We start from the raw sequence: 144,179 nt of genomic DNA, 5'->3' as shown, positions 1-144,179 counted from the left end.
CCGCTGAAGCTTTTCACAAGCAAAAACAGTACAATTTTGTCTACAGTTAATTCCCTCTTCTCAAAATAGTAATAGTGGAGGCTCTTTGTGCTATAATATATTATTATCAGCTGTAATATTATTCTTTATACTGACTGTCCAACCAATGGTCGTTATGGTGCACCTTGTGCCAATGGTAGTGAAAGTATAACATTATACATAGAGCATGAATATATTCCACCGTATTGTGTTACTTTATCAACAGATTACTTTTTGGCAAATTGACTTTGTTCCTAGGGGACAGGGATGCTATAAGTTCAGGGGATTTCGATTCCTACAGTTCTTTCCTCTGCAGTCCAAATCTAATTGTGACCACAATTTTCTTGTTTCTGTTTGGCTAGCAGCAAGAATGTTTTGGTGGAACTGATGAGTCCTAATCTTTGGTGACTACTTTCGTGGATGTTGCTGTAGATCAGGGGTGTCCAAACTGAGGCCCGAGGGCCACATGCGGCCCAGGATTAGTGATGGGCGAATCTGTGACGATTCGCTTCGCCGAATTTTTCGCGAATTTCTAGCAAAATTCGCGAAACAGCGAAAAATTCGCGAAACTGCTGCAGCACGACTCGTTTTGACGCGCGACGATCTTGTCGCGCGTCGAGTTTGAAGTTGACGCGCGTCGAGTTCGAAGTTGACGGGCGTCGAGTTCGACGTTGACGGGCGTCGAGTTCGAAGCACACGTATCTGCTGGATTTGTCTACATTTTATGGGGCACATCTACTATAGGGTGAAAATTCACCAAAAGTTTGGTGTAAAATAATGGTCCCATATGTTATAAAATGTATGGTGGAAATCAGTTACAGAAAAAAATTTAAACACTTTTGCAGCCTATCAGCGTGAAAAACGGAAAAGACGGCAGCATTTAGTACTTAGATGATATTCCACTTAAAAATGATAATGTAAGTAACTGAAGAATGAGGATGTTTTATGCACTATGCAGGTCAGAGCTGAAGGCAAGTCTAGTGAACTGTCACTAACAGTAGCCACTAACCCCCTTTATAAATCTGTCCCTATGGCTTTGTTTGTGTCACCTTTTTTCTGCTTTGGACAGGCCTGGACTGACAATCTGTAGCTTCTGACAAGTACCAGAGGGGCTGCTATCAGGTGCCATAGAAAGTCATTATTTAGTTGGCTGATGGGCCTGTTGGGGACTCTCATTACTTTGAATGCCAGGGGCCCAGGGCCTGTTTTGCCTCCCAAACCAGATGTATCTTTGATGCTCCCATTAAAACTTTTACCCAATTTCAAGCTACACTGTGATAAACGAATACGGCATACAGTATGGCATGTTTTGCTTTAGAGTCAATGGGAAGAACATTTGACAGTTATGTTTCTCTCAGTAACTGCTACACACACGTCCTGCCCATATACATTGTTAGAGGCTCTTTTTCAAAGAAAGTGTCACATTTTGCCAGTTTCTTATAAAAAAAGCTGTAATTTTTTACATTAGCTCTGGTCGACTGGTCATGGTATCTACTACTACTCTGTCTCTCAGTCTATATTGCTATTAAACCAAAAAGTACCATCTATACTTATATAGATATATATATATATATTTTACTAATAGCTTACTAACACAGGCTCGGCTAATAATAATATGAACACATAATGTCTGGGTGTATCCCACATCAATAAACCATATGTTTATGTCAGTGAACCATATATTTATGTGAAAATGTAAGTAATGATACTTGTGTTATATTATCCAAACAACTTCAAGTACCATGCGAGTCCTAGTTAAATGAAAAATAAACTCCAAATATATAAGTTTGAAAAAACTTTATATAAATTTAAAAAAAAAAAAAAGAAAAACCAGCACAACAGTGCTATTAAAATAAATAAAAACATTAAACTGGAGGAGGAGGAGGAGGAGGCGGACTCATATTGTCCAGCAGGTGCCTGATCTCTCTCACTTCCTGTTGAAGTTGAGACACCTGCTGGACTAGGCCTCTAATAAGTTCAGTGAGTTCCCCACCATCTGCTGCTGCTGCTGGTGGTGCTGGTGGTGCTGCTGCCTCTGGCCCCTCTATAAGGCCTGCTGGAGGAGATGGTGGTGTAGTGGGGGGAGGAGATGCAGCCCCTCCTGCGTCTTCCGCAGCCCCTCCTGCGTCTTTCGCAGCCCCTCCTGCCTCTTCCGCAGCCCCTCCTGCGTCTTTCGCAGCCCCTCCTGCCTCTTACGGTGCTGCAGCGGGCTCTCCAGCAGGCATCCACTCCGCTGGCAATCAAAGAATTCCATTTTGAGTAATACAGCACTTGCATTTGTACAGTACAAATTATACAGGCGGAGGTGATGTGTAACTACAAAAAACCTATCATTGATATGGATGGCAAGTAAAGGGCCGAGCAAAACCATTAAGAGAGTTTTTTGCAGAAGATAATCTCCATTTGATAGCTCATTTACTTGTTATCTAACTTGTCTGCAATTAAATGACACTCAACTGTTTCAATCCTAATTGAAATATTCACTGAAATACATTTTTGCTCTAAAATAGCAAATCATTATAATATACTATAAGTCTGGACATTATTGTAATTAACAAGAGCAGTTTATGTTTTCTATTTAAATAACTACCTTCCACTTCCTACTGCACCTCGTCCACAAGCACGGGGTGGCGCCTCTTCAAATCGCTCCAAATCCTTTGGAGCACGCGCACCCCGTGCCTCAGCGCATATCTATGCCTCAGCCTGCGCCTGAGCAACGCCCATGTTGACGCGCGCACCACGTGACGCGCGCACGCACAGGAACTTGACGCGTAAGCGCCGTACTTGACGCGCAAGCGCCGTACTTGACGCGCAAGCGCCAAATTGGCTAATGACTAGTACTGTAACTATAATACATTATGATTTTCTGTTAATTTTATTATCATTGTCACTATATTTGAGAACCATGCATCACTATTAGAAGTAACATTATTAGAAAGTTAGGAGGTAGGCCTCAACCAGAATACATTTATATCAACTATGTAGCAGTATTGGAATGAACACATTATTAGAATAAAAATTAGATGACGATATAGGTAGGCCTCAACCAAAAGAAATTTTCCAACTATCAGGCAGCATTAGAAGCAACATTGTTATTAGGAGCCTTGGCAGACCCCAACCAGATGACATTTGCTAGCTATGTGACACTATTAGAATTTCACGGTCAGCACCCTAAACCAGAACAGATGCCAAGCTCCCTGGTCTCGGCTCGGCTTCACCAGTTAATGTGACCACCTTTGGCTTCGGGAGTAGCCCTCAGCTACTCAGATGCCACCTGGACTTTACGAGAGGAGAGAGGAGTTCTGGCAAGCAAAGGGGCATGACTGTTGAAAGAGTCTGTTAGGCCGAAGGTCACAGTACAAATAGGCTGAAGCAAGTTCGTGGTCAGACAGGCTGGGTCGAGGCAGGTGGATATCGGAGAAGTCTAGCAGGCAAAGGTCAACACCGGGTAATCAGTCAGAAGTGGATTAGGCAGAAGGAGTAGTCGAGATACAGACTAGGGTGTATTTCGGATATCAGAGTAGTCAGGAACAGGCAGGGTCACAACAGAATATCAAAGACGAACAGATTCAGACGCTTAAAGCTCAAAAGGCACCAGGAAAAAATCCTATCACGGGCAGCTTGCAGAAGGCCGAGCTGGCCTTTTAAACTTTTGAATTTCGCGCCATTGCATGCGCCTTTAAGAACCCGGAAGTGGGTGCGCACTCACACTAAAAGACCGGACGGCAGAAGAGGAGGTGCACAGGGATCATGGTGGGAATCCCTGCTGTCCCCCCACTAGACCACCAGGTCATCTCCTTACATAGAAACAACATTATTAGAATTAAAATTAGAAAAGGTCGGCTTCAACCAAAAGATAATGACATTTGCCAAGCATGTGGCAATAGTAGTAGTAGTAGCAGCAGCAGCAGCAGTACTGGAATAATACTCAATAATTTAAATCGCATGACGGTATAGGTAGGCCTCAACCAGAAGGCATTTGCCAACTATGTGGTAGCATTGGAATGAACACATTATTAGAATGAAAATTAGAAGAGGTAGGCCTCAACCAGATGACAATGACATTTACCTGAAACACAACACGTTTGATAAAGGATTAGGCAGTGGTAGCAACAGCAGTAGCATTGAATTTTACTGTATTAGGACCTGCAGTATTGACATGAGGCAGGCCTCAAACACAACACGTTTGATAAAGATATAGCCATATTAGGCCTCAACCATAAGAAATTAGCCAACTAAGGCAATATTAGAAACAAAATTCTTTGTAAGCCATGTTAGACCTCAACAACTGAAAAATTTGCCGACAATGCAGCAGTAGTATCTTCAGTAGCAGTAGGAGCCATGATGATAGACCCCCACCAGATATAACATTTACAGACAATGCAGCAGTAGTATCTGCAGTAGCAGTAGGAGCCTTGATGATAGACTCCCACCAGATATAACATTTGCCGACAATGCAGCAGTAGTATCTGCAGTAGCAGTAGGAGCCATGATGATAGACCCCCACCAGATATAACATTTGCCGACAATGCAGCAGTAGTATCTGCAGTAGCAGTAGGAGCCTTGATGATAGACTCCCACCAGATATAACATTTGCCGACAATGCAGCAGTAGTATCTGCAGTAGCAGTAGGAGACATTATGATAGACTCCCACCAGATATAACATTTGCCGACAATGCAGCAGTAGTATCTGCAGTAGCAGTAGGAGACATGATGATAGACCCCCACCAGATATAACATTTACCGACAATGCAGCAGTAGTATCTGCAGTAGTCGTAGGAGCCTTGATGATAGACCCCCACCAGATTAAAAATTTGCCAACAATGCAGCAGTAGTATCTGCAGTAGCAGTAGGAGCCTTGATGATAGACCCCCACCAGATATAACATTTGCCGACAATGCAGCAGTAGTATCTGCAGTAGCAGTAGGAGCCATGATGATAGACCCCCACCAGATTAAACATTTGCCTACAATGCAGCACAGCAGCAGTTCTACTAAGGCTAGTAGTAGGCTGCAGCAGCAGCAGCAGCAGCAAGGGCAGCAGGTGCAGACAGATGGGATAGGCAGTACTACGGAGGAGGAGAGTATAGTCTCCAGCAATGGAGAGAGGAGGCTAGGAGGAGGAAGAGGAGGAGGAGATGAGGCTAGTCTCTGCTGTCTGCTATGGGCACTTGGATATCCCCGCCTATCCAGGCCTCATTCATTTTTATAAATGACAGCATATCCACGCTGCCAGTGGATAGCCGTGTCCGCTTCTCAGTGACCACCCCACCTGCGGCGCTGAAGACACGCTCTAACAGGACACTGGCAGGGGGGCAAGCCAGCACCTCCAGAGCGTACTGTGCCAGTTCTGGCCACTGGTCGAGCCTCAATACCCAAAACTGCATGGGGTCATCATCAGCCACCATATGCTCCACCCGCTGGTGGTGGTGGCTTTGGGTATTAACCGGGCCTGCTGCTGCCTGTTGAGGCTCGAAAAAGCTCTTCCACACACCAAAGAGATCTCCGCCTTTGCTGCTGCTGCTGCTAGCAACCCGTCTCTGCTGGGTGTGTGGAGTAGTGGAGGCCTGAGATGTGTCAGACTGGGGGAAGGCCTCCACTAGTTTTGAGCACAGAGCCCTCCTCAATTGACCCACCCTCCTCTCTCTCTGGCTGGGTACAAGGAACTTCCCCAACTTTCCCTTGTACCGTGGGTCAAGCAAAGTGGCCACCCAATAATCATCCCGGTCTTTGATGGAACAGACCCGGGGATCGCTCTGGAGGCAAGTCTGCATATGGGCAGCCATGTAAAAGAGGTGCCCCCGACCAACCTCTTCTTGACTGCCCTCCAGATGCAGCAGGTCATCTGGCTCGACCTGCCCCTGCTCTATACCCTCCCAGCCGCGGACAATAGCTGGGGTGGTTGGGTGGCGCGTGCCCTGCTCCCCATGCTGTGCAGGCACCCAGTCCTCCTCTCCCTCATCCTCCTCAGCGGGCACCATCTCCTCCACATCCTGCCTCCCTGCCCCATCTGCCTGCCTACGGGGCCTACTCTCCTCCTCCTCCTCCTCAGGCACGTCACCCTCCTCTAGCAGGCCATCCAACGTGCGCTTGAGGAGGAACACCAGGGGTATGACATGGCTGACACACGCATTGTCCCTGCTAACAAAGCGTGTCACCTGCTCAAAGGGGGCAAGTACTCGGCAGAGCTGCCTCATCTGCTGCCACTGCTCTGCGCTAAAGTAGCCTAAATCTGCCCCCTGAGTACCCCTGGCACTGAGGTAATTGCTGACCGCCCAGCGCTGCTCCACGAGGCGCTCCACCATGTGCAGGGTCGAATTCCAGCGCGTCGGCAGGTCACAGATGAGCCGGTGGGTTGGCAGATTATGCTGTATGCTGCCGCTGCATCCGTGCCAAAGACGCGCTGGCGGTGGGGGACCTGCGAAAATGGCCACATACCCTACGTACCTTCTCAAGCATGTCACCCAACCCTTGGTAGCTCTTGAGGAAGCGCTGTACCACAAGGTTGAGGACATGTGCAAAGCAAGGCACGTGGGTCAGGTGGCCTAGGCGGATGGAGGCCAGCAGGTTGCGACCATTGTCGCAAACAATGTTCCCTGCTTGGAGCTTGCGGGGAGTGAACCACCTCTGCACCTGAGTCTGGAAGGCGGCCATGAGCTCAGGTGCAGTATGACTCCTCTCGCCCAGGGAGAGGAGTTGCAGCACAGCCTGACATCGCTTGTGCTGCACTGAAGCGCAACTACGGGTACGCTTCAGGGGTGGCTCATCCATAGCCGCAGAGGAGGAGGAGGAGGAAGTGGGCATGTGGGGTTTGCCCTGAACCCCACGAAGAGGCACATGTAGCACGAGGGGAGCGCCCCTGCTTGCACCCTCCCCAGCACTCATCAGGGTGACCCAGTGCGCAGTGTAAGAAATGTACCTCCCCTGCCCATGCCTGCTGGTCCACGTGTCAGTGGTGCAGTGCACCCTGCCGCCGACAGCATGATCCAGCGACAGGGACACATTCTTCACCACCTGCTGGTGGAGAGCAGGGACGGCCTTCCTGGCAAAATAATGGCGGCTGGGGATCCGCGAGTTAGGGGCAGCGCAAGCCATCAGCTGTCGAAAGGGGGCTGCTTCAACTAACTGATAGGGCAGCAGCTGCACTGCCAGAAGTTTTGCCAGGCAGCCATTGAGCCTCTGCACTTGGGGGTGGCTGGGGGAGAGAGGCGTCTTCCGGCCGAGGAACTGAGGGAGGGAAACCTGGCATGACAGGGGCCGCATTGAGGAGGCTGCAGAAGAGGCTGAGCTACACAGTGGCCGCCTCCGACTGTGAGCCTCAGAATCCTCTTCCCTTGCGGCAGGGTCTGGGGAGCTAGCACCTCTTCCCTGAGGAATGGAAGGAGGTGGACGGGAAGCACCACTGCCCCCTGGTGCCCTGCCACTTTGGTGCTGCTCCCACGTCTTCCTGTGATGACGTTTCATATGGGAACTTAAAGCCGATGTTCCCATATGTGACCCTGCCTGCCCCCTTCGAACCTTCTGCCCCCTTCGAGCTGGCACACTGCTACCGTCTGGTCCTCTGCCTGGCACGTAACAAATGCCCACACTGCTGAAGTGCGGGCCACTGCCTTGCCTGCTGTGGAGGGTTGGGGATGGTCCCCACCCATACTCCCAGAGGCTTTGGACCGAGGTGCAGTGCTGCCCTGTTGCCTGCCCCCCTAGCAGAGGTTGGTAGAGCCGGCTCTTCATCCTCCTCATCATCAACAACACACAGTTCCCCACCTGAACTGCTGCTGTTATCCTCCTGAGCCAGCTCCCAGGGTCCGTCCCTGTCATCATCCTCCCCCAGACCAGACCCTGCCTCATACATGGCATCAAGTCCCACATCAAGCATGCTGGTGTCTGACCCCACACCAGCAGCCTGCTGCCCTGCCATTAGGGGACCCTGCCCAATATCCCCTACTGGTGATGTGGGCTGTGCCATGACCACCTCCTCCTCCTCATCAGACATGAATGCCCCCCCATTCCTGCCTGATCATCAAAAAGATCCTGGGTGTCTGGGCCCAAGTCCACCTCAGGATCAAATAGGAGGGATGGAGTGTCCCCCAGTTCTGAGCTAGCAGGTGATGCCACTTCCTGCTGCTCACTGGTGCCCGCTTCAGACGAGGTAGCCTGGGTCAGCCAGTCTACCACCGCCTCTGCCTGCTGCGAGCGTATGGGTCGCGAAGCAGCAGCAAAAAAATCGGGCACAGTCCTACGTGGACCAGTTGCGCCGCTGCTGCGACCCACAGCCACCTGCTGCTGTGGCAGAAGCTGCTGCTGCGTTGGCAGCAGCTGTTGCTGCTTTACAGTGCCCGGACTGGGCATAGTACGTGGGCTAGGCTGTTGTGGGGTTGGATGCCCACAGCCAGCACCACGGCCTCTTCCTCTGCCTCCCCTCCCTATCCCACCACCCAGACCCCTCCCCCCTCTCCCACGGCCCGTCATATTTGGCAAACTAAACTTAAAAAAAATAAAATAAGGGGGGGTGTGGATACTTCGGGGAAGGAAAGGAGAAAACAATAAAAACCCTCAACTAAATCCGCTCAGCACAAGTGTACCCACAAGGGATACACACACAGACAATCACAGATAGTTAGCCCTAAAAAGGGCTATTGTGGGGTGAGCAGGCAAGCAGAAGAGGGAAAACAGTAAACTGAAATCCACAACCTCCACTTGCACTGACTCAGAAAAAAAAAAGCTCTCTAAACTAACTCAACTAGCTAAATCGAACACCAATCTCTCTCTCAAACCTGCTCTCTCTAACCTACCAAAAACGCACTGAGTAATGGCCGCCTCTACACCTCCTTATATAGACAGTGGGACGGCTCAAATCTGATTGGCTGCTTGTCCGTTTGTCGCGCGGCGAACTCGACGCGCGCGACGCACTTGACGCGCGGCGAATTTCTTTTGCAGTTTCGCGAAAAAATTCGCCTATGGCGAAACGCGCAAATTCGCCGCGAATTCACCATAGGCGAATTTTTTCGCCCATCATTACCCAGGATGCATATGAATGTGGCCCAGCTTGGTTCCAGAGGAAACGTCATGTTACAAATGATATAGGAGGAGGAAGGACTCTGCCCATTGGCAGTTAGTAATAATAATATAATAATAAATCTATTTAATATCCAGGTGTCCCATATTCCAGTGTATAGCTCCATCTGATTATCCAACTGGTATTGTAGTTCTTTTCTGTGTATTTCCATTACTTTTACAAATCATAAGTGTTTGTGTATTTCATTTGTGGCCCCAGACAATTTTTCTTTTTCCAATGTGGCCCGGCGAGCAAAAAGTTTGGACTCCCCTGCTGTAGACAGTGATGTAGAAGTTATTATTAGTACCCTTATTCATCTAATTCCTAGTAATTCTTCTATATTGGTTTTGCCAAAACGCCCTTCCTTATAACTGCATGAATTTGCTTCACTTCTCTTTTTTACTACATGTTACTGTATTATTTGTTTATTTTTATCTTATCCAGACTGATGTGCCCATCTGAGCCCCTGCAACTAAGTAAGGTGTATTATCTACATCTCTACTCTGTACAGTTCTGCAGCAGATAGCTGTGCTCTATACCTTACAACAGATTAAAGATCAATGGCAATGGCAAGACAGTCCTTGTTTCCACCACCTACCAAAGTATTGTACAGAGTAGAACAATATAGATGATATTTTGTGGGTACAAATCATGGGCGTCCACAAATAGGGGCAAGGGAGCAATACATGTAGAATTGCACCAAAATTACACCTTGCACATTGCCCCTATGAGTGCTCAGTTTTATGATTTTATTCTATTTTTTATCTTTCTTTTCAAACCTTCACCTATTCAGCTTCCATTTTGACTTTCAAAAAGATGATTGGTTTCTACAATAATTTACAACTAGCAGTTTAAATTCCAAGCTTGAGAGTTTCAGCAAAAAATATGTAAATATATCAATGACCTCAAATGAATAGTAATGGCAAATTGTCTTAGAATACTCTTCATTATTACCTACTCCTTTAAGTGCACAAATACAAATATCTAATGATAGGGTCATTGATGACCAAAAGTGCAGGACTGTGATTAGATAATACACAGAAATTATTTTGAAAACTCTTAGAAAGATCAACTGTTAATTAACCTATTTATGAGGTATGAAAGACATTGAACATATATATATATTAGTCCCATGACTCAATGTTCAATTAAAAATCAAAAATATTTATTCAGTATCATATTAAAAAGGTACATGCTAACCCCATAGTATGTACCTTTTTAATATGATACTGAATAAATATTTTTGATTTTTAATTGAACATTAAGGGGCAGATTCACTAAGCTCGAGTGAAGGATTCGAATGAAAAATACTTCGAATTTCGAAGTATTTTTTGGGTACTTCGACCATCGAATTGGTTAAATTCGTTCGAATTCGATCGAAATCGAACGATTCGAACTAAAAATCGTTCGACTATTCGACCATTCGATAGTCGAAGTACTTGCCCTTTAAAAAAAACTTTGACCCCGTACTTCGGCAGCTAAAAGCTACCGAAGTCAATGTTAGCCTATGGGGAAGGTCCCCATAGGCTTGCTAACCTTTTTTTGATCGAAGGATTTTCGTTCGATCGTTGGATTAAAATCCTTCGAATCGTTCGATTCGAAGGATTTAATCGTTCGATCGAACGAAAAATCCTTCGATCGTTCGATCGAAGGATTAGCGCTAAATCCTTCGACTTCGATATTCGAAGTCGAAGGATTTCAATTCGAGGGTCGAATTTCGAAGTATTTTTTACTTCGAAATTCGACCCTTAGTGAATTTGCCCCTAAGTCATGGGACTTATAATTATATATATATATTTAAGAGTCCCTATGACTCACTATTACATTACTTATAGACTCCCCTATCATTTGTTATATACTGTTTAGCAGAGGAAAGACATTGGTCCTTGTTCATCCAGTCAGAGCCTCCTAGCATCAGCTGGATCCGCAGGCTTTGGAAAGTAAGAATTTAGTTTGGCACTAATGTTTGGATCTTATACTTAATAATTGTTTTCATTTATCAGGTGAAATGGAAAGTCCTGTTTCAAGCTGATCTTATTATCTTTCCATCAAGTGGTCAGTCCTTGAATTGCTCACATCTTTATCAGGGCTGAGGAAACCAGGGCACAGAAGTTCTGTAGTTGATGGCCTTTTAAATGGTCATATTTTCTGTCACTGTGAGTATCAATTCTTTGCTCTTCTTTTGCTTTATGACAGTTGAGGTGGCCATACACAGGGAGATCCGCTCGTTTGGTGATGTCGCCAAATGAGCAGATCTCTCCCCAATATGGGACAATATTGGGCTGATACAATATAATGCAACCAATATGGGGGGTCGGATTGCGGGACCACATCAACGAATAGATTTGGCCACGATTCGACAGGATTTTTTACCCTGCCCGATCGACACCTGCCCGACTTACGTCCAGATATCGATCGGGGATGCCCGTCAGGTGGCGCCACACAAGGACCAATAAGCTGCCGACTCGTTCAGATGTCGATCAGGCAGGGTTAAAAAACCAGTCGGGTTGCGGCCGCATCTGTTTGTTGATGCAGTCCCTCTATCCAACCGCCCATATTGGTTGCATTAAGCCCGATATGGCCCAGCTCAGTGTGGGCATAGCAGGGAGAAATCCTCTCATTTGGCGAAATTAGCAAACAAGAGGATCTCTGCATGTATGGACACCTTAAGGGTAGGACTAAAGGTGGGCATACACTGTAAGATTCGCTCATTTGGTGTAATTACCAAACAGGCAAGTCTTTCACCGACAGATCCATCTTGGGTTGGTTATATTGTGGTAATGTGATTGATTAGCCCTAGGGCTAATAATCGCATTATAATGAAGGGGATGAGAAAAGTCGGAGCAAGGACTGCATCAATGAGCCAATATGGTCCTCCATCCAACAGAAAAATCAAGCCTGCCTGATCTAGATCTGGCAGATTTTTGGCCAGATATCAAGGAGGCCTTTCGGAGGGCCCCATATACAGGCAGATAAGCCAATCCACATAGGGGCTACCAAATAGCCAATCACAGCCCTTATTTGGCATCCACAGGAACATTTTTCATGCTTGTGTTGCTCCCCAACTCTTTTACATTTGAATGTGGCTCACGGGTTAAAAAGGTTGGGGATCCCTGGTTTAAAGAGAGAAGTTTGACTACTGTTATAGGAAAACTGTTAGAATATCAAATCGCTACACAAAACGGCTCACACACAATGTGCCATGAGTTCATCAAACTTTAATCACGCAGTGGAGCTCGGAGAAACAGCTGTACAAAGTTTAATGCCGCCGGCAACAACACAAACCCTCAGATTAGGTCTTTGCGTCCAAAAACCCCAACAAGCGAGAAATGATTGGATTTCTTCCTCTCCAATCAAGTTCATATTGTCTGGCATCTCACAAACCTCTCCTAGCAGTCTTGTTGCATTTCCAAAAAAGAATCTAAACTCCAGAATATCTTCCCTTTATAGTCACATCATTCACTGTTTCTTGGCATAAGAACTTGTGGCAGATTTTTCAAGTTCTTAGTTTTGTTGGAAGCAAAACTTTCCTTACACTAAAACTTGATATTTGGTGCATTGAGTTCTTATGGCCTGTCTGGTGATGGAAATAAATGTCCCTGTTTTTGGACAAGTTTTTTTTTTTGACAAAGCATTAGTCAAATCTGTACATTATTCATTATCTACAGTTATTTACATTTTTTTGAGAAAACAAGAAAAGACAAGGTAAGACAGTTTCTAGAGTCTAGTCAATTTAGGAGTATTGAGGAACTTTACCAATAAAGGCCAATATTCAGGCATTGAACATGGGTCTCCAGCGTCCTTTTGTTTCAAATTTTCACGCCAGTCCCCAGTGAGATGATGTCATGCAGCGCTTCATCACCATGTGACATGCTGGCGTAACACTGCGACCATGGGTTCCACCATCTTTGTTATGAAGCTCCTGACATACCAGTTACAAGAGGTTGCAGAGAACAATATTTAAATGTCTAGAGGTTGACCTGTTTGACCAATATTTATTGAAATTGTATATGAATTAGGGCTTCATTGGGCCCCTATACCTCCTGGGCCCCCCTGCAACCACAGGGTCTGCTTCCTCTTACCTACAAAACTGGACCATGTCCTACAGACCTTAGTCTATCACTTCTCTCCCTGACTTACAAGTTATTTAAGTTAAACAAAATAAATCAATAAATATTCCAACCGCAGGGAGCTTGAACATTGATTTCTCTTGCAGCTTGCCCTGCATTCTCAATGAAAGCCCACGGGATGTCATGACTGTAGCTATACAATCCCCTAGCTCTGTGTGTACTATGAGGACAAATAACCTTCAGAGCTCTGAGATGGAATTCTCAGCTTGCAAATCTCAACAAAAATAACACAATAGCGCTGCCTCATATCACAAAAGTGATAAAAATAATTCTTTCTCGTGGCTCGGATTCTTTTAAAGGACAGGATTTATAATAACCTCAAATATAAGTCAAGTATATATATTCTTGGACATGATTTAACATAGATTATTGAACTGACAGCCTTCATTGTCTGTTCTATTTGTAACGATCTACTTATGAGCCCCATGGGAGATTAGTTACTGTGTGTACAGAACGGCACTGACTGCACATTCGAAGTGAAAGTAGATGCTTTTTGCTACTAATAGTAGCCACCCAGCCGGCACCCTCTCTGCATTTCTTACATTATAAAGACAAGTTCAGTTCTGAATTTGCATCCATTCTAGAGCTGTATCTGCCGGATAATGACCCCCCCCATCTGTATAAGTCAACTGCTGGCATACTCTGGTGGCTTGCTCTTAAAGGACCATTAAAAGCCAATGAAACTGCCTATATAGAATGCCTTGCAAATGTAATGAGACCCCAATTCTCTCATTTTACTCAGGGACACTGAGCCAATGAGGTGACTTGTGAACCTCACTTCAACCAACAACACCCCACGAGTGACCGGGACGGCAAAAAGCTGCTCCTGTTAACTTTTTTCTTTTACATGTTTTACATCTTTATTTATTTTAAATTAACAAGAAAGAGTAGAAAGATGAAAAGAAGAGTAATAAGAAGAATAGAGAGATAGAGAGAGATGAGCTATCCAAGTTAAAACATAAAGCAAGTCCATATCAATAACGTATTACACATGGGAAAGTTACCCTTTTTGAGGGACTGTCGTGCCTTTTTGTAGGTCAGCCAACCAGCTATCCCTTATTTTTCCCAAATCTGGCTGGACAGCCACGTGCCATGTAGGTAAGTTTTTGCTTTGGAAGCAGGTTGTCTATCAGTTTAATCCAGAAGCCAAGAGTTGGGGGCTCTATGTCCTTCCATGTCAGAAGGATTGCTTTCTTTGCAAAATGGTGTAGATGTTGGAGACATATTCTATCACCAGATGAAAGGCTCAGGTCTTCCGCGTGTCCCAGGAGACAGAATTCTGGGGTACAAATAGTAGTCCCAGAGAGGTGTCCAGGAAGGTAAGTATAAGCCTCCAGAATTGCGGGATCTTAGGGCATTCCCAAAACACATGTAAATAATTACCTTGTTCAATACTACACTTTACACAAACATCTGGGTGTCCCTGATAAATCTGTGGCAGCCTGTGTGGTGTTAAATACACTCTATTTAGAAACTTTGTATCTATAAACGTGTCTCTAGTTGAGATGTTAATTTCAGGTATCAGAGTATCAAAGTATATCTTTTCAGGTTCCCTCATCTATACGGGGGAGGTCCTGGGCCCACTTAAAGGAGGACAAAACCCTTAATTAAAAAAAAACCCTACCCTCCTACTCTACATAGACTGTACATAGCTGTTACCCCTGGTAAATGCCCCTAACTCTTTACTTACCCCTCGGTGCAGAAACAGGGCATTGGAGTTCACGGGTTCCATCTTTTTCTCTTCGGTAATCTTCGGGTCTTCTTCCGTGAATTTTGGCGCATGTGCAGTTTTCGCGAAACGGAAGATTGCTCCAACTGTGCATGAGCCGATACACCGCGCTCTTCCTGTAGATTACCGAAGAGAAGAAGATGGTGCCCGTGAACTCCAATGCCCTGTTTCTGCACCGAGGGGTAAGTAAAGAGTTAGGAGCATTTGCCAGGGGTAACAGCTAGGCTGGGGGGAGCAGGGAGGTGGGTCTATGTAGGGTAGGGGGGGTAGGTTTTTTTTTAATTAAGGGTTTAGTTCTCCTTTAAGACTGATATGTTTTATAGGTGCTCCTGGTAACTTTAAGAGTCAACATTTCTGAAATTCTGCTCTTCTATAGCAAGAGAGCACAAATGCACTTGCGTCATGGACCCCCAGAAAGGTGATCATGACAAAGGAGACAATTCAGCTATGTTTATACCGCTTTTGCATATAAAGGACAGATGTGAAAATGAAGACTAAACAGAGATCAGAGATAATACCAATACAAAATTCACACATTAGAGCTAGAACATACACAATTTATAGGGAAATGAGGAGAGCGCTCTGCAAGCATATAAATGCTGTGGTTATCCTTTTATTAGTCGACTACTTGTACACAACATGTTTCGGGCCTATATGCCCTTTATCAAGTGTAACTTATAGGCCCGAAACATGTCGTGTACAAGTAGTCGACTAATAAAAGGATAACCACAGCATTTATATGCTTGCAGAGCGCTCTCCTCATTTCCCTATAAATTGAGTAATAGATATCAGGATATTGGTGACCTGATCAAGGAAAGTTGCACCCTTTTCCTGAACCAAGCGGGCAGAGCATTTTTGGAGAATATATTTCCTAGCTAGAACATACAGAATTAATTTGAGGAATTTCCAGTTTGGTGGGTGAGCATCAAAATGCTCAAATTTTATTTTTCATACTATAACAAGTTTATCACTCTAACCTTGCTTGGGCACCCATGGGCCACACAATTATCACTTGGAAATTTGCCAGCAAGAGTTTCAGAGCAGGAATTCCCTGACTCACAGATGCAGTACTCACTGTATATTCCAGAGAACAATGTTGGTTCAATAATCAGGAAATGGATGCTACATCAAACCACCCAGGCACAGCCTTAAGGGCAGAGACACACACGGCTATTTGGGGGGTCTTCTTCGGGGCGACTAAGCTCCCCGAATTGCCTCAAACTGCCTTCCCGCTGGCTAGAATGAAAATCGCCGGTGGGGTGGCACTCGGAGCACTTTGTTTTCCAAAGTCGCCCAAAGTTTCCTTGTGAGACAACTTTGGAAAACAAAGCGATCCAAGTGCCACCCCACCGGCGATTTTCATTCTAGCCGGCAGGAAACAGTACGGGGAGATTAGACGTCCCGAAGAAGAAGAGCTTTGTCGCCGGGTGACTAATCTCCCCGAATTGCCACGTGCGTCTCTGCCCTTAAACGCTGTGTGCAAACAAGATGACCTGTGAGACAAGCCAACAAGCACTTTGAAGGAACTGCAGCGTTAAGTAGCTGATATTGTAGTTGAGGTACAGCAAGGATTGTCACCTGTCTAATTTTGAATGGCTTGTCAAGACTGTCCAGATTTCAGAAGTAATTAAAGTAATGTGGCATTAAGGGGAAATCTCTCTAACTGGTCTCAATCACACCTTAAATCCCCAACGCCCTCTTGAGGAGAACAAAAATAGAATAAATAAATAAATAAATAATTAGAGGTGTAGTTAAAGACCAATTGAATCTGAAGTCTACGAGTTTTATTTTTCCTTTACATTAAAATAATTCATTAAAACCTGCCCGTCCAGGGACAAAACATATAACAGTATAAATACGTAAAATATTATTCTAAAAGTAATTCAGGTGAGTGGTCACTTGTTTAAAATCACAATAATAGGAATTTTCCCAAAGATATCCTAGGTTGTATCCAGTGATTCCGCCAGTCTCAGGACACCGATTGTGCAAGGCAAGTTATAGTTCTCCGGGTTGGTAATAAAGTGAGAGGTAATTATCCCAAAACGAGTTGCCAAATCTTATTATGTAAAGAAACATGCAGAGTAAGTCTGAATAACTGGAAATATGTTCATTATAACCCTGACCCTTGATGTCACCAGCCTGCCTTTAAAGGAGAAGAAAAATCCTTTTTTTAACTTGCCAAAAGTTAGGCACCCCCAAGTGATCACATTTACTTACCTGACACCCACGGAGCGATCGTCTTTCTGCTTCTTCTTTCTTCAAAACTACCGGGACAGACGCATGCGCAGTAGAATAAAACAGCCGAAATTTTTGTTGAAGTTTGGCTTTTCGTTCTACTGTGCATGGCAGGGGTGAGAAGAAAGAAGAAGAAGCCAGAAGACGAGGTCTTTGCTGGAAGAATCCCGGACCAGTACAGTTTTCTGATGATAGGAGCCCATCCCTGGGTGTCAGGTATAAATGGGATCACATGGGGGTGCCTAACATTTGGCACCCCCAATTATAACAGGAACTTCCTTCTCCTTTAACATCATTGTTTCACCCCCGTGTCACCTGTTGTGCACCCTGTCTGGACCATCACCCCATGAAAAGAGGCAACTCCAGGTACTCCAGTCATCCACATCAAAAGCTCTGAAAATACTTGAAAAGTGGCACAAAAGACACAATGCAAAATCTCATCTGGAGTTTGCTGGAAATATGTTGTGGCTAAAAGATAAGAGGTCAGATTAGTTTTTTTTGGCCAATGTTTTGGATGGTACTGTGAGCACATCTGTATTAAACAATATCAAGTTATAAACAGTTTGTGCTTTGAAATGAAAATATGACAAAACAAACGTGACATTTTTATTCAGTATAATGAGAGAACTGGTCAAGGGCCGTGTCGATTCTGGACACAGGACCACAAAAGGTAGAAGAAATATTTACTGCTTTAATCCAGCAACTTCCCACAGTTTGGTGATTGGCTGTTTATAAAGCTTCAAAACTATCTGTTCAAGTCAGAGGAAAGTCAAAGTAGTTGTCCATGAAGTAATGGAAATTTACTCCAAGCCAAGTTCTTTCTCCTACTAGAGGAAAAGAAATGATACAGAATTACATCAGGTCTGAGCTGCAAACACAATTCATTGAAATTTCGGGTGATGGGGAAGTTGAAGATCTTTCAAGTCAGGGCAAACCTTTTGAACAAATATATGTTAAAAGTCAATAGGTCGTCTCCTGCTTTTGTGGTGAAACAAGTATTATTGGGGATGCACCAACCCAGGATTCTGGGGCTTTTTCAGCAGGATTCAACTGAATCCAAACCAAATCCTTAAAATCACATGACTTTTCATCACAGGAGCAAGGACATTGTAAATTTGTTTCTGAGCACTGTGTATGCGGTTCTTTGTAACCCTTCTCCAAATATGCATATATATAAATTACGGCTCCGATTTGGTTTAGGATTAAGCTGAATCCAGAGACAGTGGTTTTGGTGCATCCCTACATACTATGCATCACTTATAGAGATCCTGATATTTGTTTTTATAGGTCTTTTGCTTTGATGCTTCGGGATTTTTTGAACCAGATCATGAATATCTATTATCTAAAGTTCCACTGTAAACAAAGTCCTGAGATTGAAAGGATGAGTTTTTGTTTTCACAGGCATCATGGAAAATAAGTCCGCACAATGCAAATCAAAGTAAAATATCCACTTTAGGATAAGAGCACTCAGGGTGCTTTGCGTTCTACGGGAAACTGTGACTACGCATCGGTGGCCCAATGTACCTCATCCATGCAGCACACGTGACTCCAAAACACCTGAATCGCGTAATCGTGCAAAAACGCAGAAGGATTTGACCTGGCCAGTGGAGTAACAATCATACTGCCGACCATTTGACCACTGGATATCCGGTGCAGGGTCTACTACATTGTTCCACCTCCTCTTCCAGGAGCTATGCAAAATGAAAAATTATCAATAAAACTTTTTTTATTGATTTTCATTCACAAGACAAGGGGGAAGGGGGGGGGGTATGCTCCCGCCCGGGAGACACTAACCATTTACATTACCGTTCATCAGATACAGCGAATGCATACAGAGTTCCCCATGACCATCAGATATAAGTTTTATTCACCTACATCAGTTATGCCCTCAGCATCAGTCCATGGTCGCCAAATTTTATCAAACTTGTCCGGACAGCCTCGGACAAGTAGGTAAGTTTGATCAGGGGAAGGACATTATTCACTTGCTTACGCCACATTGTCAGTGTGGGAGGCCTGGGCCCAGGGGCGCTCCACCAATGAGGCGAGTTGAGACACTCGCCTCAGGCGGCAGCGCCCCGCAAAAATGCCGCTCCTGGTAACTAAGAGCCGAATTTCCGGTTTTCAAACCGGAAATTCGGCTCTTCTAGCGCAGAGAGCGCTATTGCGCTCTCTGCACGAATCGTCGCGGACCGCCCCTGCCCTCTCCGGTGCTATAAAGGTTAGTGCCGGGAGGAGGGAAGGGGGCAGCGAAAGAAGGCCACCTCAGGCGGCATTAAAGCAAGAATCGCCCCTGCCTGGGTCCCATCCACCTCAGTATAATACACTTTTTCGCATAGTATAACAGTCCTCTAGTGAGAAGGTGTAAGAGTTTCCCATGAATAACTCCCTCCAAAATTCCCAACAGACAGGATTGAGGATTAAGCAGTGGGGGGAGAGCCAGTTGTGTAGAAAGGTGTGTTGTGACCGCTCTCCAAAATGATTGTATGTGGGGGCATTGCCACGTCATGTGAAGAAAGTTGGCCTGTTCCGCCTGGCACCTATGGCAGTTGCCATTCGCCCTACTGCCAAACCTGTGTAACTTAGCAGGTGTTAGGTAGACCTGGTGGAGGAACTTGTATTGTATCAGTCTATCTCGTGAGGAGACTAAGAAGTGATATAGATTGTCAGTCACCTCTTCCCACTGGTCCTCCTCCAGGATCAATAAAACTTTAACCAAGGTCCCCAATATAACTTATTATTATCAATACTTATTTGCAGAAGCATTTTGATTCATACCTAGGGGCAAATTTACTTACCTCCGAAATTGTGCCATCGACGGCTTCACTGACATCGCAACACTTCGCCAGGCGTAGATTCGCCAAGACAATGCTAAAATCCGAAGTTGCGTGCAACTTTTTTCCTATCACCACCTCTTCATTTTGTACCATAATGCAGGGGTTCCCAACCACTGGGCCACGGACCAGTGACGGGCCATTAGCTTTGCCGAACTGGGCCACCTCTGGTCCCAGCTGCAGTCTATAATAGCTGCAAAAACAATGAAAAGGCCCTAATTAAATGCAATCCCAGCTCCCTGATGTGACATTTGACAACAGCTGTGTGAAACCCAGGAAGCTTTCTACCGATTGAGATAAGGACCAAAATACTGTTTAGACAGTTTTTTTGATCAGCCAGAAATGTACCCACGCATCTACATCCCCCCACCGGATCCTCCTAAAACTTGTCTAGCTTGAAACAGATCCGTGATGCAAAAAAGGTTGGGGACCTCTGCATTATGTAACTCTAATAGCAAGGATACAGTGGGGCTCATTTATAGACTTCATGCAGGGCAGAATGATTCGCATAGTGAAAATATTTGCCCTGCGCATGGTTATATTTTGAAAGCTGGATAAGAGCTGTACCTAATGTGCAAATAGAATTGTGAATTTTTTTCACACTGCGAATGTCCATAAGAGCTTTTTAAATATGGCGAAAAATGCAAATTGCGAAAACTCTGCATCTAAATAACACCACAACTTTGATGGTGCAGAAGATATTCGCAAATTGCGAATTTAAGTTACTGTCTTTCTTTCTTTTCTTTTGAAATTCTTTTTATTGAGATTTTCAATAAAATACAAGTATATGACAATATGATAAACATACAGTGTTTCAATAAGGAGCAAAAGAAGTATTCATGAGCATTACAGTAAACATTTGACATGAAAGACAACAAAATAAATAAACAAACAAAGAAAAAGGGGAAATACAAATAACATAAAATAATGAAATGTCAGAATAATAATAATAAAGTAAAATAAAATTAATTTAGATAATTTAGAAAAATAGACCTGGTATTCTCTCCTACCAATTAAAGTCTGACAATGCCAAAAAATATATGAAGAACCATTTTTGTGAATGAAGGCATTAAATATCTCTTTTAGCATTTTATTAGCATAGATCTTGTCCCATAAGACCAAGGATAAATGACCTCTTATCAGCCTCTAAAGATGAGATATAAAGAGACTTAAGTTACTGTCAACGATGTTTTTGCGCACAACAACCTCTCACACTCATGCAAACACCCGTCTCATTTGCGAAAATGTATTCACAATGCAAATTCGCAAAAACCGGAAAGACAGGCACAGCGGTGCAATATTTTAGCGTTCAAGAAAAAGCATGGGCCATACCACCATTTACAAATAAATATGCGATGCGCAAACTTTATAAATGACCCCCAGTGAGTCAAATTCCCTTTAATGCAAACTTATTTTTAGGGATGCACCGAATCCATTATTTTGGATTCAGCCAAACCCCTGAATCCTTAGTGAAAGGTTCGGCAGAATACTAAACCAAATCGGAACCCTAATTTGCCTATGCGAATAAGGGGAGAGAAGGGAAAAAGAAAACTGAGCTTGTTTTGTGACATGATTTTAAGGATTCAGATTTGTTTTGGCCAGGCACTTTAATTCAGCCAAATCCAAATCCTGCTGAAAATGGCAAAATCTTGCCTAAAAACCAAACTGAATTCTGGATTCGGTGCATCCCTAGTTATTTTGGGGGGGTTTTGTACCTGCCTGAAAGGTGATTTTGCATGGACAGTGCCCCTTAAGGGGACATGCCCCCTTTACTTATTTGAAAATGTATTCAGAACTTGTTTACAGAGATTAGAATAACATGCATCAACGATAGCAGAATATGGTAAGTAAATATATACTTATTGTAATGCTATTACAGGTATTTGGTGCATGCGATGTAACCTCTGGGATTGTCACACATACTGTATATTTCTTAATGTTTAAAAAAAAGCAGAAAAGGGTATTTTGCACTATTTATCTTTATAGCTGTGTCTATTAAGAGATTCAGAGTAGCTATGGTTTCTTTGCTGACAACATTTCATCCATAAACTCTAATGGAAAAATACCCTCCAGTGGTCAAATTATTATGAGAAATGGTAGAATTCTGCCTTGGCTTGATATATACTTGGCAGTTGTAGGCATTGTAGGAATCCCACAGTCAAAGATATTTATTGTTCAATTGAAAGCAATCACATTAGAGCGCTGACATGCCAAAATGTTTAATGATTTGAAACACTGACTCTCCATGAATAAATAAAGCTCAGGCACATCTCCGGAAATAATCATAAAGTTTCAGTGCTGCCGGAGAACCTTTCTTAAATGCAATGGAATATGTGCCATGTGCTGCCCACACTAAGCAATCCAATGGGGAAGTCTGAAAAAACGTAGCAACCCATAGAAACGAGATACTGTATGCACTTTCATCATTCTAATGCACTCTACCGTTATGTCTATTCGTTGCTATGAGTTACTAGACCCGGGCAAATGTTGATCTGTTACTACAAGTGCCAAAAAGGACAGTGCCAAGTTATTTATTGTTTCTTAAACATTAAAGGGATACTGTCATGGGAAAAAATTCTTTTTTCAAAAGGAATCCGTTAATAGTGCTGCTCCAGCAGAATTCTGCACTGAATCCATTTCTCAAAAGAGCAAACAGATTTTTTTATATTCAATTTTGAAATCTGACATGGGGCTAGACATTTTGTCAATTTCCCAGCTGCCCCAAGTCATGTGACTTGTGCTCTGATAAACTTCAATCACTCTTTACTGCTGTACTGCAAGTTGGAGTGATATCACCCCCCCTCCCTTTCCCCCCCAGCAGCCAAACAAAAGAACAATGGGAAGGTAACCAGATAACAGCTCCCTAACACAAGATAACAGCTGCCTGGTAGATCTAAGAACAACACTCAATAGTAAAAACCCATGTCCCACTGAGACACATTCAGTTACATTGAGAAGGAAAAACAGCAGCCTGCCAGAAAGCATTTCTCTCCTAAAGTGCAGGCACAAGTCACATGACTGGGGGCAGCTGGGAAATTGACAAAATGTCTAGCCCCATGTCAGATTTCAAAATTGAATATAAAAAAAATCAGTTTGCTCTTTTGAGAAATGGATTTCAGTGCAGAATTCTGCTGGAGTAGCACTATTAACTGATGTGTTTTGAAAAAAAAATGTTTTCCAATGACAGGGTCCCTTTAAGGGGCATATTTATCAAAGGTCCAAGTTCGAAGTTAAAAAAACTCCGAATTCAAAAAGACCAACCGAATGGTGGTCGAAGTTTTTTGGGGTCGAAGTAGCGCTACAAAGTTGTTTTTACTCTGACCTTCAATCTCTCAAACTCCCCCAATTGCCTCCATACAGCTTCTAGGAGGTCCCCTATAGGCTAAAACAGCACTTCGGCAGCTTTTAGTTGGCGAATGGTCGAAGGCGAAAGTTTTAAAGAGACAGTACTTCAAAAAAATTCGACCGAGTTTTTTCAAATTCGAATCGAAGTTAGACTATTCCCTAGTCAAAGCACACAAAAAATAGCTCGAACGTTAGCTTAAAAGTTTTTCAATTCCAAACTTCACTTCGATCTTTGATAAATCTGCCCCTAAGAATTAATTTCATATAAAGCTGCCTTACCATGGAAAACTTAAAGGAGGCTTACAAGTATTCAGAAGAAAATATTCAGGTTCATATGGGGGAATACTAAGAGCAGAATACCAAGATCAATTAGGTTATCGGGAAGGTATCAAGAAAGCCTAACGGTCCAAGTTAGTAAGTACGGGTATGGGACCTGTTATCTAGAATGGTCGGGACCTGGGGTTTTCTGGATAAAGGATCTTTCTGTAATTTGGGTCTTCAGATCTTAAGTCTACTAGAAAATCATGTAAACATTAAATAAACCCAATAGGCTGGTTATGCCTCCAATAAGGATTAATTATATCTTAGTTGGAATCAAGTACAGGTTACGGTTTTATTATTACAGAGAAAAAGGAAATCATTATTTAAAATTTTGATTATTTGGAGTCTGTGGGAGATCCTCTTTCCATAATTTGGAGCTTTCTGGATAATGGGTTTACGGATAATGGATCCCATACCTGTACTATATTAAGCTTTTAAATATTTTGTATGCAGAGATGGTGAGAGCGGGTCAATGTGTGTAAATCATTCCAGCCTCTCGCTGTTCAGTGAAGCTGATGTAGAGAGATCTCTCCCCAGAGAGCTACATATAGTGAGTGTCGGAGGTGTTAAATTCTATTGGGAATGATCTCTGTATGATGGAACCTGACCTTGCTCAAGAGCATGACGTTGCCTCTCACATTACAAATGTCATTATAGCCCCTCTAGAAATCACAAGTTGCTTTTTATAAATGAAAACTACGAAGAGCCTTGTGTGATTACACTGTTTATTATAGGGGTACATCATACATTCTCAACATACAGGAGAAATAGGTGGGGAGAAACACTTTCACAGTAAGAGGCAGGGGTGTTACAGGGATAATTATTATTATTACTACTTATTTATAAAGCTCCAACATATTCCAAAGTGCTGTACAATCAATGGGTGCATACACTGAACATACAGATTTATATACATAGCAAAGAATAACTGATACAAGAGATAAAGAGAGTCTTTCTAAAAGAGCTCACAATCTAAAAGGAGAAGGAGAGCATTGCAGACACACACATGTTAGGATAGTAGGTACATTTCAAGCTTACAGAATGTGGAGTTAGAAGAGTAAATGCATTTCAGGGGCACAAGCAAGGGAGTTAAAGGGATACTGTCATGAGTTTTTAAAAAACGCATCAGTTAATAGTGCTGCTCCAGCTGAATTCTGCACTGAAATCCGTTTCTCAAAAGAGCAAACAGATTTTTTTATATTTAATTTTGAAATCTGACATGGGGTTAGACATATTGTCAGTTTTCCAGCTGCCCCCAGACATGTGACTTGTGCTCTGATAAACTTCAGTCACTCTTTACTGCTGTAAATTGGAGTGACATCATCCCCCTCCCTCCCGCCCAGCAGCCTAACAACAGAACAATGGGAAGGTAACCAGATAACAGCTCCCTAACACAAGATAACAGCTGCCTGGTAGATATTAGAACAGCACTCAATAGTAAAATCCAGGTCCCACTGAGACACATTCAGTTACATTGAGTAGGCGAAACAACAGAAAGCAGTTCCACCCTAAAGTGCTGGCTCTTTCTGAAAGCAAAATGACCTGAGATGCCGCCTACACACCAATATCACAACTGAAAAAATACACTTGCTGGTTCAGGAATGAAATTTTATATTGTAGAGTGAATTATTTGCAGTGTAAACAGTGTCATTTAGAAATAAAAAAAAGAGATCATAAAAATTATGACAGAATCCCCCAGGTAGACTTCCGGGACAGAGACACAGAAATTACGAGGATAGGAACAATTGAAGAACACACGAGTCCTGGGAGGGAAATAGACATTAGATTTAGGCCCTAGGGCCAAATAATTACAACGACCAGAATAGGGGCCATCTGGCCGAGGATGGTATCTATGAACCAATGCAGTCCTCAATCTCATGAGAGAAATCAAACCTGCACAATTGTCAGCCAGATATTTATTGGGTAGGACCCCATTTATGGGCAGACAAGCAGCCAAATCGGTCTAAAAGCCCCAGAACAGGGGTCAGCAACCTTTACTATCAAAAGAGCCATTTTGCCCCTCTCCCACTAAAAAAAAATAGTGTGGAGCCGCAAAACATAACACAGCTTATAAACTTTTTTAACCTTTTTTTAATTTTAACTGTTACAACAGAATACAACAAACAGAAGAGCATTGTGTATATGCAGGGCTATTTTGAAATAAATGAAACACTGAATAGCCCTATTAAATGCTAGTGTTCTCATCTGTTTAATGTGACTTCTGTTTCTGAAGCTCCATGCTGATCGTCTCTCTCTCGTCTTGAGTGTGTGACCGCAGTAAGGTCCATGAGGAATCATCTTGCTGTGGCAAAGTCTTGCCTGTCACTCCTGGGACTTCTATACAGCCCTCGCACCTGCTGGCGGCTTCTTGAGTGTGCTTACCGCGGTCGCACGCTCAAGAAGCCACCAGCAGGTGCGAGGGCTGTAAATACGACCTGACAGGCAAAGCCGCAAGACTGAGCCGCAGCAAGCAGGATGAAGAGCCGCATGCGGCTCTAGAGCCGCAGGTTCCCTACCCCTGCCCCAGAACCTTAAATCTAAAGTGCATGGCCACTTTAGGGATGATATGTTTAGGAGCAGACATGGTTGTTAGGAATTAGCTAGCAAATGTGATAGAAAGCTTCTTTTTGTTTTATGTCTTACTTTTTCTTCACATTTTAATTAGGGTTTGGATTCGGTTCGGTATTCGGCCGAATCTTTCGCGAAGGATTCGGGGGTTCGGGCGAATACAGAATAGTGGATTCGGTGCATCCCTACTTTTTATGTTCCCTATTGTCAGTTCCCTTTACCCATCATCCTTCCCTCTGCTTTCCTCCAAGGGCTTGTAAGGACCCTCCAAACCTTTGAAAGGAGAACCATTGATGCAGGGCCAAGTTGACCGGGCGCCCTAGGCAACCCTGCCGGCCACCACACTTTTTTTCCAGATAACAGATCTTTCAGTAACTTGGATCTTCATAACTTGTCTACTAGAAATTCATGTAAACATTAAATAGCACCAATAGGCTGGTTTTGCTTGATTAATTATAGCTTAGTTGGGATCAAGTACAAGCTACTGTTATTATTACGGAGAAAAAGAAAACATTTTAAAAAATTTGGATAATTTGGATAAAATGGAGTCTATGCGAGACGGCCATTCTGTAATTTGGAGTTTTTTGGATAACGAGTTTCTAGATCCTATACCTGTACAATATTTTGCTCTTCCCCATACAGTAGCTATGGGGGCTAGAACTTCTATTTTAGACTCTTGTAGAAGATCGTGTGGGAGCTGTGGCTGAGATATCTTTGGCCATATCATCTGTTATTGTGTTTTGTTGTTAATTGTGTTAAATTCATGTGCAATTGCACATGGGGTGCTTTCAAGTAGTTTACCTGTCTTTTTTTAATAACCCAGATGTGCAGTCAGCCTCCAACAAAGGTTGCAACTGGTGGTTAAACAGCTTTATAGGTTTTTGCACAATAGAGCTTGGCAGCAATGGTCACTGCCTTCTATGAGGAGATGAGCAGGAACCTAGCTATGGGGCAATGGCAGTGGATGTGATCTTTTACTAAAGCATTTGATACAGTGCCACACAGAAGGTTAATGGTAAAATTAAGGAATAGTGGTATGGGACATATTATTTGTACTTGGATAGAGAACTGACTGATAGATTACAGAGAGTGATGGTAAATGTAACATTTTGTAATTGGAACAGTGTTGTTAGTGGAGTCCCGCAGGAGATCTGTCACTTGCTTTTTAATTTATTAATGAGAACGTAAGGAAATTTTATATAAACTTTTCCACCACGGTGCAGCATTGACCCACACACCTTTCCATTCCCTGAACAACAATAAAATAACATAAATCGTAATAAATGAGGGTGGGGGGGTAGGGTTTTTTTTATGAAGGGTTTGTTTCTCCTTTAAGCTGCTAGTCACAGTTTCCCCAAGAGACCTGCTTATCTTAAATTATTGCCATTGTATCTTTGCTCATTTTAAATTGTCACAAAAGTATCCAGGTGTCTTTTTCTGGCGGTTCAGTGCAGGAAATCAAAGAGAAAGGCGGGACATTTCAGTAACAATCCGGGACTGTGGGTTGAGCTGTCAAAATCAGGACTGTCCTGCGAAGTTGGGAGGTATGTAATACTCTCATGTTTTACAACAGGGGCTACATTGTTTATTATAATAAAAAGAAGTATTAGTAAGTCATGTGACAGAAATGACATCACTAAGCACCGATTATACCAAGCAAAGGTTCAATATAGGTTGAAGTTGCTCATTAATTAGAGCCTTGTGGGCCCCCCTGTAGGTCAGTGTCTGCTTCTCTGTATTTAAAAGGATATAGTTTATAGGGATGCAACGAATCCAGGATTCGGTTCGGGATTCGGCCATTTTCTGTAGGATTAGGATTCAACCGAATTCTTGTGCCTGGCCGAACGGAATCTGCATATGTAAATTAGGGGCAGGGATGGAAATCATGTGACTTTTCGTCATGAAAAGATTTTTTTCTACTTTTTCCCTCTCCTGACCCTAATTTACATATGCAAATTAGGATTTGATTCAGTTCACTATTCGGCCAAATCATTCGCCAAGGATTCCGAAATAGGGGATTAAGTGCATCCCTAATAAGTGACAGGAAATTGGTGGCTCTCGCGTATCACATCCTTATAAACGCTGCTTAGTGATAGAGAAGCGAACGCTTTGTTTATAGTGTATCCTCTGCTCACAGACTGACTATTCCTCCACGCAAAATCCCATTTGTGCGACTGTATCCCACACCGCTGTGTCTACACGGACCGCTAATCCGCCTATAAACACGTACACGCTCTCACACAGGACTATAAAGCGCTTTAGCTCTACACCGCTCTTCCAATTGGCTCACGAGATACATTAGACTTCGTCTTATTGGCTACTTTTACTTTCCATCAAAGGCAGGAGGCGGAGTCGCGTTGTGGACTCTCTGGGCATTATGTTGGCGAGGGTGTGATTGGCTGAGCTCGGAGTTACGTCACGGTATGCCCGCGACCCTCCCCTCTTGCATTTTGCTGTGAGGAGCCAGTCAGTCCCGTGGCGGAGAGTGATGAAGAAGCTTGATGTGAGGGGCTGATCGGCGGACAGCGGACAGCCAACGGGAGGAGCTGTGAGCCGTGAGTGCTTTGCTTTATCTACTGTGTAAGTTTCAGCGGTTCCCATCCTTGCCCTGACTCAGAGAGAGGTCGACTCTCCTTTAATCCCTATGGAAAGGCTACTGCCTGGGGATGTGCTGCTGCTGCTGCTGGTCCAGCCAGGCCTGTGGCCCTCAGTCATTATCCCTACTCATCCCTCTCACATTATCCCTCTCACATTATCCCTCTCACAGCCTGACAGCCCTCATACACTTCCCCTGGGATTCCTCTCACTAATAACTCTTCCTGGTGACTTCCTCTCCCTTCTTATAGTTGCACCTTAAACAGCAAAGTCTTTTGGGGGATTTATTTCTATTAATGGGGTCCTCTGTCCAACAGCTGTTTTTCTTTCTTTTTGGCATTAAGAGAGAAAGTATAATTCTAAGAAACTTTGCTGTATTCATTCACTAAAGGGTTTGTTCACCATTACATTAACTTTTATTATGATATAGAGACGGATATTCTGACACAAGTTGCAGTTGGATTTCATTTTTTTTTTTGAAGGGATACTGTCATGGGAAAAAACATGTTTTTCAAAGTGAATCAGTTAATAGTGCTGCTCCAGCAGAATTCTGCGCTGAAATCCATTTCTCAAAAGAGCAAACAGATTTTTTTATATTCAATTTTGAAATCTGACATGGGGCTAGACATTTTGTCAATTTCCCAGCTGCCCCAAGTCCTGTGATTTGTGCTCTGATAAACTTCAGTCACTCTTTACTGCTGTACTGCAAGTTGGAGTGATATCACCCCCTCCCTTTTTCCCCCCAGCAGCCAAACAAAAGAACAATGGGAAGGTAACCAGATAGCAGCTCCCTAAAGCTCCCCATAGACGCGACGATTCTTCTTGCCGAACGACCGATTTTAGGGAAGCCCGACCAATCCTTCGAAATTATCGTGCGGTTAGTGGTATTCGAACGATCGTACATCTTACGATTTTTCGGCCGACATCTGTCAGGAAATTGATCGGCCAGGTCAAAAAATCTTTGTCGGTCCCAGTGCAATGTATCTATGTTTGCAGGGCCAAGCAGGCAGCTCCCCTTTGTTTTCCTGGCAAATTGGTCTTTTTAGTTGATGGTAAATTCGTCTGATCGTACGATCGTTCTGAGAAGATCGTGGTCTCACGATCAGGATCTGATCTTTAAAAATCTCAGCATCTATGGCCAGCTTAACACAAGATAACAGCTGTCTTATAGATCTAAGAACAACACTCAATAGTAAAAACCCATGTCCCACTGAGACACATTCAGTTACATTGAGAAGGAAAAACAGCAGCCTGGCAGAAAGTATTTCTCTCCTAAAGTGCAGGCACAAGTCACATGACCAGGGGCAGCTGGGAAATTGACAAAATGTCTAGCCCCATGTCAGATTTCAAAATTAAATATAAAAAAATCTGTTTGCTCTTTTGAGAAATGGATTTCAGTGCAGAATTCTGCTGGAGCAGCACTATTAACTGATTCATTTTGAAAAAAATGTTTTTCCCATGACAGTATCCCTTTAAATTATTTGTGGGTTTTGAGTTATTTAGCTTTTTATTCAGCAGTTTCAACAATCTGGTTGCTAGGGTCCAAATTCCCCTAGCAACCATGCATTGATATGAATAAGAGACTGTAATATGAATAGGAGAGGCCAGAATAGAAAGAGGAGTAATAAATAGTAACAATGACAATAAATCTGTATCTTTAAGCTGGCCATACACAGGCAGATTTTGTTGCGTGAAATCATCGATTTTTGGGACGATCTGATAAAATCGTCTGCCCGTCGTTACATGAATGTGGACCAAACGTATCGTTGCGATAAAATCGTCCCAATTGTCGATCGGACACGTTTAAACATTTTAATCGTGAACCGATGAAAACCGTCATTGTATGGAGCGAACAGATCATGATCGTTAAACGTTGCCTGTATTTGGAGGGGCAGGGCCAAATGAGGAAGTAAACAAACAAACGGTCGTAACCAGGTTTGTCAAGAAACTATAGCAGTCAATAGTCGTCGGTAAACGAAAAGACGATGCGCAAACCGTTTGTTTCAGCGGGATACGAAAGAACTTTCGGCCGTACGCCCCAACGATGGCGACTGTATATAGTGAATAAAGTACCCCCTCTTGTAAAATATAAGGATATTATAAGTTACCAAGGAGTTTCATGACCATTATACAGGTCATGGAACTCCGAGGTAACTTCTAATAGCCTCATATTTTGCAACTGGGGGTATTTTATTTATTATAATACACACATTTCAGTGAGTCATGTGACAGAAATGACATCAGAACTCACCATTTATAACTGATGACATCAGAACTCACCGTTTATAAGAATATAATTTGCAAAATATTTATAGCTTTTGTGTATTATACCGAAATTTTTACACCACTTCCTTTTTGTGGTAACTTCATCGCTTCCTGCTCCCGAGTAGATATCGCATGGTAGATGTATAATCGTTTGTACCAGTCGACATCGATACGATGACATCTTTTCACAAAGTCGTTGATCGAGGATGTTATATCGTGATCGTGAGATGTTCGTGTATGATATGACCGTTTACATCGCAGCAAGCAAAATCTGCTCAAAATCTGCTCAAAATCTGCCCGTGACTTTTACAGAGAATTTATTTTTAGATGGGGTCAGTGACCCTTTCTTAAAGGTGGTGTTCACCTTCTAAATGCTTTTTTCAGATTGTTAACCAGTAGTGATTGGCGAATTTATTTGGCAGGCGCAAATTTGTGAATTTGCCGCCAAAATTCGCCGGCGTTGAAAAACTTTGGACACCGGTTTCGACGTCGGCGCCCATTTAGACACGACAATAATCAGACGCCCATTGACTTTAATGGGCAGCGGCTTTGGTTTTGATGCCAGCGCCCATTTTGACGCAGACGAATTGTCGCAGGCGTCACAATCGCCGTTTCGCTGACGTGGCGGAGTGAAACGGGACCAATTCGCCCAACGCTATTCACCCAAAATGAAGACTTTTTTTTCAATTGCTTCCAATGTTTTATTTTTTTTAAATAATTTTTCCAAAATTGAAGCTTAAAGTTTAATGCTCCTGTCTCTGAAGTTTGTCTGGCAGCTCAGTGATCCAGGTGCAGATTCTGAACTGTTACAGTTTGTTACATTTAGTTCATACAGTACATTTACTGACTTGGTAAAAAAAAAAAAATGCTCTGTAAGGCTACAAAATAATAATAATTTTATCGCTTACTTTTGTTACTCGTCTTTCTATTTAGGCCTCTCCTATTCCTAGTCCAGACTCTTATTCACATCAGGGCATGGTTGCTAAGGTAGTTTGGACCCTAGCAACCAAATTGCTGAAATTGCAAACTGGAGAGCTGCTGAATTAAAAGCTAAATAACTAAAAAAAATCATGATTAATAAAAAATGAAAACTAACTGCAAATTGTCTCAGAATATAACTCTACTACATTGTATAAAAAGGTAATTGAATGTTGTACAACCTCTTTAAAAGTTGGAATACAACACTCCGTGTCTGTTAGTGGTTGCTGGATGGTGTCGATCATAACAGCTCAGATGTTGGATATGCCTGTACAGAATATTTTGGGGGTGGCTATTCAGCCGGCAGTCCTTTGGTTGTTGATCAACAGGTTCAAATACAGCTGTCAGTGGCATGCAGTGAGTTGTAGTTTAACAACATGTGGAGGGCCACAGACTGATGTGTCTGGTTTATCATATTAAGAGCTCCCTTAATAGAAAAAAAAATATGCATTTATAGGTAAATGTTTTAATGCGGTGCAGTTTAAAAGGCATGTAAAGGCAACAAAAAAATCCAATTTTTACTTTCTTTAATGAAAAAGAAACCTATCTCTAATATACTTTAATTAGAAAATGTGTACCGTTTTTATAAGAAACCTGACTGTATGCAGTGAAATTCCCCCTTCATTTACTGCTGTGAATAGGAATTGTCAGATGGTCCCTAACTGCTGAGCAGGGAAACAATCATACTTATGAACAGCAGGGGGAGCCCCCGCCTTACTTCCCAGCCATGCAGAACTCAAGCAGCTTTGTTTATTACGATCCCTAAGCAGCCCAGACCACACTGAGCATGTGCACAGTCTTAGTCTTGCAAAGATGTTTAACAAAGTTACAAGATGGTGACCCCCTGTAGCCAACTTTGAAAGCATAAATTATTTGTTTGATTAGGCTTGTGGTGCAGTAAGTTCATGTTTATGTTTAGTATACAAAATACAGCATTTCTAGCCTTATTCTATTTTAGACTTTACATGCCCTTTAACTGATTATTGGCCATAGACCGTAATAACAACAGCGCCACCTAGTGCAGATAAGTCTGAACGGTTTCTGTGTTAGTAAAATCTATTGGGTTATTCAGCATCACAAGATATAGATACTGCTGCTATGCAACTTTTTTTTATTTATTGTGCCTTTTTATACAGTTTTAATATGCATTAATGTGATCCCTGCCTTTGTGCTTTTATTAATATTTCATCACCGGAATAACTTCACTGTATTTGTTGTCAGGGGTTCAAGCTGCTCATTTAGTTTCACTTTGCCCTTAGGATCAGTATCCATTAGGATTCCTATCTTTCTGAGGCATGCCCATGCAAATCAGTTATTAAGCTATTAAACTTTGCTGCAGTCAGGGTCATTACATCTGCAGTAATTGTGAGATTAATATTCTTCTGATTAATGACTGGTTAGAAGCTCTGCTTCTCTTGTGCAGTATTTTCTAGCTGATTGGATGACAAGAACCACAGCTCTTACAGGGTGCACCTTCAATATTTGTATGTGTAGGAGTCGCCGTTGCTTTGCAATTTGTCACTGTTTTATATTTTTTTGTGCTTTGTAATTTAAATTCTCCTCTAACCATTGCAAAATTGTAACTGCAATCTGATAGGTTAGCAAGCAGATGAACTGCGAGGCTCAGTTAGTATTTTGCCTAACTTTCTATCAAGGCACTTAAGACTCTGAGGGGCAGATTTATTAAGGGTCGAATTGAAAATTTAGAATTTGAATTTTCGATTTATTTTTTTTATATGGTCAAAACTCTCAAATTCGAGTAATCCAAACTCCATTCGAATTTTAATTCAATTCGAAATGTATCAAACCTTGCACCTTTAAAAATTAGAATTCGACTATTCGCCACCTAAAACCTGGAGAGTTCATGTATAAGTCAATGGAACAGGTCCAGTGACCAATTTGGAGATACTAGCCTTCCTGACATTCAAGGTTTTTTTTGGAGAAAAAACTCGATTCGGGTTTAGTTGAATTCGATTCGAATTCGATTTTTTGGTTTGGTAGTATTCATTCGCGTTTTGGATATTCAATGTTTTTATTAAATAACCCCCCAATCGAATTTGCCATTCTGCTTGAAAGAGTATCACCACCTATATTAATCTGTGTGTTAAGTGGAATAAATGGAAGGAAAATGTTAACAATACATAAAGCTCTCCTTTTGTTTCACTAATTCTTTTTCCTTTAATAATGTTGGGTTTGTTCATCAACAGTCTGGTTAATTTGTTGGGGTTGGATCATGGATTCAAGCTGAATTTTGTCCTATTTGGCCACCCACATGCTGGCCCAGATCAGGGTAATCCATTTATTTTGCCACATGGCCAGTGTTCTGATCCTATTGTAGGCCAACAGAAACCTCCCTGCTTAATTACATTCTATATATTGGGAAGTGTATTCTCCAATGCATTCTTCTCAGAGGCTCATTTTCCACTTTTGTTCAGGACAGATCTCCAAACGCCAAACCCCATTTTTAAAGGCATAAGACCACCATTAAAGAGACTGGTGTAAGGTTGCTACAACTAGGAGGAAGACCAATGCTTTGGGCAGGAAACAATTTTCCAAAGAATGCAACCTAACATGGAGGTGCCTGCCTTTTATACATTGTTCATAACATATTCCACAGTGCTTTTCAGAGATTATACACAATTCACTCCAGTCCATGCCCCAGCGGAGCCTACAATCTAAGGGTGTTGTCACATTCACACACCCATATTATATCTAATTTTATCAGAAGCCAGTTAACCTCCAGGTATGTTTTTGGAATTGGTGAGTACCTGGAGGAAACCAGAGAGTACCTGGAGTAGGGATGCCACTTGTCCGGTTTGGCCCGGACAGGCCAGTAATTTGAAGGGCTGCCCGGGTCAAAACTTCCTGCCCGGTTTTCCAAAACTGGGCAGGATTCCCCATGATTGACGCAGCGATTGGCCAATCCCTGGTTGTCGCCTGGTCTCCACCGGCAGAAAAGGTGGCAACGCTTACCTGGAGGGAACCAGAGCGTACCTGGAGGGAACCAGCGAGTACCTGGAGGGAACCCATGTAGACACTAGGAGAACATAGAAAATCCTTGCAGATAATGCCTTGGCTGGAATTGATCCTGTGACTAGGGTTGCCACCTTTTCTGGAAAAAAATACCAGCCTTCTTTTATATTTATCTTTTTTCCCTATTAATAACATTGGGATCAACCATCATTTTTACTGGCCAGGCCAATAAAATACCGGCCAGGTGTCAACCCTACCTGTGACCCAGTGCTGCAATGGAGAAACACTAACCATAGCCACAAAGCAACAACATAGGGAGTAAAAGATGTACAAACTCTTCTCTTAAATATGTACATCTCCTGAAGAACTTTGTTAAATTAGTGACATCATGACGTCATTAGCCATTTGCTGTGCGATACTATGGTTGGATTTGACTGTTTTCCTTGGTACAAACGGACAGACATGCTGAATAATGAATCAAAGCAGGTGCTTACAACCTAGGCGAAAAGCATTACATTTGCTTGATATTTTCTTTGGAGCAAAACTGAAAACAAAAATGTATTTCTTACACAAGCTGCGAGAATAGGCTGTTTTTTAATTAGATTATTTTTTAATTACCTGCTTGTTGCTGTAAACCTACAAAATATTGAGTTACAAAGAGCCATTAGTTGCATTCTACTGACAGCCCTGCATCAATAGGTGTTTGTATTGACTGGGCAGTAGTGGGATATTGCATTGCAGCATTATTGTGATGAGTCGATATTAAACCTGCAGGGAAAACAGCTTTGGCTAGTCTGTGTTTGGGCTGGGAACAGTTGCATTAAATTCATGTTTTGGGTTCTGTTATTTTCAACCTTGTAATCAATATACAGCTATGGGAACAGTTATCCAGCATTCTCGGGACCTGGTGTTTTCCAGATAACTGATCTTTTTACAATTTGGATCGTCATACCTAAAGTCTACTAGAAAATCATGTAAAAATTAAAAAAATCAATAGTTTGGTCCTGCTTCCAATAAGGATTAACTATATTTTAGTTTAGATCAAGTACAAGGTAGTGTGTTATTATTACAGAGAACCTTTAAAAATTTGGATAAAATGGAGTCTATGGTAGAAGGCCTTTCCGTAATTCAGAGCTTTCGGTTAATGGGTTTCTGGATAACGGATCCCATTCCTGTACTGTTAAAGCTTTGATCAGGTCTAAGTTTAGTCAAACCTATTAGATGCCTATACCATGTCTTCTTTATAAAATTAAACATTTTGTGGTGCAAGTATACTAAGATTTTTTTTACACACTTTTTTACTTCTTACCACTATATCTGTCGCCCCCCAAGATAGAAACTGTAGGATCAAAGTGTATGGCTTTCTTACCAAATTCACTGAACTGCAGTTGATGCCTATTTTTTTTTTTTTTAACAAATAGGTTTTGTATTTTATTTTTTACATTTTGAAATATAAATGGTGTGCTTCCTCAACCTAATATTTTATTTTTACTGCAAGCCAACCAATATTGCTGTGTGTCTGTAGCCCAGCCGTCCATTATAATTTGCTGACTCGTGCTAGAATCAACCTGTTAAGTTGGGCAGAGACATACAGATCTGCTTGTTTTTGCCAGACGAGCAGATCTTTACCCAATTTGGTCAATCACATGCAGAGTCAGGCCGGCCAAGCGCCATACGCACCTTGGGCAGCTAAACTGCCAGCTTGGTCTGAAGGGGCTCGAATTAGCAGCTTAAATCTGCCCATGTATGCCCACCTTTAGTTAGGATGAAGAAAAATAATTCATTAAATCTATAAGTTACTGTAAAAAAAGAAAACACGAAGACAACGTATGTCCGCTTATCTTGCCCCTTTTGAATTTCTCTGCTTCATGAACACCTCCATAAAAACAACTCAACTGAAAAAAGTGTTTGGAAGGCCGGATTGTGGCAAGGCCTGGGCCTAGGGTGGCAAGATTTTAGGGGCGGCATGCTGCATTTGCTGCTGCACACTAAGAGGCACATTTATCAAGGGTCGAATTCTGAGTTTTTTTTACTCCCTTAAACTCCCATGAATTCAACCAATTAAAATGTATTAAAGACGGATGGATTGAAACGACCAGAAAAATTTGATCAAATTCGATTTGAGGTTTTTTTTCTCAGAAAAAAAACCAAAAACTTGTTTGTCAGGAATGCTAAAACATCTCCACATTGATCCCTGGACCTCTCCCGTTGACTTAAACAGAAATTTGGCAGGTTTTAGGGGGCGAATAGTCGTATTCGAATTCTTAAAACATTGAATTTCGATAACTCCCTAGTTGAATTTGAGAGTTTTGACCATAAAAAAAATTTTCAATTCAATTTTCTGTCCCTAAATCTCCAGTGCTACGGAGGTAGCCTGCACATGCACGCTAACTAGGGTGGGTGTTAGAGGGACCCTCTGGCCTAGGGACAGCCCACATACGAATCCAGGTCTGGCAGCAACCCCTTTAAAGTGGGTCAGACATAGACGTTGCAATGGCACAAGGTTCCGGAACACATATGAAGGGTTTGGGCAAGGGAATCAATACTCAATACAAACTGGCCCTGCTAACTCTGTGATTGAATATACACATGGGGCAAATCAGATCTCTTCCAGAAGAAGACTTATTCAAAGTTAATTTTAAAAACTAGTCAAAAGAACTCGAGGAAACACTAAAACCTAGCTTACTGCTAGAATCTTTCCATGAATGCTTTGTTACACAAACACTCTATGCATAATATGTCTCTGCAGTGTAATAATATTTATTGCATTTAAAATAGGGCACCAGGTTATGTGAGGATAATTATGCTAAGTGGTGTTTTAACTGAAGCATCAAAGAGTCTGATATGAAGCGTTGCATTCATTTTAGGAAAAAGGGCTGCCTTCAAAGGGGTCAAAAGCAAATGAGGATTTCACTCCAGTAATTTCTATACTACAAAATATCCATTCAGTTGTGCTACAACTCCTTTTGGCTGTTGGAGGCTTTTGTTTTAAAGGAGTTACAATGTGATGCATTTCGTGGCTACATTAGTTGATACATTTCTCAGCAGTACATTTGGAATATCAGCAACTATTGTATCAATTCTAACAGCTGCCTGTAATGAAACTCCGAGATTCTGCTCAGCAGGGACAAAGATAAGCAAAGTATCAACTAAATGTATCAATTTAGAACAGTTAAGTTGTTGACCCTCCCCCTTGACAGGGCTGCTTTAGAAGAAGACGTCACACTCCCTTCCCACAGACTATTATACCACTGTTACTATAGACATCATCTCTCCCTACTATACCTGCTATACCACAGTCACACTCCCTTCCCAGAGACTATTATCCCACTGTTACTATAGGCACCATCTCTCCCTACTATACCTGCTATCCCACAGTCACACTCCCTTCCCAGAGACTATTATCCCACTGTTACTATAGACACCATCTCTCCCTACTATACCTGCTATCCCACAGTCACACTCCCTTCCCAGAGACTATTATCCACTGTTACTATAGGCACCATCTCTCCCTACTATACCTGCTATCCCACAGTCACACTCCCTTTCCAGAGACTATTATCCACTGTTACTATAGGCACCATCTCTCCCTACTATATCTGCTATCCCACAGTCACACTCCCTTCCCAGAGACTATTATCCCACTGTTACTATAGGCACCATCTCTCCCTACTATACCTGCTATTCCACAGTCACACTCCCTTCCCAGAGACTATTATCCCAATGTTACTATAGGCACCATCTCTCCCTACTATACCTGCTATCCCACAGTCACACTCCCTTCCCAGAGACTATTATCCCACTGTTACTATAGACACCATCTCTCCCTACTATACCTGCTATCCCACAGTCACACTCCCTTCCCAGAGACTATTATCCACTGTTACTATAGGCACCATCTCTCCCTACTATACCTGCTATCCCACAGTCACACTCCCTTTCCAGAGACTATTATCCACTGTTACTATAGGCACCATCTCTCCCTACTATATCTGCTATCCCACAGTCACACTCCCTTCCCAGAGACTATTATCCCACTGTTACTATAGGCACCATCTCTCCCTACTATACCTGCTATTCCACAGTCACACTCCCTTCCCAGAGACTATTATCCCAATGTTACTATAGGCACCATCTCTCCCTACTATATCTGCTATCCCACAGTCACACTCCCTTCCCAGAGACTATTATCCCACTGTTACTATAGACACCATCTCTCCCTACTATACCTGCTATCCCACAGTCACACTCCCTTCCCAGAGACTATTATCCCACTGTTACTATAGACACCATCCCTCCCTACTATACCTGCTATCCCACAGTCACACTTCCTTCCCAGAGACTATTATCCACTGTTACTATAGGCACCATCTCTCCCTACTATATCTGCTATCCCACAGTCACACTCCCTTCCCAGAGACTATTATCCCACTGTTACTATAGACACCATCTCTCCCTACTATACCTGCTATCCCACAGTCACACTCCCTTCCCAGAGACTATTATCCACTGTTACTATAGGCACCATCTCTCCCTACTATACCTGCTATCCCACAGTCACACTCCCTTCCCAGAGACTATTATCCCACTGTTACTATAGGCACCATCTCTCCCTACTATACCTGCTATCCCACAGTCACACTCCCTTCCCAGAGACTATTATCCCACTGTTACTATAGGCACCATCTCTCCCTACTATAGCTGCTATTCCACAGCCACAGTCCCTTCCCAAGGGCTATTATCTCCTTTGTTACTAACAACACCATCTATACCTGATGTTAAACAGGTATAGGCCCTGTTACCTGTTTTATTCTGGAAAACGGGTCTTCCCATAATTTGATTTCCCATGTCTGCTAAAAATCATTAAACATATATAAAACTCAATTGTTTTGCATGCAATAATGATTAGTTATATATTTGTTTGGCTCAAGTACTAATGTTACAGAAAAAAAAAAAAATTTAAAATTAGAATTATTCAATTAAAATGGATGGCCTTTCCATAATTCAGAGTTTTCTGGATAACAGATCCCATACCTGTACAATCTTTACATAGCACTACAGTATTAACAGGACCAGACATTTTTTTCAATATAGAAATAGTACAGGGACAAAATGCAATAAATACAAATTATATATACAGCAAGATAAAGCCAGTACTATAGATCATATTGTTAAATTGCCGCATTTACTGGACATACAGTATTCTTTGTGTAAGAAGTGCATCTACATTTTTATGTTTCTGTCCTCCTTCCCCATACTGCATTTGATGTGCAGTCTTTTTTGTAGGCTTGATTATATTCTCTAAATGCCAGGTATCATTCAGATTTATGTATGACTTATTACCTTGCCACTTGCACTAAATTGTATGTGCCATATTTAAAATTGAATCAACCGCCCCTCTGCCCACTATCAGAATTCTGGAATACTAGAACATAGATGTTATAGAGGCTACTTGCCCAAAAGCTTTGTATATCATTTTATTGTCCAACACTTGATACAAGATACGTACACTTCAGAATGCAAATGTTATGATCGAACAATAATGTGTTTGCAATAAGCTATGCATAACTTGTTAACACCTCATGTTTCAGGAGTGGTTTGATTTCGGGTCTCCTGTATTTTGCACAAATTAAAATAAAGAATTTAAAAAAAAAAATGTATGTGCCTGTGAACACCGAGCAGAGAGCAGTGAATCTAAGGCCTATTTCTTTGATTTATCACCTGCTGGAAAGAGATTTGAACGGTTTCCTTGGATTCCAGCATTTAGCAATCAGACACCAATTACGTTAAAACGGCAGCAGTTGGCTCTGGCATCTTTTTGCACGTACCATATGTTTCTGTCCGTGTCGCTAGATTTCTTTCTAAAATTAGCTGAGAGTTTTACAGCTGGGTAAACAATAGCATCGCTAGATACGGCGCTCCATAGGATTAAGCATAGAAATGTGTTCTTTCTATATATCATCCTTTAGGACATAAAGGCATATTGTAAATAACTAATCCGTTTTGTATTTACACTCTAATTTAGAATATTTTAGAGATTGTTTGCATACATCCCTAACTAAAATTTCCACTACATCTACAGAACACTTGTGAACCTGGGCAACCAAAACCCTTATTAGTTATTAATAAGTCTGTGAACACCTTTCCATTTGATCAATAGCTATGTTAGCTGTTTTTATAGTCCTCATTAATCCTGTGGGATATTAGAGGACCTTTAGACTTTTAAGGGCTATGGAACATGGTGACATTTTTAGTCTGAGCCTCCTAGAGAGCCTAACTTTGAGGGCCCAGTCTCACAATTACATGTTGACAATGCTTAAAGGGATTCTGTCATGATTTTTACGATGTAGTTTTTATTTCTAAATTACACTGCTTAAACTGCAAATAATTCACTCTACCATGTAAAATTTAATTTCTAACTCCACAAGTCTATTTTTTTAGTTCTAATATTTGGTTTAGAGGCAGCAATATCAGGTCATTTTGCCTGGTCATGTGCTTTTAGAAAGACCCAGTGCTGTACTATGGAACTACTCTGAGACAGGTTATTGTTTCTCCTACTCAATTTAACTGAAGAAGTCTCAGTGGGACATGGATTTTTACTATTGAGTGCTGTTCTTATATCTACCAGGGAGCCTTCCCATAGTTCTGCTGATGGGCTGCGGTGATATCACTCCAACTTGCAGTGCAGCAGTAAGGAGTGACTGAAGTTTATCAGAGCACTAGTCACATGACTGGGGGCACCTGGGAAACTGACAATATGTCTTGCCCCGTGTCCGATTTTAAAATTAAATATAAAAAAAATCTGTTTAAGATTTTTTTTAAAAACGGATTTCAGTGCAGATGTCTGCTGGAGCAGCACTATTAATGATGCATTTTGCATTCCCATGACAGTATCCCTTTAATGTATTAGGTGTCATATGAACTTACCGTATATACTCGAGTATAAGCTGACCCGAGTATAAGCCGAGGTACCTAATTTTACCTACGAAAACTGGGAAAACGTATTGACTCGAGTATAAGCCTAGACACAACTACAACCCTGTCTCCCAGCAGCGCACATTCCGCCAAAGCAAACCCCCCAGCGATCAACTAGACTTCTTTGAAAAGTTGATGGTGACAGAGAATTGCCAAACGGATTACTGTGTGCATTGTCCCACTGTCCCACTACCATGTGCAGAGGGTGCTGTGTGATATTGCCATCACTGTTATTCTTTCATATAGCCAACAGAGGGCGCTGTGTGATATTGCAGTCACTGTTATTCTTTCATATAACCAACAGAGGGCGCTGTGTGATATTGCAGTCACTGTTAATCTTTCATATAACCAACAGAGGGCGCACTGTTATTCTTTCATATAACCAACAGAGGGCGCATTGTTATTCTTTCATATAACCAACAGAGGGTGCTTTGTGATATTGCAGTCACTGTTAATCTTTCATATAACCAACAGAGGGCGCACTGTTATTCTTTCATATAACCAACAGAGGGCGCTGTGTGAAATTGCAGTCTCTCCCCAAGCAAACTGTTGGTAAAGGAATGATTAAAAATGACTGCAATCTCAGCTACTGCCCAATGACTCGAGTATAAGCCGAGGTAGACTTTTTCAGCACATTGTAGATGCTGAAAAACACGGCTTATCCTCGAGTATATACAATATGTGGAAATAAAAAAGGGCACGGGAATTATCGTTTGAGTCTGCTTGGTCTAGGGCCCATCGAGTCCAACCCTGCATGGTTTGATTTCAGGTGCTTTGTTGGCCATGGTGATTAGTAGCTTGGGAGGTAGGGATATTACCCTTTACATAACCCTTTCCCCTTGCGTGCAGTTGTTGGTGCATACACTTTTCAGGCTGGAAACATGGCAGTTTGCCATTGCCCTGAGTCTGAGTCAGAAGAGAAATCTAAGAAGTGACAAGGTCTGGACTGGGATTCAAAACAGGCCCTAGTATTTCAAGTACGCAGAGGCCCTAATAGTCTCCCCACCTAGGGTTGCAACCTCGGATCTGACCCGGACAGCCCGGGTTTCAGAAAGGCTGCCCAGGTCAAGACAGTGTGCACAGTTTTCCAAAAAAGTAAAACCAGACAGGATCTCCCCTGATTGACATGTGAACAGCCAATCACCTTAGTGCACCCTGCAGTTTGTGCTGACAGTGACCCATAACACAACACACATTACAGTGTTCATGTTTCAGGAGGGGGTCCGGGGTAGCCCTGACACCATACTCTCCTTACTTTGCTATGCTAACTTAGGTTTGGAAGCTCTGTGTAGGTGGCTTCTATGCAAGAAAGCATGAGCTAAAGGGCACTTATTACCCAGAAATATCCCCAGCCAAAGGTGTGGGCTAATAGAGCCTGCACTCTTGTTGGGGGTAACAGTATTTTTTTTATTGCCCCCTGAACTGGTTGAGCTCCTGGTTTGAGTGGCCATGTTGGGACACTTGCATACTGAGTGAATGCCACAACTTGCTCATAATGTGCATACGCATGATGTCAGAAGTGCATTATGTGCATGCACTCTGATTGACATGGCTGCTCGCACCATGAGCTCCCTCCCAGTGTCCGTGTCCTAGCTGTGGCGGGGGGCAATTTGTAATTTGTACCCCACAACTGGAGTGTGGGCTAACACCTTTGGTTGGGGATAATATTTTTGGGCATCAGGTACCCTTTAAAGGAACAGTTCACTGTAAAAATAAAAACTGGGTAAATAGGCTGTGCTAAATAAAAATTGTTTCTAATGTAGTTAATTAGCCAAAAATGTAATGTATAAAGGCTGGAGTGACTGGATGTCTAACATAATAGCCAGAACACTACTTCCTGCTTTTCAGCTCTCTAACTCTGAGTTAGTCAGCGACTATAAGGGGGACCACATGGGACATAACTGTTCAGTGAGTTTGCAATTGATCCTCGGCATTCAGCTCAGATTCAAAAGCAACAGTTATGACCCATGTGGCCCCCCTCAAGTCACTGATTGGTCACTGCCTGGTAACCAATCAGTGGAAACCAAGAGAGCTGCAAAGCAGGAAGTAGTGTTCTGGCTATTATGTTAGACATCCAGTCACTCCAGCCTTTATACATTACATTTTTGGCTAACTAACTATATTAGAAACATTTTTTATTTTGCACAGCCTATCTATTTACCCAGTTTTTATTTTTACACACTGAACAATTCCTTTAAGGTTGTGGCTCCAAACCTCTGCTTAACTCTGCACATCAGCATGGCTCTCTCATCATCCCTTTGTGTTGTTGTGGAGTCTCAGGGTGCTATATGGTGCATGCTCAACTACATTGCCGGTGAAAATTGTAATACTGGCCCTGGTCTTGGCAGGTATTTTCGACTAGGCTGGTATAATACATGCCAAGTGGCACCCATACTATATGGGACCCTCCTACAGGGCTACCCAACCAATATGCTGACTGGGCTGGTTTGATTTTCGTGTCGTAATGAGGACTGCGTCGGCTCGCTCGTCCTGATAGCCCCTATTCCACTCATTTGGTCCTAGGGGGAAAGATTTGCTTGTTTGTCGACCTTACCAAACAATCAGAATTATAGTGTGTGGCCACCTTTAGTCAGGCTTCAAATATAACCGCTACTGCTCTTCCATCAATCTATTTCCACATGTGTAGGAAATTCAGAGCAGTGTTCAACTGGTTGAATTTGAGTTCTGAGGGTTTGGAAATTGGGGGGATTAGGAAACAAGATTAATTAGTTATGACTGTAAGCAGATGGTGGAATATTGTACGATTAAGGCCAGTCTGATTATTCTTACTAGGAATCTGTGATCTTTATGGATCCATGGACACTTTTTGATGTAATAGGAAGTCACACAGTGGCGGAACTACCGGGGGAGCAGGGGGTGCGAGCGGGCCAGGGCCCGCACCCCCTCAGGGCCCCCCGGCAGCGCCGCAAGCCACTGAAACTCCAAGTAAAATCGGCCGTACGGAGGGGGGCGGGGCCCGGCTGCGCGTCACGCACCAGGGCCTGCCCCCCTCTAGGAACGCTACTGGAGTCACACCCTGCTGCAACCTTCTTTTTGAGCATTCATGCTGGTTATTGCGACCCTGTTAATGTCTCAACCATTGCACAGCAACACAGTTGAGGTCTGCAAGACAAAACGGCTCATTAAAGGACCAGTAACATCAAAACATTTTTAAAAAAATTAGTTTACCTAGAAAAAAAACCACCAAGACAAATTAAACTTTATAATCGCAAAGCCTTTATTAAGAAATAACTTACTAAAACTCCGCTCCAGCTCCTCTTTAGAAAAGGCTACATGGTGACAATCCATCGTGCGGCGCTCAATTTCTCCTCCCTGGCTCGAGCATTGCACGATGGATCGCCCGACCGCTTTTGAAGAGGAGAGCAGGCAGAGTTTCGGTAAGTTATTTCTTAATCAAGTTTGCGATTTTAAAGTTTAATTTTTCTTGGTGTTTTTTTTTAGATGTATACTAACAAATTTTTACTAAAATTTTTTTTTTGATGTTACTGGTCCTTTTTTTTGTCCCTCTTTTTATTTCCAAAATGTTGGGAGGTATAAAGTACTGTAGCATACCTAACAGGCTGAGCATGCATGGTGTGCACCCCAAAATAGTTCCCTGTATTTGTGCTATATGTTAGAGAGGCACCGGGACTCTACCATAAGTAGCTGTGATTGCTGCCCATTGGGAAAAAAAGAAGGCGACCCTTTATTATATGACTAATAAAAATAGGGCATTTATTCTGGGCAGGACTAGAACTAGGGTAGGCAGAAGAGGCCCAGATCCTTGTTCCCCCACTCGTCTCTGGCCAGAGATAATCAGAGGTGGAGCTGTGCAGGCTGGAGGTCATAATCCTGAATCTGGAAGATCAAGCTCTTTGTTTTCCTTGATCCATACTAAATAAGAAACATTGTTTGGTGTAAGCATTAACTCTGGGTTAGTTAGCTGCCATATTGCTTGATTCTCTCTTGTGTATTCATAGCCATAGACATGTTGTCATTTAGTGTAAAGATAAATACCAACGGTATCACTTTTCAAGTCATCTTTTTTTTTTTTTCTACCTTTCCATTTGAATTGTGTCTCAACACACATAATGACTATTGATTTGTTCTCCTTCAGACGGCAACAAGATTAAACTATTACAAAAAGAAGATGCTGACACACTAATCCTCTTCTTAGAGAGAATGATGCTCATAGTACATTGAGTACATTCCAGATGGCACCGTGTGAGATCTCTAGAAGATGGGAAAGAGTATTGTACGGCTCGTGGAACAGCTTTCTGCTAGGAAATTAGCCCTGGGGGCTCACACTGCAATAGTCGCTCTTGACACATGCTTCTGTGGTGTATGTTTTGTTTTACATATTATGCCTGGCATTTACAATTCTATGTAGAGGTTGGTTCTTTCAGATATGGGGTAATCTCAACATACGATGGCAACTCTTTTGCATATATAAATTAAAGGAGTTGGTCATCTTTAGATTATGGGGCAGATTTATTAAAGGGGTTGTTCCCCTTTGAGTTAACTTTTAGTATGATGTAGAGAGTGATATTCTGATATTTTCATTTTTTATCTGTTTTTTTTTTTATCTCTAACTTATAATACCTTTATATTTTACAGTAGCAGGTACTTTATTGATATTATTTGTATTTGTCACAAGAATATTTTCTGACACTGAAGCCTTACATGAAATATTTCTTAATATTGGTCATGGTTATAACTGATCATTATTTGGTAGAAGCGATGTACCCGACAGTGAGCTACCGAGAGTCCTCAGTTAGGATTATTCTCTCTCTTAGGGTCAGGCCACATGAGCAGATTCCGGGAGATTAGTCGCCCCATCGACAAATCTAATCTTCTTCGGGTCGACAATCTCCTGGGGGAAGGCACACACGGTGGGGGAAGGCACACACGGTGCTTCGTTTTCAGAAGTTGCCTCACAAGGAAGTTCTTCGGGGAGATTGTCGCCCCGAAGAAGAGGAGATTTGTCGCTGGGGCAACTAATCTCCCCAAATCTGCTCGTGTGGCCAGACCCTTAAAGGAGAAGCAAAGCTACCGAATCAGTTTATTGCCAATAGATTAGCCACAATAGTGCAAGTTAAAAGACTATATTTATTCTGCAGAATGCTTTACCATACCTGAGGAAATAGCTCTATAAACTCTCTCTGTTTGTTTAGGATAGCAGCTGCCATATTAGCTTTGTGTGACATTACTTCCTGCCTGAGCCTCTCCCTGCTCACTCATAGCTCTGGGTTAGATTACAGCAGTAGGGGAGGAGGGTATGGGAGAGAGGAGTAAACTGAGCATGCTCAAGCCCTAGCCCAGGAGGTTTATGCTGAAAACAGGAAGTCTGATACAGAAGCCCATGAGTACACAATAGAAGGAAAGAAATGCTGTGTTTCTTTTGACAGAGGACTCAGAGCAGCATTACTTTGAGGGTTTACTGGTGTATTTATATAGACCTTTCTGATAAAGCTTACTTAATTTTAACCTTTCCTTTTATGTTCCCTTCCAATGCCCCTTTTTTGGGAAAACGCCCTCCTTTTTTTCAACCACATAAATGGTAGACTTGGCAGGTATATCTTATTGTAACTACTGTTTGCTGTTGTAGGAGAATAGAACTAAATAAATAAGATGTTGAGTGAGCCATGTATATTACATAAAGCATGTTATAGTTGTTACATTGTCCTTTCTTCGTTAAACTAATGTTGTTTGTTATCTCATTGCAGTTGCAAAGTCATGCCGTTGGTCAAGAGGAATATAGAACCCAGGCATCTTTGCCGTGGAACGTTGCCTGATGGGATCACTAGTGAACTGGAATGTGTAACTAACAGTACATTGGCTGCGATCATCCGACAGCTGAGTAGCCTAAGTAAATATACCCAGAGTACACTTTCATAAAGCATATCTTCACCCCTACCCAATAATAAAGTACTTGAATAATACATAAACTCCAAGGGGCAGATTTATCAAGGGTCAAATAGTAAATTAGAATTTTCGAGTTTCAAAATTCATACGTTCTAATTTTAATCCCCCTATTCGAATTCGCCACCTAAAACCTGCCATTTAATTTACAAGTCAATGATAGAGGTCAGTTGAGCCATTTGGAGATGTTAATAGCCTTCCTGCTTTGTTTTTTTTCGGGGGAAAAAATTTGATTTGTACGGATCAAATACGAACCGAATACAAACATTCGATCTAATATTTAACAGTAGAATTTTTTTATTGTTAAATAACCTCCCAACTGTGAGTATATTAGAATTAAAAAAAATTCACATTAATTCGAAATTCGACCTCTGATAAATGGGCCTCCCCATGTTTGTGTTTAGGTCTTAGAGACACTTCTGAGTCTATTTATTTTGTACTTTAGTTAAGCGCTTGTCTAGTTTGACTTTAGCATCAAATCTTCCCACCATTGTAACTGGTGCAGCTGTGCTTTGCTCTGAAAAGCCTCATTAATATATCAGCAAGTGCAAAAGCTGTTGACAAATGTTTAACTAGGTAGGATAGAACATTCACTGACCCCCCCCCCCCTATTTCTGATGTTTTATGATAATCTGTGATATTAGAGGTTATCTGTGATATAAAGGTTAGTATGAATTTTCATGTTATTTTCAGACCATGTTTAAAGGGGACCTGTCACCCAAAAAATATCATTCAAAATCCTATTTTATCATTTTAGTCAAGCAAATGAACCTTAATTACATTATATAAATTATTTGAATCTTGTTTTCTTCAGTCTGGGAATTCATAATTATAACAAGCAGGCAGGAGCCATTTTGTGGACACTGTTATTAAGACAAGCCTTGTATCATCTCAGAATCTTGTTTGTGCACCAGAATGGGGGACCTGATGTCCATCCCCATGTCCTGGTTACACAATTAACGGTGAAGAGAGAGGGGGAATGTGGGGAGAGCAGTGACATCTAGAAAGTGCTGAATGGAAAATGAAAGTAATTGTCTGCCCCGCCTCTATGCAGAAGGCATAGAGGAGGGGCATATACTATTTGATTGACAGCTGATATTTTTAAATGAGTTTACAGCAGTTATGAATTCTTTAATAAAAAATAGAAATTGGATTTTATGATCAATTTGAAAAGGACTTTTATTATACAGCTTTTTGTGTCTGGGTGACAGGTCCACTTTAATGTTCATTGAGAGAGTATAACCAATCATGGCTTGTGTTTGTGAGACCTACCTTATATAGAGTATATAGCAGATTACTTTAAAGGAGAAGGAAACTCCCAGGGCGCTAAACCCCTCCCCCCTCCCCTGTGCTGCCCCCCCTCCCTCCTCCCCCCTGGCCTACCTGTCCCCCTGGGCAAATGCCCCTAACTTTTTACTCACCCCTCTGCGCAGGTCCTGTCCACGGAGTTCGCAGTCGCCATCTTCTCCCACGCGCGTCTTCTTCCTGCTCTGACCGGTGTCTTCTGGCGCATGCGCAGTAGGAACAGGTACCGGTACGGCTCTACTGCGCATGCGCCGAATGTCACGAAGTGAAATCGGAAAACTTTGTGACATTCGGCGCATGCGCAGTAGAGCCGTACCGGTACCTGTTCCTACTGCGCATGCGCCAGAAGACGCCGGTCAGAGCAGGAAGAAGACGCGCGTGGGAGAAGATGGCGACTGCGAACTCCGTGGACAGGACCTGCGCAGAGGGGTGAGTAAAAAGTTAGGGGCATTTGCCCAGGGGGACAGGTAGGCCAGGGGGGAGGAGGGAGGGGGGGCAGCACAGGGGAGGGGGGGAGGGGTTTAGCGCCCTGGGGGTTTCCTTCTCCTTTAAGTGAGGCTGCCAACATAGTATCAAATGTCTAATACAGAATTGCCATCCCTAGGACCCCATTATCATGAAACACTGTACAGGTATGGGACCTGTTATGGAGAATGCTTGGGACTGTCTTTTCCAGATAAGGGATCTTTCCATAATTTGGATCTTCATACCTTAAGCCTACTAAAAAAAGAATTTAAACATTAAATAAACTCAGTAGGATTGTTTTACCTGCAATAATAATGTCTTAGTTGGGATCATGTACAAGATGTTGTTTTATTACTACTGAGAAAAAGGAAATAATTTTTAAAAATGTGGATATAATGGAGTCTATGGGAGACATCCTTTCCATATTTCTGAGTTTCTGGATAAAGGATCCCATACCTGTACTTCCAGAACTACAGCATGCTCATAATACAGGACTTATAGCCAGTACTCCGTAAGGCAGCTGTAGCTCGAAAAATACAGCATTTCATCCGACCCTCGACTTTAACAAGGGCCCCAGTCACACAGCCCCACAGCATGATGGAACCTCCATCAAATTTGACAGTAGGTAGCAGGTGTTTTTCTTGGAATGTGATGTTCTTCTTCCGCCATGTAAAGCGCTTTTTGTTATGACCAAATAACTAAATTTTTGTCTCATCATTCGAAAGCACTTGTCTAAATGAGCTTTTGCATACAACAAGCGACTCTGTGTTTGAGTGCAGAAAGTGCTTCTTTCTCATCACCCTGCCATACAGATGTTCTTTGTGCAAATTGTGCTGAATTGTAGAACGATGTACAGATACACCATCTGGTCTTTGGAGGTGATCTTCAGATCAGCGCCGATTCTGGGTCTGCTGCCGTCTGAGGCAGCCGCCCCCTTCCTCTCCCGCTCCGCGCTTAAAAATTAGCGTTGGATCGGGTCTAAGGGGGCAGTATCGCTAGTGCAGTAAGCGCAATGGCGCTCTCTGTGCTTTTTGCCGCCCCTTGTAACTGGCCGCTCACTACCGCCTGAGGCAAGGGTCTCACCTTGCCTCATGGCAGAAGCTGCCCTTCTTCAGGTTGTCTGTAACCATTCTCACAATCCTCTGCATATGCCGCTCCTGTATTTTTCGCTCCTGGCTTTTACAGCAACTGTGCCTGTGGCCTTCCATTTCCTGATTACATCCCTTACAGTTGAAACTGAAAGTTTAAACCTCTGAGAAAGCTTTTGTAGCGTTCCCCTAAACCATGATCCTGAACAATCTTTGTTTTCAGAGCTTTTGAAAGTTGCTTCTTCTTCAGAGGAAAGTCAAACTTGCAATTGGCCACCTTTCTGTAAAAACTGTACCTTATCTCATGATTGGACACACCTGCCTATGAAGTTCAAGTCTTAACCAGCTAATCCAACCAATTTGGTGTTACCAGTAATCAGTATTGAGCAGTTACATGCATTCAAATTAGCAAAATTACAAGGGTACCCACATTTTTGCACAGCCAGTTTTTCACATTTGATTTAATTTCATACAACTGAATACTGCTTCACTAAAAGGACTTGTTCAGAAAACACCCTTGTACTCAGATGTTCTTGGGAAATGAAAGACATACCACTGTTATCTTTTTTGTTTAACCCCTGAGGATGGAAAAGTCCAGATCAGAAAATCCGGCATCTGTCGAGATTGTATTCGGAGAAGTCCCAATAATTTTTTGATGTGCGCTGGGTTTCGTGCAATACCCCGAAGTTTTTGGGTGAAAATTGGAAAAATTCGAAATTCATGAAAACTGGATGAAAAAATCCGAAAAAATCTTGAAAATCTGATCTAATTTTCTGGAAAATGTAATAATAAATAAGTGTAAAAAAAACCCGAGCGGATTTGATCAGAGTTTGTAGAAGAAAATATTGAGATAAATTAGGACTTTGATAAATAACCCCCTAAGTGTCCATACTGGGAACAAGTTTGCGTATGTCTCCTTCATCACTGATACTTTATATATACTTATACTTATAAAGTATAAAGTATATATACTTTATATATACTTTATACTTTAACCCCAGATATATGTTACATTTTTATAAAACCAGCTAAAACTAAGGGAATCTATTTTTGCAAATTCAAACTTTTTCTGAAATGAGATGCTGAGATAAGAACGCAATGTGTTTTTTTTTTTCCCCCCCCTCTGGCTCACAGGCAAGCACGCAGAAGACATATTTGGCGAGTTGTTTAATGAGGCGAACAATTTCTACATCAGAACAGATTCTCTTCAAGACCGAATTGATCGGCTCGCTGTTAAAGTCACCCAGCTGGATTCAACAGTGGAAGAGGGTGGGTAGCGGCACGAAATCACTGTGTTGGAAGTAGCCCATAGACAGCGACGGCTGTTAATTATACAACAATTGCTGCCTCTTAGCAGGCGTTCACTGTTCCAGGAAACCGAGCAGGTGCCTGGTGTAGCATTCTTTAATGGGCCCACAACATATTGTCGCTGGCTTGTTCCCAATTAATTGGGCATGTTCCAAAAGTAGCCTTATTTTTATATGTCAATATATATGTAATGATCTTGGAAGTATCCGCACTCCAATGCCAAAATATTTACGTTGAGGTGCACAGTCATATAAAATACATAAAAATACATAAACATTGTCTTAAGACCGGCGCACCCTTTTAAAAAATGTTTTATTTCTTTATTGTTAATACATTGAACCAGAGTCCAAAGTTTCAGTCCTCATTAGGAGTTTTATCAAAGAGAAAGGTCCTTATGAGCACCGTAACGTTGGATTATGGTCTTAAAGGAAAACTATACCCCCCAAACAATGTAGGTCTGTATAACAAGATTTTGCATAAAACAGTTAATATGTAAAACCCTGCTTCATGTAAATAAACTACAGGTATGGGACCTGTTATCCAGAATGCTCGGGACCTGGGGTTTTCTGGATAACGGATCTTTCTGTAATTTGGGTCTTCATTCCTTAAGTCTACTAGAAAATCATTTAAACATTAAATAAACCCAATAGGCTGGTTTTGCTTCCAATAAGGATTAATTATATCTTAGTTGGGATCAAGTACAAGTACTGTTTTATTATTACAGAGAAAAAGGAAATCATTTTTAAAAATTTGGATTATTTGGATAAAATGGAGTCTATGGGAGACGGACATTCCGTAATTCGGAGCATTCTGTATATCGGATTTCCGGATAAGGGATCCTATACCTGTATTTTCATAATACTATGCTTTTTTAGTAGTATGTGCCATCGGGTAATCATAAATAGAAAATTGCCATTTTAATAAATAAGGGCCACCCCCCCTGGGATTGTAGGATTCACGGTGCACACAAACAAACCATACATGTTAGGTCACATGAGCCAATTAACAGACAGAGTTGTGTCTTTTGCTTCCACACTTCTTCCTATTACAGTTAGAGTTGAAGTATTTCTGGTCAGGTGATCTCTGAGGCAGCACACAGACCATCACAAAATGGTGGCTCAAGGCAAGAAATGTAAAAGGAAAAAAAACCTATTAACTTAAATATACCAGTTTGGTAAGATTCTTTAATATGCCACTTAATATGATATAGACTTAAATTTTAGTAAGGTATGATGTCATCTTTAGCGCCAAGTTTGAACTGGGGGAGTGGGTATGTAAAGCACATTCTGCTTGTACACCATTATCCTTGAAAAAGGCCCCAATGGGGGCTGAAACGTCGGATTTATGTACACAATAAAAGACATTTGAAATGTCTTTTATTGTGTACATATAGGATTATTGAGAAGACCCGCACTCCATTTTGTGAAAAATTCAAATGTATATAATACACAAAAGCCACGAATATCTTGTAAATGATATCCTTAGAAACGGTGACTAGTGATGTCATCAGTTATAAACGGTGAGAAGTGATGTCATTTCTGTCACATGACTGACTGAAACTTGTGTATTATAATAAATAAAGTACCCCTTGTTGGGAAATACAAGGATATTAGAAGTTACCTCGGAGTTCCATGACCTGTATAAAAGCATATATACCTGTATAAATGGAACTCCTCGATGACTTATAATATCTTTATATTTTACAATAGGGGGTACTTTATTCACTATATATATATATATATATATATATATATATATATATATATATATATATATAGAAGCAAAAATAGCGACACTCACAGGTTTTTCTTCATGGTGCAAAAATAGAGAGATTTATTGTGCTCGACGTTTCGATCCCCCACAGGGATCTTTGTCAAGAGATTTCCAGTGAACAAACAGAATACCCACAACCCCACATACTTTTAAACCTTGGGCCGTTTACTTGGCGCCAAACTAGGTTGCTAAGCAACCCAGAACGCTAGAAAGTGAAGTGCCAAGTTGGATCTTTAAAAGAGGGAAGTGAATCAGTAACAACGTAACCCAGTGTAGTAAAGAGGAAATAAAGTAAAAACAAGGTAGCAAAAAGATAAGTGAACAAAGTAACAAAGGTTTTAAATGAAAAAGAAACGAAACAGCGCTTAAGCAGAGCACACAAAGCCATCCAATCCGACGTCCGCAATTAGCTAGGCAGTCATGGCGCTTAGGGCCAATCAGATCACAGTATAGTGGTGGGTGTGCCGGAAACCCGACTCTAGATCGCCGCATCTAGTTTCCAATATGTGAGTAACATAGCAACCGCGCCCAGGGATCAACTGGAAGCCGGATCGAGGAGTATAGCGCCGCAGGGTTTAAAGACCTTTGGCGTCTACTCCTACACGGCGGGTAAAAAAATTAATTAAAAGCCGAACCGGGGGCAAAGCACCGCCAGGTATTACAACCTATTGGTGTAGGTCCCCAGTCGGCGGGCACTCATCAATGTCAGACGGCTGTCCTTATAAGGGTGCGTGAGAAGTCATAAGGGTGCAGGAAAAATTGCTCTACCCATCCACCCCGCGGTGGTTCAACGCTGGAAACTACTATGCTTTGATCAACCCCACGTATTACTGGTAATGCAATGCCTGTCAAGTCATAATCAAATAATGGGGGCCAGTGTAATTTCTGCTGCGCTGGAAACATAGTTGAAACAAGTACGTTCCGAGGAAAAGGAACAGACAGTGAGGAGATAGGAGAGGAGATCAGAGGGTTAGGATCAGAGCATGTAAGTCATATACATCATTTGGCATACAAACACCTGCTATACATATAGGCATCACGGTCAAATGAAAGCATATTGATCAAATCTATAGTCCCTAATTCATATGAAACATCCTAGGGGCAAAGTCTCGTTAAGTCCCCGCGGGGCAACGGTGTCCAGCCGGTAGATCCATTTAGATTCGCGTCTCAGTAACGCAAGGTCCCTGTTACCACCACGTGCCAACGGTGGTTGAAAGTCAATAGCCATACACCTAAATGTAGGCAGACCATGTCCCTTCTGCAAAAAATGTCTTGCCACTGGTTGTTTTGCGGAGTTCTCTTTGAGGGCCTTACTGATGGCTGCGCGATGATTCGCGATTCTATCTTTCAAGGGTGTTGTTGCCTTGCCCACGTAGTAGAGGCCACAAGGGCAGGTGATAATATATACCACAAACGATGAGGTACATGATAGTCTATGTAATATTTTAAACCTCTTACCAGTGTGAGGGTGTGGGAAATCCTTCCCCGTCAGCATGGATCTGCATGTCGTGCAGTCCGGGCATCTATAGCAGCCTAATTTGCGTTGCGTGGTCAGCCAATTGGTCTGTGTAGTGGTGGACGCCTGTGAAAAGTCAGTTTTCATTAAAATGTCCTTTAGATTCCGATTTCTGCCATGGCCGAACATGGGTAATGGAGCCTGATACAATGAAAGAGTATTATCCATAGCAATAATCGGCCAGTTCTTGCGTATGCTCTTATTTAAGTCTCTGGAAATGTGTGAGTAATTAGTTTTGAAGATCATTCTGGACACGGGCTGGGCATCCTTAGTCTTGTTAGCTAGCAAGTCAGTTTGGGAAAGTGCAAGAGCCCGCTGGAGTTGCTCTCTAAGTAGCCCTTCCTTGTAGCCCCTATTCAGGAATCTGTTAAACATATCATGGAGTTGGAGTTGGGCTTTATCCGGATCACTATTGTTCCTTATCGTCCTTAGGAATTGGGAGTAAGGGATTGCACGAATGGTGGTTGGAGGATGATCACTTTTCGCATGCAGGATCGTGTTACGATCAGTGGGTTTCTTGTATAGGCTAGTGCCTATTCCTGTCTCTGTTTTGAAGATCTGTAGATCAAGGAATTCAATACTCTGTTCACTATAGTTCAGAGTGAACCTAATTGGAGAATCCAGTTTATTGAGTGTGTCAAAGAATGTGGTTAGAGACAAAGGATCTCCATCCCAAATTAACAGCAGGTCATCTATGTAGCGTTGGTATAATAGGAGTTTCTCCGCTGCCCTCCCAATGATGTTCTCTCGTTCATACTGTAACATGAACAGGTTGGCATATGATGGTGCCAGGGCACTGCCCATGGCCGTGCCCGAGATCTGTAGGAAGAAGCTGTTCTCAAATCTGAAGTAGTTGTGGGTTAATGTTAGCTCCAATAGGTCTGTTAAGAATTCTGTTGGTACTGTTTTATCTGCTCGTTGTTCTAATGCTTTTCTGCACGCCTGGATCCCCTGATCGTGTGGTATTACAGTATATAGGCTTTTAACATCCATCGTGGCTAAGAGATAATTATCAGGTAAGTCCCCAATCTGGCGTAAGATCTGTATGACCTGTGTTGCATCTCTAGTGTAGGATGGCATTGTGGTCACCAATGGTTGTAAAAATGCATCTATATAAGTAGCCACTGGCTGGAATAGTGAGCCCACCGCTGAAATGATGGGTCTTCCTGGTGGCGCCGATTGCGATTTATGAATTTTAGGGAGAGAGTATATAATCGGAATTCTTGGACAGTCTGAAATCAGAAATCGATATGTATCTTGATCCAGCCAGCCAGCCAGAAGAGCCGAATGTAGCTTATTGTCCAGCTTTATCTTGAATCATGCCGTTGGGTCCCCAGGGAGACTCCGATAGGTGGAAGTATCTGATAGTTGATCAAGGAGTTCTTGTTTGTAATAGTCGTAATTCAGAAGGACAATACCGCCTCCCTTGTCCGCAGGTCTGATAACCAAGTTCTGGTCCTGTGTCAGCGTTTTAATCGCCTGTCTTTCTACTGGAGACAGATTGTGATGAGGTTTTGAGTTGCGTATTGTGTCGGTCATTTCTTTCGACATAATGTTGCTGAATGTACGTATGGCTGCTGGTGTATTCGGAGGGTCGAATTTACTCTTTGGTTTGAATAAAGGGGCTGGATTGACTGGGCTGTTCTTAAAATATTCACGTAATTTCAATTTCCGTTGGAACCTATGTATGTCACTTAGAATGTCTATTGGTTCTGGGGTCGAGCTTGGAATAAATGAGAGTCCTTTACTAAGCAATGATATCTCGCCGGAGGTGAGGATGTGGTGACTTAGATTGAAAATTACATTCTCCTCCCCCGAGGGGGTTTCTTTTTTAGGTTTGTATCTCCCCCTTCTGGTGTGGCTTCTCTTTCTTTTGATGTATCCTGCCGAGATCGTGTTCTTACCCCTATAAAAAAGGTTGTGTTCACCTTGGGTAGAGGGACCAGAGTCCGAGTCTGTGGACTGATCTGAGCTGTCTACTGTCAGCAGTGTCCTCGGTTTGTGTCTTCGTCTGATATTCATCGAGCGACCTGATTTCATCCCCATAAGCCAGCCATACACCCTTTTATGTTTATAGTCGTCGGCCACCTTACGTACTTTCATCTGTTTAAAATTTGTAAGGTCCTGTCTGTGTCTGTTTATCAGATCGGATAACTTCTTTAGCCAGTCGCATGAGTTATCTGCTCTCATAGTCTCTAGGTAGGTAGCCTCTAGTCTTGCAATGTCCTCTCGTGTTGTCGACAGGTCTTTCCCCACTTGTTCAACCACCAGCAATACTAGGTCGAGAGAGCATCGGTTAAGTATCCCGCACCACTTACTGCAGAACTCGGGATCACTGCGACCAATCGTAGGGATGTTGTGGACCCTGAAGCCCCTAGGGATCAATTTCTGTCGATGGTAATTAGATAAAAAAACCCCATGGAGGTGCAAATCCACTTCTTTTTTCTTTAAATCCAACAGTTCATGGTACATGTTAGTGACAGACTTTCTTGTTATCTCCTCGAGTGTTGTATCTGGGAATAGAATCCGATCCGCATCCACTGTCGTGAAGCCAAATTCTCTAGTCGTATCGATGTTCAAAGTACAATGGGCGTCCTCCATATTTCTCCTCTGAGCGTTCCTCAATGGGTTAGTTGTTCCAACGTTCTGGAAGTCCTCTGGTTCTCATAAATGGTAAATCACCAACAAATGGCAAACAAAGTCAATAACAAAAATTATCAGTTGACGGGTGCTACCACAAGGGGTATGAGAGCCCCATATGTAGCCAAATCCGAAAGGGTGCACTCCGTAGACAAGGGTAATACCTGGGTGCTCGTCTGAATCAAGTAATCATAGAAGCAAAAATAGCGACACTCACAGGTTTTTCTTCATGGTGCAAAAATAGAGAGATTTATTGTGCTCGACGTTTCGATCCCCCACAGGGATCTTTGTCAAGAGATTTCCAGTGAACAAACAGAATACCCACAACCCCACATACTTTTAAACCTTGGGGCCGTTTACTTGGCGCCAAACTAGGTTGCTAAGCAACCCAGAACGCTAGAAAGTGAAGTGCCAAGTTGGATCTTTAAAAGAGGGAAGTGAATCAGTAACAACGTAACCCAGTGTAGTAAAGAGGAAATAAAGTAAAAACAAGGTAGCAAAAAGATAAGTGAACAAAGTAACAAAGGTTTTAAATGAAAAAGAAACGAAACAGCGCTTAAGCAGAGCACACAAAGCCATCCAATCCGACGTCCGCAATTAGCTAGGCAGTCATGGCGCTTAGGGCCAATCAGATCACAGTATAGTGGTGGGTGTGCCGGAAACCCGACTCTAGATCGCCGCATCTAGTTTCCAATATGTGAGTAACATAGCAACCGCGCCCAGGGATCAACTGGAAGCCGGATCGAGGAGTATAGCGCCGCAGGGTTTAAAGACCTTTGGCGTCTACTCCTACACGGCGGGTAAAAAAATTAATTAAAAGCCGAACCGGGGGCAAAGCACCGCCAGGTATTACAACCTATTGGTGTAGGTCCCCAGTCGGCGGGCACTCATCAATGTCAGACGGCTGTCCTTATAAGGGTGCGTGAGAAGTCATAAGGGTGCAGGAAAAATTGCTCTACCCATCCACCCCGCGGTGGTTCAATGCTGGAAACTACTATGCTTTGATCAACCCCACGTATTACTGGTAATGCAATGCCTGTCAAGTCATAATCAAATAATGGGGGCCAGTGTAATTTCTGCTGCGCTGGAAACATAGTTGAAACAAGTACGTTCCGAGGAAAAGGAACAGACAGTGAGGAGATAGGAGAGGAGATCAGAGGGTTAGGATCAGAGCATGTAAGTCATATACATCATTTGGCATACAAACACCTGCTATACATATAGGCATCACGGTCAAATGAAAGCATATTGATCAAATCTATAGTCCCTAATTCATATGAAACATCCTAGGGGCAAAGTCTCGTTAAGTCCCCGCGGGGCAACGGTGTCCAGCCGGTAGATCCATTTAGATTCGCGTCTCAGTAACGCAAGGTCCCTGTTACCACCACGTGCCAACGGTGGTTGAAAGTCAATAGCCATACACCTAAATGTAGGCAGACCATGTCCCTTCTGCAAAAAATGTCTTGCCACTGGTTGTTTTGCGGAGTTCTCTTTGAGGGCCTTACTGATGGCTGCGCGATGATTCGCGATTCTATCTTTCAAGGGTGTTGTTGCCTTGCCCACGTAGTAGAGGCCACAAGGGCAGGTGATAATATATACCACAAACGATGAGGTACATGATAGTCTATGTAATATTTTAAACCTCTTACCAGTGTGAGGGTGTGGGAAATCCTTCCCCGTCAGCATGGATCTGCATGTCGTGCAGTCCGGGCATCTATAGCAGCCTAATTTGCGTTGCGTGGTCAGCCAATTGGTCTGTGTAGTGGTGGACGCCTGTGAAAAGTCAGTTTTCATTAAAATGTCCTTTAGATTCCGATTTCTGCCATGGCCGAACATGGGTAATGGAGCCTGATACAATGAAAGAGTATTATCCATAGCAATAATCGGCCAGTTCTTGCGTATGCTCTTATTTAAGTCTCTGGAAATGTGTGAGTAATTAGTTTTGAAGATCATTCTGGACACGGGCTGGGCATCCTTAGTCTTGTTAGCTAGCAAGTCAGTTTGGGAAAGTGCAAGAGCCCGCTGGAGTTGCTCTCTAAGTAGTCCTTCCTTGTAGCCCCTATTCAGGAATCTGTTAAACATATCATGGAGTTGGAGTTGGGCTTTATCCGGATCACTATTGTTCCTTATCGTCCTTAGGAATTGGGAGTAAGGGATTGCACGAATGGTGGTTGGAGGATGATCACTTTTCGCATGCAGGATCGTGTTACGATCAGTGGGTTTCTTGTATAGGCTAGTGCCTATTCCTGTCTCTGTTTTGAAGATCTATAGATCAAGGAATTCAATACTCTGTTCACTATAGTTCAGAGTGAACCTAATTGGAGAATCCAGTTTATTGAGTGTGTCAAAGAATGTGGTTAGAGACAAAGGATCTCCATCCCAAATTAACAGCAGGTCATCTATGTAGCGTTGGTATAATAGGAGTTTCTCCGCTGCCCTCCCAATGATGTTCTCTCGTTCATACTGTAACATGAACAGGTTGGCATATGATGGTGCCAGGGCACTGCCCATGGCCGTGCCCGAGATCTGTAGGAAGAAGCTGTTCTCAAATCTGAAGTAGTTGTGGGTTAATGTTAGCTCCAATAGGTCTGTTGAGAATTCTGTTGGTACTGTTTTATCTGCTCGTTGTTCTAATGCTTTTCTGCACGCCTGGATCCCCTGATCGTGTGGTATTACAGTATATAGGCTTTTAACATCCATCGTGGCTAAGAGATAATTATCAGGTAAGTCCCCAATCTGGCGTAAGATCTGTATGACCTGTGTTGCATCTCTAGTGTAGGATGGCATTGTGGTCACCAATGGTTGTAAAAATGCATCTATATAAGTAGCCACTGGCTGGAATAGTGAGCCCACCGCTGAAATGATGGGTCTTCCTGGTGGCGCCGATTGCGATTTATGAATTTTAGGGAGAGAGTATATAATCGGAATTCTTGGACAGTCTGAAATCAGAAATCGATATGTATCTTGATCCAGCCAGCCAGCCAGAAGAGCCGAATGTAGCTTATTGTCCAGCTTTATCTTGAATCGTGCCGTTGGGTCCCCAGGGAGACTCCGATAGGTGGAAGTATCTGATAGTTGATCAAGGAGTTCTTGTTTGTAATAGTCGTAATTCAGAAGGACAATACCGCCTCCCTTGTCCGCAGGTCTGATAACCAAGTTCTGGTCCTGTGTCAGCGTTTTAATCGCCTGTCTTTCTACTGGAGACAGATTGTGATGAGGTTTTGAGTTGCGTATTGTGTCGGTCATTTCTTTCGACATAATGTTGCTGAATGTACGTATGGCTGCTGGTGTATTCGGAGGGTCGAATTTACTCTTTGGTTTGAATAAAGGGGCTGGATTGACTGGGCTGTTCTTAAAATATTCACGTAATTTCAATTTCCGTTGGAACCTATGTATGTCACTTAGAATGTCTATTGGTTCTGGGGTCGAGCTTGGAATAAATGAGAGTCCTTTACTAAGCAATGATATCTCGCCGGAGGTGAGGATGTGGTGACTTAGATTGAAAATTACATTCTCCTCCCCCGAGGGGGTTTCTTTTTTAGGTTTGTATCTCCCCCTTCTGGTGTGGCTTCTCTTTCTTTTGATGTATCCTGCCGAGATCGTGTTCTTACCCCTAAAAAAAGGTTGTGTTCACCTTGGGTAGAGGGACCAGAGTCCGAGTCTGTGGACTGATCTGAGCTGTCTACTGTCAGCAGTGTCCTCGGTTTGTGTCTTCGTCTGATATTCATCGAGCGATCTGATTTCATCCCCATAAGCCAGCCATACACCCTTTTATGTTTATAGTCGTCGGCCACCTTACGTACTTTCATCTGTTTAAAATTTGTAAGGTCCTGTCTGTGTCTGTTTATCAGATCGGATAACTTCTTTAGCCAGTCGCATGAGTTATCTGCTCTCATAGTCTCTAGGTAGGTAGCCTCTAGTCTTGCAATGTCCTCTCGTGTTGTCGACAGGTCTTTCCCCACTTGTTCAACCACCAGCAATACTAGGTCGAGAGAGCATCGGTTAAGTATCCCGCACCACTTACTGCAGAACTCGGGATCACTGCGACCAATCGTAGGGATGTTGTGGACCCTGAAGCCCCTAGGGATCAATTTCTGTCGATGGTAATTAGATAAAAAAAAACCCATGGAGGTGCAAATCCACTTCTTTTTTCTTTAAATCCAACAGTTCATGGTACATGTTAGTGACAGACTTTCTTGTTATCTCCTCGAGTGTTGTATCTGGGAATAGAATCCGATCCGCATCCACTGTTGTGAAGCCAAATTCTCTAGTCGTATCGATGTTCAAAGTACAATGGGCGTCCTCCATATTTCTCCTCTGAGCGTTCCTCAATGGGTTAGTTGTTCCAACGTTCTGGAAGTCCTCTGGTTCTCATAAATGGTAAATCACCAACAAATGGCAAACAAAGTCAATAACAAAAATTATCAGTTGACGGGTGCTACCACAAGGGGTATGAGAGCCCCATATGTAGCCAAATCCGAAAGGGTGCACTCCGTAGACAAGGGTAATACCTGGGTGCTCGTCTGAATCAAGTAATCATAGAAGCAAAAATAGCGACACTCACAGGTTTTTCTTCATGGTGCAAAAATAGAGAGATTTATTGTGCTCGACGTTTCGATCCCCCACAGGGATCTTTGTCAAGAGATTTCCAGTGAACAAACAGAATACCCACAACCCCACATACTTTTAAACCTTGGGCCGTTTACTTGGCGCCAAACTAGGTTGCTAAGCAACCCAGAACGCTAGAAAGTGAAGTGCCAAGTTGGATCTTTAAAAGAGGGAAGTGAATCAGTAACAACGTAACCCAGTGTAGTAAAGAGGAAATAAAGTAAAAACAAGGTAGCAAAAAGATAAGTGAACAAAGTAACAAAGGTTTTAAATGAAAAAGAAACGAAACAGCGCTTAAGCAGAGCACACAAAGCCATCCAATCCGACGTCCGCAATTAGCTAGGCAGTCATGGCGCTTAGGGCCAATCAGATCACAGTATAGTGGTGGGTGTGCCGGAAACCCGACTCTAGATCGCCGCATCTAGTTTCCAATATGTGAGTAACATAGCAACCGCGCCCAGGGATCAACTGGAAGCCGGATCGAGGAGTATAGCGCCGCAGGGTTTAAAGACCTTTGGCGTCTACTCCTACACGGCGGGTAAAAAAATTAATTAAAAGCCGAACCGGGGGCAAAGCACCGCCAGGTATTACAACCTATTGGTGTAGGTCCCCAGTCGGCGGGCACTCATCAATGTCAGACGGCTGTCCTTATAAGGGTGCGTGAGAAGTCATAAGGGTGCAGGAAAAATTGCTCTACCCATCCACCTTGTTTTTACTTTATTTCCTCTTTACTACACTGGGTTACGTTGTTACTGATTCACTTCCCTCTTTTAAAGATCCAACTTGGCACTTCACTTTCTAGCGTTCTGGGTTGCTTAGCAACCTAGTTTGGCGCCAAGTAAACGGCCCAAGGTTTAAAAGTATGTGGGGTTGTGGGTATTCTGTTTGTTCACTGGAAATCTCTTGACAAAGATCCCTGTGGGGGATCGAAACGTCGAGCACAATAAATCTCTCTATTTTTGCACCATGAAGAAAAACCTGTGAGTGTCGCTATTTTTGCTTCTATGATTACTTGATTCAGACGAGCACCCAGGTATTACCCTTGTCTACGGAGTGCACCCTTTCGGATTTGGCTACATATGGGGCTCTCATACCCCTTGTGGTAGCACCCGTCAACTGATAATTTTTGTTATTGACTTTGTTTGCCATTTGTTGGTGATTTACCATTTATGAGAACCAGAGGACTTCCAGAACGTTGGAACAACTAACCCATTGAGGAACGCTCAGAGGAGAAATATGGAGGACGCCCATTGTACTTTGAACATCGATACGACTAGAGAATTTGGCTTCACGACAGTGGATGCGGATCGGATTCTATTCCCAGATACAACACTCGAGGAGATAACAAGAAAGTCTGTCACTAACATGTACCATGAACTGTTGGATTTAAAGAAAAAAGAAGTGGATTTGCACCTCCATGGGGTTTTTTTATCTAATTACCATCGACAGAAATTGATCCCTAGGGGCTTCAGGGTCCACAACATCCCTACGATTGGTCGCAGTGATCCCGAGTTCTGCAGTAAGTGGTGCGGGATACTTAACCGATGCTCTCTCGACCTAGTATTGCTGGTGGTTGAACAAGTGGGGAAAGACCTGTCGACAACACGAGAGGACATTGCAAGACTAGAGGCTACCTACCTAGAGACTATGAGAGCAGATAACTCATGCGACTGGCTAAAGAAGTTATCCGATCTGATAAACAGACACAGACAGGACCTTACAAATTTTAAACAGATGAAAGTACGTAAGGTGGCCGACGACTATAAACATAAAAGGGTGTATGGCTGTCTTATGGGGATGAAATCAGATCGCTCGATGAATATCAGACGAAGACACAAACCGAGGACACTGCTGACAGTAGACAGCTCAGATCAGTCCACAGACTCGGACTCTGGTCCCTCTACCCAAGGTGAACACAACCTTTTTTATAGGGGTAAGAACACGATCTCGGCAGGATACATCAAAAGAAAGAGAAGCCACACCAGAAGGGGGAGATACAAACCTAAAAAAGAAACCCCCTCGGGGGAGGAGAATGTAATTTTCAATCTAAGTCACCACATCCTCACCTCCGGCGAGATATCATTGCTTAGTAAAGGACTCTCATTTATTCCAAGCTCGACCCCAGAACCAATAGACATTCTAAGTGACATACATAGGTTCCAACGGAAATTGAAATTACGTGAATATTTTAAGAACAGCCCAGTCAATCCAGCCCCTTTATTCAAACCAAAGAGTAAATTCGACCCTCCGAATACACCAGCAGCCATACGTACATTCAGCAACATTATGTCGAAAGAAATGACCGACACAATACGCAACTCAAAACCTCATCACAATCTGTCTCCAGTAGAAAGACAGGCGATTAAAACGCTGACACAGGACCAGAACTTGGTTATCAGACCTGCGGACAAGGGAGGCGGTATTGTCCTTCTGAATTACGACTATTACAAACAAGAACTCCTTGATCAACTATCAGATACTTCCACCTATCGGAGTCTCCCTGGGGACCCAACGGCATGATTCAAGATAAAGCTGGACAATAAGCTACATTCGGCTCTTCTGGCTGGCTGGCTGGATCAAGATACATATCGATTTCTGATTTCAGACTGTCCAAGAATTCCGATTATATACTCTCTCCCTAAAATTCATAAATCGCAATCGGCGCCACCAGGAAGACCCATCATTTCAGCGGTGGGCTCACTATTCCAGCCAGTGGCTACTTATATAGATGCATTTTTACAACCATTGGTGACCACAATGCCATCCTACACTAGAGATGCAACACAGGTCATACAGATCTTACGCCAGATTGGGGACTTACCTGATAATTATCTCTTAGCCACGATGGATGTTAAAAGCCTATATACTGTAATACCACACGATCAGGGGATCCAGGCGTGCAGAAAAGCATTAGAACAACGAGCAGATAAAACAGTACCAACAGAATTCTTAACAGACCTATTGGAGCTAACATTAACCCACAACTACTTCAGATTTGAGAACAGCTTCTTCCTACAGATCTCGGGCACGGCCATGGGCAGTGCCCTGGCACCATCATATGCCAACCTGTTCATGTTACAGTATGAACGAGAGAACATCATTGGGAGGGCAGCGGAGAAACTCCTATTATACCAACGCTACATAGATGACCTGCTGTTAATTTGGGATGGAGATCCTTTGTCTCTAACCACATTCTTTGACACACTCAATAAACTGGATTCTCCAATTAGGTTCACTCTGAACTATAGTGAACAGAGTATTGAATTCCTTGATCTACAGATCTTCAAAACAGAGACAGGAATAGGCACTAGCCTATACAAGAAACCCACTGATCGTAACACGATCCTGCATGCGAAAAGTGATCATCCTCCAACCACCATTCGTGCAATCCCTTACTCCCAATTCCTAAGGACGATAAGGAACAATAGTGATCCGGATAAAGCCCAACTCCAACTCCATGATATGTTTAACAGATTCCTGAATAGGGGCTACAAGGAAGGACTACTTAGAGAGCAACTCCAGCGGGCTCTTGCACTTTCCCAAACTGACTTGCTAGCTAACAAGACTAAGGATGCCCAGCCCGTGTCCAGAATGATCTTCAAAACTAATTACTCACACATTTCCAGAGACTTAAATAAGAGCATACGCAAGAACTGTCCGATTATTGCTATGGATAATACTCTTTCATTGTATCAGGCTCCATTACCCATGTTCGGCCATGGCAGAAATCGGAATCTAAAGGACATTTTAATGAAAACTGACTTTTCACAGGCGTCCACCACTACACAGACCAATTGGCTGACCACGCAACACAAATTAGGCTGCTATAGATGCCCGGACTGCACGACATGCAGATCCATGCTGACGGGGAAGGATTTCCCACACCCTCACACTGGTAAGAGGTTTAAAATATTACATAGACTATCATGTACCTCATCGTTTGTGGTATATATTATCACCTGCCCTTGTGGCCTCTACTACGTGGGCAAGGCAACAACACCCTTGAAAGATAGAATCGCGAATCATCGCGCAGCCATCAGTAAGGCCCTCAAAGAGAACTCCGCAAAACAACCAGTGGCAAGACATTTTTTGCAGAAGGGACATGGTCTGCCTACATTTAGGTGTATGGCTATTGACTTTCAACCACCGTTGGCACGTGGTGGTAACAGGGACCTTGCGTTACTGAGACGCGAATCTAAATGGATCTACTGGCTGGACACCGTTGCCCCGCGGGGACTTAACGAGACTTTGCCCCTAGGATGTTTCATATGAATTAGGGACTATAGATTTGATCAATATGCTTTCATTTGACCGTGATGCCTATATGTATAGCAGGTGTTTGTATGCCAAATGATGTATATGACTTACATGCTCTGATCCTAACCCTCTGATCTCCTCTCCTATCTCCTCACTGTCTGTTCCTTTTCCTCGGAACGTACTTGTTTCAACTATGTTTCCAGCGCAGCAGAAATTACACTGGCCCCCATTATTTGATTATGACTTGACAGGCATTGCATTACCAGTAATACGTGGGGTTGATCAAAGCATAGTAGTTTCCAGCGTTGAACCACCGCGGGGTGGATGGGTAGAGCAATTTTTCCTGCACCCTTATGACTTCTCACGCACCCTTATAAGGACAGCCGTCTGACATTGATGAGTGCCCGCCGACTGGGGACCTACACCAATAGGTTGTAATACCTGGCGGTGCTTTGCCCCCGGTTCGGCTTTTAATTAATTTTTTTACCCGCCGTGTAGGAGTAGACGCCAAAGGTCTTTAAACCCTGCGGCGCTATACTCCTCGATCCGGCTTCCAGTTGATCCCTGGGCGCGGTTGCTATGTTACTCACATATTGGAAACTAGATGCGGCGATCTAGAGTCGGGTTTCCGGCACACCCACCACTATACTGTGATCTGATTGGCCCTAAGCGCCATGACTGCCTAGCTAATTGCGGACGTCGGATTGGATGGCTTTGTGTGCTCTGCTTAAGCGCTGTTTCGTTTCTTTTTCATTTAAAACCTTTGTTACTTTGTTCACTTATCTTTTTGCTACCTTGTTTTTACTTTATTTCCTCTTTACTACACTGGGTTACGTTGTTACTGATTCACTTCCCTCTTTTAAAGATCCAACTTGGCACTTCACTTTCTAGCGTTCTGGGTTGCTTAGCAACCTAGTTTGGCGCCAAGTAAACGGCCCAAGGTTTAAAAGTATGTGGGGTTGTGGGTATTCTGTTTGTTCACTGGAAATCTCTTGACAAAGATCCCTGTGGGGGATCGAAACGTCGAGCACAATAAATCTCTCTATTTTTGCACCATGAAGAAAAACCTGTGAGTGTCGCTATTTTTGCTTCTATGATTACTTGATTCAGACGAGCACCCAGGTATTACCCTTGTCTACGGAGTGCACCCTTTCGGATTTGGCTATATATATATATATATATATATATATATATATATATATATATATATATATATATATATATATATATATATATATATATAATACACAAAAGCCATGAATATCCTGTAAATTATATCCTTATAAACGATGAGTTCTGATGTCATCAGTTATAAACGATGAGTTCTGATGTCATTTCTGTCACATGACTCACTGAAACTTGTGTATTATAATAAATAAAGTACCCCCAGTTGCAAAATATGAGGATATTAGAAGTTATCTTGGAATTCCATGACCTGAACTGTATAAAAACACTCCGCCTTCGGCCTTGTGTTTTTATATGGTCATGAAACTCCTCGGTAACTTATAATATCCTTATAATACACAAAAGCCATGAATATCTTGTAAATTATATCCTTATAAACGGTGAGTTCTGATGTCATCAGTTATAAACGGTGAGTTCTGATGTCATTTCCGTCACATGACTCACTGAAATTTGTGTATTATAATAAATAAAGTACCCCCAGTTGCAAAATATGAGGATATTAGAAGTTACCTCGGCGTTCCATGACCTGTATAAAAACACTCGGCCTTCGGCCTCATGTTTTTATATGGTCATGTAACTCCTCGGTAACTTATAATATCCTTATTTTACAAGAGGGGATACTTTATTCTCTGTATATTTTACAAGAGGGGGTACTTTATTCACTATATAATACACAAAAGCCATGAATATCTTGTAAATTATATCCTTGTAAACGGTGAGTTCCGATGTTATCAGTTATAAACGGCGAGTTCTGATGTCATTTCTGTCACATGACTCACTGAAATTTGTGTATTATAAGTTCCCCCCAGTTATAAAATATGAGGATATTAGAAGTTACCTCGGAGTACTCCTCGGTAACTAATAATATCCTTATACTTTACAAGAGGGGGTACTTTATTCACTATATAATATACATCCTACGTTTAGACCTGTGCTGTTTTCTTTTTGTGTGTTGATTTGTTTCGTTAACACAATGAGAAACAGAATCAGCAGTTAACAAGAAAGTGCTTAGGCTCACAGAAACGTCTGTCTCCTATAATAATGAGAGCCTGCTTATTCTGCAATCTGCTAAATCCCCTCTCTCCCCGAATGGGAGACAGCTTTCTATGTGATACCTTTACAGGCTAGCAGGTATGAACCAGTATATTCTTGAACACATATGGAAAGCTGTATGTTGGGATGTATGTCAGTGGGTTACAATATTCATCACCATTTACCTTCCCCCACTGCAATGTGTGGCCCAGTGGAGAGAATAGTAGCCGTGCCCCTCCAGGGACATGGAAGGAATGTCTATTGGTAGTAGGTCCTGCTGTGTCCTGAACAACTGTGAACAGAGGACTCCAACTGCTTCCCTGCTTTAATGATGATTTAGAAGTGGGGGGTTACCAAAGAGCAGAGAAGATGGGGGAGGAATGGAAGATGCAATGTGAAAAAATAAAGAAAGTCTTACTGGTGCATTCTCTCTTTTATTAGAGAATAGTTAAAGAAGGGGCACCACTGTTATATACTGGCTGTATGCGGTAACCCTCGTTAAATAGGCGCTGGTTAAACAATAACAGCAACCCAAGAGCAACAATCCAGCATTTAGCCGGATATATCCTGATATATTTACATCTGGGAATATGATGATTATCTAATAATGTGAAGCATTCTTTCCACTTCTGATTTAAGGTGGCCATAGACGTAACAATTACGATCTTGAAGAAGAGTGAAAAAACTTCCATGTTTGGGAGGGCCATCTTAATAGAAATATAATACACAACAGCATAGATATCCTATAAATTATCAAAAGGTTGTATATTCTCAGCAACTTATCACCTTAAAAAAACACCTTAAAAAAGGACACAGCTGGGTACAATCACCAATTTGATATATTTTATATAGATAAGCACAGGCATTTTAGGGCTAGTCCACACGGGGAGATAGCGACGCGTTTGCGGTCGCGGCGACAAAGCGCCGCGACAGTCGCCGCGACCGGCGTAGGCGACAGTTTTGTATGGGCGCCTATGTAAAAACGCCTGTGCCAACCACACGAGGCGATGCGCTTTTCAACAGTTGCCTGAAAAAGCCTGGCGAGGCATTTTCAGGCGACTGTTGAAAAGCGCATCGCCTCGTGTGGTTAGCACAGGCGTTTTTACATAGGCGCCCATACAAAACTGTCGCCTGCGCCGGTCGCGGCGACTGTCGCGGCGCTTTGTCGCCGCGACCGCAAACGCGTCGCTATCTCCCCGTGTGGAATAGCCCTTAGAGGTTTTTAGTTAATTATTGGCAGCAGTGTAAACTCTTTTAAGTGATTCTAGAATACAAAGACACACGGGGTTTTACTTTACTTTTCTCTTTTTAAATTAATAAAATATATCCTATAAATTGTTAATTGTTTATTGGTTATAATTAGTGCTTATGGAAGCTTGTGCATTTATAGTGCAGGTATGGGACCTGTTATCCAGAATGCTTGGGACCTACAAATCTTTCCATAATTTGGATCTTCATACCTTAAAGGAGAACTAAACTCTAAAAATGAATAGGGCTAAAAAATTTTTTTATAAACTGAGCTTATTGCACCAGCCTAAAGTTTCAGCTTGTCAATAGCAGCAATGATCCAGGACTTCAAACTTGTCACAGGGGGTCACCATCTTGGAAAGTGTCTGTGACACTCACATGCTCAGTGGGCTCTGAGCAGCTGTTGAGAAACTAAGCTTAGGGGTCGTCACTAATTATCCAGCAGAAAATGAGGTTGGTCTGTAATATAAGCTGATGCTACAGGGCTGATTATTAAATTCTGATGCTAATTGCACTGGTTTCTGTGCTGCCATGTAACCAGCGCCGGATTCGCTGGGCGGGCGCCCCTAGGACGTGCAATCCGCGCGGTCCTAGCGCCCGCCCGCACTACCACACGCTGACGCAAAAGCCAGCGTGCGAGCGCCGGAGCACTGGGGAGCACAGGCTCCCCACAGAGCGGCTGGGCGGCATGCCGCCCCCAAAAATGTGCCGCCCTAGGCCCAGGCCTATGTGGCCTCGCCACAAATCCGGGCCTGCATGTAACAATAATCTGTATTAATTACTAATCAGCCTTATAGTGTGACATTTCTATTCTATGTGTACTGTATATTGTGAGTGGGTCCCTAAGCTCAGTAAGTGACAGCAGCACAGAGCATGTGCGTGAATCAGCAGAAAAGAAAATGGGGAGCTACTGGGGCATCTTTGGAGACACAGATAAGGCAGTGGTTGCCTTGGGCCACAAAAGCACAAAACATAATGATAATAATAACATTTCTAGCTACTTCTTTGGTTAAGCTTTAGTTCTCCTTTAAGTCTACTAGAAAATCATGTAAACATTATATAAACCTAATAGGCTGATTTTGCTTCCAATAAGGATTAATTATGTCTTAGTTGGGATCAAGTACAAGGTACTGTTTTATTATTACAGAGAAAAAGGGAATAATTTTTAGGATTATTTAGATAAAATTGAGTCTATAGGAGACGGCCTTTCCGTAATTAGGAGCTTTCTGGATAACTGGCTTCTGCATAACGGATCCCATAACTGTAGATAATGTACCTCCTTTGGTAAAATATGATGATATTAGAAGTCACTTTGGAGTTCTCTTACCTGTAAACACTCAGCCTTTAGCCTCTTTGTTTTTATGTGGTTATGGATAGGGATGTAGCGAACGGCGGAAAAAATGTTCGAACATATTCGCGAACTTGCGTCCAAAAATGCGAATGGTTCGCGAACGTCGCGAACCCCATAGACTTCAATGGGAAGGCGAATTTTAAAAGCTAGAAAAGACATTTCTGGCCAGAAAAATGATTTTAAAGTTGTTTAAAGGGTGCAACGACCTGGACAGTGGCATGCCAGAGGGGGATCAAGGGCAAAAATGTATCTGAAAAATACATTGTTGACACAGCGCTGCGTTTTGTGCTGTAAAGGGCAGAAATCACACTACGTCACTCAGGTGATGTTTCTGGACACGGAATGTGAAAAAGCTCACACAGCTAGGTGGCACTTGGTTAAAGACTGGGCAAACAATGCCTGCAAGGGCAACGTATACAGTAGTGGATACGGAATATATTATTGCTGCTGTAAAAACATCACTCAGGTGATGTTTACGGACACGGAATTATTATTGTTATTTAGACAGAATGTGAAAAAGCTCACACAGCTAAGCGGCAGTTGTTTGAAGAACACACTGGGCAAACAATGCCTGCAAGTGCACTACTATTGGTGCACTACTATGAAGAACAGCAAACAGCACTGGACACGTTAAAGAACAGTAAGATAAGTCAAATAAAAAAATATATATATATGTATATTAAAAAAAAAAATTACTCTGGTTGGTGCTGAACTACTAGGAGCAGCACACCAGTCCCACTCCCCAACACAGCTAGACTAATAGCACTGGGCTCTTACAGTAGCAAAGTAAAAAAACAAAAAAGAAAATAAAAGCAGTCCTTACAAGGACTATTGGGTTACAGGCAGCAGTCAGCAGATGAGAGATCAGCAGCAGGACAGCTGCCCACAGCAGCTACATACAGAGCACTGCAGTAGAAGGTAGATCACTAGCCAGCAAAGCTACCTAACCTAAAATGTCCCTCAAATCCCTGCAGAGTTCTGTCCCTACAATACAGAGCAGTATCAAGTAGATTACTAGCCAGCAAAGTTACTATCAACTGTCCCTCAAATCACTCAACAGCTCTCTCCCTACACTAGCTCTTCCAAGCACACACAGGCAGAATGAAAAAACGCTGCAGGGCTTCAGTTTATATATGGAAGGGGAGTGGTCCAGGGGGTGTGGGGGTGGTCCAGGAGGGAGAGCTTCCTGATTGGCTGCCATGTATCTGCTGGTCTGGGCTGAGAGGTCAAAAATAAGCGCCAGCTAATGCGAACCCAAATTGGTGAACGTCGCGCGACGTTCGCGAACATTCGGCGGACGTGAACGGCCGATGTTCGCGCAAATTAGTTTGCGGGCGAACAGTCCGCGACATCCCTAGTTATGGAACTCCTTGGTGTCTTATATAATAACCTAACATTAAATAACAGGGGCATAATATTCCCTATATAATCACCCTTATGCCTAGAAGCCTTCATCCTCCCATTCTTTCCCTTGGGACCTCAATTTTATGAGACGCAGTTGTGGGCACCCATTGTCAAGCAAAGTCTGCCTCTTAAATGCAAACTGGTTATTATGGACCTTATATGTTTTTTTGCATGCTGTCCTATTGAAAAACTTTTTGTAAGTGCCTTATAAGCTGACAACAGATGACTGTGATAGGTAGGAATATGGGAGAGATATTGAATGGCGGATATTTGATGTATACAGAGGGTATTGCCATGTGCGGTAAAGAGATGGTACCAAGTTTCTGAGAACTGCAGAATGTGAGCAATGTGAGTCGGTTTAGTAGCACAGAACCCAAGAAGATTTAGTGAAGTGGTTGGGGTAAATTTAAATGTACTGATTCACATCATTACAAAAAAAAAAAAAAAAACTAAAAGCAAATTGAGAAACATAATGATTTAATCCAAAAATATATTTGCTATATTTACTGGAATAGCCCATTTGCTAATCTTCTATTTGCACTTGAAAGCTGCGGTTAAAAACTTGTGAATTAGACTTTTGTTACAGTCTGACATTTGCTTTGAACGCCATGTTTTGTGTCTCACAGTGTCTCTGCAAGATATTAACATGCGGAAAGCATTTAAGAGTTCGACCACGCAGGACCAGCAGGTTGTCTCAAAGAACAGCATTCCAAGGCCGGTCAGAGATATATATAAGACGTGCGACAGACCTCCTCCTCTCGATATACTTTCAAAATACAGGTAAGTGGTGTGTGCCTTGATTGTATTTCCCAGTTCTACTGCTTCAAAAAAAAAAAAAAAGCTCCAAATCTTAAAAAGATGGTGTTGACCATACACTATAATTATTATTTAAAGAGGTTGCCAAATAAGGCCGCAATATCGGGCTAATCCGATCGTTCAGCCCTCGGGTCATAAGATTACTCTGATTGGAATAGGTTCCAACGGGATAAGGACCGCATTAACTATCTGATCGGACAGTAAAATCAAACCCGCCAGATAAACATCTGGTTGATTTTTGGCCAGATATCGGTCGGGTGGACCCGTCGGAGTGCCCCATACACGGGCAGATAAACTGCCAAATTGTTTTAAAGGACCTGAATTGGCAGCCTAGATCTGCCCATGTATTGGACTTAAAGGAAAGGTTAAAACTAAGTAAGCCTTATCAGAAAGGTCCACCTAAATATACTAGTAAACCCTCAGAGTAATGCTGCTCTGAGTCCTCTGTCAAAAGAAACACAGCATTTCTTTCCTTCTATTGTGTATACATGGGCTTCTGTTTTAGACTTCCTGCCTTCAGCTTAAACCTCATTGCCCTGGGCAAGAGCATGCTCAGTTTGCTCCTCTCCCCCCTCCCCTCCCTTCTCTGCTGTAATCTGAGCCCAGAGCTATAAGTGAGCAGGGAGAGACTCAGGCAGGAAGTCTTGTCACACCAAGCTAATACTGCAGCTGCTATTTTAATCAAACAGAGAGCTTCTAGAGCTTTTTACTTTGGTAAACATTCTACAGAATAAATATAGCATTCTAGTTTATTATTGCACCTAATCTATTGGCAATAAAATGCCTCCGTAGCTTTCCTTCTCCTTTAATACCAATGCTGGCAGACATATATATCATTTTCTACAAGCCTCTGAGAGCAGATTAAATAGAACGTGTTTTTATTACTAAAAAGTTACGGCATGAAAATTAGTATAGGCAAGGACTCCCCCCCCCCCTCACCCACCCCCAAACCAGCAGTACCTGCTCTTCATGAAAGGGACAAGCAATAGTGGTTGGTGGTGGCACAATCCTTCCATAGACCAATGTACTATTTTTATTTTTAATTAGCCTATGGAGGATTGCACCACCTCCAACACAGGAAAACAGTGTGGCTCCCACTGCTACCTGTCCCCTTCATGAACACCAGGTACTGTTGGGTTGGGGGTGGCTTTGGGGGGGGGGACTTGCCTATACTCATTTTCATGCCGCAACACTTTAGTAATAAGGACATGTTCCATATAAATCTGCTCTCAGAGGCTTTTAGAAAGTGATATCATGACCCAACAACAACAAGCGGAGGATCCTTTTGCTGTTTTGGGCAGTTACTCTGGTAAGTACCGCTCAGCTGGGGTGACTTTTTGCTAGTTAGATTTGCATGCCACAACTCTTTAGTAATACTGACTTATTGACGGTTCTTATGGATTTTCATAGGAACGCGTCATTGCCCCTTTAAGATGGACATACGATTCCGTTGTTTGCAGAGTTTACCAAATGAGCAGATCTTTACCTGATTTGGCCTAGGAAGACCCACCTACGTGGTTCTTGGTGGCATTTTCTAAACCACCTGATAATTTCTAAACAGAAGGGCCCCATACATAGGCCTATATGGCAACTTATCCTCTGCTCACAAATACATTCATAGTAGCTACGGCGAGTAAAGCAGGAATATTATTGAATACAATTATTAGTCCAGTTCTTATGGTGTAGATATTGAAATATTTCCCAAATAATCCCCGCTTTCTGTGTCGCAGAGATTGCATACGATAGATATATCTCAGCATGTTCACATGCATCTTTTCAGAGACGACAAAAAGGACAGTTTGAAGTTCTACACTGATCCGTCTTACTTCTTTGACCTTTGGAAAGAGAAAATGCTCCAGGACACTGAAGATAAAAGGAAAGAGAAAAGAAGACAGAAGGTAATACTTAGGGGCAGATTTATCAAGGGTCGAATTCAAATTACAAATTTTTTAGGGCATTGTTAAAATTCTATTTGAGTTTTTTTTTAAATTTTAATTAGATTTTCCAGATTCATCATACTCTGGCTCTTTAAAGGGGTTGTTCACCTTTAACTTTTAGTAGAGAGTGATATTCTGAGATAATTTGCAATTTGTTTTCATTTTTTATTATTGAAGGTTTTTGAGTTATTTAGCTTTTTATTCAGCAGCATTTTAAGCAGTCTGGTAACTAGGGCCCAAATGACCCTAGCAACCATGCATTGATTTGAATAAGAGACTGAAATATGAATAGCAGAGAGTCGGAATAGAAGGATCAGTAATAATAAGTAACAGTAACAATACATTTGTAGCCTTATAGAGCATTTGTTTTTTTAGAAGGGGACAGCGACGCCCATTTGAAAGCTGCAAAGAAACTGAAAAAAAAGACAAATAGCTATAAAACTATAAAAAATAAATAATGAAAACCAATTGAAGTTCTATAACATAATATTTGTTACCTTAATGGTGAACCACCCCTTTAAGAACTCGAATTCGACTATTCGAAACCTAAAACCTGCCGAATTGCTGTTTTAGTCAATTGGAGACGTTCTGGGATCAATGTGGAGTTGTTTGCAGCCTTCCTGATATCCGAATCGAGTTTTTAAAACTCCAATCAAATTCGATTCGAGTTTTCAGGTCGATCCCATTCACCCGAGTTTTGAAAATTCTTTTTTTTTTTTTTTTTAAATAAACTTCGATTGGTCGAATTTTGCATTCATGGGAGTTTATGAGAGTTTAAAAAAAATACTCCCATGAATTCGAAATTCGACCCTTGATAAATCTGCCCCTTACAAAAAAAAAAAACCACCCACTAAGTTCCCAACCTATGTTGCAATAGCATGTAAACCGGACCTACTGTGTAAGCGAATGGTACTCATCTGGCCAGTTCTGCACACGCTGTTAATATATTATTAGTTGCCTAGCGACGTCCAGTCAGATTTTTAGACATTTTAGGCTGCCGTCTTTGTTTTTAGTTCACTAGCGGCTCACGCTGTGTATGAACTGATATTATTTCATGTGAAGGGATGCAATATAACCTAAAGAGTTTGCTACGCTGTTAGGTCTGTCAGCTAGCTTTCATTAGAACTGCAGTTGTTACTGTCGTTTCTTCATATATTTAATATGATTAACTATCCGGTCAATGAAAAAAATAAACCTTCATAGGCAAGATATTCAGCCTGTGGCTCTGTCACTGTTGTTAATCTGCAGCCTCTGTTTGCTGTAATTGTGATGTGAAGTTTTAGTTCAGCAACAGCTTCACATGTAGATTTAAGATGCTCTTGTCCTTAAGTGGCTACAAATTGGGATTTCAGGAGATCTGATAGAATAGGGGTCATGGGGTAAAGGTCCCCATAAACGCAAAGATTTCTCTTGCTGAACTACTGATTTTAGCGAAGTCCGACCAATCCTTCGAAATTATCGTGCGGTTAGTGGGATTCAAACGATCGAACGTCTTACGATTTTTCGGCCGACATCTGTCAGAAAATTGATCGGCCAGGTTAAAAAATCTTTGTCGGTCCCAGTGCAATCTATCTATGTTTGCCGGGCCAAGCAGGCAGCTCCCCTTTGTTTTCCTGGCAAATTGGTCTTTTTAGTTGATGGAAAATTCGTACGATCGTCCTGAGATAATCGTGGTTAATTGCCATTGTACTAGTCATGAAGGAGAATAGCTATAGTAGACAGATCAATTGATTCAGGCAAGGCCCTCTGCATATCAGCAGCTCTTTATTACCACTATTGGAGCTTTTTTAAAAGGGATTGTTTACTTTAAATTAAACTTCTAGTGTGTATATATATATATATATATATATATATATATATATATATAGGTATAGATAGATATATATATATATATATATATATATATATATATATGCGTGTGTGATATTCTGAGACCATTTGCAATTGGTTTTCATTTTTTATTTGTGGTTTTTCATTTGTTTAGCTTTTTATTCAGCAGCTCTCCAGTTTGCACTTTCAACAATCTGGTTGCTAGGGTCCAAATTACTCTAGCAACCATACATTGATTTGAATAAGAGACTGGAATATAATTAGGGGAGGGTCTGGATAGAAATATGAGTAATAACAACACAGTTGTAACCTTACAAACCATTTGTTTTTTTAGATGTGGTCAGTAACCCCCATTTGAAAACTGGAAAGAGTCATAAGAAAGAGGAGGCAGCTCAAAGTATTAAAAAATAATAATAATAATACTTATTAGCCATTTTACAACACTAAAAAGTTAACTTAAATTTGAACAAAATGACGCAGAATAGTCAGGCTTCATTACATAGGTGCACATCTTTGATATCTGCATGGATTGTACCAAAGGTGTTTGTGTGATATTTGCATTTAGACATTTGAGTGGGATATGTTGATTGCCATTAGGGAAGACTGCGAAAAATGCTCCGGAATTTATGTCCCCTGGGAAATTATTTATAAAAAAGGAGAGCAGTAAAATCCTACACTCTCCAACTATTTGACAAAATTATTGTAATTAAAGGGGAACTCCACAAAAACATAACTTGAGCTTTTTGAAAAGTAAACATAATTTCAAGCAACTTTGCAATATACATCAGTTAAAAAATATGCAGACTTTTCATGATTGAATGGTTTCTGGCAGTTCCCTAAGCCCAGCCCCCTGCTCTCCTGCTGATCTGTCTGACTACTTTGCTGAGCTGGTTGACTACTGTTACTTTGTATCAACAGCCATCTGTCCTTAGCCTGCATCCTCCAAACCCCACAATTCCCTGCACATGTGATTTCAATAAGGAACAGAACATCCCAGTGCAATGCATTGTGGGTAATGTAGTTCCTGCATGCTGTCTGTAAGCTGTGGAGTAGTTGTTACAATTTGTAACATCAGTGTTACCTCCTCTCTCCTTCCCTGCCAGGATTTCAAATGATGCAGAAAGAGAAGAATTGTTAAACAGTTGGATTTCAGCATAGAAAATGGCATTTATTCACACTTTTTGAAGAAACAGGGACCTGTGATGGGCATATTAGGGGTTTCTGTGTTATGCGGGCTTCTTTATCAAATTATGGTTCCCCTTTAATAAATATATTTGTGCAAAAATTATTTTTAAAAAAAGTGAAATGTGCCAATACAATGAAGTTAGTGCTACGACTTCCAAATCAATTCTGTGCCATCACATCAATCAATTAATTAATTAATCGATGAATTCAACTATAATTAATCAATTATTCCAATTAATCATTGATAAAAAAAATGAATACATTAAAAGTGCGTGCGCTAAATTCAAATGCAATTGTTCCACTAAACTAGTGGATAATTGGTGAAAACAAATTAATTCAAGTGCCTGTGCTTAATAAATATACTAAAAAAGTGAGTTCATTACCTTACAATCACAAAAACCAGCAATTAGGAATTTTAGTTGTGAAAAGGAAAATAGTATAGAGGTGGAGCTGTCTCACAAACTCCTATTTGATTGTTTATCTCCCCTAGGAAATGTAAAATGGGGGTTCTACTGTAGTTTGGTTTTGTGTGTTTGCAGGAAAATCCTAATCATTTCTTGCAGAGTTACAACTCCCAGCACCCACCCACATCTGCAGTGAATGCTGGGAGTTGTAATTGTTTGACAGACACCAATATCGAGATGTGTTCCTCCAAAACGTACGCTGAATGTTTGTTTCCTGATACGCTGGATAATTGTAATGACTGATACAACTGCCCTTGATTTACAGAATCTAACTGGCACTTGCCATTGCTGTCAGTTTATGCATTAGGCCTTCGCTTGCCTCTCTCTAATGAATGATGTCTTTCTCTTTGCCTGTTGGATGGCTCCGTTCTTCTCTTTGCACGTCAGGAACAGAAGCAAGTGGATGGCACGACTCGGGAAGTAAAAAAGGTTAGGAAAGCCAGAAACCGGCGCCAAGAGTGGAACATAATGGCGTACGATAAAGAGCTTCGACCCGACAACAGGTTGTCTCCGAATGTGTTCCAAGCAGCATCTTCCGAGGGATCTCTGTCCCCTGATACTAGGTCTGTACCATGTCCGACTGTCTCTTCTTTAGAACACAACTGCTGTGTTATACTCTGTAGCGCTACACACACTGTGAAGTCCAGGTGATGCCCATGTAGGCTCAGTTACATAGATCTACCACATTCAATATCACTGTTGATATACATGGTACAGTTTGCAGATAAACATCAGTCCATATCTTAAAGGGATACTGTTATGAAAAAAATTGTTTTTTTTCCAAAATGCAAAATTAATAGTGCTGCTCCAGTAGACTTCTGCACTGAAATCAGTTTTTCAAAAGAGCAAACAGATTTTTTTATATTTAATTTTGAAATTGGAAATGGGGCAAGGCATATTGTCAGTTTCCCAGCTGCCTTCAGTCATGTGACTTGTGTTCTGATAAACTCTAGTCACTCTTTACTGCTGTACTGCAAATCGGAGTGATGTCACCCCCCCTCCCAGCAGCCTAACAACAGAACAGTGGGAAGGTAACCAGATAGCAGCTCCCAAACACAAGATAACAGCTCCCTGGTAGATCAGTAGTAAAAATCCATGTCCCACTGTGACACATTCAGTTACATTGAGTTGGAGAAACACAGCCTGTCAGAAAGCAGTTCCATCCTGAAGTACTGGCACTTGCCTTTCATTCTCCTTTTAGTGACAGTCTTACCTAGGGTTGCACTGTGCATTTTCTTCTCTTTCTATAATTTGTACAGGTCAGGAAAGTTCCCTTCAGGAGATGCTTTTATTGCAGGTAATAGGAAAAAATCCAGAAGCACACCAAAAAAATGTTGCTTTACCTATTTCACTAAAGTAACAATTTTTTGGTGTGCCTCTGGATTTTTTCCTATACTGACCTTGCACTGTCCCCGTGCAAGGAGGGGGACTTCTTGTTGAGCACCCACCACTTCCAACAAGTGGAAACTTTGCAGGTTGAGCACTCCATTATAGTGCATCACTATTTACTGCAGGTAATGTGCATTCATCAGCACCCAAATGAAAAGAAGTGGTATCAATTTGTGTATATCTCTTAACCTTAGGGAAGGATATCCACACATAATATATTTAAATATATGTTGTGAATAAAGTACCCCTTATTGTAAAATATAAGGATATTCTAAGTTACCAAGGCGTTCTATGACCATATAAAAGAAAAGCACAAGGCCAAAGCTGGAACTCCTAAGTTACTTCTAATCTTCTTATATTTTACAATAAGCGGTACTTTATTTATTATAATACACACGTTTTAGTGAGTTATGTGACAAAAATTACATCACTACTCACCGTTTATAACTGATGACATCACTAGTCACCGTTTATAAGGATATTATTTACAAGATATTCATGGCTTTTGTGTATTATAAATATATACACTACAGTCATATGAAAAAGTTTGGGAACCCCTCTCAGCCTGCATAATTACCTCCACTTTCAACAAAAAAGATAACAGTGGTATGTCTTTCATTTCCCAGGAACATCTGAGTACTGGGTGTTTTCTCAACAAAGATTTTTAGCGAAGCAGTATTCAGTTGTATGAAATGAAATCAAGTGTAAAAAACTGTCTGTGGAAAAATTTGGGTACCCTTGTAATTTTACTAATTTGAATGTAGCTGCTCAATACCGATTACTGGCAACTCCAAATATGTTGGATTAGCTTGTTAAGCCTTGAACTTCATAGGCAGGTGTGTCCAATCATGAGCAAAGGTATTTAAGGTGGCCAATTGCAAGTTGTGCTTCTGTTTGAATCTCCTCTGAAAAGTGACAGCATGGGATCCTCAAAGCAACTCTTAAAAGATTTGAAAATAAAGATTGTTGTACAAAAAGCTAGCTTAGAGGTTTAAACTGTCCGTTTCAACTGTAAGGAATGCAATCAGGAAATGGAAGGCCACAGGCACAGTTGCTGTAAAACCCAGGTCTGACGGGCCAAGAAAAATACAGGAGCGGCATATGCGGAGAATTGTGAGAATGGTTACAGACAACCCAAAGATCACCTCCAAAGACCTGCAAGAACATCTTGCTGCAGATGGTGTATCTGTACATCGTTCTACAATTCAGCACAATTTGCACAAAGAACATCTGTATGGCAGGGTGATGAGAAAGAAGCCCTTCCTGCACTCACACCACAAACAGTCGCTTGTTGTATGCAAAAGCTCATTTAGACAAGCCACTGTCATTTTGGAACAAAGTGCTTTGGACTGATGAGATAAAAATTGAGTTATTTGGTCATAACACAAAGCGCTTAACATGGAGGAAGAAAAACACCGCATTCCAAGAAAAACTCCTGCTACCTACTGTCAAATTTGGTGGAGGTTCCATCATGCTGTGGGGCTGTGTGATTAGTTCAGGGACTGGGGCCCTTGTTAAAGTCAAGGGTCGGATGAATTCAACCCAATATCAACAAATTCTTCAGGATAATGTTCAAGCATCAGTCACAAAGTTGAAGTTACGCAGGGGTTGGATATTCCAACAAGACAATGACCCTAAACACACTTGGAAATCTACAAAGACATTTATGCAGAGGGAGAAGTACAATATTCTGGAATGGCCATCACAGTCCTCCGACTTGAATATCATGGAAAATCTATGGGATGATTTGAAGCAGGGTGTCCATGCTCGGCAGCCTTCAAATTTAACTGAACTGGAGACATTTTTTATGGACGAATTGTCAAAAATACCGCCATCCAGAATCCAGACACTCATCAAAGGCTATAGGAGGCGTCTAGAGGCTGTTACATTTGCAAAAGGAGGCTCAACTAAGTATTGATGTAATATCTCTGTTGGGGTGCCCAAATTTATGCACCTGTCTAATTTTGTTATGATGCATATTGCACATTTTCTGTTAATCCAATAAGTTTTATGTCACTGCTGAAATACTACTGTTTCCATAAGGCAAGTTATATATGAAAATGAAGCTGCTACTTTGAAAGCTCAGTCAATGATAAACAAAACTCCGAAGAATTGAGAGGGGTTCCCAAACTTTTTCATATGACTGTATGTATGACATAGCTATGACTGCTCTGTCAATTTTCTTCTTCTGCTGTCTGTAATGAATAGCACCCACCAGAAGCCACATCAGAAAATGTGGTGAACTGGTTGCTGGATTTGAAATGAATGAACGGGAAACTTCTTTCTCATTATAAACAGAAACTGTGTGTTGTCGTCTAACGCACAAGGCCATTGTACTGTTCCACGTGCATCAGCCAGTCACATTCAGTTTGCTGAGCACCATAACAGTGCAATATTGTTGAAGGATGGAATGTGATCTGGATACAACTGTATGTGAATTGCAGGCAGTTTTCATTAAAGTCAAGTCGCGTTTTCCAGTAAGTACTCAGAGTGCGGTTCATTGGACGGGTTCTTGTCAAGCCGATTGCAGAAAGAGCATGAAATGACAGTTAGATCTGAGCATTCACATGGTCCCATATGTTCTGCTTCACACTAGTCTTCATTTTGCCTCTGTAGCACTTCTACAGCTTCTCCTCTCCCACAGCTGTGAGCTTGGCACCCTTCTTCTTTAGTTCTTTCTCAATTAGTAATGACATCTTATCTTTGGGTCAGATGCAAGGGGCCATCGGTTAAATTGTAAATGATTGTGGTTTCAAATGGCATTTTGGAATCTTGTCCTATCAGAAGGCATGTTTATTTCAGCGAGCTGTTCAGATGATGGGGAAGGAATCTAAGCAATATGTAAGAGAATGTGTAAGATTTGAAGCAAAAGAAAGAGGGTTCTCCAGAATATCAATATAGATATAAATTGCTCACCAAGTAAATCAGGTGGTCCAGGTGCACCAGCCCCAACCCCTCGGCTTCAAGGAGCGGCAACCCAGTATATGTAAAAAAATAATCCATAGGGCTGAGGTATCCATAGCCCATGATTAAGTGCCCCTAAAGTACGAAACGCGTTGGGCCCATGGAGATATCACATTTTTCACTTCAACTACTAAATACAGCTTTTTACTTTATTTTTAGGCCCTGTGGATTGAGAGAATATAGAGAATATTTAAGCACATGTGTCCAGTATAAGCACTGCTGCTATCTTGCTGTTGCTGCCCATCAAGCCCTAAAATCTGCCCCTGAGCCCTATAATCGCCCCCCAAGACCTATAATCTGCCCGAGCCCTATTATCTACCCCTGAGCCTTATCAGCCCCTGAGCCCTATTATCTCCCCCAGAGCCCTATAATCTGCCCCCCAAACCATATAATCTGCCCCCCTAAATCCTATAAACTGGCCCCAGAGCCCTATAACCTGCCCCAGAGCCCTATAATCTGCCCCACAAGCCCTATAAACGGAACCCCGAGGCCTATAAACTGCCCCTGCGCCCTTTAATCTGCCCCTGAGCCCTATTATCTCCCCCAGAGCCATATAATCTGCCCCCTGAGTCCTTTAAACTGCCCTCAGAGCCCTATAACCTGCCCCAGAGCCCAATAACCTGCCCCAGAGCCCTATAATCTGCCCCACGAGCCCTATAAACTGAACCCGAGGCCTATAAACTGCTCCCAGAGCCCTATAAACTGCCCCCGCGCCCTATAATCTGCCCCTGAGCCCTATTATCTGCCCCCGAGCCCTATAAACTGCCCCCAAGCCCTGTAAAGTGCCTCGTTGCTTTGCATGGTACCAGAACGAGTTTGTAAACTTCTAATTGTGAAAAATGAAAACCTGTTCGGGTGTTCTTGGTGTCCAGACTTTTCCAGCTGGGTGAGCAGTGTTTCAGATGCATCCGGCACAAAAGAAATATGGAGTGCCAGATGCATCAGGAAGGTCTGTCCTGTCCCTGCAATGTGCATTGTATTCAGCGGAGTGCTCGTACTAAACTGCTGCTCAGCGTGGTTTAGAAAGTCAGCTTGTTACTAAATATCCCTTCCAGATTAAAGTGATTGTTCATCTTTAAATTAACTTTTAGTATGACGTAGAGGGTGATATTCTGTTTTCATGTTTTATTATTTGTTTTTGAGTTAACTTTTTATTCAGCAGCTCTCCAGTTTGCAATTTCAGCAATCTGGTTGCTAGGGTCCAAATTACCCTAGCAACCACACATTGATTTGATTAAGAACTGTAATATGAATACATAGTAAGTTAAATTGAAAAAAAGACACGTCCATCAAGTTCAAGCTTTTAACGCTATATATAACCTGCCTAACTGCCAGTTGATCCAGAGGATGGCAAAAACACCTTTTTAAAGCCTCTCCAATTTGCCTCAGAGGGGGACCTGAATACAAAGAGGAGTAATAAAAAGTAGCAATAACAATACATTTGTAGCCTTACACAGCACTTGTTTCTTAGATGGGGCAGTGACCCCCATTTGAAATCCGGAAAGAGTCAGAAGAAAAAGGCAAACAATTTAAAAACTATAACATAAAAATAATGTAGACCATTGAAATGATATTAAAAATTAACTTAAAGGTGAACCACCCCTTTAACCCTGACTATCTGTTTAATAGGGGTCCTTATTTTAACAGGCGTCTGCCTATGGGAAGCCTGATACTGTTGTTGCTACATTTGCTTGTATCACACACATTCATTACTTTAGCTGTTCACATATCTCTAAATCCCACTGCCATTATTAAACCTCACATTTACAGGATCAGTATCATTAGCAGAGTATTTTCAATTTGTTCCAGTTTAGTTGCAAGGGCAGCTCTGCTTCAGTTCCATGTTTATCAGCACATCTGTAAATCAAAGTGTCTATTAAAATAAGGATTACAGGGGATGTCTGGAGCGCTTGTAGACTATCAGAATTCTAGCCTGGCTATTACTTTATTTATTTAACATACAGTTCACAATTTTCCAAATAAATATTCTTTTTTTTTTTTTATTCCCATTTTCCTCTCAGGTCTCATATATCAGATGTTACAGAATACTCCTATCCTGCAACTCCCAACCACTCCATCCATCACCCCATGACACCGACCTATGTGGGATCAGTAGAGCCTCAGCATCACATGGGCAGTAGCCAAGCCAATGATCATGACTATAGATCTGCCTCTGGGACTCTGAGACATGGCACCTTAAATAGACCTCAGCAGCCTCCTCCACCCCCACCAGCAGCCGTGGATGGGACAAGCCCAGTCCCCATTGTATCGGCTAATGGCAGGTAAGTCACACTGCAAGTACAAAATCATCTGCTTTTATTTTTCCACCAACAGCTTTAGGGTTTGGTATTTATTTTTTCAAGTGTTTACCTCCCCTCACACTCCCTCTCATCCAGTGTTTACCTCCCCTCTCATTCCCTCTGATCCGATGTTAACCTCCCCTCACACTCCCTCTCATTGAGTGTTTACCTCCCCTCACACTCCCTCTGATCCAGTGTTTACCTCCCCTCACACTCCCTCTGATCCAGTGTTTACCTCCTCTATCACTCCCTCTGATCCATGGGCGACTCCATCTGATCCATGGGCCACTCCCTCTGATCCGGTGTTTACCTCCTCTCTCACTCTCCCTGATCCGACGTTTAATTCTCCTCTCACTCCCTCTGATCTGGTGTTTACCTTCCCTCTGATCCGGTGTTCACCTCCCCTCACGCTCTCTCTGATCCAGTGTTTACCTCCCCTCACACTCCCTCTGATCCTGTATTTACCTCCCCTCTCACTCTCTGATCCGGTGTTTACCTCCCCTCTCACTCCCCCTGATCCGATGTTTACATCCCCTATCAACCCCTCTGATCCATGGGCCACTCCAAAGGAATTGCTTTTTATTATTATTGCTTTTTATACCAGGACAGTGAAACAGAGGAAATGTATGACTTGTACCTGTGCATAATTATCAGATGCAAGATTTATGCTGAATGTATGGTTACCAGATGATCCCTATAAACCCAGACTCAAATACAGTCATCGTGCTACATGGCTAGTCATCATTCAGGGTCGATGTGCTTTCTCTGCAGAACTATTAGAACGGAAAATTTTAAGTTAGGGCAAAAAGTTGGGTGCACATGGAAAGACCCCACTTCCTTAGTAGCACCACAGGTAAATGGGTAAAACAAGCATGTGTACATGATTTTATTTATATCACCACCCTATTTACTTTGCAAATCAGAATACAAAATACATACCATTCAAATGGCAAAAAATGTTGAAATAGACAAAGCAGATACATATATTGCAAAGAGGTTTCTCCTTATTTGCCAATTTTTAATTAAAGGGGAACTATCATGAAAATTGTATATAAGCTTCAGCATATTGAAATAAGAAACTTTCTAAATACAATCAATTAAACATTCTTCATGATTTCTGAAATAATCCAGTTATTGTTCACCATCCCTCTCTCAGCATCTGTTTCTCTTCCTTCTGTCTTTATGCAGCAGTTGGGTGTCAGATATTTATTGACAGTTACATCCAATATATTTTATAGAGGGGGCTTCATTTCCTTGCAGATGAATTAGAGCTCACTCAAATAACTGATTCCAGTACAAACAAAATCTGCCCACAAATCCTACATGTAGAGAGACATGATGTCTGGTGATTTTAATATAGTGAGCTCTAATACATCTTCTAGGCAAAAGGTGCCCTATAAGATATATTGGATCTAACTGTCAATGAATATCTGACACCCAACTCCTGCATGAAGAGAGAATGAAGCAAAAACCAGATGCTGAGGAGGGATAGTGAAGATAAAGCTTGATTATTTCAGGAAAGATACAGAATATTGAATTGATTGTATTTACCAAGTTTCTTATTTCAGTGTGATGAAGCTTATAATACATTTTCATTTTTGCGATAGTTCCCCTTTTAATTAAGGATATTAATGAAATATTCCTAATAGAAATTTGGAGTTATTTGTTTGCTCAGTTTATTGTTGCAGGTTTGTATGATGAATGACCAAATTTGCTCAAATATTCATTTTGATTTTGTTCCTTAGGCGGGTGCTTCCTCCTCAGATGATGGAGTATTACCCCACAGGATCACCTCCGCCACCACCACCATTAATTCCTTCTGCTCAAACGGCTTTTGTTAGCCCCCTGCATCACACCCTGCCTTCATCTCCAGCAGCACAGATTTCTGGATCTGCATATGCCCCCTCTCCACCTCCTGGTGGCATAATCACTTCAGCATCTCCTGGACCTCCTCCACCACCACCACCGCCGGGTCCTCCAGCATTTGCCCAGTCTCTCACATCATCTCCAATGCATTTTGCCAGAGTTTTAGAAGCTAAAAGACTCGACGGTGCGCAGTTACTTGGACTGACCAGCGATGCTCGCAGTGATCTTCTTTCTGCTATTCGGATGGGTAATATTCATGTAGAACTTCTACTGGTCATAGGGATGTGTGGCATGGGTTTGTTTTAGTAGTTGTTTCTAGGGATGCACCGAATCCACTTTTTTTTGAACCTCCGAATCCTTCACAAAAGATTCGACTGAATACCGAACCAAATCCTAATTTGCATATGCATCCCTAGTTGTTTCTATCAAATCACTTATAACCAGTGTAATCATTGTGTTCCATAACCAAACAAAACTCAGTTTCTAGACCCAAAATTTACAAAGTGACATCTCTTTTGAATATCCAAGTTGTCAGCCACTTAAAGGAGAGGGAAAGGTTAAAACTAAGTAAGCCTTATCAGAAAGGTCCATCTAAATATACCAGTAAACCCCCAAAGTAGTGCTGTTCTGAGTCCCCTGTCAAAAGAAACACAGCATTTCTTTCCTTCTATTGTGCACTCATGGGTTTCTGTATCAGACTTCCTGCCTTCAGCTTAAACCTCATTGCCCTGGGCAAGAGCATGCTCAGTTTGTTCCTCTCCCCCCACCCCTCCCTTCTCTACTGTAATCTGAGCCCAGAGCAGGGAGAGACTCAGGCAGGAAGTGATGTCACACCATGTTAATACTGCAGCTGCTATCCTAAACAAACAGAGACTTTCTAGAGCTTTATACTCAGGTATGGTAAAACATTCTACAGAATAAATATAGCATTCTAGCTTGCACTATTGCAGCTTATCTATTCACAATAAAATGCCTCCGTAGCTTTCCTTCTCCTTTAACTCACATATTTACCACAGTACAGATTAGTTTGTTTGTGGGGGGCTAAGTTTGGTTGGCTTAAAACCAGTGCTTTAAAAACCTGATTTTAACAAGTCCCGCTGAAAAAGTTGCGTCTTGCATCTCAGGAAAAATGTCTAAAGCCTAATAGCAGCTGTCATTCTTCATTCACAGGCATTCAGTTAAAGAAAGTGCAAGAGCAGCGAGAGCAAGAAGCCAAGCGGGAGACCGTTGGAAATGACGTTGCCACCATCCTATCCAGACGCATTGCGGTGGAGTACAGCGATTCTGAGGATGAGTCGGAACTTGATGAAAACGACTGGTCTGACTGAGAATCAGAAAGCGTTTCATTACAGAGGGGGTTGTTTTCTGTATGGGATAAGTCTGGAACATGCGTTTGTCACCACTTTCAGCTCTTTCTCTTATGTTTCCTGAAGTGCGGCACAATAGGATCTCAGGGATACAGATAAGAACACACATTTCCACTAGATGAAACTACCCTGTAGCCCATGCAATTTAGACTTTAATATAAGAGTTAGTATTATTTTGCTTTTTATACCCCCAGAATTGGATCGTGTGTGTCTAGAGCCTCTGGGCAGTACCACAGGTACAATAGATGAGCTGCTCTGTGGATAGATACAGTATATTACATTGTAACAAATGTATTAGGGGGGAATTCACAAAAGTGTCGGGAACGAAAAAATGACGTAGAAAGTGTCGTAGTAACAGCCGATAAATTCACACAGCATTTACCCGTCAATTTTCCGGCGTGTACGTCACTTTTGAAATAGTGTCTTTAAAAGTGCCCGTGGGTTTTTTTCTGCGCCACTTTTCCCGACATTCTTATGAATTGCTCGTAAACTCATTTGTTTTGCTGACAATTTTTCCGACAAATTAGGCTCTCCAAAATGAAAATGTCGGTCCAATTGTCTTTTGAAAACACTAGGTAAAATGTTGTCTGTCCGACGAAAAGATATTCCTCATTTTAGAAAATTGTCGGACTTACAAAACATTCAGAGACAGTAACATCTGCCTTTGTGAATTTACCGTTTGTGCGACATTTTACAAATTTGTCGACCGCCACTTCTGGGTTACTTATTTTACCGACACTTTTGTGCATTCCCCACATAATGTTGATACTGTATATGCCTGATCTAAATCAATGGGGGGAATTTACAAAACCGTCGGTAAAATAAGTAGCCCAGAAGTGGCGGTCGACAAATTTGTAAAATGTCGCACAAACGGTAAATTCACAAAGGCAGATGTTACTGTCTCTGAATGTCTCGTAAGTCCGACAATTTTCTAAAATGAGGAATATCTTTTCTTCGGACAGACAACATTTTACTGAGTGTTTTCAAAAGACAATTGGGCCGACATTTTCATTTGGAGAGATAAATGTGTCGGAAAAATTGCAATTCATAAAAATGTCGGGAAAAGTGGCGCCGAAAAGGTCACGCCCACTTTTAACTACACAATTTTAAAAGTGTCGTACATGTCGGAAAAATGGCGGGTAAATGCTCTGTGAATTTATTGGCTGTTACTACGACACTTTCTACGACATTTAAATGCCTGGTCATGTGACTTGTGCCAGCACTTTAGGATGGAACTGCTGTCTGGCAGTCTGTTGTTTCTCCTACTCAATGTAACTGAATGTGTTGCAGTGGGACCTGGATTTTACTATTGAGTGTTGTTCTTAGATCTACCAGGCAGCTGTTGTCTTGTGTTAGGGAGCTGTTATCTGGTTACCTTCCTATTGTTCTTTGGTTAGGCTGCTGGGGGCGAAAGGGAGGGGGTGATATCACTTCAACTTGCAGTACAGCAGTAAAGAGTGACTGAAGTTTATCAGAGCACAAGTCACATGACTGGGGGCACCTGGGAAACTGACAATATGTCTAGCCCCATGTCAGATTTCAAAACAATATAAAAAATGTGTTTGCTCTTTGGAAAAAACAGATTTAATTGCAGAAGTCTGCTGGAGCAGCACTATTAACTTGTTTTCTCATGACAGTATCCCTTTAAATCCGCTGTATAGTCGTTCAGTTGTGAAAAAGTTGCTGTTGCTAAAACACGGTGTAGATACTGTAGAGATTAACATCCATTAAAAAACTGATGCTTTTTTTTCACATTTGGGGAGAACGGGCACATTTATTAAGCCTCGATATCAGAGATTCATGCATATTATAGGCTAAAGTGTGTTACTGGCACTTCTTTAGCCAATCAGTGCTTCTCAATAGCGAGTTTTATTTTTTTTCTGAGCACTTCCTGTTTTACTCCTTTTTTGCTGATCACGCCTACTTCTAATGGTGTCACTTCCAGTTTACAATGACCACACTTCCTGTTTCTTGTTGGTCAGCAGGTCGGGGATCAGGTTGTGGATAAGGTACTTGCGGGTCGGATTTAACAAATTGGTTCCGCGCAGGACTAGTATAGCCGTTATTGCAGTGGTCTGACGTTGATAAATGACTTTTGAATTTTGCAGTACAGGTATGGGACCTGTTATCCAGAATACTCAGGACCTCAGGGCTTTTCCTGATAAGGGATCTTTCTGTAATTTGATACCTTAAGTCATGCAAGCATGTAAAATTTAAATAAGCCCAATAGGCTGGTTCTGCTTCCAATAAGGATTATTGTTATTCAGAATGTTCGGGACCTGGCGTTTTCTGGATTACAGATCTTTCTGTAATTTTGATCTTCATACTGGTCTACTAGAAAATCATGTAAACATTAAATAAGCCCAATAGGCTGGTTCTGCTTCCAATAAGGATTAATTATATCTTAGTTTGGGATCAAGTACAAGGTACTGTTTTATTATTTCAGAAAAAAAGAAATCGTTTTTTAAAATTTGGATTACTTAGATAAAACGGAGACGGCCTTTCCAGAATTCAGAGCTTTTTGAATAACAGGTTTCCGGATAACAGATCTCATGACTGTATTCTATCTACACCCCAGGCTTGTGTAATCCTGGGAATATGTAGATAGCTAGAGGATGGATATAGTACTAGAAAGAGTATGTTTATAGAATGGCCAATTTTAAGCAACTTTTTAATTGGTCTGCGTTTATTTTAATTATTGGCCTTCATCTGACACTTTTCCAACTTTCAGTTGGGGGGGTCACTGACCCCGGCAGCTAAAAATATTTCTCTGTGAGGCTACAATTTTTTTTTGTTATTGTTACTTTTTATTACTTGTTTTTCTGTTCAGCTCATCTCTTATTAAATACCCAAATTGGTTGCTAAGGTAGTCTGAATCCTAGCAACCAGAAAACTGCTTAAATTACTGAAGAGTTGATGAACAAAACTTGAAATCATGGAAAAACCACAAGCAATAAAAATAAAGACCAACTGCAAATTGTCTTAGAATATCACCCGCTACATCATATTGAAAGTTAGCTCAACCATTAACCACCCTTTTTAAGGGATGCACCGAATCCAGGATTCGGTCTTTTTCTGCAGGATTGGGATTTGGCCGAATCCTTGTGCCTGGTCGAACCTGAATCCTAATTTGCATATGTAAATTAGGGGCAGGTAGGGAAATCATGTGACTTTTCATAACAAAAGATTTTTTTCTACTTTTTCTTTCCTGCCCCTAATCTGCATATGCAAATTAGGATTCGGTTCGGTATTCGGCCAAATCTGTTCACCAAGGATTCGGCCAAATCCCAAATTGTGGATTCGGTGCATCCCTACCATTTTTAGGCTCTGCTCAATGTTCTGCACCAAAGGTTAAAGGGGTAGTTCACCTTTAGGATAACTTTAAGTATGTTATAGAATGACCAAATCTAAGCAACTTTTCAATTGGTCTTTATTATTTATTTGTTATAGTTTTTTTAATTATTTGCTTTTTTTTATGCCATTTTCAAAAAGGGTTCACTGACCCCATCTTAAAACAAATGTTCTGCAAAGCTACAAATTTATTGTAATTGCCACTTCTTATTACTCATCTTTCTATCCAGGCCTCTCCTATTCATATTTTGTTCAATAACAGTCGTCCTTAGTTAGTTCTTATTCAGTTCGTAGAAGGAGTATTGTGTACAGAAAGCAAAAAGGACGTGGCTACTATATGTATAAATATATATATACATAGCATTAGTTTTATCTGCTGTGAATGTGAGGGTTCTAATAGGATCATGTTTACATTGTTGTTGGGTAGAAGATGCTGGGGGCCCGTTACAGCAGGGGTCCCCAACCTTTTTTGGCCTGGGGACCAGGGGAGGGGTCGGCGTCCAATTCTGGAGCGTTACAGCAGGGGTTCCCAACCTTTTTGGCCCGGGGGAGGGGGTCGGCGTCCAATTCTGGATCGTTGCAGCAGGGTTCCCCAACCTTTTTGGCCTGGGGGAGGGGGTCGGCGTCCAATTCTGGAGCATTACAGCAGGGGTCCCCAACCTTTTTTTGGCCTGGGGCCACTGGGGGGGTTGGGACGGGAGAGCTGTCCAATTCGGCGGCGCAGTTGAGTAGCGTTACAGGGAGTAGCTGACAGTATGACAGTTTTTGGAAGGGATGCACTGAATCCACTATTTGGGATTCAGCAGAATCCTGAATCATTGGTGAAAGATTCAGCCGAATACCGAACTGAACCCTAATTTGAATATGCAAATTAGGTTCAGGAAAGGAAAAAGTGGAAAAAATCCTTCTTTTGTGATGAAAAGTCATGTGATTTCCCTACCCGTCCCTAATTTACATATGCAAATTAGGATTCGGTTCGGCCAGGCACAAGGATTCGGCTGAATCCTGCTGAAAATGGCAGAATATTGGATTCGGTACATCCTAGTTTCCGTCCTGTTGCGGCCCGGCAGTTGGGGACCCCTGCGTTGCAGGGAGTAGCTGACAGTATGATGGGGTTTTTGGAAGGGATGCACCGAATCCACTATTTGGGATTCAGCTGAATCCCCGAATCATTGGTGAAAGATTCAGCCGAATACCGAACTGAACCAAACCGAACTGCTGAAAAAGGCAGAATCCTGGATTCAGTGCATCCCTAGTTTCCGGCCTGTTGTGGGAATAGTGTGGGTCATAGAAAAGCATCTCCATAGGATTTTCCTACCCAGTGTGGGAGTAGGGCTGCTTCTGCTTTTGTTGAAGTAAGAATTGTCCAGGTTTTTATATTAGATGGATCTGAAGCAAGAATCTTTACAAGCTCAGCTATTCTTGCTCCAGATCCATCTAATAAAACTGCACTGAATCCAGGCTTCGGTTCGGGATTCGGCCTTTTTCAGCAGGATTTGGATTCGGCCGAATCCTTCTGCCTGGCCGAACTGAATCCTAATTTGCATATGCAATTAGGGGCAGGGAAGAAATTTGCTTGACTTTTTGTCACAAAACAAGGCATAGAGGAGGGGCAGACAATATTTGATTGGCAGCTGAGATGTTTAAATGAGTTTACAACAGCTAGGAATGCTTTAATAAAAAATACAAATTGGATTTGAAAAGGACTTTTATTATACAGATTTTTGTGTCTTGGTGACGGGTCCACTTTAAAGAGGCGCAACTATAATGATGTTTATCAGCCTGCGAATGGTCCATTCAGTGTTACACTTGTACTATTAATACTAGAACAGTATTTTTATACACAGTTCAATGAACTGCCTATTTCACTATAAATCAGGCTGGGGGCTCTGTACTGTGTAAGACTCGTGCAAGAAGTTGGTGCTGTTGGTGCATAAATGAGAGAAATCCCCCATTTTACCCCATTCTGACAGTAGAAATGATGTGCGTTAAGCACAAATCGTCATATGAATTGTTCTGCTGCTGAACATTCACTACAAGGAAAAGCTGCCGACGGCCAATCAGCAAAGAATTAATTGCCCTTCATTTCCCCCTCACTTAACGTTTTTTTATTTTTTTTAACTAATTTGTGGCTGCTCCCGGCTGATACGGGACATTCCTGTACATTTGGGTACTTTTTACTATTAGTCTTTGCACTAGTATTTTCCCAGTGTAAATGAAACTTGAATTTGTTCGTACTAATCTTTTATTGGATAGTTTTTCCACTGTTTGTATAATTCGTCTGACCGCGTACAATTAACTATTAAATACATTTTAAGGTTTATCATGTTGTTGTTTTTTTATTTAAAAAACTGTAAAAAAAACGCTTACACTACATTTTCTGTATCATTGGATTTAGTTTAAAGGGGAAATAAAGTTTAAAATAGAATAAGGCTGTATTTTGTATACTAAACATAAACATGAACTTACTGCACCACAAGCCTAATCAAACAAATAATTTATGCTTTCAAAGTTGGCTACAGGGGGTCACCATCTTGTAGAAAGAAGAAAAAGTTTGTACCAGTGTCACGATAAAGCTCCTGCGCCACAGCTTCTGTCCCATATAAGAAGCAATGCAAATGCCAAATCTTTAAGGTTGTGGACAAACAGGAACATAAAACCGCAGAAACTGTGCTGCAAGGTTTTTTTAAAAAAACCTTGCAGCACAGTTTCTGCGGTTTTATGTTCCTGTTTGTCCACAACCTTAAAGATTCACCATCTTGTAACTTTGTTAAACATCTTTGCAAGACTAAGACTGTGCACATGCTCAGTGTGGTCTGGGCTGCTTAGGGATCATCATAAATGATCAAAACAGCACAAGTCAATTAATATCTGCCAGAAGCTGATACAGCAAGACTAATTAATAATCAGAATATACAGACTGCACTGGGTCTGTGTTGTCATGTAATCTAATGTGGATTTTATAGTTTTTGTATTGTTTAATACAATCTTTCTCCAACTCTCCAGAACCAGTGGCTGCAGCAAAATAATCCTCCAAATAGAATCCCGGTTTATCTGTTTAAATCTGGCTCCATGATCTTTGTCCCTGCAGCTGGAGTTGGAAACAGTAAAGGGGATGTAAAGGCAAAAATAAAATCCAAAACAAATCTCTACACAGTTGCCGACTGCTCTACAGGGAAACAAACAAAGCTGCTTGAGTTCTGGATGGCTGGGAAGTAAGGTGGGGGCTCCCCCTGCTGTTCATAAGTATGATTGTTTCCCTGCTCAGCAGTTAGGGACCGTCTGACAATTCCTATCCACAGCAGTAAATGAAGGGAGAATTTCACTGCATACAGTCAGGTTTCTTATAAAAACGGTACACATTTTTTAATTAAAGTATATTGGAGATAGGTTTCTTTTTCATTAAAGAAAGTAAAAATGGGATTTTATTTTTTTGCCTTTACATGCTTTTTAAAAACCTTTCGCTCGCTTTTGTAACCCCAGTGTATGCTGTAGGCAGAGCTTTTCCCATGCTTCTCTATGGTTGGGATTGGCAGGCAATTAAAAAGGGCACATTTTTATACTCTCTAACACTTTGTCGCCAATTCCCCGTTACAGGAGAATGATTTTATATCCACATATTGGACTCTGTATATAAAAGCCCCTCCATTCCCCCAGCTGCAGTCTATCTCAGTCAATCTGCTAATGTCCTTCCCAAACCAAGTTGTTCCTTTGCTGCTATAGGCAGTCTTTGCTCTTCTAGGAAGGTTTCAATCATAGGGATTGTTTATTAAACTTTGTTAAACTTTTTTTTTTTACTATAAAATTTGAATTTTTAGTGGGAAAAAACACAAATTGAACCAGAGGATGGAAAAGATCCAAACCTGAAAATCCGGCATCTCAGACCTGTTGAGGTTTTATAAAAGTCAATGAGAGAAGTCCTGAAGATATTCTGATCTGCGCTGCAATAATCCAAAGATTTTGTTGTTTTCAGACAAAAAAAGCAGGAGTTTTCAGGTGGGAAAATCCAAAAAATTCATATGATTAGTTTTTTTTGTTTTGTTTTTTTCCTGCACATAAAAATTTCAGGAAAATGTATTGATAAATAAGGGGGAAAAAAACCTGTGCGGATTTGGTAGTCGTATTTTTCAGAAAATAATGAGATCAATTTGGACTTTGATAAATGGGCCTTTAAATGTTGAAACAGTGTTGGTGGGATTTGCTTCCATGCATTAATTAGGTTGGACAGTGATGCTGGGGATCAGGCCTGGATCACAGCTGGGACAGGGCTGGACTTCAAGATGCTTCACCCCTAGACACCACCACCACCACCACCACCTGACCCCTTCTCACCAGACCCCCTTGCTCCCCACAGTGAAAAACTGGGCTGTCCGGGTCAAAATCTATAGGTGGCAACCCTATCTACTTCCCCCACCAGCTCTGTCTGCTTCTTCTGGGCCATTGCAATGTCTTCCACTGGTGACTTGGGATTCCGGCTGAGGACCTATCAGGATGCTTTTGTACCTTCTCCAAATTATTTTATTGTGCATGAAATAAAAACCTTAGATTTTTTTAAAAAAACAACGGGTAAAGTATACAGTGTTCAGAATAATAGCAGTGTTTCAAATAGGGATGCACCGAATCCACTATTTTGGATTCGGCCGAACTCCCGAATCCTTCGCAACTGATTCAGCCGAATACCTAACCAAATCCGAATCATAATGTGCATATGCAAATTAGGGGTAGGAAGAAGAAAAGATTTTTGCTTCCTTGTTTTGTGACAAAAAGTCACGCGATTCCCTCCCCGCCCATAATTTGCATATGCAAATTCGGATTCAGTTTGAATCCTGAATTCGGTGCATCCCTAGTTTGAAATAGTGAATAAAGCACAAAATCTGTATAAAAGTTTTTATTTCCATACACACAAATGCATTGGGAACACTACACATTCTATGAAAAATGTATCAAATATGTTATTTCTTTATAGAAAGTGAAGAAAAGGGAATATTAAGCTGTTACAAAAAATATCAGTGTCTACTTCTTTACAAACTCAAACATCCACTGAAAAGAACTGAAAAAGTTGTATAATCAGTGTTTCTGAGAACTGCTGCACATCTGTGTTACATGGAGTCCACCAACTTCCAACAACCTGTTACATTCCACAATTCTGCTGCATTCCTTGGTTTTGCCCCACAAACAGCATTTCTGAAGTTACCCCACAAGTTTTCTATTGGATTAAGGTCCAGGATTGGGCTGGTCTCTCCATAATGTCAATCTTGTTGGTCTGGAGCCAAGATGTTGCCCATTTACTGGTGTGTTTGGGGTCGTTGTCTTGTTGAAACTCCCATTTCAAGGGCATTTCTTCTTCGGGATAAGGCAACATGACCTCTTCATCTATTTTGATGTATTGAAATTGATCCATGATCCCTGGTATGTGATAAATAGGCCCAACACCACAGTATGAGAAACATCCCCATATCATGATGCTTGTGCCACCAGCTTCACTGGCTTCACTCTGTACTGTGACTTGAATTCAGTGTTTGGGGGTCGTCAGACAAACTGTTTTTGGCTCCTAGACCCAAAAAGAACAATCTTGCTCTCGTCCATGCACAAAATGTTGCGCCATTTCTCTTTAGGTCAGTCAATGTGTTCTTTGAAAAATTGTAAGCTCTTCAGCTCACGTCTTCTTGTCGATAACTTGGCTTCACATAGGCGTCTTCTAATTGTAACAATATCACAGTAACTTTACTCCTTCCTTGATCTTCCTGGAGCTGATCATTGGCTGAGTCTTTGCCATTTTGGCTATTTTTATATCCATTGAATGGTCGTTTCCTGTTTTCTTCCATATCTTTCAGGTTCTGGTTGCCATTTTAAAGCATTTGAGATCATTTTAGCTGAGCAGCCTATCACTTTCTGCACTTCTTTATTTGTTTTCCCTCTCCAATCAACTTTTTAATCAAAGGTCTTCTGAACAATGTCTGGATGAGCCATTTTACTCTATAAAATACACTATAACCAGCAGTACAACATTTGCTCTTTCCTTAACTAAAGGCTGGTATTGACTCCTTTTTTTCACAGAATGAATGAGCTCACTAATTGAACTCCACACTGTTATTATTTGGAACAAGCTATTGTTATTTGGAACACTGCTATTATTTGGAACAAGTCTCAATGAACGATTCAATGACACAGAATCAGCAGCATGTCATGTTTGTTGTCTTTCTATTACTCTACTAAACCTACTAGTAAATTATTTGCAATGAAAAAATATAATTTCTACCAAAAACAGTGATTGATCAGGTTAGTGATGGTGGACTGCTATTATTTTGAGCGCATCTATATGCAGCGGAGATTCTGTTGAAGAAGCCGCCTGAGGCTCCTCAAAATGCCCCCCCCCTCGCCAGTTTACCCATCAGGGAGGCATCAGAAGCAGGAACACTAGTGAGGAGAGCGCAACTGCTCTCTCGCACTAGTAAAGCCGAATTTCCGGTTTCAAAGCCGGAAATTCAGCTCTTAAAATTACAGGAGCGGCTTTCTGGAAATGTACCTGGTGCTGCCGCCTGAGGTTGCCTCATTGGCCAAGCCCCCATGTCTATATGTTCAGCCCTATTCATTGTGCTCGTATTGTGCATCGTTCTACCTGAAAATTCAGCAGTAGCAGTTAGAATTAGGGATGCACCGAATCCAGGATTCGGTTCGGGATTCAGCACTTTTCAGCAGTATTGGGATTTGGCAGAATCCTTCTGCCCGGCCAAACCAAATCATAATTTACATATGCAAATTGGGACGGGAGGGAAATACTGTGACTTTTTGTCACAAAATAAGGAAGTAAAAAATGTTTCCCCCTTCCCACCACTAATTTGCATATGCAAATTAGGGTTTGCATCTTTTACGAAGGATTCGGCCGAATCCAAAATAGTGGATTCGGTGCATCCCTAGTCAGAATTCCCAATGTGCCACAGGCTTTACCATCTGGTTTAGCTAAATAATGGGCAGCAAAATAAAATTCCATTTCAGTGTTAAACACTGTTGAAAATGAAACACCTTTTAAGTGTTGTTGTTCTAAACTGGATATTGAAACCCCTCAGCTTGTTGCTAGGGTCGCTGAACTGATCGCTGCTGTACCAGTTTGAATGACAGACAGATCGATGGCTATAGAACATAGTGGGGAAAAGAATAATGGTGGCCATCAGTCTGCCATTGCTGTTTCAGTAGTGCTGCTGAGAAATAGAACTGCATATACCCCTTGTCTTCCTATTAGGGTAGAACTCCACTGGCGATTATAACCGCGATACCTTCCGTTCCGACGTGATGAGACCAATCGCAGGCATCACGTCGGATGCACTGAATTGAATGTAAATAATACAAATGTCGCACGTAGAAGCTGATCGCATACAACTCGACTGTCAGATGAAGACGCGACATGCAGCATTCGTATCTCGTGGAGTTCTACCCTTAGACGGCTCCTTCTATTACTCCTTTCCCCGCTCCCCTATAATCTCCCTGTTTCATGTCTCTTCACTCACATGCTTGTGGTATGTTTACCCTTTCAGCTATTTGTAAATCCAACATAGAAATACATTTTTGTTCTGCTCCCAAACACTAATGTATGGGAAAAGGAGTTGTGCTGGAGACGTTTGCCATCTAGTGGTTACATGTCAGTTCTTTCTCTATACCTGGAAGAAAAAAGCCTCAGACCTATTAGTTTATATCAGTAACTTCCAACACGCTGACCTCCAGGTTCTGGCCAGCTACTCCTGACAGCTTGCAGGGAGTTGTCACACCTTTACCTGGAGGGCACATGTTGCCTTAAGCCTGATTACCATTTATATTTACTAAATATATCAGAACCAGTTTACCAAACTGTGCTGCGCCCTATCATGGGGAACCCCAGCACTGGGTCAGGAAGGTGCTGGAGGGCAGCATATGAAGGGCTGGGATTGAAGAGACGCTGGATGTGTGGGACCCAAGAGCAATTAAGGGACACCTTGGGCCTGAGGCCTGCAATGACCTAAAGTATTGTCTTTTACAAGAATCTCATTCCACTGCTTCCACTTTTATACTGTAGCTACAACTGCTGCTTACTGGGACAGCCAACAGCCTTATTTGGACCCCTAAAGACCCTTCTTTCTTGCTTCTCCTGGACAAAACCAAAAAAAAGAAAGATTCAACACTACAGTGAAGTGAGGGCAGAGGTGGGACAAGCAACCCGGGCACCCAAGGCAACCCAGCTGCGAGCTCACCTCCCTCCCTTCCCCACACGCGCATGCGCAGTAACGACACAGGATTGATCAGTAACTACGCTCATGCATGCGCAATATCGTTCGGGGGACATAACCTACATTGAATTCCAGGTGAGTTCGGTCTAGGGGTAGGCAGAAGAGTAGCTGCCCAGCTCCCCCTAATCATTGCGCCCTAGGCAGCTGCCTCTTCTGCCTACCCCTAGTTCCGGCCCTGAGTGAGGGCTACACATGGCTTTTATAATTGTAGCCAATCACAAGCAAACTTCATGCTCAGGCTGGAACTTGTGGCAAATGAAGGTCCTACAAAAAAAGATTCCCCATACAGGACTACAAGACCCGGACTCAAACCCACAGCCTGCATCCCGAACCATGACCCGCATATTTACCCAGTTCGATCCACTACCCGACCCAGACCCACAACTGCCTTATCCGCAACCCGACCCGCAACCTGCCGACCACCATCAAACAGGAAGTGATGGTGCTGCAAACCGGAAGTGATGTCATCAATAGTGGGCGGGGACAGAAACAAGTTTTTTAAACTTAAAAGGAGTAAAATATAGACAATATTACATAAGATAAGAAATTTAGATGAGACCCGCAACCCAACCCGCAGACCCACGGCTATACCCGCACCTGAAAATCCTCCCCCTCATTCCGTAGGGTGCCCACTTTTTTTGCGGGTACCCGACCCGCTGCAGGACTCTAGTCCAAGGCCCATTTCCCAGGAGCTGGCATCCAGGATTCAGAGGTAGATAGAATGGTTACATGGAACTGTTCATTCATGGTTACTTGCTGCTACTGAATAGATTGGCACTACATATTTAAAGGCTGATTAGCGTTTGTGAGCTACTTTGTTCTATGGAGACATGACAATTGTGTGTAAATGCAAAACAACAGGGGCTCATTAGACCTGTGGGAGAGGTGGAAGAGTCAGTGAGTATGAAACAAGTTGCCTGTGTAATGTCCATGTTATACCCCAGGACTCTCTCTCCTTCTCTCCTTCATACATATGGACACCCAGAAGCAGGGAGACATAGCTAGAAATCACCCAAAAAAAATATTCAAAATTAACTTACACTATATAAATGATTTGAATCTTGTTTCCATCAGTCTGGGAACTCAATTACAGCAAGCAGGCAGGAGCCATTTTGTGGACACTGTTATTAAGACAAGTCTTGTATCAATAAAAAATAAAAATTGCATGTCATGTTTAATTTGAAAAGGACTTTATTATACATCTTTTTGTGTCTGGGTGACAGGTCCACTGTAAGTGTCTATTCTTGGCTCTCTGCCAAGAGCCAATTAAGTTAGAAACATTGTATCTTTTTTTGGCTGTTCTGTGCAGAAAAATTTGGACTTATGAGCTGTCAAAAGAGGGACTGTCCCGCTCAAAACGGGACAGTTGGGAGGTATGGTACAATAATATTACACTGTACATAAAGCACATAATATATTCTGAATGCATCTGTTTGATGCAGGATAATTGGTGTTTTATGTCAGGTATTATACCTTAGGACCATATTCCTGTACTGGAATGCACAGCACTGAGAATGAGTCGGCTGATAACAGCCTGACTTCTGCAGGACAACTGACTTACACTGCCATACAGCTCATTTAGAGACGCCCACTCCATCCCACCTGGCTGTGGGACTGTTCAGGTGACATGGAGGCACCCCCAGGGGAGCCAGTAAAATACTTGTCTACTCCAATTAATTTGTGCTTTATCTGTTTCCGAGGTGGCAACTGGAGTTCCCACCAGTTGTCATGGGAATTTTTTTTTCCAGAATTCTGCACTGAAATCCATTTCTGAAAAGAGCAAACCGATTTTTTTATATTTAATTTTGAAATCTGATATGGGGCTACACATATTGTCAGTTTCCTAGCTGCCCCAGTCATGTTACTTGTGCTCTGATAAACTTCATTCACTCTTTACTGCAGGTTGAAGTGGAGTGACCCCCTCCCTTTCCCTCCAGCAGCCTAACAACAGTGGGAAGGTAACCAGATAACAGTTCCCTGACACAAGATAACAGCTCTATGGTAGATCTAAGAATAGCAAAATCCAGGTCCCACTGCGACACATTGTTACATTGAGAAGGAGAAACAACAGCCTGCCAGAAAGCAGTTCCATCCTAAAGTGTTGGCTCTTTCTGAAAGCACATGACCAGGCAAGAGCCAACACTCAGAGAAGTGTAACAATACAAAGCGAAAAAAAATATCCATATAAATATTGTAAGCAAGTGCTCAAATCTTAGGGTGAATATGTGTATATAACAAAATCTGTAAAACATAAGTAAATAAAAATTCATTCAAATTTTTTCATAATAAAATACTGGTTATTTTTTGAGATAAACAATTGAGGTAAATGTAATTATCTAAAAATGGGACTCAAATCATATTCTTTATTGAGACCCCATGGCTCCAAGGTCTCCAATTTACGGATCCAGAATGCCTCTCTATACAATAATTCCTTTAATGTATTACCTCCACGTTGTTTAGTTTCAATAGTCTCAACTATCTGAAATTTTAATTGGTTTACCCTATGTGCACACTCAATAAAATGCCCCGCCACAGCCTGTTCCTTTTTACCTGTATTAATAGCTGATTTGTGTTCCCTGATACGCTCATGGACCGTCCGCTTGGTTTGCCCCACACTTGCTTACAATATTTATATGGATATTTTTTTCGCTTTGTTTTGTTACACTTCTCTGATTGTTGTGAGAGTTATAGTTGCATTTACTAATGACCACTAGATGGTGTTGGAGAGTATAAATTGCATGGTTAATGGAGTGTCAGTAAGCTTGATAAAAGGCCTCGTGGCCTGAAAAGTTGCTGTGATGCCCTAAGCTGAAATAAAGGCTTTTTAAACAAAAAGATTCACAGTCTGGTGCTGTTCTGCAAACAAAGATAGCCACTGCTTCTCCCCACCTGATTACTAAACCCAGGGAGAGAGAAGTAGTGGATAAGCCTAGGGGAGTCTTTATTAACACTGGAGACAAACATCCCTGGGGATGTTTTCCATAACAACCAATCAGATATTTGCTTTAGTTTTCCAGCTTGTGGGTGTTCAAATCTAATTGCTGCTTGGTTGCTATGAGTAACATCAATCCAATATTACTGTGGCCTAAAGGTAAGGCTCAGAGTAAGAAGTAAAATGATTTATACACTCATTTATATAGTCATTTTATCTGCTAGTTTTCAAGATATTAGCAGTGTAAAAAATTACTTTATAACTGCAGCACTATCTGCCATACATTTTGAGTTTGCAGAGAATGAATTTCATGAGAAGAGGAAAGTCCTGAAAGCCATCGGAAAATTATGTTTCTGAGCAGGGAAACTTCATAAGACTCTTTTCAGCTCAGTAATTTAACTTTCTGATGGCTGGTCAGCTGGTAAGCTGAATAGTAGGAGCTGCTGTAAGGACAGGACTACACGGCCGATTTCGCCGCAATCCGACGCGCTGCGCAAAATCACAGGTGTCACGTCGGATGCGACGGAAACAAGGTAAGTAATGGCAGTGTCGGATCATGTCGCATCAACAATGCAGCGTCTGCATCCGACAACAATGCGACACGATGCGACAATTGAATTACTTACCTTATTTCCGTCGCATCCGCCGTGACGCCTGCGATTTTGCGCAGCGCGTCGGATTCGGAATCGGCCGTGTAGTCCTGTCCTTAGGGTTGTCATCTATTGGCATGTATAAGGAGTTGGCTCTTGAGGGGGCCGGTACATGATGTAAGGGGCAGAACGGCGATGCAGTAACAGTGCAGCATAAAGAACGAGACGCCAAGACTTAAAGAAAATTGCATTTTTAATACATATCTACATTTTTACTGTGCAAATTTCCTTACACATTTATTGGGTACATGACTTGACATTAAAATAAATTCCATAAATAATCATGATTCACACGTCCACGAGTTCATCGCACAATGATTTAACGAGAAAATTCACCTTCAAAAACATCAGTAACGATTAGAAAAATAAGAATATTTGTTGTGCCTATCTATTAAAATAAAGTGCATTTTCATCTGAGCAACACAACAGAGGAGCCATGGTATGAGCATGTCCGGCCTATGGTGGGAATGTCCAATGGGAGAGGAGATTAGGATTACATCACAAGTAGCCTACCAATTACATTCATCAGGAACAGGTGGTTTAGCAATGAAACGGACCTCATAGCTGTGTGGATGTCATTGTCGGACTGGTGGTTCAATCTGTGGCCCTATGGGTGCAACTCCCAGCATCCAATGGCAGCCAGACCAAAGCATTCGAATAGAATAGAGGGGTATCTAATGGGCACACTCATTACTACTATTTGGCATAAATATCTGGCCAAATTTGCCCATGGGCAGTAATCCATGGCAACCAATCAGATTGCTGCATTCATTGTTCTACTTGCAGCTGGCTTTAAAAAGCTAATCGCTGGAAAGTTGCTATAAGTAAATGCCCATGGGCAAATTTGCCCAGTGTTGATAAATGACCCCCAATGTTTTCTCTTATGCCTATGTCATGCCTAATTATTGCCAATCCCCACACTGACCCATGGTAACCTCCACCCACTTTGCCACAAACCCTCTTCAGTCCTTGGGCCAACAATTTGGATAGTGATGTATGAAAACGGTCTTGAAGGCGGAGTGGGTCAGTTACATGCTTGCCCCCAGGGTCCAGTTACTCAAGCCAGACGGAATCATGGAACTTGTGTACTCCAGTGCAAAGATTACCAATAATATTTGCTTTATCTGCTTCAAATGTGACATCGGGGGGGGGTCCCACCAGATGTTTTTAAACTATAATTCCCAGAATCCCAGCAGAGAAGGCTGCCTGATGGTTCCAGTAATCATAGCGTAGTAGGACTTAAACTGCAAACATTGAGTAAATGGGTGGAGTCTTGTGTCTGGGTGATGCCATTGTGACCATACTGTCATTGACACCCACTGTCTTCAATTTGGAAGTGGTCTGCAGCTGCTGAGAGGTAATGATACAGCTCGGATCTAATCTTATAAAGGAGTGTCGTTGTGTTTGGTCCCACCTAGCGGAGGGTTTCCCCTTTGCACATGGCAGCCAGAAAGGCCAAATAAATCATAAATGCCCTAGGAACAGTCCTCAGAATTAAACTTGTCTCCTTGAAAGGGAACCAGCTGGTCCCTAGCTGTGGTTCTTTAAACCATATTAGCAGCAGACGTGAGCGAAGGGTTCTTGTTAAAGGGGAACCGTCACCCAAAAAAAATATTCCAAATCCTATTTTATCACATTAGTCAAGCAAAATGAACTTTAATTACATTGTATAAATTGTTTGAATTTTGCTTCCTTCAGTCTGGGAATTCATAATTACAGCATGTGGGCAGGAGCCATTTTGTGGACACTGTTATTAAGGCAAGGCCTGTATCATCTCAGAGTCTTGTTTGTGCACCAGAATGGGGGACCTGATGTCCATCCCCATGCCCTGGCTACATAATTAAACGGTGAAGAGAGCGGGGGAATGTGGGGAGAGCAGTGACATGTAGGAAGTGCTGAATGGAAAGTTAAAGTAATTGTCTGCCCCGCCTCTATGCCTAAGGCATAGAAGAGGGGCAGACAATATTTGATTGACAGCTGAGATTTTTAAATGAGTTTACAACAGCTATGAATGCTTTAATAAAAAATAGAAATTGGATTTCATGTTTAATTTGAAAATGACTTTTATTATACAGATTTTTGTGTCTGGGTGACAGGCTTGGGGTTGGCTAGTTTGTATGCATGCTCAAGTGAGAGTAGTCACTGGCCTAAGCCTGGACACACAGATTGTATGCACAATTGAATACCAAATCCAACAGGCAAGCCAAGATAAACCCTACCTAAAATCTTAAGAAATACTAAATCTGATGGCAACGTTCCCTCTAATATTTTGCAAATATATTATTTATCCTAAGAAGCTGCGTGTACAACATAGCACATTGGTCCTAGCAAGTCATTGTGCAAAAATATAAATATATATATAAGTTTTCTGTGCGCTCGTAACATAGAAGGAACATTGCCTGTCGGTTACAGCTCACCTCTGAGACTTTACTGTATATTTTGCTATAAACCATATTTATTAGCATAACAAACAGCTTGAACATACATTCTCAGTTGGCCATTATCAGAGGCCGAATTTAGAACAGCCAATAATACAGTAAAACCAAATGGTAACGGTGATGCCCAACCTGCAGCCTTTTTGCACAACGTTCCACACTCATTGACCTAGTTGATATAGATAACGAGGTCTAGCAACTACTAACTGCCATCCTGCTAACACTAAATGGCACATTTATCAACCACCGAGATCGACTTTCATGTCAAAGCCCGTAGGAGCTATTCTTCAATTCAAGTTTTTTAAGAGCCACTCAAAATTTTGGGCATTGAATGTGAAGGGTTGAATGTGACTTCATTTGAGATGGTTTTTTCACCTTTTTTTTTTAGGGCTCTTTTTTTTAGGAGTTTGAATCTTACAAAAATTAACACTTTAGAAATTTGTTACTTTTTTTCAATTACGAAAAAAATGTGGTCATTTTGATAAATCTGCCCCTAACTTGTAGTCTTCTTTTTCTTGTACAGACTGCTCCATTGCCCATGACAAAAAAAGCAACATGGGGGAGTTTGGCCTGGGGTATTCCTATATCTCCCAGTTTTACTTAGAAGTACGGTTGCCATCTGTCTGGTTTTGACTTATGATATCCTTATATTTTACGATAGGGGCTACCTTATTGACTATATAATATCTAAAGATGTAAAGGCTGACAGTTCAGAAACTAGATCAGGGCCCCCCAACCTTAGAACTTTACTCATGAGCCACATTCAAATGTAAAAAAAAAATTGGAGAGCAACATAAAGCATGCAAAACGTTACAGGGGCTGCAAAATATGAACTGTGATTGGCTATTGGTAGGCCCTATGTGGACTGGCAAGCTACAGGAGGATCTGATTGGCAGTACATCTTGTTTTTATGCAACTAAACTTGCCTCCAAACCAGACATTCAAAAATAAGCACATGGTTTTAGGCTATTAGGAGCAACGTCCAAGGGGTCGGTTAGCAACATGTTGCTCACAAGCGCTGGTTGTGGATCACTGATCTAGATCCATTATCTTGCGCTCTTGCTAGTTAATGTTTCAAGATATTGAAGCCTGACTTAGGTGCACATCCATTCATAAACCTGTATGTACAAGGGTGTTCACAGAAGAATGCAAAGCCTGTGGGGAACTATGGAAAGGTTTCATCCATTGAGGTGATGTCCCAAACCTTCCATAGTTCCCCACAATTTGACACCTGCAAAGAATATTATTGGATTTTTGCCTGTTCCTATTGCTGCCATACATGTTTTAAAGAAGTGGAAGACCCAAGGGTACAAGACACTATTAGCGGTTGGTAATGCCACTGTTTGTATGCCTTGTTTCTCTGTGCAAATCTACCCACCTAGACTTGTATATTCAATTCATATCACACATCAAGGCTTAGCAAGGGGTTTTCCATTGAGGGATAAAACATAGTTCCCCTGACTTCCTCAGTCATTACATTTTTATAAACATACTGCAGAAAAGATTTCAAAACGGATTTAACAGAGTCACGGCACCAGCAGTCTATCCCACAGCATTGTGGGCATAACTTTTTTGTAATAGATTTACAGAATAGTCTCTTTACAGCCTACGAGACCCCAGAATGCATACAGGGAATGCTACCAAATCTGGTCAAAGCCTTTCTTAAGCTGGCCATAGACATAGCCAAACGATCGGATCTTTGCCTGATATGTCACTAATGGTATGGCTATATCGGGGGTAATTTGAACGTTCGGCCGTATGGTCGAACGATCGAATTACGATACACCAAGGGGCTCCGAAGGGTTGGTTGGGTAAAAATCAAACCTTCCCGATCAATATCGAGGCCAGATATCGATCGGGAAGACCCGTCGGAAGCCCCCATACACAGGCAGATAAGCTGTCAAATTGGTCCAAACGACCGATATCGGCAGCTTTATCTGCCCGTGTATGGCCACCTTTAGCCTCATGCTCAAGAGGATTATAACAAAACGTGAGGTTTGTGGTAGGTGATAAGAAGCTAGTAGCCAACCTGTCTGGCAGATAATTGAAACTTAAAGGGATCCTGTCATCAGAAAACATGTTTTTTTCAAAACGCATGAGTTAATAGCGCTACTCCAGCAGAATTCTGCACTGAAATCCATTTCTCAAAAGAGCAAACAGATTTTTTAATATTCAATTTTGAAATCTGACATGGGGCTAGACATTTTGCCAATTTCCCAGCTACCCCTGGTCATATGACTTGTGCCTGCACTTTGGGAGAGAAATGCTTTCTGGCAGGCTGCTGTTTTTCCTTCTCAATGTAACTGAAAGTGTCTCATTGGGACATGGGTTTTTACTATTGAGTGTTGTTCTTAGAGCTACCTGGCAGCTGTTATCTTGTGTTAGGGAGCTGCTATCTGGTTACCTTCCCATTGTTCTTTTGTTTGGCTGCTGGGGGGGGGAAAGGGAGGGCGTGATATCACTCTAACTTGCAGTACAGCAGTAAAGAGTGATTGAAGTTTATCAGAGCACAAGTCACATGACTGGGGGCAGCTGGGAAATTGACAATATGTCTAGCCCAATGTCAGATTTCAAAATTGAATATAAAAAACATCTGTTTGCTCTTTTGAGAAATGGATTTCAGTGCAGAATTCTGCTGGAGCAGCACTATTAACTGATTCATTTTGAAAAAAAATGTTTTTCCCATGACAGTATCCCTTTAATGGCTTAAACTCAAGCTGGGAAAACAGAACAAATAATATAATTATTCAGTTATCTATTAAGGTTTCTATTCAACAACTCAAAGGAAAATTAAGCATGAAGGTCAGCGCCCTTTCAATTTGTTTTAGTAAAATGAATAAGTATTTAAATGTTTCTGCTTATGAACTTTACAAACAGCCCTAAACCTTCCTTACAAAACCCATTATGAATATACACACAAACAGATAATGCAATACAAGGTGCAACATTTAGGAACCCATTTATTAACAATTGGTTTGCAATGTTTTCCTCTATTTCTAAAAAGGTCAAAAATTCTGAATTTATTATGTAAAAAAAACACGAAAACCTTTCATGCCAACAACTAAACGTTGTCGAGGTGCTTTAGAAGTCAATGGGAGCTGCACTGATCTTATTGGACCGATTTTAATTTAAAATCTGACTTATAGAGATTTTCTGGGGGGTTTTCACAAGGAATTGTCCGAAAAACTTACATTTTTAGAGGTTTTCAAGGTATTCATAGTTTTTAGAGCATCTCCACTTTTTTTCTATTCGCAATTTTAATACTTGAATCTTTAAATAAATTCAATGGCAATCGTGGTTTTAGAGAAAGCAAGTTTAGTCGTAGTTTCAAAAACCTCTAAAACCACTAAAATCCAACCTTTAATAAATGTCTCCACATAAACACAGAACTTGTTTTTGATCTAGAAAGTTTTTTTTTAAACAAGGATCTTTGCAGGCTAAAAATGATCAGTCTACAATTTTTTTTATTGACTGTGGCACTTTCGTATTTAAATATGCAAATTAGAATTACGACTGTTAGATCTGCTATGGAAGACTGTATTTGGACTAAGTAAAACATTTTGAAAGAAAAAATTTCTAAGTTGTTTCAATCCACAGAACTGAATGGCTCCTTTAGGTGTAGCGACGAAATCTGACTTACGAAACATACATGGAAAGTGGCAAAATTAGTCAAATTATTACACTAATTCCCCGTTATTGATCAAGCATCAACATTAACCCACTTTTTTGGTTTAACATATTTTATAAAAACCATCTACATATAAAGGTTAGTTTACACGAGGAGATTCAGGGAGATTTTTTCGCTTGGCAACTAATCGCCTCGACTTCAGGCGACTTGTGAAAATGCAGCGCCGCGTGTGCTTTAGCGCAGGCGACTTTTCATTATAGCGGATGGGAAGACACGAGGAGGTAGTTCGGGCAGATTGTCGCCCAGAAGACGAGGCAATTAGTCGCTAGCCGACAAAATCTCCCCGAATTTCCTCGTGTGAACTAACCCTAAGGGGCAAATTCACTAAGATTCGTAGTTGCGCCAGGCGTAACTTCGCCGCACTTCGCCAGGCGTAGTTTCGCCAGCGCTTCGCAAATTCACTAAAATCCGAAGTTGCTCTCAGGGGTAGCGTAAGGTTGCGAAGTTGCGCTAGCGTTGATTTGCTATGTGAAGCGAAGTTACGCTAGCGATGGTTAATTTGCATACGGCGCCAAATTCAAATTTCAATGGAGGAATACGTATCAGCACTACAAATGCCTAGAAAACCTTCAAAACATCAAATAAAAATTTTATTTTCCCTACACATGTGCCCACTGTATAGGTAAGTTGCCATGAGTCAGGAAATGTAGGGGGGAAGGAGGGGAGCCCCAAAAAAATTTGCGATCTTTTTCAGCCTATCACCCATAATGTAGAAAACACGCCAGCGTTTTTTGGGAAAAATTTTTGACTTTTTTTGAAGCAATCCCTATCTACTCTATTGCGCTTCGCCTGGTCTGAGGTGGCAAAGGAAGTCTAGCGTAAAAGGTAGCGTTCAGTACACTGCGCGCGTTAGTGAATTTGCATAGTTACGTCCGTAGCGATAATTCGCCAGGCGTAAGGGTGCGAAGTAACACTAGCGAATCTACGCCAACGTTCGTTAGTGAATTTGCACAGTAACGAAAATGCCAAACGCTAGCGAAGTAACGCTAGCGTTCGGCGCTTAGTGAATCTGCCCCTAAATGTCTGTGCCATTCAATGGCAAAAGTTGCTTAGCTGTGCTTTTAACTAAATAGATGGTTTAGAAACAAAAACACAGATAACCGTTTTTTACAGGTAATTATCTCACATTCCTTACAGTCAATGCACAGCAACAAAAGTCACAATGTAACATCACCTTTGGTAGGGTACATAGAGATTGTTTGGCTTGGCAACTAAATTCTTTGGTCTCTTTTCATTTTCATGTGAACAAATAACATAGAACACATATAGGTGGTGCCGGTAAGTCTAATCTTCCAAATTCACAGGCCTCCAACAACAGATCCCAGGAACAACATCACTGCTAATGATCACCGTAATGTTCTATTCAACTCAGCCTATGAGAGTTTGCGTTTTGGAAGAACATAACACCTTTAGATGTTACAAATATGGCAATTCAATGTAAATAAAACATTTGCAGACACACAACTGATCTTCACATGATTCCAGTATTAGGCAAAAACATCAAATTTGAGATCCAGTCTAATTGAGTTTGTAGAACACGAATTTTCAAGTGTATAACTCTGTGCTCAACTCAAAGGGGGTTATTTACAAAAGACCGATTTTTTTCTGGTCGGACTTTTAAATGGGAAAACACAATTTTTTCAGAGAAAAAAAACTAAAATTTTTTGTAAATTATTAAACCCAGATGTTGGTAAAAGTCTGAATATAAAAATGCTTCATCTCAAACCTGCCAAGGTCATGTAGAAGTAAATGGCAGATGTCCCGTTTACAGTTGGAAGATATTCTGATCTGCACTGGGTTTCGTAAAACATTTTGAAGATTTTGTGGTTTTAGTGTGATAATCCAAAAAAGTCGGCGATAAATCCAAAAAACTATATGTTTCAGGTTTCTTAACGATTTTATCGACTCTTTTCTGCACCAGATTTATTTGTGAAAATTTATTGTTAAAAAAAAGTCAGTGGGAATTTGGTCAGAGTGGTTTTAACAAAATAGTGAGAAATTTTTTGAGTTCGATAAATGACCCCCAAATAATCATTACGTCTAGAAATCTTGAAAACTCGAATTACGAAATTAAAAGCTAGCAGGCTCACGTAGCATTCAATGGAAGTTGTAGTTGTATTTTCTAAATTCAAGCTAATTTTCATTTCGAGTTTTTGAGATTAATTTGAAATTCAGCTAACTAAAATGCTCATTTCAGCTGCTTTTTTTAAGCACTCAAATTTATATTTTTTGAAATAAGTGTACATTCAAGATTTTGAGTTTTTTCAAATTCAATTCACCCAGTTGTTTCCCTTCCTCTCTCTCAATGGTTGCTGTGTTAAAGGAGAACTAAACCCTAAAGTTAAAAAACCCCGACATCCTACCCTACATAGACTCCCCCTCCCCCCCAGCCTAAGTGTTACCTTGGCAAACATCCCTAACGTTTTACTTACCCTTCTGTGCAGATTCAGGCATCAGAGTTTGTGGGCGCCATCTTCAGTAATCTTCGGAATGTGACCAGTGCTTCAGCAATTTTCGTGAGTTTCGGCGCATACTCAGTTGTAGCGAAATGGAAAATGGCTCCAACTGCGCATGAAGAAGATGGCGTCTGTGAACTCTGATGCCTGAATCTGCACCGATGGGTAAGTAAAACATTAGGGGCATTTGCCCGGGGTAACACTTAGGCTGGGGAAAGGATGGAGGGGGGTCTATGTAAAGTAGGGGGTAGGGGTTTTTTAACATTAGGGTTGAATTCTCCTTTAAGAAGAACTTAACAGTCAAGTTTCAATATTTATAAGGTCAGATCTTGCAAACTTTATTTATTGAAACAGCAGTAAATAAATAAAGCCACACCATCTTTTTCCAGTGTCTTCCCCAACAAAATAAAATTCTCACACAATTTCCAATTATTTTCATGTGAAAATAGAAAAAATGAATCACCACGCTGAAGACTTTGCGATATATGGCCATTATAAGAATACTTTTTCTAGCGTAAGGAAAATGTATGAGATTTTGATTGATTAAGTTTGGTAAAAAATGTAGCTGTAGATTATAATGGTTTCATTATTTAGGCTTAAAAGGTATAAAAAATGTTTAGTAAGTGAACTAACACACTTTAAAAAAAAACTATGAAAATATGACATTTGGAATATGACTTTTTATAAATCTGGAAAAAAGACTTTCGGAAAACAACATTTTAACTCTAAAACTTATTAAGCATGAGAAATCTGCCACTTAATGACTTAGTGCTTAAATTTTTTTTTAATTCTTCAGTAAAAAGGATTGATTTTTTTTTATAGAAAATCTGATGATTTTTGCCATTATGAAAATCAGAATGAATTTTTCCTTAGTCCAAAGTAAAACAAAACACCAAGGGTCAATTACTTACACAAATACAGTGTACAAAGTGCAATTTTAAACTCAAATATACATATTTTTTAGCCATAATACTGCATTTCTTGCCATAAATCCACCGTCGCTGCAGTTAGGCAAAGCTTGGTGTTTGCAGCAATTATAAAAATGAATGCAACTGCACAAATGTTGGTTTATAAACCGAGAGCACATTGCAGCCTACATTTTGATAGCTGGAAAGACATCACTCCCCTGCAATTCTTTGGGTCAAGTGTGTTGCACCTAATTATATAGCCTGTTGTGGAAAGCTTGCAATCTCCGCCCGTGTTCAGGGTGGATGTAGCTCCGGGGTTCCCTAAAGCAGCAATAAAAATGCTTGAGAATATTATGGAATCTCCATTTGAATGGAGTCTATACTGCTTTTTGGTCACCATTACGATACTAAGGGGGTTATTTATTAAAATCCGATTTTTTTTCAGACTTCCAAGAATATTATTGCTCTTATTACATGTATTGCTGTCACAGTGGATGCTAGAACGGCTTTATTGCTTGATACTTTTATTTTTAGACGTCCAGTGAACTAGTTCATGATTTGTGCAGTGCATGACTTTATAATTCATTGTTCCTGTGGGAATTAGTGAGCTAGCATCCTACAAATCAAATGGCTGTGCTAATACAAGGTCTGCTCCAGTCTGTCCTAGATCTCCATGATGGAAATTAGAGGTATAATTAAATAATTGTGCCCAATTCAGCTACCAGTAATACAGCAGGCATGGTGTGGACTGAGATTGAAAATTTTTTTGCGGTAAAAAAATATTGATTTTCACGATTTTTTCATATTTTTTCCTCTGATTTTCACGAATTTCAAGATTTTTTCTGAATTTTCACTCTAAACTTCGGGTATTGCACGAAACCCAGCGCACATCAAAAATCATTGGAACTTCTCCCATTGACTTATATGCAACCTCAACAGGTCTGAGATGCCAGATTTTCTGATTCTGACTTTTCTATACTCAATTTAATTTAATAAATTTTCGTGATTTTTGCATTCAGAGTTTAGTAAATAACCCCCTTAGGGGGGGCGCTGGGTTTCGTTCAATACCCTGAAGTTTTCGGGTGAAAATTCCAAAAAAAAACTTGAAATTCGTAAAATTCGTAAAAATCGGATGAAAAAATAAAAATAAATAAAAAAAAAAAACATTTTCGGGAAAATGTAATAATAAATAGGCGTAAAAAACCTGAGCGGATTTGATCAGAGTTTGTAGCAGAAACTATTGAGATAAATTGGGACTTTGATAAATAACCCCCTAAAAGATTGGCTTATTTGGCAAGGTCACAAAATCTTTCCCCAATATGCCCTGGATCAGGCTGATCCAGACGTTTGGCTCTTGAGTCAAACATTGGGATCACAATGCTTGGAATGCAGGCTGTGAGGGCAAGGACCACATCAATGAGCCAACGAGGTGCTTACCCTGATGGGATTTTTAAACCTACTCAAACAATATTTGCCTAATTTTCGGCTGTCAGTAGCTTTTATCAGCCCATGCATGGCCACTTTAAGACATCAAACAAGCCATCACCACAAATCACACACACTTTGTCTCCTCTAGGGAACCCATGTTCGGGGCCTTACTTCTGAGATATCTACATTCTGAAATAGATACTCGAATTGCAATTTGATTTCCAATCAGGGCAGGGGCCTCTTTCCAACCCTATAAAACTCTTGGCGTATATGTATTTATCAGTACAGAATTTTATATTAAATGTACCCCAGTTTATGCTTAGGTAAATCACTGCACACACTTGCGGTGCTACATAAATAGATACAATTGAATATGACAATTCCAGTCTACAATAGACTGTTCAAAACATAAACCACAAGACTTTCTTTCTAATTAAATTGAATTTGGCCCAGTGTCTCCAAAGAGCATTTACTTATCATCTGCTGAAAAGGAACACACAGTGTCTGTCTGGAACATACCATATAAATAACAATAATTCTGTTTATTTATAGATGTTCCGTGCTTACTGTTCAAAATGGATTAGAGTCTGTTGCATCTAACTAGCCCAATATATCTTGTCCATGAACAACCTTTAAGATTTTATTTCTCTCATTATTGACAATGGTTTGAGTCTTCAGATAAAGGGTGAACTAATATGGCAGCTCAGTGTTACCATGGAAACCAGCTTCCCGACAAGAGTAAGAATATCATCATATCTAATTATGGTTTGGCCAAGTGTCATATTGAGTCTGAGCATATAGCCATTCATATTCAAATCTAATTCTTGTTTTGCGTCAGAATTCTCATGTTTGAGTGATACATCTGTCTCTCACCTGGATGTTATTATCAACACTCTATTTGTGCTCTGCGAGACTCCATTGTGTTTATGTGTTGAGTAAATTACAGATGCAGGGATTCTGAAGGCTGTCAAGGTATGGTAGGAGATATATTTCAGCAAAGCATCCTTTCACTACTGCATGGGGAAATGATATCCCATTTTTGGGGGGTAAAACCAACAGTATATGCCATTCCTACAACCATTTTGGAAGAGAAATATACTTACAGCAAATGGGAAATGCTATGGGATACAATATGGCGCCACATTATATAAATCTATTTATGGCAAAACTTGAAAGGGAAAGTGAATGTCAGGTCTTGGCTGTATTTCCACTTTACTGATGGAATTGTGAGTGTCTGAGTTGGCCCTGAATAGAATTATTAAACTACTTGCCGACAGAGATGCATCTCTTGTATGCCACCATTCAAATTGAGATAAAGCAATACAGATATTATTATAGCACAAGCAATGAGACTGGCCCACAGACCTCTGAAGGGATGAATTTGCTTTGATATATCAGACAGGAAACAGCATCTAAAGAGAATTTTCTTGAATCTGAGAATCAGAAAGAGCTTCAGGGATAACAATCAAAAATCTCCTCCAATACAGACAAGAATGCTTATAATGTAAAACTTAAAAAAACTAAGAATCAATGCCAGGACATAGTTACAGAACTATCACCCCTTTCTTACATGAAGCTCCCAAATTGGAAAAATGTTGTCATAAAATTCCAACCTTTCCCTGCACTACATCCAATAAAACGTAGATGACAGAAACTAAGGAAAAGGATGAATGTTCTCTGTCATACAATCAACCCAAAAAATAGAAACATCAGAAAGAAAAAGACATTTTAAATCACAGAGACAGAAATAGAATCTGGCCATATAAAGTCACTTGACACTTTGAAAACAGAATATACCGTAGGCCTTTCATAACTGCACAGGTCTCCTAAGGCCATCAGCCTATGAATGTTTAGAATTTTAATTGACCTTTCAGAATTCATATCTATATGCTGACTCATACAGGAATCAGTCAGTTAGAGCAGGGGAGTCAGTGACTCACAGCATGTTAGGTTGAGCAACTCACTAACTATATAAACAACTGTAAGACAAAAAAACAATGATTACTTATGAATTACAGAGTTGTTTCTTAACCATTGTTCAACCCTGTTATTTGTATGAATACTAAAAAAAAGCATTTTCTTTCTTCTTAGAACAACTTTCAAAATCTTAATAATGCACATTTCCTCCAACTCCTAAATAGCCCCTATAGGGTTTTTGCTTCAGGGAGCACAAATGCAGCTATTTGGATTTTATTACACCAGCACATGGACTGCCAAGCTCGCTTTTTTTTCTTTTTAATAAAAAGGTTAAATATAGGTTTCAGGCCAGCAATCAAACAATAGATATTTTTTTCAGGAAGACATGTTTACATTGCTGACATTATATTGAAGCCATTTATTATCTGTGGGGCCTGTGGTGTGTTGCTTATAAATGCAATAAAGGCTCTTCTCACAGTTAAAAGCTTACGCCTGCTGCTGCTATAATCTCATGCCATTGCAGACCTTGGCAATGCAAATGTGACAGCTGCACTAAAAATATACATCTCTTTTGTGTGTCAGTTAGCTTTTACTTACCGGGAACCACTTCAAGCAACACACATGAATATTTAACCAGTTTAATGAAGGAGGAAATATCGGCTCACGAGACAGGAGCGGATTCTCTATTAGAATGGTCTGTTACATGGAAACATGACTAGTTCAGTATGGAGCTACTCTAATTTATGCTCCAAATCAGAGGCTTTTTGTAGTGGGAAAATGAGTCAGGAAAGGCTTTAAGTGTTAAGCATGGACTGCAGAATATAAAAAATGCCGTAAATATAAAACCAACTTCAAACACAAATCAGATACTTTCCTTCCTCGGTTGAAGGTCATTATTCTATAGCATGTGGGACATGTTGAGTCCAACATTTTGGGCAATGTGGTTCCAACATGGCACCGCTGCATCTTGTGCCCACTGGCACTGGAAGACAAGCAATCTAGTGGGCGGCTAAGAGATCTCCCAAATACCAGTCGTAGCCGCCCCCACATGAATACATAACTTAAGAACACAAGGAATTTTTCGGTGTAAAAATAAAAACTGGGTAAATAGATAGGCTGTGCAAAATAAAAAAATGTTTCTAATATAGTTAGTTATCCAAAAATTTAATGTATAAAGGTTGGAGTGACTGGATGTCTAACATAATAGCCGGAACATTACTCCCAGCTTTGGAGTTAATTTAAAGTTGAACAGCCTCTTTAATACATCTTATGAAGAAATGTAGTTTATTCAGACTATGCAATAGCACAACTTTTCTAGGGGGTCCTTCCAGGAAAGGGAAGAACCCTCAACATGTCTGGAAAAAATGACATTCCTTCAAGATGTAGTTAAGGTCCAGGCATTTGATACGCTACAATGGAAAAGTTGCTTGATCAACATTCAACACAAAGAAAAGAATAAATAAAAAACTGATTCCAGATTTCAGTGCCATAAGTAAAATTGCATATATTATATTCATAAAAGGCAGCTGTCATCTTATACAGTGTTGGCTCTTATGGGGCATAGCGCAGCTGCTCTGCATGCCCTCTGGGATCTCTGCGGATTAGAATGTCACCTGTGTGTCAGTTTCCATGGACTGCTGCTTCCTAGTTGGCCTGACACTTGTAGCCGTTGTCATGTAAAACGAAGAACAGTGTGCAAAGTGCAACAAAAATAAAAAACTGCTCATACCAATAAGCTTTCATAGCCAGTCATCTCAACTCTGTATAGATATCAAACACTGTAACCCAGACACTGGTGTGGGATCTGATTTCTTACTCTGATTCTTTTCCTCGGCTTGAACTACTAAAAGAATAACCTAGATCCTCACACTCACTTCTGATATCTAGAACAAAAATGGTCCAATTGTGACTTTGTACTGCAATAAGCATAAGCTAAATGAATGCCTTCATATGTGACACATCTCACTCATTTGCAGCCACTCATATTGTGCAGAGTCATACCACTGTCACCACAGGGGCTACCCATGTACCTCCAGGTGTTGTTGTACTACAACTCCCAGAAACCTCCAAAACAGCCTTTGGTAAGGAAAATTGTTATATATGTGATATATATTTACACGAGCGTTTAAAGGGATACTGTCATGGGAAAAAAAATTTTTTTTTCAAAATGAATAAGTTAATAGTGCTGCTCCAGCAGAATTCTGCACTGAAATCCATTTGCACTGAAATCCATTTATCAAAAGAGCAAACAGATTTTTTTATATTCAATTTCGAAATCTGACATGGGGCTAGACATATTGTCAATTTCCCAAAAGCCCCAAGTCATGTGACTTGTGCTCTGATAAACTTCAATCACTCTTTACTGCTGTACTGCAAGTTGGAGTGATATCATCCCCCCCAGCAGCCAAACAAAAGAACAATGGGAAGGTAACCAGATAGCAGCTCCTAACACAAGATAACAGCTGCCTGGTAGATCTAAGAACAACACTCAATAGTAAAAACCCATGTCCCACTGAGACTCCTTCAGTTACATTGAGAAGAAAAAACAGCAGCCTGCCAGAAAGCATTTCTCTCCTGAAGTGCAGGCACAAGTCACATGACCAGGGGCAGCTGGGAAATTGACAAAATGTCTAGCCCCATGTCAGATTTCAAAATTGAATAAAAAAAAATCTGTTTGCTCTTTTGAGAAATGGATTTCAGTGCAGAAGTCTGCTGGAGTAGCACTATTAACAGATGTGTTTTGAAAAAAAACATGTTTTCTGATGACAGGATCCCTTTAAGGACAAGGAAAGTCAAATTCACATTGGGGCCGGCTCCGGCTCTGACATACGAGCTCCTCACAGGTAAAATATGCAACACCATTTAAAGGGGAATCGTCACCCAAAAAAATTATTCAAAATCCTATTTTATCACATTAGTCAAGCAAAATGAACTTTAAGGGCAGGACTACACGGCAGATTCCGCCGCGATCCGACGCGCTGCGCAAAATCACAGGCGTCACATCGGATGCGGCGGAAATACGGTAAGTTATGCCAGTGTCACATCATGACGCGTTGCATCTGACAGTTGTGTCGCGTCGCATCAACGCTGCGACACGATCCGACAATTGAATTACTTACCTTATTTCCATCGCATCCGATGTGACGCCTGCGATTTTGCAGGTCTGCTTCCCAGTGATATTAACCTGTCACCCTCCATTAGTCACCTTCTCTTAAACAACAAAACACCAGAAGAGCAGAGCATGCTGCGATCTCTGCATGCTTTACTGCAAGCTCACTAGATTTTAGTCACGGTTTCGAGAAAATAAAGGATAGATCATTGCTGCTTCACCCTCTGAGTGCCATGGCAGCTGCTACTTGCAAATTCCACTAAGGTAACTATTGGGCCAGGATGCTGTAAACTGCACTTCAACAAGAGATGAAGGGCAGCAGGCCAGGAATATCTTAATACAAGTAAGTATCCAAAGTGGATAGGGGACCAGAAACACCAAATTAACAGCTGAGTGGAGAAAGCTTTAGCTCCAAGCTCTTTGGGGGCCCGATGTCCCAGGCACAGGACTGGACCAAGATTATTATCATTATGCATATAAGCCTGCTGGTGCTAGTCTGTGAGTGTGAGAGAAACGTGTGCCTGTTGTACTAGGATGTAAATGTAGATGCATTCTGCTTCTATTCAGATTCCTGTTGCATGACAAATTATAGGACAGTATGTAGAGAGCAGGCTTTCTTAAAACAGCAATTACTCTTCCTACTTGATTAAAAGTGGCCATAGACGTAACAATTACGATCTGTCTTGGAAAAGATCTTTCCAAGAAAGATCATTCGTTTCTATACACGTGTAGAGCTGAATCATCAGATATACAGGTAAAAACAATAGAATTCTACCTGTATCTGAAGATTCAGCACTAACAATGGCCAATGTTTGTTTCAAAGGCACCCAATCAAAATTTTCCATCCAGCCAGTTCGACGAGCCGACCGATATCTAAGTCTTCTGCCGATATCGGTCAGCTCGTTTCCCACCATACACGCACTGAATATCGTACGAAAATTCATTTTGTACGATATTATCTGTGTGTCTATGGCCAAATTTAGTTGTTTATGGAACAATCATTCTTTTCATGTCAGCCCTCATAGAATAAATGAGGGCTGCATAGTTAGCAGCTTGCCTGCCACAAGGGCCATGGTCAAACTGTGCCTTTAAAAGGACCTTGGCTATCGTTACAGATTAAATCCTTCCCTATAGAGCCCTAAGAGCATTATTACCCCCAAGCATCAAATTAACTGCAGAGCAAATAACAGGTTTGGGGGGGCACAGTGTTTTAGAAAGCTTTAAACCCCAATCAGCTGTAGATCGAAAACTTCCAGTATTGAAGTAGTTACAATAACACACACCTTACTGTGCCAAGGAGCTTCTATTTTCATTCCACAGGTCCAATTACCACCTCGGAAATAAGGCAGGTGTAGCTTAATCCCCCGGAGCCTAACAAAGACGTGAATTATATTATAGCAGTGTGGCTGCTCTTATTTCCATCTTCATTAGCCACTTATTGCAAGGCTTTCCTTTAAAGAATTCAGACAGAACCCAGTTCATTTTCAAATTAATGTGATTTCTTTTTTTTTTGGGAGGGTGTCAGAATGTTTGATTTTAAGAGAAGCGTTATCAATAGCATATGACAGCGCTAGAGGCAGTTTCACATGGCGTCCCAGGTACTGGCTAAGAAATATGGAAGATCAGCAGATATCAGTATTTAATACTCAAGCATGGACAGGGACTCTATGCTACAGGATACAGCTACAGCCGTATTTAAAGGTACACTCCCGTTAAAAAAAAAGGTATCTAAAAGGCACATTCTACTCAGCAATTAACAAATATGTCTTCTTGAATCTGAATTAATCCTTAAATGTCAGAATTTTAAAATCCATTCAAAAAGTAGGTCAACAACAGAGACTTTTTTTGAACAGATTAAAAATTAGGAACAATGTTTTTATATCACTGGTACAATTTCCCTTTGCTTTTTTGTGCTTTTTCTAGTGATATAAGATGGAAAAATATACATACAATATATAAGTTACAGCAGGTTTGACTGATGCATCTGGCACACACAACTATGCCTATTATGCTACTGAAGTTTGAGCAACTGATGCATCAGTAAACCTGCTCCATCTCTACATTTGTACAGGGCTGATTTTTAGGTGGAGCTGGTTGGATATATCCAATTTCCGTCCCTCCTATTGGGGCTCCTGTGGCCCCTGCAAACATAAATGTTTTCTTAATTTCTCTCTTAAAGGAACAAACCCCCAGGAAATCAATGGCATTTACGTTACACATTGAGCTGGTCTCAATTCCATAAACATTCTATCCAAAAACAGTGATGCGTATGCCATGTGCAACGCAAGTCACACTGCCCGTGACCATATGCCTCTTAAATGGGGACCCTTAAACCATTCTCTATTTTCCAGCAATAATTATTTTTTTTTTTAAAAATTCAACAACAAAATTCCAGGATCAAACCAATTTAAGAATTTTCAAGACCTGAGTAAATGACATCGTAAAATCGTATTTACCACGTTAGCTCTTTTTGAATGATAACTATTGCGCGACATAATAAGTAAATCTGACTTCCATTTACGAAATGGGTGGGTCTCGGCACCATTATGTCCAGTCCAAGTGCGTTTACATCAAACGGAGGGATTCTTTTTTCCATCTTCACCCCCTTTTTTTGCAAAATAAATACTGCAGGTGATAAAACCACCATCCACGATCCTTCCCATGAAGGCATTTATTACACGTCACTAGGTGACCGGACTCTCTGTGCCACGCTAGACGGGACACAACCACAGCAGATAAGCCACAGTGCTTTTTGGATCTCCTGGTTCCTAAAAGCATATATGACGGGGTTGATGATTGAGTTGTAGGTCGCTGGCAGAAGTGTGGCATAGGTATAAATGGAAGGGTACGTGTAATCTGCTATTAAGGAGTAAAGGGTAAAAGGCATCCAACAGGCAGCAAAAGTCCCCAAAATAATAGCCAGGGTGGATACTCCTTTTCGAGTGGTGACATAGTGGGACGTGGCCAAGAAGTGGTGCTGCAAGGCGATCTGGTGGGCATGCCTCATGACAATCTTACAGATCTGGATGTAGAGCTGCAACATCAGAGCGAACATGAGCAGGAAGGATACGGAGAGGGCGGCCGCGTTATTCTTAGTCAGGGGTCTGATAACACTGCACGTGGATTCATCCTCAAGGCAGTTCCAGCCCATTATGGGCAGCAGTCCAACGCACGCTGAGCCTCCCCAAAGAAACACCAGCATGACGTAGGTGAAAGTGACTGTCCTGTCCGAATTATAGGTCAGGGCATAGTAGAGAGAGAGGTAACGGTCGACTGTAATAGCCAGCAAGCTGCAGACAGAGGCACAGAAAGAGGCCTCGATCAGTCCGACTGTGACAAGTTTAGCAGCTTCTGACTGCAGGAGATAAGCAAAGATAAAATTGACGATCAATCCAATGCCCGCCAAAAGGTCTGCCAGGGCCAGGCTGCCAATGAGCAGAAACATGGGCGCCCGCAGGCTGGGGTTATGGAAGATAATAAGCACCACAATGGCATTTTCACAGGAGATGAGGGTCCCAGACATACAGAGAACTATATCCCACGGGTTGACGACCAACTCGGGCTCGGAATCTCGCACAGGAGTCAGCGGGGAGACGGCAGATGTGACGTTCTCTGGAGGCGGCCGGCTGCTATTAACCTGCAGATCTTCATTCATTTTCACCTTCTTTAACAGAAAGACACGTCTTTAATGACTGAAGCACGGGGCAGAGGCACAGCAGGCAATGCTCGCACACGCTACACGCCAAGGACATGCCACAAGCACCGAAACACAATCACGGCATGCAGTTTCCCCTCAAACAAAACGGAATAGGAATTTTTGTGGAAAATGATAAAAAATAAACAAGTGAGGGCAGCAACCATTTGACACCGGGTGGGGGGGGGGGGGGTTAATGTGCTGCTATTGTGGCTCCTTAATGAGGATTCTATGGATTCATTGTAGGGATGAAGGGAATGGTCCCATTGTCTAGAAATAAAGCTGATTGTGACACACACACATACATGCAGTGAGGATGAGACAAATGGAAAATGAGTGTTCACCTTGAGATCTCATCTGTCGGATCACTGGTTGCGCCTCAGAGCGGCTGCTGCTGCGACAGAACAGGTTGTCTTTATCCCCTGCATCTTCTCCTGCGCCTGGAAGACCGGGGTGACCCTTCTGCTGCTGCTGAGGAGGAGGAGGCGGCGGCAATTGGAAGCACAATGGGAGCCGAGCTGTGGGCAGGGGCCGGTGTCAGGGTGTTCTTAGCCGGGTTGCACCACTTACACCGGGTGCCGCTGGCTGCTGACAGGAGGTAAAGAGAGTGAAGAGCCGCCCACCCACAGATCAGGCGCGGGCACGACGCGCGGGCACAGAGCGCGCCTTTACTGTAGCTCCAGTGGGACTGAAGCTGAGGGGAGTTTGAGGCACTGGGCAGGGAACAAGGCAAAATGGCTCTGAGCTGAGATTGAGATAGAGATTGTAGACTGTGAATACTTCCTGCCTGTGAGGTGCATCTGTATAAATATATAAATATGTGGTGCTCTCAACTCTATACAGATATGTTTAGAAAATATGAACAAACACACACGTTCTACCTCCCCACATATTGTATTTGTATTTTCCCAGAACTCTGCTGTATCTATATCTATCTATAATACACAAAAGCTATGAATATCTTGTAAATTATATCCTTATAAACGGTGAGTTCTGATGTCATTTCTGTCACATGATTCACTGAAACGTGTGTATTATAATAAATAAAGTACCCCCAGTTGCAAAATATGAGGATATTAGAAGTTACCTCGGAGTTCCATGACCTGTATAAAAACACTCGGCCTTCGGCCTCGTGTTTTTATATGGTCATGAAACTCCTCGGTAACTTATAATATCCTTATATTTTACAAGAGGGGGTACTTTATTCACTATATATATTTATAATACACAAAAGCCATGAATATCTTTTAATGATATCCTTATAAACGGTGAGTTCTGATGTCATTTCTGTCACATGACTCACTGAAACTTGTGTATTATAATAAATAAATTACCCCCAGTTGCAAATTCGGCCTCATGTTTTTATATGGTCAGGGAACTCCTCGGTAATTTATAATATCCTTATAATTTACAAGAGGGGGTACTTTATTCACTATATAATACACAAAAGCCATGAATATCTTGTAAATTATAGCCTTATAAACTGAGTTCTGATGTCATTTCTGTCACATGACTCACTAAAACATGTGTATTATAATAAATAAAGTAGCCCCTTTTCCAAAATATGAGGATATTAGAAGTTACCTCGGAGTTCCATGTCCTGTATAAAACCACTTATGTTTTTAAATGGTCATGAAACTCCTTGGTAACTTATAATATCCTTATCATTTTCAAGAGGGGGTACTTTATTCACTATATATATATACAGTGTCAGACTGGAAACACCAGGGGCCCACCCAAAAACCTTAGACCAAGGGCCCACTCTCAGTACTATTATTCTTCCTCGCCTCCCTCAACCTCTATTCTCCTAGTCTCTTTTCTTTACATACTATAATCTATTATTCCATCTATTTAGCCTCTTTATTCTCATAGAAATAGGGAATGACCATGAAATAGGCCAAATATTTAGCAGCGTGAGGGTCCACTGACACCTGGGCCCACCGGGAGTTTTCCTGGTATCCCGGGGGCTATGTAGGGTAGGGGTTTTTATAATTAAGACTCTGGTTCAGTAAGAGTTGAATTTCCATAAATTCATCTGTTCTAGTGCAGAGAGTGCAATTGAGCTCTTTCACTAGCATTCCAAGCCCCCTCCGGCGGCATTGTGGACCCCTTCCACAATGTGCAAAATAAAAAAAAATATTTTCAATATGGTTAGTTAACAAAAAATGTAATGTATGAAGGCTGGAGTCAATGGATGTATAATATAATAGCCAGAACACTACTTCCTGCTTTGCAGGTCTCTAACCTCTTAGAAAGTCAGTGACTTAAAGGGGGCCCACATGGGGCATAACTGTTCAGTTTTTTTTACTTTTGAACCTGTGTGCTAAAGATCAAAATCATACATTATGTGACTCCCCTCGACTAACTACGATGTAAGAGAGCTGCAATGCAGGAAGTAGTGTTCTGGCTATTATATTAGACATCCAGTCACTCTAGCCTTTATACATTACATTTTTGGTTTACTAACTCTATTAAAAAAACATTTTTCAATTCAATATTGTCATCTGTCCTCATGGCAGGAATTTGTGGGTATATTTTTCCCTGTAGTCAAAGTCATAAGTGGTGCCCTTAGGTTTCACAGCAATATTGGGCTCTTATAACAATTTAACAGACAAGGAATACAGAATAAAAATAAAATCTCATTGCAGAATGACAGTATAAAGTACGATATATATATATATATATATATATATATATATTTATTGTGTATGTATTTCTAACAGCCATTCACTCTCTCTGCATCTGTGCTTTGCTATTCGAACATGTTTGTGAACCTGTGAAAATAAAAATGTGCTGTTAGTTAAAATCAACTCTTATCTTAGCAAAGTAGAACATTAATTATCACTGAATTCTAAATAAGGAGGTGCCATTCCTCCCCCCCCATCCTATCATTTATACAGGCTTCTGGTTACTAGGGAGATTTGCTGTGTTTGCTTTTCTCCAGCATGGCAAGAGTTGCCGGCAGATACACAAATTATTTGCGAACTGTATATTATTGTCTTTCATATAAATATGGAACATGCTGACCTCAAATCTGCATAATATTTAATTGTAAGTGCAGTTAAAGAGTATTCTGTGCCAGGCTGGCACCTTGGGAAGCAGTGGCACAGCAATATGGTATGGGAATCTAGAGAATGGAATGTATCACTTGCTATCATGGACTCCCCATATATAATGCATGGTGAACATTAAAAGATAACTGATATGCTGAGTATAATCAGGTTACTTATTAGTGAATATTGTAGCGGGCAGATTGGCAAATACTTGGCTCACGGAAAATAACATAAAGTTTCCTATTTCATAGATTCTGAAACCCCCATCTGTTCACTAAAATTCATATATATAATATCAAGTCCTCTATGTTAAATATTAGCCAATCTTTTTCTCCAAAGAAAGGGAATTTAAAGGGAATCTGTCGTCATTTTAAACTTTTTTTTTTTTTTGCATTTTTATAAAAACAACAAATCCATAAACACTGTCTGGCAAATAAAATGTTAATCCACAAATCCATGCATAAGTTATTTTAGTTTGTATTTTGTCATGGGGGCTTCCATTTCTGCTCATTACACATTCATCCTGTGCTGCTCTAACAGCAGGCACAGCATTACCTGTGTGCTTGGAGGCAGCCACTCTGTAATGAAAAGCCAGGTCGCACTACGACATGAGAATCTAGCTGTACACTCCCCCTCCCCTCTCTGCCCATGCGTGTGATGTTTGGAGGAGAGAGGTCACATGGTTGCAGGGAACCAATTACTTTTACTTTCCTACGTTCTGCTCTACAGCTGCACTAGCAGCCCCTCCTCCCACACAGACACTATCAAAGCTCCTGCCTTTCTGTAAGTTTGTTCTCTGCTTTCCTTTGGAGGGGAACTTTCTCTCCTTGCTGCCTTCCTAGTTAGTTTTACTTGTTACTAGATGAGGTAAAGGAGCTGTGAGTTCCCTCTGCTATCCACCTCACACACACCTTGCTCCTTTCCTGCCTGTAATACTTCTTTTTTCATTAACTACTTACTGCCTCCTTTCTCCTGAGCTATTTTAACCCTTCCTAGGCTTCCTCCTAAGTTTCCCTAGTTTTCAAGTATGTCCTCCTTATTTTATCCTTTTTTCCTGTTCCTTACACATGGCAGTGGGCCACAATGGGTTAATCCCTCCCACCATGCAATGGGACAGGAAATACAACATAAAAACCCTGCTTCCGCCCCCTGGCCGCCATCTTTTTTTCCTCCTGTCGCTCACCCCGCTAGTTCCAGATGGGTACCTCTCCCCTTCTGATGTCCCAGGACCGAGATGTTTTCTTGTGGGTGTCCTTGGGAAAGCCGAGTAGGCTTGGGCCATGTGTGCCACCGGTGCTGTAAGTCGCAAAAGCCTATTCAGGCACCATGCTCGATAAGACGCCGAGTATTCAGCCTCCAAGATGGCGCCGGCGTGCTGACGCTGCAACCCGGAAGTGACACGCTTGGCAAAATGGCGCCTGAGGCCTGGCGCCCAAACTTAAAAGAGGCGCTTCCTCTCCCCCGGTTGGCTGCAGATCTGGTAAGGTGTTTCTGTGCCGTTTGTGCTGTCAGGAGGGTACTGTTGTAAGTATATGTTTTTCCTGACTACTACTGCTGAGCCTGCAGGGATCCTCCTTGGACAGGTATTTATAATTTGCATTGGATCTTTAGGTTGGTCTTCACTTCATATTGGATAACTGGAGTGTATCCCTATCTGCATGATGAGCTCTAGAAGATCTCACTCAGGCTCAAGGGGGTGAGTGTTCCTTTGAGAGGTGAACACGGGATCAAACTGTATTAAAGGAGAAGTAAAAAAAAAAAAAAAAGGTTTATTTCGCTTAATTTAGTAATGGTGGCTTTTTCTCTTAATAGGAGTTCTCCAACCAGAGAAGGAAGTAGGAGGAAAACGGCCAGGAGAGATTGTGCCTCATGTTCAAGCTATGCTCTTCCAGATAAAAGATTGTGCGCTAAATGCCTGCAGGAAGCTTCTGGAGTGATTCCAACACAAGCTCCTGACATGATGAATTGGATGAAGGAAACAATTAACCAATCAGTAACTTCCATGATGTCGCAAGTTACGGATAATTTGTTGAAAAGCTTAGGTCAGACCACAAGTAGATCTTCCTCTGCAGGGGGCAGAAGTAGCCCGGATAGGCCTACTCCAGTTAGAATGGAATCTTCCAGGACTTGGTCAAACTCGGAAAGGGAAATCTCTGATCAGGATACAGTTGATGATGGGGAATCTTCATTCAATACTGACATGGTAGAACCTCTTATTAAAGCAATTAGGAAAACTTTGGATTTAGAAGATTCAAACAAATCTCCAGTTAAGCAAGATAGAATGTTTAAATCTGCTGCAAAAAAAGAATCATTTATTCCCAGTCCACGATGTCATCAAGTCAACTATCCAGTCTGAATGGGAGAATCCTGACAGAAAGCAAGTAGTTCCTAGAAAGTTTAAAAAACTATTTCCCTTCCCAGAGGATGTGTCTAAGCCGTGGGAGAATTCTCCTAAAGTAGATGCGGCCATCACGAGGGTTGCCAGGAAAACTACCCTTCCGATAGATGAAGGAGTATCCCTTAAGGATACAATGGAAAGGCGACAAGATGGGGCATTGAAAAGAGTCTATGTGGCAGGCGGTGCAGCATGTAAGTCAGCAATTGCGATTACCTCGGTAACTAGGGCCAATAAGATATGGCTTCAGGAACTGAAAGAAGCAATTAAGGCGGGCACTGACAGAGATAAACTGATTGAATTGCTTCAGGACGTGAAAGTCGCAAATGAATTTGCTGCAGAGGCGTCTCTGGAATCAATAAAACTGGCAGCTAGATCTATGGGTCTATCCGGTGGCGAGAAGAGGATTATGGTTGAGACAATGGCATGCGGATTCCCAGTCTAAGCATAATTTATGCAGTCTTCCATTCAAGGGAAACCTCTTGTTTGGTTCAGACCTGGATCAAATTATTTCTAAAGCATCGGCAGGGAAGTCTTCCTTTCTGCCGCAAGAGCGTAGGGACAAAAGAAACCCAGCTAGGAACTTCAAGGGTTCTTTCAGAGATACCAGGCAGTACAAGTCCGGGAAATCTTTTTCTGGACAATGGAAGAACAGAAACCAGTCCTTTCAGGCTAAAAGGAGAGATTGGGGCCCCAATGTTAAATCCGAGAAGCCTAGAGCATGAAGGTGTTGGAGTCCCATTGCACGTAGGAGGAAGGTTGTCCAGATTCAGTGCAATGTGGGCTCGAGTTTGCCCGGACAAATGGGTTTTAGACGTAATCACGAGAGGATACAAACTAAAGCTGCAAAACAAACTTCCTCACCATTTCATTTCTTCTGACAAGCAAAGATCCGCAAAGAACTCTTCAGTTCTAAGACCAATCATTCGGGAATTACTGAAAAGCAAAGTAATAACAAAAGTTCCTCAAGAACAAGAATTTTCGGGGACATACTCCCATCTGTTTCTCAGAAGAAAACAGAACGGAGAATTCAGGGTTATCCTCAACCTCATAAGAGTGAACAAACAATTGAAAGTCCCTTCTTTCAAGATGGAAACTCTAAAATCAATCACTCAATGTGTGGATCCAGGCGATTGGCTAGTGAAGCTAGATATAAAAGATGCCTATTGGCACATTCCAGTGAGAAGATCTCACAGAAAATTTCTACGGTTCAAAATCCTGAACGAGCATTACCAGTATGCCGTCCTTCCATTTGGGCTAGCTACAGCTCCCAGGTTGTTCACAAAAATTCTAGCACCCATCATAGCAAATCTAAGGCTCCAGGGTGTTCAGCTGTTCGCTTATTTAGACGACATCCTGATCAAAGCCCGGTCGAAAGAGGTTCTCGAAGCTCATCTGACGGAAGTGTCAGGTTATCTGACAAAACTGGGATGGATAGTGAACTGGGAGAAAAGCATCACAATTCCAGCCCAACGGCTAGAGTTCCTGGGAGTAATCATCGACACAGAGAATTTCAATCTCAGTCTCCCAGAAAGAAGGATTCAGGATATCAAAAACTCGGTAAACAAGTTCCAAGCCAAAACTATGTGGACAGCAGTAAGCTGCCAAAGAATTTTAGGAAAACTGATTTCCACGATAGATTGTGTGAAGTGGGCCCAAATTCACACCAGGATGTTACAATACGAATTCCTGACCAAATGGGATCACAATTACCTCCGACCTCACCAACGAATCCGGTTGCAGCCGAATACAGTCCAGTCTCTGAATTGGTGGACAAAAGTTGGAAACCTTCGACACCCAGTATCTTTGAGTCAGCCACAAGGGATAGTGCTAACCACAGATGCCAGCAAGTGGGGCTGGGGGGCCCACACACTGGGGTTCGAGGTTCAGGGCAGGTGGGATCCATCGGAAGTCCCCAAATCTTCCAATTGGAAGGAGTTGAAGGCAGTGTTCCTAGGGCTGTTAACTTTCGAGAGTCACCTCCTAAACAAGGCAGTTCTGATAAGATCAGACAATATGACTTCAGTCAGATACCTGAACAGGCAAGGAGGGACGAGATCAAGAGGTCTATTGGACTTGACCATACATATTTTTTCATGGGCGGAAAAGAACTTGAAGGAATTGAAGGCGGACTACATTCCGGGAGTTCAGAATGTGAAAGCGGACAGACTGAGCAGAGCCATGCCCCAAGCTGGGGAATGGGAACTCCATTAATCAGCCTTCAAGGTAATCCTGAAGAAATGGGGTCCATTCTGCCTCGATCTTATGGCAACCAGAGTGAACTCGAAATTACCAAAGTATGTCTCCTGGACAGCAGATCAAGGTGCTTGGATGACGGACGCGTTTTCCATCCAGTGGAGATTCCGCAGAGCATATATATTCCCTTCTGTGCCTTTGATCCCAAGAGTTCTGAAAAAAATAAAAGAGGATCATGCAGAAATAGTTCTTGTAGCACCGTGGTGGCCAAAAAGGCCTTGGTTCTCACAACTACTTCTACTATCCAAGGATTTTCCTCTCAGACTCCCCAATTGGCAGGATCTGATGACACAGGGCGAGGTTATTCATCCTCACCCGGACAGATGGGCCTTGACGGCGTGGCTCTTGAGAGGTTGAACCTCTCCTCCTCTGGCCTTTCAGAGGCCTCCGTGTCTACACTATTGGCAGCAAGGAAAACGAACACCTTACAGAAATATTTCATCACTTGGGAAAAATTTGGCAAGTGGTGTGAGGAAATTCAAGTCAATCCACTCAATGCTTCAGAAGTTCAGCTTGTGGAGTTTTTACAGAAAGGTTTGGAACTTAAACTAAGCATTTCCACCCTGAGGGGTCAGGTGACAGCCATTTCCCATTTCTCTAAAGTGGCATGGTCTCAAAATACTCTGGTTAAGAAATTTTTCCAAGGAGCCAAAAAACTTGCGCCTGTCATTAGACCTCAGATCCCTCCATGGGATCTAGGTCTGCTCTTGAACGCGCTCACCAGAGAACCTTTTGAACCCATAGAGGACATTCCATTAAAGATGTTAAACTTGAAAATGTGTTTCTTATTGGCAATTACCTCTGCAAGAAGAGTCGGGGAACTCCAAGCTCTTTCTATCCAGGAAGGGAAACTTACCTTTCTGCAGGATAAGGTGGTCCTCAAAACAGCAGATAGGTTCATCCCCAAGGTGGTGTCTGAATTCCATACCACACAAGACATTATTCTTCCCACTTTTTTCCCTGATCCAAAATCCGACTCAGAGCATCAATGGCACAAGCTGGATGTTGTTAGATGTCTGAAAACCTACCTGGACAGAGTTCGGCCAATAAGATCTTTGGAATCCCTCTTGGTGATTCCTCAAGGAAAGAAAGCTGGGGCTCAACCATCTAAATCCACAATAGCGGGTTGGATCAAGGAATGCATTCAGAAAGCTTACATGTTAAAATCCAGCACAGTACCCTCGACTATTAAGGCACATTCAACCAGAGGGATGGCGACATCCTGGGCTTTCCATGCAGGTGTCACTTCAGAAGAAATCTGCAAAGCTGCAGTGTGGTCCTCCTTTTATACATTTCTCAACCATTACAAATTCGATGTTTTTGTTAACAAACCAGTTGCTTTCGGCACTACGGTGCTGAGTTCTGTATTAAATTCTGTCTAAAATCTAACTTCTCCCTCCTCGTTTATGTTGGGTTCTTTGGTATATCCCATTGTGGCCCACTGCCATGTGTAAGGAACAGGAATAGGGAAAATCATATCATACTTACCGAGATTTTCCTTTCCTGGACTGGAACATGGCAGTGGGCACGGCTTCCCCACCCTCTATTGGGGGAGACTCCAGGAGTTCAAAGATGGCGGCCAGGGGGCGGAAGCAGGGTTTTTATGTTGTATTTCCTGTCCCATTGCATGGTGGGAGGGATTAACCCATTGTGGCCCACTGCCATGTTCCAGTCCAGGAAAGGAAAATCTCGGTAAGTATGATATGATTTTCCCTATTCTATTCCCTGTCATCAGTCCTGGGAGTGTACTCCTGTGGTTCTGCCATTCATTTTTGTGTAAACAAATATAATAAACTATCTATATAAAATATTTTTTCCGGTTCCCAAAATGAACTGTGTGTATATATATATTTATTTTTGAAACGTAAGTGGGGGCAGTGATCACAGGACTATCTTATTTCAGTCCTTCTGAAGTGGTGTCAGTGAGAGCTTATCTTGATTCCTGCCTATTGTTCAATTGACAGGCTCAGCAGACAAGGCTCTATTTACATTACAGCAGCTTGTAGGAGGGAGGGGTAATGACATCACTCCAACTTGCAGTGCAGCAGTAAAGTGTGACTGAAGTTTATCAGAGCACAAGTCACATGACCTGAGGGCAGCTGGGAAATGTCAAAATGTCTAGCCCCATAGCAAATTTTAAAATTAGATATAAAAAAATCCATTTCTTGTTTTGAAAAACGGATTTCAATGCAGGATTCTGCTGTAGTAGCACTATTAACTGATACATTTTGTAAAAAAAAAATTTTTCCACGACAGTATCCCTTTAAGGAGAAATAGAAAAATTGCAGGTGAATTCCCCCATTTATCCCATTCAGTGGTGTATTTAGATTAACCATTTACAGCCTTGTTTGACCTGACAACACTCTCTGGGATATCATATCACATCTACGGATTGTACATTTCTATGCCCTCTTTAGGCTTCTTATAAAGGGGGTATAACACAATAGGAGATCAATGGTATGTGTTAGAGAACGTTGTTGCCAGCCTGCAAGAGATAAAATGGTATCTTAGGCAAGGCTAGACCTGAGCTGGAAATACCTTCATATCATAGTCACTTAGGAAAATTAATGTATATTCAGCTGATAATATGTCCAATTGAGAAACATTTGAAGAAATTGATTATTAATATAGTTAATTGTTGAATAATTAATGATAATTTCATTCTAAGCAACTATCCAGTATATATGAACTACAAAATCCCAATGACTTTAAATGTTATCTTGATGTTATCTTATTGCCCTCCCGTAGCGATATCTGGATTGATGAACTTTTGCTATTTGTGAAATATTTCCAAATTTACTCTCTGAGAATAATGAGCCTTCTTGGTGTCTAACAATTCATTCTTTGTCTTCCCTAGTTACCCTTCTACTTCTCTCAATGAATGAAAATTACAGTCTGTAAATTTCTTCTTAAGGTTGAATATGGGCAAAAAAAACCTCAAGTTCAAGACTTTTCCACAGTTGATACTAAGGAAGGTATAACAGTGAGAATAGAAGAGTGTGAGTATTTATTCTCTAGATTAGGCCAGTCTTGACTTTACCAATATGGGTAAAATGCAGGTTTTGAAACCAGAAATTCGTTTCTTCTAGTGCAGAGAGCGCAATTGCAAGCTGCCTCAGGCGGGGGAGGGACCAGGATCGCCCCTGTCCATATTGTAAGTCTAGGCTGCCCTGAGTTAGATAATAAACACACTCTTCTATTCAACTTCCTTTTCACAGTTACAGTAAGTTGCCTTACTGATAGCTGATCCAGAGGAAGGCAAAACCCCCAATTTCAAGACTCTCCTATTTGCCTCAGAGGGGGAAAAATTCCTTTGTGACTCCAAGATTGCAATCAGACCAGTCTCTAAACTTGTATTATGAGCTATCTCCCATAACCCTGTATTCCCTCGCTTGCTAAAAAGCCATCCAACCCCTTCTTAAAGCTATCTAATGTATCAGCCTGTACCACTGATTCAGGGAGAGAATTCCACATTTTCACAGCTCTCACTGTAACAAACCCAGTCCAAATATTTAGGTGGAACCTCTTTTCTTCTAATTGGAATGGGTGATTGTGTCAGCTGGAAAGACCTACTGGTAAATAAAGCATTAGAGAGATTATTATATGACCCCCTTATATATTTATACATAGTTATCATATATCCCCTTAAGTGCCTCTTCTCGAGCGTGATCATCCCCAACTTGGCCAGTCTTTCTTCATAGCTAAGATTTTCAATACCTTTTACCAGCTTAGTGGCCCTTCTCTGAACCCTTTCTGACTCCATAATGTCCCATTTGAGCATTGGAGACCAAAACTGTACACCATATTCTAAATGGCACCTTATCGGCATTCTGTAAAATGGAAGAAGAATAAACCCTTCCTCCTGAAATCCTATGTCCATTTTAATACAGCTGTTACACCATACTTGGGGGTCGATTTATCAAAAATTTACTCTTTGCTTTTCCAGGATTTGAGAACAAAACGCAGTGAAAAAACACAAGTACAAATATACATGAGAATATTCTTTGTAGCCTTGAATAGTTGCCATTTATTAAAGAATAAAACCACGAAAAGTCGCCCGAAAAAACCTCGGCAAGTAAAAGCCGGTGGGGTTGTTTAGAAGTCCATGGGAAAGTTCTCTGACAACTTTTTTTATTTTCAGCTTTATTGAAAGTGAAAGGAAGAATGAGATTCTCTCTGGCATGCGACTTTTTTTCTGCGAAAAAATTTGTGCAAGAATATTTTGTCGCTTTTTTTTTTAATAAGCTAGCATTCAGGAAAAATGTTGCACGAGTTTTGCCTCATCCAAGTTTTTTTTTTCACAAACTTGGATTTTGATCAATTTGCCCCTTGGTATCAACGGTGTCAAAGACTTGAACGTGATAAAATATTTACCCATTTTCTCTTTGTGCTGTTGCCTATTATGAAGTTCTGAGCTTATGGGTAAAGTATTTGTGCATGAATATTTATTCTTGCCTTGCAAGTTGACCGTAGATCGGAGAGTCTTCCCAACCCATCGCAGAGACCATGGATGAATGCTTGTAGCAGGGGTGGATGATAATAGTTGTTTGCACAGACTAGAAAGCTTCACAAAATTCACACAATTTTCAAAGAAGAAAACATCAAATCTATTGTTTTTAGAAAAGGTCCTTTTAGTCCTTAGCTCAGGGGTCTCCAACCATTTTTACCCATGAGCCACATTCATAAATTAAAAGAGTTGGGGAGCAACACAGGCATGCAAATGTTCCTGAGGTGCCAAATAAGGGCTATGATTGGCTATTTGGTGGCTCCTATATGGACTGGCAGACTACAGGAGGCTTTGTCTGATAGTACACCTGTTTTTTTATGCAACCAAAACTTGCCTCCAAGCCTGGAATTCAAAAATAAGCACCAGCTTTGAGGACACTGGGAGCAACATCCAAGGGGTTGGAGAGCAACATGTTGCTCCGAGTTACTGGTTGGGGGATCACTGCCTTAGCTTATACGTTGCTGATAAGTTGCTGTGATGGAGCAGTAGCCCTTCCTCAAATTATTCTTCTAACCAACTGATCTTCAGTCTGTAGCCCCTCGAGTGAAAATGTAATTAATGTATAACAGTAATATATAACAACTCACAACTAACACGCTTTTAAAGCTGTTCTGGCAACACAGGATGATTTGCACTCAACACTTGTTTATTCTTCATTTAATTTGTCATTGTTTTATTTAGGAGACCATTATAAGGCAATGGTTTAGAAATACATCTTCTCTATCAAGTACAGTGACATAAGGTGGCTGAATGGAAAGGAAATAGCAGCATATTTATTTAGCAAACAGAATCTCTTAAAAGCATTTTGGATGAAGTCAGTTTTATGGGTTTGCAATCAGCTGGTTTTTTTTTGATAAATGGCCTCTTGTATCTTTTCCATTTGGGCTTTATCTCATTTTGCTCATTAAAATGTTGGTTTTTGTGTTTGCACACAGGTCCACTCACTTTGTTTATGGAGATTGTCCTGTTTGGCCACTGATAAATAAAAAGAATATGTCTTTTGTCACGGGTCCAAACAAGCCCTTGGGGGAGAGTAATAGTAAAGGGCCAATTGTATGAGCTTACTCTGTGATCTTCATTTGAGTCAAAGGAGATTTGAGAAGGAAGCTGATAGATTTTGTACAATATGTCCACAAATCCAGACATGAGGCTTTATTTGTTAAACCGAGCAGGGGGAAGTGCAGGCTCCACTCACAGATCTTCATCACTCCATCCTCCTCATTATTGGTCTGGGAATGGACTGAGCAGAGCACTGCATTCTACAAAACAGCAGAACATGTAGAAACCTATAGGAGAAACACAAGTGATTTGAGTGAGTATAGCTTCCATAAAAAAGACTACAAATATTGATCTCAGAGCCCAAGAAACATAAGGAAACTCAATGAGCTTGAATCTATACTTCTTGGCTACTTTCATTTGATTAATGGCTGTTCTGCGTGGAGACCTAATGTCACATCCCCTCCTCTAATGATTGGTCCCCTTGCCTAGAGCTAGTCTTCCATCTTCCACCTTCCCCTGATGTGATGATCTAACTGCAGATTATTTATTTACAGTAAATATATATATATATTTTTTTTTAATTATTATTTATATTGTACTGTATAGAGGATGGGTCATGTCTCAAACATTAAGTAAATAGACATACATTCCTCATGCTCAAAGTACACAGTACCCCAACTTTTTTTTTTTTTTTGCAACCTTCAGATATAGTCAAATTACTAGTGGTGAGCTTAACCACACCTGAACTATTAGTGGGTTATTTATCAAAATCCCAAAAGTTCTCACTGTCTACTGAAAACTACTCTGACCAAATCTGCACAGACTTTTCCCCCTATTTATCAATATATTATACATAAAATTTCTTGTGCAGGAAAAAATGTAATAAAATTTAAAAAAAAATCCGAATCGTATGAATTTTTTGAATTTGGTGCCAAAAACTGTGACTTTTTCAGATTTGATGCCCAAAACCTGCAACTTTTTCAGATTTTATGGCCCAAAACCACAAAATCTTCGGATTATTGAATGAAACCTATTTTATGTTCAACAGAAGATTCTTTGCATTCACTGAACATCTCCAACCTTTCAATACTTCAGGGGTTACCTTCATATCCTGCATATCATTCCTTCGATCAACTGCGTTTCCACATAACTCACCCCATTTATATTGGCCTCATAGCGTCACAGTTATCATAGGTTAAAAATAAACATAGAGTCCATCAAATTCAGCCTCTGCCAGAGCTCATATAATATTATCTAGAGGAAAGCAATAAAGTTTCCTGTAAACGGCTGCGTCCTCTGCCCCGGGCAATAAACACAGATAAATGTAATAAAGCTCAGAATGAACCCATCAGAATATGGTGGGGAGAAAATCATCATTCTGTTACTGAAACCTAAAACTACCTAAGATGTTCATTTATTTTACTTCAACAGTATTACTTTTGTATAAAGCAGGGGTACCGCTAACGTTTTTTGTCATGTCCATAACATATTTTTTTCATTTTGTGGTTTGAGAATCAGGGTTTTAATCCAACAAATATTGAAATAAACTCCTTTAAATCATACTTGTACAATTGTGGCAATTAAAGAAGTGTTGCTTATTATTTACATTAAAGGGTACATTTTCCCATATATAAATTCTGTGTTTTGATTACAGAATGTTAAACGTTACTAGTTTATCTATATTTTGAAGCTTTTTTTTTTTTTTATTTACATGTCCTGTCTGCCAGTAGCACCCAAAGCACTGCCCTGAGATTTCTATTCTACTTGAAACCTGACTGCTATACTTTGTTAATTGGCAGCAGCCAGCAGCAGTACATGCGAAAGATGTTTTCACCAAACTATGATTAAATTTGAAAATGTGACCTATGTATGTATGCCTAGAATTATTGAAAGGCAGTCTATATAATAATATACTTTACCCCAGAGATGAGGATAGTGGTCCCTTTCTTGTATTGGGAAATTATGGTTTTAGGGGTGAATAACCGGAATGAAATATTGCGGCTCGTGTTTTGCCTGTTCTTCTTTCTTCATTCTGGGGGTGTGAGTTACATTGTAAAAGGCATTCATGATACCATGTTGGCTTTAAACTCACATGCAAGTCAGTAGATACTTATTACATCTTTATATTCACATTCACTACAATCCCTGTTTGTAGCTTGATGGAAGGATTTAGTAACTTTTTGCCCTAAAAGGTCATGGGTTCTTTTGTTGTAGCCAAATGACATAATTTAAGATGAATTAATAGCATTCTGGATAATTTGAACAACATGTGTCTTGTGCGTTGCCCATAGATATTTGTAAACTAAAACATAGTGGTACTCTGTGTTCCATTAATAGACATTCATTTAAAGGAGAAACAAACCCGTACTAGAAACCCTTCTACCCTGCGTACACCAACCTCCCTCCTCCCTCACAGCCTAACTGCCCCCCCCGGACAAATGCCCTCGTGCAGATCTGGCCTTGGGGCGCCATCTTCTTTTTTCGGTCTTCTTCGGAATCTGAGTGGAAACTTTCGTGACTTTTGTCACATGCGCAGACGTTCGTGACCGGACATTTACTCCAACTGCGCATTCGTCGAAACTCCGATCAGATTCCGAAGAAGATCTGCACAGAGGGGTAAGTAAAAAATGAGGGGCATTTGCCCGGGGGGCAGTTAGGCTGTGGGGGAGGAGGGAGGTTGGTCTACGCAGGGCAGGGGGGTAGGGTTTTTTTTCTAGTGGGTTTCTTTCTCTTTTAAAAGGGTTGTTCACCTTCCAAACACTTTTTCCAATTCAGTTGTCTTTAGATTGTTCCTCAGAAATAAAGACTTTTTTCAATTACTTTCCATTATTTAATTTAAGTTTTTTACTATTTTTCCAAAATCTAAGTTTAAAGTTGAATGTTTGTTTCTCTAATGTTTCAGTCTGGCAGCTCAGTAATTCAGGTGCAGACTCTAAACTGTTACAATTTACTGCAATATTTAAGGTAGGACTACACAAACGTTTTCAACGTGATCCGACGCACTGTGACAAAACGCCTGCGACAAGTTGCATGCGACAGAGATAGAATTGTCGCATGATGTCGCAGTGTTGATCTGACACGACTGGCGGATGCAGACGCAGCGTGCAGCATCTGCACCCGACAGTCGGATCAACGCTGCGACATCATGCGACAATTCTATCTTATACCTTGTTTCTGTCGCAGAGCGTCGAATCGCGGCAAAATCGTTTGTGTAGTCCTACCCTTAGTTGATACATTTCGCAGCAGCATCTGTGAAGTATTGGCAACTATTGTATTAATTCTAACAGCTGCCTGTAATGAAACCCAGTGATTCTGCTCAGTAGGGACAAAGATAAGAAATGTATCAACTAAATGTATCCATTTAGAACAGTTTACAGGGTCGGCGACCCCCCCAACTAGGGTTACTTCAGAAGGTGGAAAATGACACTTGACACTTCATTATTAGAAAAACTGTCACACAAAGCAAATAGAAAGTCATTGGAAAACCTCATTATTTCTGGTGATCTATCTGAAAACAACTAGTTGTTTGAAGGTGAACCACCCCTTTAAACTACGACCCAACCATTGAATTATATATTGTTTAGATATTTTAGATATTCTCTGAATAACATAAGCCATTTATTTATTGGGTTGGGAAAGCCCAAACACGGGTGACACACAGTTGGCAGGGAATGTTGTAGTTTTTAGAAAAAGCGTTCATATTTGTGGGGACCTCCATGTTCATCAGTCGCCCCTAATGTGCCGAGATAACATAGTAACATAGTTAGTTAGATTGAAAAAAAAGACACACGTCCATCAAGTTCAACCTTTTCAAGGGATACTGTCATGGGAAAAAAAAATGTTTTCAAAATGAATCAGTTAATAGTGCTGCTCCAGCAGAATTCTGCACTGAAATCCATTTCTCAAAAGAGGAAACAGATTTTTTTACATTCAATTTTGAAATCTGACATGGGGCTAGACATTTTGTCAATTTCCCAGCTGCCCCTGGTCATGTGACTTGTGCCTGCACTTTAGGAGAGAAATGCTTTCTGGCAGGCTGCTGTTTTTCTTTCTCAATGTGACTGAATGTGTCTCAGTGGGACATGGGTTTTTACTATTGAGTGTTGTTCTTAGATCTACCAGGCAGCTGTTATCTTTTGTTAGGGAGCTGTTATCTGGTTACCTTCCCATTGTTGGCTGCTGCGGGGGGAAAAGGGAGGGGGGTGATATCACCCCAACTTGCAGTACAGCAGTAAAAAGGGATTGAAGTTTATCAGAGCACAATAACAGTAATATTTTTGGGCATCAGGTACCCACTGTTCCTTTAAAGTTTAAAGGAACAGTTCAGTGTGAAAAGAAAAACCGTGTAAACAGATAGGCTGTGCAAGCAAAATAAAAAATGTTTCTAATATAGTTAGGTAGCCAAAAATGTAATGTATAAAGACTGGAGTGACTGGATGTCTAACATAATAGCCAGAACACTACTTCCTGCTTTTCAGCTCTCTAACTCTGAGTTAGTCAGCGACTTGAAGGGGGGCCCACATGGGACATAACTGTTCAATGAGTTTGCAATTGATCCTCAGCATTCAGCTCAGATTCAAAAGCAACAGTTATGACCCCCGTTGCCCCCACTCAAGTCACTGATTGGTTACTGCCTGGTAACCAATCAGTGGAAACCAAGAGAGCTGCAAAGCAGGAAGTAGTCAATTCACAAACATAGGGTGTAGTGCTACACAATCAATCTCACCGCTTTTTGTAGCGTCGGGTGCCAGCTGCGACTCTGTCTGCCCAGGTCCAGTGCAAATTCCAATACAAATTCCAGCAGCACTCCGGTATAGTGAAAGAAATTTATTTGTGCAAATGAAGCAACGTTTCGGGCATAACCAGCCCTTTATCAAGCTTGATAAAGGGCTGGTTATGCCCAAAACGTTGCTTCATTTGCACAAATAAACTTCTTTCACTATACCGGAGTGCTGCTGGAATTTGTATTGGCAAAGCAGGAAGTAGTGTTCTGGCTATTATGTTAGACATTCAGTCACTCCAGCATTTAATTGTTTTTTTTGTTTTTTTTTTAAATTTCATATGTTGTAGTCCAGCAAAACTAGGTTGAGCATTGCCCTTATGGAAGGTTTATGTCCACTTTAAAGGTGTATAAAGGGGGTGTAAACCAAAAATATTGTAAAACCTTTGATGCAGCAAAAGCCAGCCAATAACAGACTTGTGAAGAGAGAAGCATGGCAATTTAAATTGACAGGAGGTTGCATTGTGTGAGTCAAAGGCAGCAGTGCAGAAAGGGACAGACGCCTCTTTTAACTAATTGAGGATTTTAAGTGAATGTATATCGATATTAAAGGTAGGAGCTAGGAATATTGGAATTAGCGTTAGAGTTACAATTTCATTAGGCAAAATAATTTTTTTTTTACATCACCTTCACAAGGTGACAATAACTGAAATGACATAAGAACTTCCAGCTGCCTTATAGTCTTATGCACCTGGTATACACTATACTAGTGACTGGAGAATAAATTCGCTAGGCATGGATTTGTGGAGAATTTTTACGTTCCTGCGAATGCTTTCACGAAACAATGTCTAAATGTCGAAAAATCCGCCCCGTCAAAAAAAATTGTCGCACGCATAAAAGTGGCCGCACTACGAAATTAGTTGAACACCATTGACTTTAATGCATTTGGACAAAATAGTCAATCATAGAAAAATTGTTGCTCGCATCAAAAAATGTTACGCAACAAAATTATTTTAACGCCCATTGATTTAAAAGCGTTTCGTTAAAACGGGACAGATTCTCCCAGATTCGCCCATCACTACACTATACTCATATATGCTGGCTATACACACACACACACACACACACACACATATATATATATATATATATATATATATATATATATATATATAAATATATATATATATATATTACTTCTTATGTAGGAGCTCTTGGGATGTTGCAGATGCCTCACCGCTTTCTGCACCCTACTGGCCTGGGCAAAGTGGGGTAATGTTGTAATTCCTTGGGGGCGAGGGGAGGCAAAGGGAGATGACGTTGTTCTTTTTGTATTGGGGGTCTAGAAAAGGAAGTGGTTAAATCTCTGGGGTGATGTTGAATCGGATTATTAAGTAGGTTAAAGGATAGTCAGATGATAATGCAGAGGGCTATATAGTTCAGTCAATGACAGAGATGAAGAAGCCGGTGTATTTGATATGGGGGGGGAGGGGTAGAGAAATGGAAGTTGGACAACCTGAACTCGACTCTTTGCAAATTAAAACCACCTTCAGAAATCTATCAGAATGTTACTAAATAAGCCCCAAGTTCTTTGTGCTGCATAAAAGGTCAGTGGCACATAAATATAAGACGACTCGTTTGTAAACACAGCATGCAAAGTGAAAAAAATGGCAGCTATTGCCCCTCCCCCCTTGTTTGCACTTTTTTTGGGGCCATCTGCAAATGTTTAAAAACCAAAGATAGGACGGCGCTCCGGTTAAAGGCAGGTTTATTGCAGTGTCCTGCAGATAACAATCGCCTTACGCGTTTTGGGAGTAAATCCCTTAAAGATATGCAAATGCCTGAGTGCAGAGACCCACTGCATGGGCTTTGGATCCAGCACTGACTGTGTTAATCAGCACAGCATCCAAGAGAGACAATTGGGGGGGGGGGTTGTTACCTTAACATGCGCTTATTTGTGCGGGCATGGAGCAAGGTGACTGGGCCTGGCTCTGCCCCCCCCCCACCAAGGTCAAGAATCAGCCTAATGTTATTTTAGGATTAATGTTGCTACACCTTTAAAGCAGTTGTCCACTTTTAAGTTAACTTTTAGTATGATGTAGAGAGGGATATTCTGAGACAATTTGCATATGGTTTTCATTTTATTTATTGTGGTTTTTGACTTATTTAGCTTTTTATTCAGCTG

General features: G+C 41.5%; 2 protein-coding genes across 4 annotated transcripts; one reads left to right on the top strand and one right to left on the bottom strand.

Annotated features, from left to right (window-relative positions):
- The first annotated feature begins 28,664 nt into the window (after positions 1 to 28,664).
- wasf3.S (WAS protein family member 3 S homeolog) lies at positions 28,665 to 89,826 on the top strand. Of its 3 annotated transcripts, XM_041584513.1 has the most exons (10): positions 28,687 to 28,812; positions 46,136 to 46,360; positions 47,745 to 47,887; positions 51,933 to 52,067; positions 73,747 to 73,900; positions 75,717 to 75,834; positions 79,740 to 79,915; positions 85,727 to 85,987; positions 87,751 to 88,118; positions 89,042 to 89,826. In XM_041584513.1, exons 3-10 carry the CDS (start codon positions 47,755 to 47,757, stop codon positions 89,197 to 89,199), a joined length of 1,503 nt encoding a protein of 500 aa, XP_041440447.1. In that variant the 5' UTR covers positions 28,687 to 28,812; positions 46,136 to 46,360; positions 47,745 to 47,754; the 3' UTR covers positions 89,200 to 89,826. The 3 variants fall into 3 exon arrangements, with proteins under 3 accessions (XP_018105764.1, XP_018105765.1, XP_041440447.1); XM_018250275.2 differs by lacking the exon at positions 46,136 to 46,360 and having other exon boundaries at positions 28,665 to 28,812; XM_018250276.2 differs by lacking the exon at positions 46,136 to 46,360 and having other exon boundaries at positions 28,686 to 28,787.
- A 31,452-nt stretch (positions 89,827 to 121,278) lies between these two features.
- On the bottom strand, positions 121,279 to 124,644 carry gpr185a.S (G protein-coupled receptor 185 a S homeolog). The gene is made up of 2 exons (XM_018250274.2): positions 124,409 to 124,644; positions 121,279 to 124,034 (listed from the first exon to the last, which is right to left on the bottom strand). Exon 2 carries the CDS (start codon positions 124,023 to 124,025, stop codon positions 123,045 to 123,047), a length of 981 nt encoding a protein of 326 aa, XP_018105763.1. The 5' UTR covers positions 124,026 to 124,034; positions 124,409 to 124,644; the 3' UTR covers positions 121,279 to 123,044.
- Positions 124,645 to 144,179: the final 19,535 nt, after the last annotated feature.

The sequence above is a fragment of the Xenopus laevis genome, chromosome 2S (assembly GCF_017654675.1).
Source record: "Xenopus laevis strain J_2021 chromosome 2S, Xenopus_laevis_v10.1, whole genome shotgun sequence".
Lineage (NCBI taxonomy): Eukaryota > Metazoa > Chordata > Amphibia > Anura > Pipidae > Xenopus > Xenopus laevis.
The sequence above is the reverse complement of the archived record's forward strand: the minus strand, read 5'-3'. Positions and strand labels throughout refer to the sequence as shown.

Excerpts from the sequence above, each read along its gene's own strand:
- gpr185a.S (XM_018250274.2), bottom strand. The coding sequence starts at position 124,025 with ATGAATGAAGATCTGCAGGTTAATAGCAGCCGGCCGCCTCCAGAGAAC.
- wasf3.S (XM_018250275.2), top strand. The coding sequence starts at position 47,755 with ATGCCGTTGGTCAAGAGGAATATAGAACCCAGGCATCTTTGCCGTGGA. Across the intron at positions 85,988-87,750 it reads ATTGTATCGGCTAATGGCAG|GCGGGTGCTTCCTCCTCAGA; the intron begins GTAAGTCACACT and ends TTTGTTCCTTAG. Across the intron at positions 88,119-89,041 it reads TCTTTCTGCTATTCGGATGG|GCATTCAGTTAAAGAAAGTG; the intron begins GTAATATTCATG and ends CTTCATTCACAG.